The sequence below is a fragment of the Sceloporus occidentalis genome, unplaced genomic scaffold (genome assembly GCF_023333645.1).
Source record: "Sceloporus occidentalis isolate IW3139 unplaced genomic scaffold, rSceOcc1.0.p SCAF_1, whole genome shotgun sequence".
NCBI lineage: Eukaryota > Metazoa > Chordata > Lepidosauria > Squamata > Phrynosomatidae > Sceloporus > Sceloporus occidentalis.
Window position 1 is genome coordinate 174,640,235 of NW_028316981.1, and position 109,476 is coordinate 174,749,710.

General features: G+C 42.1%; 1 protein-coding gene across 2 annotated transcripts; it reads right to left on the reverse strand.

Annotated features, from left to right (window-relative positions):
* Nucleotides 1-20,469: 20,469 nt before the first annotated feature.
* On the reverse strand, nt 20,470-83,116 carry RAPGEF3 (Rap guanine nucleotide exchange factor 3). Of its 2 annotated transcripts, XM_089482835.1 has the most exons (28): nt 82,948-83,116; nt 81,290-81,508; nt 62,860-62,913; nt 60,004-60,110; nt 54,903-55,024; nt 52,392-52,554; nt 51,264-51,348; nt 50,721-50,781; nt 49,544-49,620; nt 48,230-48,376; nt 46,798-46,913; nt 46,030-46,118; nt 45,524-45,602; nt 44,845-44,995; nt 42,870-42,952; nt 42,276-42,315; nt 40,745-40,826; nt 39,609-39,755; nt 36,209-36,306; nt 34,018-34,143; nt 33,189-33,370; nt 31,100-31,190; nt 29,133-29,183; nt 27,171-27,258; nt 25,830-25,894; nt 25,166-25,220; nt 24,327-24,398; nt 20,470-22,394 (listed from the first exon to the last, which is right to left on the reverse strand). In XM_089482835.1, exons 1-28 carry the CDS (start codon nt 82,951-82,953, stop codon nt 22,276-22,278), a joined length of 2,775 nt encoding a protein of 924 aa, XP_089338961.1. In that variant the 5' UTR covers nt 82,954-83,116; the 3' UTR covers nt 20,470-22,275. The 2 variants fall into 2 exon arrangements, with proteins under 2 accessions (XP_089338961.1, XP_089338969.1); XM_089482843.1 differs by lacking the exons at nt 20,470-22,394; nt 24,327-24,398; nt 25,166-25,220; ... (1 more) ...; nt 27,171-27,258; nt 29,133-29,183 and having other exon boundaries at nt 31,105-31,190; nt 33,189-33,414.
* Nucleotides 83,117-109,476: the final 26,360 nt, after the last annotated feature.

The following is a 109,476-nucleotide window of genomic DNA, read 5'->3' on the forward strand; positions in this document are numbered from 1 at the left end:
GACTCTATCTGGGGTTAGGGTTAGGGTTAGGGTTAGGATTTAAGGTTAGGGTTAGGGTTAGGGTTAGGATCCCCATCTATCAGGAGACCAAGGTTCAAATTTCAGCTCAGCCATAAAACCCACTGGGTGGCCTTGGGCAAGACACACGCTCTCAGCCTCAGAGGAAGGCAATGACAAACCTCCTCTGAATAAATCGTGCCAAGAAAACCCCATAAGGTCACCGTTAATTCGAAAACGACTTGAAGGCACACAACACACACACAATGAATTTAATAACATACAATTTGCTGCCCTTTCCTGATACACCCCAAATTTATTGCCTGAAGCATCTGCCTCACTTTGCCTGATGACAGGGAATTTTATCTTAGAGAATTTATCCCTGAGAATTTTATTAATAATGCCTAAGAATTAGCAAAAAAATAAAATGTTCTGCAACAGGATAATGGCCCTATGGGACCATCATCATCGTCGTTGTCTATACACACTTTACCAGGATTGGCATTCACTTTTGTCACTAAAAGGTATTTGTGTGCAATGTAAGTATCATTTTATTCACTATATAAGTAGATACCAATTCCCACAGAACGGTGTCGCAAAACGGCTGCAGGAATTTCAGGAACCCACTCCAACCAAAATCACCTGATGAAGTGGCCTCTCTAATCCAGGAAAGCTGACGCCACGTCAAATTTGTTCAGCCTTTCCCAGTGCTGCTGTTATTGTGTGCCTTCAAAATCATCTCTGACTTATGGCAACACAAAGGCAAACCTATCACAGGGTTTTCTTGGCAGGTTTTATCAGTGGGGGGTCCCACTGCCATCCCTTGGGGCTGAGAGAATGTGACTTGCCCAAGTTTGCAGTATTTTCTAAATACTACTACTACTACTACTACTACTAATAATAATAAAATTTATTTTATCCCGCCTCTGTGCAACACAACTGGGGAAACACTGTAAACATACAGAGACCCTGAACAAGTCACGCTCTCTAACCCTCACAAGACGACAATGGCAGACACGCTCTGAAAAAATTTGCCAAGAAAGCTCCACAACAGGGTCGCTGTTAATTGGGTACGACTTGAAGGCACACAGCCGTTTTCTAAAAGAAAGATGGCATTTCTTTAGTGAGACATGTAATCAGTGGCACCGACCCTTCCTTGCCCAATAAACCACCTCAGTCCTTTTATTTTTCTTTGTGGTGACAGTGGTGGGAGATCTCGAACCCACAACTCAACCCAGCTCCAAAAAGGAAGCAACCGTGTCATTGATTTGGCTGATTCAGACTCTGGCCCTTCCTTCCCTTTATGCCAAGGGATCTTGCATAGCACCTTCGAGACTAGCTAAGGCTGCATCCACATTGGAGGAAAAGTATGGTTTGACAGCGCTTTAACTGCCGTGGCTCTGCTCCGCTCTGGGGCCACCACAAACTACCATTCCCAGAATTCCATAGCAGGGAGCCATGGCAGTTAAAGCACTGTCAAACTGAACTATGGCGGGGTACAGACGGGCAGGGGAAGACGTCTTGGAGGTGTATTCTGCTGAATACGGAGCCTCCAGACCGCCTGCCCCGGGGGCGTGGCTCAGGTGTATGGGGCTTCCACATGGGGGGCAGTGAAGACGCCTCACCTGGGGCTGTTTCTGACCCGCAGTTTCCATACCGCCGCCTCGGAGGACGCTGCAAAGAGAGAGGCAGCTTCTGCATGGGTGGCCAAAAACGGGGCTTTTTTTTTCTTTTGCCGGCTGGCGGATGCGCAGCTGCGGCGCTCAGCACCAGCGGGAGAAAGCCTATGTGCACATTTAAAGCGCCCAGGCCCTTTAAACTTTTTCCCTCGCCCTGCCCAAGAACAATGGTGGTCTCCTGCCAGCTGGTGATCAGCTGGTGTTGGCATCCTTGTCCGCTTGCACGTTGGTAGTGTCACCAGCATCATGGATGCCTCCTCTCCTTTGGTCCCCACGCTCTTGCTGAATCTGCAATGCACAGCCACTGCTGTTGCCGCTGCCACCGCTGTCCCCATGCCATCCCCCATCACCTCCCTTGTACATATGTAAATATTTAAAGTTTTAGGGGTTTTTTATTGTTAGGTGAAAATGGCACAGGAATGTGTGTAGGGGTTCACTTTAAATTCCAAACTTTCCCCAATTCTAGCAGCGCATGCGTACATGTTGCTCTAGGGTTAGGGTTAGGGTTAGGGTTACAAGCATTAAAATAGAGTGCAGCTGTGCTGCAGCTTCCACATCTGCATGGCATCTGACGCTCTAATTAGAGCCTCGGTGCAAACTGCGCATGTTCCAGGACCCCGACTCATTATGCGATGCAGCAGACACGGAGCCTTTAAATGGGCAACTTAAATTAGCGGCGTAACAATTCTGGCATACCGGTGCAGCAGCTTATAGACGGAGCTGCGCAGCTGCGCAGTACTGTATATAGAAAAGAAGCGGGGAAAAGCAGCACCTTTTTAATGCCGCTTCTTCCCGCTTGGGGCGTGCGGGCGACGTGTTCATGGCGGCATTCAGGTAAGGGCCGTCTGAAGGCTATACCTTCATGATGTCATGAACACACCCCTTTTTGCCCGTCTGTAACCCGCCTATGTCTCCAATGCAGATGCAGCCTAAGAGAAAGAAAGGTTCTCCCTTTCAGACCCTTTTGCATCCTGATTTCCCATGCAATCATGGCTAGGTCTCTGAAGCCTCCCTTTTAGTGACTGGTGGTGGGGCTGCATCCACACTGCAAGAAACAATCCAGTTTGACACCACTTTAACTCCTCCATGGCTCCATGTTGTCCAAAGTGACCGCCAGATGCCATACCTGCAAAAGAGGAGGACAAGGCACCCTAAAACCTGGGACCTTCAAGGAAAAGAAAAATATATGTAGCCTGCTATCAAAGAAAAGCTCAAAACACTCAGAGAAATATCAACTCATTCAGGATGGAGGACATTTTGGGAATCCCTCCTGGACGGAAGGAAGGTGAAATGGAGGGCAGGTCCTGGAAAAGGAGGACTACGTCTGGTCACCCTGAAATTAAAAAAAAATCCTAGAAACCTGAACACATGCTTCTTATTCCTGCTCAAAATGGAGGTGGTTTGGGGAAATTCCTCCTGGATAGAAGAAAGTTTGAAAATGGAGGATGTGTCCTGGAAAAGGAGGGGAGAAAGCCCTGCTGGTATGGAAGTTCCCAGAGTTGGTTTCATGGCAGTTAAAGCGGTGAAAAGCATCCACACTGGATACATAACCTGGGTTGGAGGTGCTTTAACCCTTTGTCTGGATGAAGGCTATGGAATTCTGGGAGTTGGAGTTTGTTGTGGGGCCAAGAGTGGAGCTGCGCTCTGCTCTGGGCCCCACAACAAACTCCAACTCCCACAATTCCATAGAAAAGAGTGAGAAAAAGAGTGAAAGCGCTGCCAACCTGGGTTATGTCTCCAGTGTGGATGCAAGCATCCTGTCCCTTCCTCCCAGTCCAAGGTTCCCCCACTTTCCTCCAGAAGCAAGCCCCGAGGAGGGTCCTTCCTCCTCACAAGGGGCCCATGCTGCTTCGGGCAGAGTTTGAGTCCCAAAAGCCGAGGGAGGGAAGAGAAAGCCCCCGAAGAAGAGCGGCAATGGAAGGGAGCAGGAGCAGGAACAAACGTTTCCCAAGAGAGCCCGTGCCTTCGCTCGGCCTCTCCTCCTCCTCCTCCTCTCACCCTCGTAGGGAGGGAGGGATAGGAGAGACCGTCTCCGCCTCGCCCCGCTGCTCCCCTGGGGAACGTCCTCCCTTTCCTACAGAGGCTGGGACAAAGGCCAGGATTGGTGGGGAACCGGGCCGGGGAAGGCAGGGGCCCCAAAAGAGGGATTGTCCCGGGGGACGCGGGTGTGTCACCCCTAACCCAAACCCTAACCCTAATCCTAATCCTAAACCTAACCCTAACCCTAGTCTTAACCCTAACCCTAATCCTAACCCTCACCCTCACGCTAACCCTAACCCGAACCCTAACCCTAATTCTAACCGTAACCCTAACCCTAACCCTCACCCTAATCCTAACCCTAACCCTAATCATAACCTAACTCTAACCCTATCCCTAACAGCCCTAATCCTTACCCTAACCCTAACCCTAATTTGAACCTTAACCCTAGCCCTAATCCTAACCCGGACCCTAACCCTAACCAGAATCCTAACCCTAACTCTAACCCTATTCCTAACCCTAACTCTAAACCTAATCCCTAATCCTCACCCAAACCCTAACCCTAAACCATAAACCTCACCCTCACCCTAAACCCTAACCCTAACTCTAACCCTATTCCTAACCCTAATCCTAACCCTAATCCAAACTCTAACCCTAATCCTAAATCCTAACCCTAACCCTAATCCAAACCCTAAACCTAACCCTAACACTAACCCTAACCCTAAACCCTAACCCTAACCCGAACCCTAACCCTGACCCTAACCCTATTCCTAACCCTAATCCTAATCCTAACCCTAACCATAAAACCTTAACCCTAAACCCTAACCCTAATCCTAACCCTAACCATAACCCTAACCCTAACCCAAACTCTAATCCTAACCCTAGCACTAATCCTAACCCTAACCTTAACCCTAACCTTAACCTTAACCCTAACCCTAAACCCTAACCCTAATCTTAACCCTAACCCTATTCCTAACCCTAGCCCTAATCCTAACTCTAATACTTACCCTAACCTTAACCCTAATCCTAACCCTAACCCTGTTCCTAACCCTAACCCTAATAGTAAGCTTAATACTAAGCCTAACCCTAACCCAAGTTCTAACCCAAATCCTAATCCTAAACCTAACCCTAACCCTAATCCTAACCCTCACCCTAATGAAAACCCTAACCCTAACACTAACCCTAAACCCTAAACCTAACCCTAATCCTGACCCTAAACATATTCCTAACCCTAACCCTAATCCTAACTCTAATCCTAACCCTAATCCTGACCCCAACCCGAAACCAAACCCTAACCCTAATCCTAATCCTAACCCCAACCCTAAACTTAAAACTCTAACCCTAACCCTAACCCTAGTCCTAACACTAGCCCTAATCCTAACCCTAATCCTAACCCTAACCTTAAATCCTAACCCTAACCCTACCCCTAGCCCTATTCCTAACCCTAGCCCTAACCCTAATCCTAACCCTAATCCTTATCCAAACTCTAACCCTAACCCTAATCCTAACTCTTAATCCTAACCCTAACCCTAATCCAAACCCTAACCCTAACCCTAACCCTAAACCCTAACCCTAACCCTAACCCTGACCCTAACCCTAACCCGAACCCTGACCCTGACCCTAACCCTAACCCTAACCCTAACCCTAACCCTAACCCTAACCCTAGCCCTAGCCCTAGCCCTAACCCTAATCCTAACCCTAACCCTTATCCAAACTCTAACCCTAACCCTAATCCTAACCCTTAATCCTAACCCTTAATCCTAACCCTAACCCTAACCCTTAATCCTAACCCAAACCCTAACCCTAACCCTATTCCCAACCCTAACCCTAATTCTAACCCTAACCCTAATGCTAACCCTAATCCTAACCCTAACCCTAATCCAAATCCTAACCCTAATCCTGACAAACCTAACCCTAACCCTAACCCACAGCAAACTCCAACTACCAGAATTCCATAGCAAAGAGTGAAAGCGCTGCCAACCCAGGTTATGTCTCCAGTGTAGATGCAGGCATCCTGTCCCTTCCTCCCAGTCCAAGGTTCCCCCACTTTCCTCCAGAAGCAGGCCCCGAGGAGGGTCCTTCCTCCTCACAAGGGGCCCATGCTGCTTCGGGCAGAGTTTGAGCCCCAAAAGCCGAGGGAGGGAAGAGAAAGCCCCCGAAGAAGAGCGGCAATGGAAGGGAGCAGGAGCAGGAGCAAACGTTTCCCAAGAGAGCCCGTGCCTTCGCTCAGCCTCTCCTCCTCCTCCTCCTCTAGCCCTCGGAGGGAGGGAGGGATAGGAGAGACCACCTCTGCCTCGCCCCGCTGCTCCCCCGGGGAACGTCCTCCTTTTCCTACAGAGGCTGGGACAAAGGCCAGGACTGGGGGGGAACTCGGGCTGGGGCAGGCAGGGGGCATCAAAAGCAGGATTGTCCCGGGGGCCGCGGGCGTGTCACCCCAAATGGCTACGCGTATCATAGGTTCGCCATCACTGCCCTAAACCCTGCCCTAGAGTTAGGATTAGGGTTGGGATTAAGATTAGGGTAAGGTTTAGTATTAGGGTTAGGAATAGGATAACTGTTAGGATTAGAGTTGGGATTAGGATTAGGATTAGGGTTAGAATTGGTATTAGGATTAGGGTTCAGATTAGGGTTAGAATTAGGGTTAGAATTAGGATTATTACTATTGTTAGGGTTAGAATTACGGTTAGAATTATTGTTAGGATAAGGATTAGGGTTTGGATTAGGTTTAGTTTAAGGATTAACATTAGGGTTAGCATTAGGGATAGGGTTAGGGTTAGGATTCGGGTTGGGATTGGTGTTAGGATTAGGATTAGGATAAGTGTTAGGATTAGGTAGGGATTAGGATTAGGATTAGGGTTAGGATTAGGATTAGGATTAGGGTTAGGGTTGGAATTAGGATTAGGGTTAGGGTTAGGATTACGTTTAGGATTAGGGTTAGGGTTAGGATTAGGGTTCGGGTTAGGATTAAGATTACAGTTAGGATTAGGATTTGGATTAGGGTTCGAATTAGGTTTAGGATTAGGATTAGAATTAGGATTAGGGTTGGAATTAGGATGAGGGTTAGGGTTAGGATTACGTTTAGTATTAGGGTTAGGGTTAGGATTAGGGTTCGGGTTAGGATTAAGATTCGGATATGGGTTAGGGTTAGTATTAGGGTTAGCATTATTGTTAGGATAAGGATTAGGGTTTGGATTAGGTTTAGTTTGAGGATGAGCATTAGGGTTAGCATTAGGGTTAGGGTTAGGGTTAGGAATAGTGTTGGGATTGGGGTTAGGATTAGGATGAGGATTAGGATTAGTGTTAGGATTAGGTTGGGATTAGGATTAGGGTTAGGGTTAGGATTAGGATTAGGATGAAGGTTAGGGTTCAGATTAGGATTAGGATTAGGCTTGGGATTAAGATTAGGATTAGCATTAGGATTAGGATTAGGGTTCGGGCTAGGTTTAGGATTAGTGTTAGGATTAGGGTTGGGATGAGGATTAGGGTAAGGGTTAAGATTAGGATTAGGATTATTGTTAGGGTTAGGATTAGGGTTCAGGTTAGGATTAAGATTCAGATATGGGTTAGGGTTAGTATTAGGGTTAGAATTATTGTTAGGATAAGGATTAGGGTTTGGATTAGGTTTAGATTGAGGATGAGCATTAGGGTTAGCATTAGGGTTAGGGTTAGGGTAAGGATTAGAGTTGGGATTGGGGTTAGGATTGGGATTAGTGTTAGGATTAGGGTTCGATTAGGATTAGGTTTAGGATTAGGATTAGGATTAGGGTTAGGGTTAGGGTTAGGGTTAGGATAAGGATTAAGGTTTGGATTAGGTTTAGTTTGAGGATTCCAGTTGGGATTAGGATTAGGATTAGGGTTTGGATTCAGATTCAGATTAGGGTTAAGTTTAAGATTAGGATTCGGATTCGTATTAGGATTAGGGTTAGGGTTAGGATTAGGGTTAGGGTTAGGATTAGGTTTAAGATTAGGACTAGGATTAGAATTAGGATTAGGGTTAGGATTAGGGTTAGATTTAGGATTATTACAATTGTTAGGGTTAGGATTAGGGTTCGGGTTAGGATTAGGTTTAGGGTTTGGATTAGGTTTAGGTTCAGGATTCGCATTAATGTTAGCATTAGGGTTAGGGTTAGGGTTAGGATTAGGATTAGGATTAGGATTAGTGTTAGGATAAGGATTAGGAATAGGATTACTTTTAGGATTAGGGTTGGGATTAGGATTAGTATCAGGGTTAGTTTTAGGATTAGGATTAGTGTTCAGATTAGTGTTAGGATTCGGGTTAGAATTAGGATTATTACTATTGTTGCGGTTAGGATTAGGGTTAGCATTATTGTTAGGATAAGGATTAGGGTTTTGATTAGGTTTAGTTTGAGGATTAGCATTAGGGTTTGCATTCGGGTTAGGGTTAGTGTTAGGATTAGGCTTGGGTTTAGGGTTAAAATGAGGATTAGGATTAGTGTTAGGATTAGGTTGGGATTAGGATTAGGATTATGGTTAGGATTAGGATTAGGATTAGTGTTAGGATTAGGGTTGGAATTAGGATTAGGATTAGGGTTAGGATTAGTAATAAGAATAGGGTTAGGTTTTAGATGAGGATTCAGATTCGGATTCGGGTTAGGGTTAGGATTAGGATTAGGATTAGGATTAGGGTTGGGATTAGGATTAGGAATAGGGTTGGGATTAGGATTAGGATTAGCCTTGAAGAAGTCACAGAGGCCGGGCAGCATCTCCGGCTGCCCTGCCAGCCCCAAGGAAGCCGCGAAGGCCCGGCCGCAGCATTGGCTGACCTGCCGGTTCTGAGGAAGTTGTAGGAGCTCGGCGGCAGTGCCAGCTGCCCCGGCTGCCCCGTCAGCCCCCGGGGAAGTGCCAGCGCAGTAGCGGAAAAGAAAGGTATGCTGGCTGCCATGAGCTGCCTCTGAAGCTGAGACAATGTGAGCCTCACAGAAGACAAGAGGGTGGGGTGGGGTGGCAAATGGCAGTGCTGTTTTGCCAAGCAGGAATTCTGCTGTGGATGAATCTTAGCATTGGAATGGATTCCCAAGGGTCATCTCATCCAACCCCCTTTTTGCATATATCACACTCTCTCATTCATGGGTATTCTGAACTTTCCTTGCCAAAAATAAAATAATAAAATGCATGATAGGTTTGCTTTATCATCACTCAGGGATATTCTGAACTCTCCTTTTCAAAAAAATATAAATAAATAACCTTCATAGAGCTGGAGAGAGGGTTAGGGTTAGGTATAAGTAAGTGTTACGGTTGGCGGTTTAGCTAGGGTTAAGATAACAGTTTGGTTAGGGTTAGGGTTTGGGTTGAGTTGGGGCTAGCATTAGGGTTAGGGTTAGGGTTTAGTAACGGTTAGTGTTAGGGTTAGGATTATGTTTAGTTAGATTTACAGGTAGGTTTAGTTAGAGTTAGAAGGGTTAGAGTTTGGGTTCGGGTTAGCGATAAGGTTAGTTAGGGTTAGGATTAGGGTTAGGATTACCGTTAGGATTATGGTTAGGGTTAAGATTAGGGTTAGGATTAGGGATTAGTGTTAGGATTAGGATTAGGATTAGGGTTAGGGATTAGAGTTAGGTTTAGGGTTATGGTTAGGGTTATGGTTAGGATTCAGAATTGGATTAGTTTTAGGATTAGGGTTAGGATTATGGTTCAGATTAGGACTAGGTTTAGGATAAGGATAAGGGTTAGGATTAGGATTAGGATTAGGGAATAGGGATTAGGGTTAGGGTTAGGATTTGGGTTAGGGTTAGGATTAGGAATTAGGAATTAGGGTTAGGTTTTAGGATCAGGGTTTGGATTAGGATTTGGATTTGGTTTAGGATTAGAGTTAGGATTAGGGTTGGGATTAGGTTTAGGATTAGGATTATGGCTATGGTTAGGATTAGGATTAGGGATTAGGGTTAGGATTAGGGTTAAGTTTAGGGTTAGCATTAGGAATAGGGTCATGGGTTAGCATTACCATTAGGATTATGGTTAGGGTTAGGGCTAGGATTTGGGTTAGGATTAGGATTAGGTTTAAGGTTAGGATTATGGTTAGGGATAGGGTTGGGATTAGTTCTAGGATTAGGAATTAGGGTTTGGGATTAGGATTAGGATTGAGGTTAGGATTAGGATTATGGTTAGGATTACGGTTAGGATTGGGGTTAGGATTAGGTTTAGGATTAGGATTAGGATTAGCATTTGGATTAGGATTAGAGTGGACTTCCGGTTGGTAATGGCACCTCGATGAGAAGCCTTTGAACCAGCTGTTCAAGGGAACATCGGACATCGAGGCTTTGAGTGGGGAAGAGGGGGCGAGACCAATGGAACCGAAGGGCATTTCACGGTCGCGTTGTTTCTCCACATTTTGGACAGGGGTGCCACCAGTTTTATTAAAGATTCACCTATATTAAGAGCACCTGTTAAGCCCTCTGCCATGCTTGACTGAGATACTTTCACGGATATCTCTATATGGCTTGAGATTTGCTTGCATAATTTTAAAGATCTGTGAAAAGGAGTGAAGAAGGGGAGTGATGTGAATTGCAACAGAGAGAAATATAAGGATAGAATCTTGAAAGACAAGACAACAAAGGCAAAATCTACATGGAGAACTTATATTGAGATAAAAACGGAAGGTTTAAAGGGTGAGAAAAGGAGCAGTGAAGAATAAAAGTAATAGTAACTGGAACACGAAAGGGTTAACAGAGTTGAGGCAGCTAGACAAAACACTCCAAACAAATGCTTGATATTGAAGACGACGACATGGAACATGGAGAGGAGCAGTTATAGAGTACGGGAGGAAGGGGCGGCAAGGACGGGAGGACGAGGAGATGGACCTTTGTGGATGTGGCTATTAAGCTCAAAGGCTTGGATCACTAAAGTTTTGGTCATTCGGGGGAGGGAGTTGTTTGGGCGTATAAGAAGAGGAAATGAGCTAAGAAGAAAAAGAGCCAAACTGGAACTGGAAAGGTACTCTGGGAAATGTAGTTTGTGAAATAAAAGGAATGTGGAAGTGACTAAATCTTAAGTGGTAAAGGAGAGAACAAAGCACCTTGGGAACCGTAGTTTTTTTTTCTCTTTCCGTTTTTTTGGATGCTGTTTTGAAAAAATTTTTGATATATGTATTTTTGGTACTGAATTTGCATTTTGGGGTTGTGAATCATTTCAACGTAAAGAAAACTTTATATGAGAGCTTAATTTAGAATTAACAACAATAATTCAAAATGTCAAGCTCAGGCAAGAATATCCCTTTGAAGGGACAGCAGCAACCGAGCAGAGGGTCAACGGAAAAGGCAGATCTGTCAACAACTTTATTAGAGGAAATAAGGAACTGAATTATCAGAGACAAGGACCAAACTAAAATTGGAAATGAAAGATACAGAAAAAGGGATTTGACAAGAGTTGAGATCAGATATGAAGGAGATAAACCAAAATATTGCAAAACTAACTACAGAGATAACGGCAAGGAAACAAAAATTCAAAAAATAGAAAAAAGGAGTGACAATATGGAAGGTGAGATAGTGTTACTAAAGAAAAGACTTGAAGAAGAGAGAGAGGAAAAATCAATATGGGAGCAAAAATTTAGAGATAAATGCATTAAAATAAGAGGATTACAAGAAGATGTAATGGATAAAATAGCTAAATGTCTGGCCGAATTTGTAGATAGAGACCCATTGTCTTTTGAATTTGAAATTGATAGGTTATTCCGCGTGAATTCCTATGTTGCAACTCAAAGACAGCTACCACGTGACGTTATCGTTTATTTTGTGAGAAAATATGTGAGAGACGAGATTCTTAGAAAACACAACGTAAACCCCTTAGAGTATGAAGGACAGGTTTTGAAGGTATTTAAAGATGTTCCAATGCAAATTTTGAGGAAACGGAAAGATTTCCAATTTCTAACACTTAAACTGAGACAAGAAGGAATAAGATACAGATGGGAGACTCCGGAAGGTCTATCCTTTTGGATTAAAAAGAAAAGAATTACAATTAAGACGCTAGAAGAAGCAAAAAAATTCATGAAGCATTTCGAATGCCAGCAAGACTCAACGAAAGGAGAACGACAAGATGAGGAAAAAGATAAACCAAAAATAAGAACTATGACGACTCGCAGCATTGACAAAGATATCGAACAACAGAAGGAGAAAAAATCAACTGAAATAGAGGATACAGAATTGTTTGGACAAGGAGCAACTGGAGGAGGGGATGATGGAGGTGGAAGGACAAGTGAAGATGATGGAGACGAAGATAAATTGCAAGACGAAATATAAATTAATAAGCTAAAATATAAGTTAATGAGCAAATAAATTTTTGAGAAAATGGAGAAATTAAAATTACTGACATGGAACGTACAAGGCTTAAACACACCACATAAGAGAAAAAAAATCTTTCACACTCTACAGAAGCAAAAAAGAGATGTAATATGTCTCCAGGAAACAAGAATTTTAAAAAGGATGTTAAACATTTACGGAATCCAAAATTAGGAGTAGAATTTGTCTCAGCTTCTAAGTATAAGAAGAAAGGGGTGGTAATGTATGTAAATCCAAAATCTGAACCAAAAGAAATTGTGAATGATGAACTTGGCAATTATTTGATAATAGAATTGAAATATCAAGACCGAATACTCTTATGTGTTGGAATATATGGAATATATGGAATATATGGTGTGTTGGAGAATAAAGGCAAATTCTATAATAGAGTATTAAAAGATTTGAGAGATTTAAGCTTTGATGATTTGATTGTGATGGGTGACTTGAATGGGGTAGTGAACCCAGAGATATACTGAAAATCAGAAAAGAAGGTGAAGAAACTACAAGGAAGACTGCCTAAAGAATTTTTTGACCTCACTGATTTAATGAAAATTCAAGATGCCTGGAGAATAAAATATGGCAACGCCTGAGACTACACATTTTTTTCAAATAGACACAAGTCCTGGTCCCGATTGGATATGTACTTTATTTTGACCTTTTTATGTCCAAAAATAAATAAAATGGAGATATTTCCAAAAGTTTGGTCAGACCATAATCCAGTAGCGCTTGATATTAACTTATGGAAAAGAGAATTCTCCTGGAGACTAAATGAAAACTTATTACACAATGAAGAAGTTCTTAAAGAGATAGGGGGAAGCATAGAAATGTTTTTTCGAGAAAATTTGAACAATGAGGCTGCAACATCAATGGTATGGGATGCTTCAAAAGCAGTTGTAAGGGGTCTTTTTATGAAAAAAGGGGCAGAACTGAAAAAGAAGGAGGAGGCACAGATGACAAAATTAATGGAAGAGTTAAAGAAGAGAGAAAATCAACACAAATTAAGACCCAACGATAAAAAATATTGATCGGGAGATAAGAATAATTCAGAGTCAAATATCTCAGACCACACAAGAAGAGATACAAAAAAAAGATCAAATTCACTAAACAAAACTATTTCAAGTCGGCAAATAGACCAGGGAGATTTCTGGCATACCAATTAAGAAAAGATAGAGAAAAAAGACAAATTAGAGAATTAAAGATAGAGGGGAAAGTAGTCAAGAATCCAAAGAAGATTCAAAATATATTTAGAGACTTTTATTCCACTTTATATCAAAAATCAAAGGTACAGGAGGATGAACTGGAAAATTATCTTGAGAAGATAAAAATTCCAAAGATTAATGATAAACAACAAATGGAGTTAAATAAGACGATTACAAAAGAAGAAATTATTAAGGCAATAAGAGGGAGTAAACCGGGTAAGGCTCCAGGACCAGATGGTTTTATAATGGAATATTACAAAACGTTTACATCACAACTATTACAACCATTACAGATAATGATGAACAAAATTTTGATGGGGAAAATACCAGAAACCTGGAGACAAGCAAATATAATCTTAATTCATAAGGAAGACAGAGACCATCCATCCAACTATAGGCCAATTTCGCTTTTGAATTCGGACTACAAAATTTTTGCATTAATTTTGGCTGAGAGATTGAAAAATGTTTTAAAGGACTGGATTCATGTAGATCAAAATGGTTTCCTACCCAACAGTTTGATGAGGAACAATATAGGAAACGTATTTGACTTGATAGAATATCATAAAAAAAAACTGTGATAAAAAGCTGTTATTAATATTTTTGGATGCGGAAAAGGCTTTCGATAAGGTACTCTGGCAATACATAACTAAATTTTTTTAAAAAATGGATATAGGGGACAATTTCACAAATTGGATAGAAAAAATCTACACAAAGCAAGAAGCCAAATTAATTATAAATGGTGAGAAAACAGAAACTTTCTCTATTAACAAAGGCATGAGACAGGGGTGTCCCTTATCCCCTTTACTATTCTTTTAGTAAAGAAGAGACCCTTCTAATACAACTGAGGGAAGAGAAATCGATTGAGGGGGTGAAGATAAAAGGTTGGGAATATAAAACAAAGGCCTTCGCTGATGATTTAGTAATTTCCCTGAGCAACCCACTTGAAAGCCTGGAACCTTTGCTGGCAAAATTAAAAGAATATGGCATGTATTCGGGATTTCAAATTAACAGAGATAAAACTAAGATGCTGGCAATGAATATATTTGATAATGAACAGGAGATAATTAATGGAAAAACAGGCTTTCAAATTGTGAAAAAAGTGAAGTACTTGGGAATTTGTCTAACAACAAAAAATACAGATCTTTTTAAGAATAACTATGAAAAAAGTTGGATGGATATTAAAAATGATATATCACGTTGGAATAAGTTAGAACTCTCATGGTTTGGTCGAATGTCAGCTATTAAGATGATGGTGCTCCCTAAAATGTTATTCCTTTTTCAGAATTTGCCGATTATAACAAATGATATCCCCTTCTTAAAATGGAACAGAGATATGAAAAAATTCATTTGGAATTCAAAAAAGCCTAGGATTAAATTGATGTTATTACAAGACGCCAAAGAAAGAGGTGGCCTTGCGCTACCCAATTTTAAATTGTACTATTATGCGGCCACCCTGACCTGGACACTAGATTGGATAAGACTGAAAAGAAATAAAATGCTAAATCTAGAAGGAGCGGGTTTGTTTTATGGACTACATAGCTACTTGTTTTTTTGAAAAAGATAAAGTAAATAAAGAATTTAACAATCATATAATAAGGAAATCAATTTATCACATGTGGAAGAAAATAAAGGATAGATGGTTCCCCAAAATAACGTTATGGGTCTCCATAAATGAAGCCTTCTTCAGAAATGAAAAATTAAAATGTGAGAAATGGCCAACATATGAAGATTTAACCGCACTTAAAAATAACCAAAGAAGGCTTAAAACTGAAGAGGAATTATATGAAGAGGATTACACTTGTAATTGGTTCTTATATAGAAGACTAAAAGAAAAATATAATCAAGACATGAAGCTGATTGGAATTGGAAAAGGAGAATTAGAATTTGAAAAGATCATCATACAAGAAGGAACCCAGGAAATTTCAAAAATCTATCAATTGCTATTAAAACAGGAGTTAGAACAAGAAAGCGCAAAGAATTGTATGATTAAATGGGCACAGGATATTGGACAAAACATTCAGTTTATACAATGGGAGAAGAACTGGTCAGGAAGGATGAAAATTACTAAAAATTACGCCATACAAGAAAATTTAGTAAAAAGGAAATTTAGATGGTACTTGACGCCTGTACTGTTAGCAAAAATGACAAAGAATTGCCAAAATAAATGTTGGAAATGCAAAGCTGAAATTGGAACTATGTTTCATTGCTGGTGGAACTGTAAAAAAGTGAGTCAATATTGGTCTGAGATACACCAGAAGATACAGATGATACTTAAGACAAAGATGGTTAAAGACCCTAAAATGTATTTACTAAATATGGTTGAAGACACTGAATTGGAAAGAAAATATGGCAAGCTGATATTCTACATGATATGTGCAGCCAGGATTCTTTTGGCCTCAATGTGGAAGACTGAGCAGGTACCAGATCTAGATAAATGGAAAATGAAAGTATATGAATATATGGAAGTGGACAAATTAACGTTTTGTATTAATAAAAGATCAATGAATAAATTTTAAAAAGATTGGGAACCATGGTTAGATTTTCGGAAAGAAGACGAAGGACTGTATTCTACTATTATATATAATTAAATTAACATGATAAGAGAATAAGAGAATAAGACAACATCACTCTTTTTAGAAACAGTGTTTATGATTTCTATAATATAATATGTGAGGGATGATTAATAATAACGTAGCCAAGAAGGAAAGAATGATGGAAATTGTGAGAATTATACATATGGGGAACAAATGAGTACTGGAGAGTAAAGACATATAGAAAGTGACAATGTATTATAGGTCAAAAATCAAGCTTGGTGGTGGGTAGGGAAAGTTTAAATAATTAATACGGATAATTATACAATGTTTATTAGATGCACTATAAAATATTTTATTTTGTGAAATTTAATAAAAATATTTTTTAAAAAAGGATTAGGATTAGAGTTAGGATTAGGGTTTGGATTAGGATTAGGGTTAGGATTAGGATTACAGGTAGGTTTACTATTAGGGTTGGGATTCAGGGTTATGATTAGGGTCAGCCCTGAAGAAGTCACAGAGGCCGGGCAGCATCTCCGGCTGCCCCGCCAGCCCCAGGGAAGCTGCGAAGGCCCGGCAGCAGCACCGGCTGCCCTGCCAGTTCTGAGGAAGTTGCAGGAGCTCGGCGGCAGTGCCAGCTGCCCCGGCTGCCCCGTCAGCCCCCGGGGAAGTGCCAGCGCAGCAGCGGAAAAGAAAGGTATGCTGGCTGCCATGAGCTGTCTCTGAAGCTGAGACAGTGTGACCCTCACAGAAGAGAAGCGGGTGAGGTGGGGTGGCAAATGGCAATGCTGTTCTGCCAAGCAGGAATTCTGCCGTGGAGGAATCTTAGCATTGGAAGGGATTCCCAAGGGTCATCTCATCCAACCCCCTTTTTGGATACATCACACTCTCTCATTCATGGGTATTCTGAACTCTCCTTGCCAAAAATAAAATAATAAAATGCATGATAGGTTTGCTTTATCATCACTCAGGGATATTCTGAACTCTCCTTTTCAAAAAAATATAAATAAATAAAAATGCAAATTAGAAGTAGGTTTGCCTTAGCATCACCTTCATAGAGCTGGAGAGAGGGTTAGGGTTAGGTATTAGTAAGTGTTATGGTTTGCGTGAGCATTAGGGTTTAGTTAGGGTTAGGGTTAAGATTACAGTTTGGTTAGGGTTAGGTTTTGGGTTTAGTTGGGGCTAGCATTAGGGTTAGGGTTAGGATTACAGTTTAGTTAGGGTTAAAGTTAGCGTTAGTTAGAGTTAGAAGTTTTAGAGTTCAAGTTTGGGTTAGTTAGGGTTAGGAGTAGGGATTAGGATTAGGGTTAGGATTACCGTTAGGATTATGGTTAGGATTATGGTTAGGAATAGGGTTAGGATTATGATTTTGAATAGGGTTAGGATTAGGGTTTGGGTTAGGATTAGGGTTTAGTTAGGGTTAGGTTTAAGGTTATGGTTAGCGTTCTGGTTTAGGTAGGTTTAGGGTTAGGGTTAGCATGTAGTCAGGGTTAGGGTCAGGATTTGGGTAAGGGTTTAGTTAGGGTTAGAGTTAGGTTTGAGTTAGGGGTTAGTTAGGGTTAAGGTTAGGGTCAATGTTAAGGTTAGGGTTTAGGTAGGGTTAGGGTTAGGGTTTAGTCAGGGTTAGGGTTAGGGTTTAGTTAGGATTAGTTTTAGGGTTTGTTAAGGTTAGTAGAGTTAGCATTAGGGTTAGGATTGGGGTTTGGATTACCGTTAGGATTATGGTTAGGAATAGGGTTAGGATTATGATTAGGAATAGGGTTAGGATTAAGGTTTAGTTAGGGTTAGGGTTAAGGTTATGGTTAGCGTTTGGGTTTAGGTAGGTTTGGGGTTAGGGTTACCATGTAGTCAGGGTTAGGGTCAGGATGTGGGTTAGGGTTTAGTTAGGGTTAGAGTTAGGTTTGAGTTAGGGGTTAGCTAGGGTTAAGGTTAGGGTTAATGTTAGGGTTAGGGTTTAGGTAGGGTTAGGGTTAGGGTTTAGTCAGGGTTAGGGTTTAGTTAGGGTTAGGGTTTAGTCACGGTTAGGGTTAGGGTTGTAAGTGTTTTACAATTATCTGGGGAGTTGTAAGCTCACTTTTTCTCACAAAATGAGATCAGTGCAGGTTCCTTCTGTTGTTTTCCAATGAATTTTTCACCACTTAGTTGTGGAGGCAGACATCCATCGCTTCTGTGTCTAAACAATGCTATTCATTTACAACCTGTGTAGCCTCCCACCTCTTGGGGAAGTGGTGATGTGCTGTTGCTCCAAGTGGTTTTATTAACTCAAGGCTAATCAAATTTAACTGAAAGAAGAAATGAAGAAATGAATGGAAGCTAACAATGGTAATTAATTAATCTCTTGGTGCACATCCTGGAATCTTTGTCATGTTGTAATATCTGGACCTATATTGAATTGTGCACCATCATCCTTTGAATGCATTTCTTCCAGTTAGAATGTTAAAATGATGTTTTGTGCATGCACAGTCAGCTTTCAGTGTGCCAGACACTAACACCAGTTGCTTCACTTGAAGATTTTCCAAGCCTATTTCATCTGTTGATCTAAGCATGATGATAATCACAAATTGTATCTTTATTCTATGCAGTGGCTAGCATGTATCTGCAGAAGGCAGTATTTGCCACAGCTTCAATCATAAATATGGTATCAATACAAACTACAATTTTCATGTGGCAGTGTGATAATATGCATTGTGAAATGCACTACTATCACGAAGGTATCAGTACTGCAATAGCATGCTTGGAACGCAGACTACCATCATTCTCTTACAATATCTGACACATTTTCTTACAAATATCAAGTCAATTCCAAATCAATGCAAGAGGAATTCACTCTTCACAAGTAGTTCTTCTCTTCTTATATTGACTTCATCAGTCTGTTGCAGAACTGTTACATAGCCAGGAAGATGCAACAAATAACCAAAGCAATAATTACATCAGAAGTTGGTAGAATTCAGGCATAGGTCCAAAACACATTGCAGAAATAATCCAGTTTCAGACTGCTTTAACTACCCTGACTTGATGCTAGGGAATTCTGGGAACTGTAGTTTTGTGATACATATAGCCTCTGTCAGAGAGCTCTGGTGCCCTGTAAACTACAGTTTTCATGATTCCCTAGCACTGAGCTAGGCCAGTTAAAGTGGTCTCAAATCGGATTATTTTTGCAATGTGTTTTGGACATGAACTGTAAGAATCTGTAATAGCAGTATGTGAAAGGATCTTGTAGCACCTTTGTAGCATAAATTTTTGTAGACTTGGGCCTCAAACAGACGGCCCAAAAGGGCTGACATTGGGCTGATCTAGGTGTGGAGGATGCACGTGATGCATGCCCCCGATCACTCGGAGGCCATGCCAGGGCTGCCAAAATTGGCTCAAAACTGGCTGTGAAAGAAGCAGTTTCTTACTGCTCCTTTTCATGGCTTGTTGAGGGCCGTGGTAGTGGGCGCCCTTGGGACTACAGTGTCTAGTTGCCATGATCCTGCAGCGATTGGGGTAAGTGGCCTCTGGCTGCTCCTTTAACCCATCTGCTTGAGCCCTTGGTCTATTTCCTCAGATGCATGGAGTCAACACCAATCAAAAACTGGTGCAGAGCAGTGGTTACCAACCTTTGGTCTTTATTTTATTTAGGACTTCAGATTCCAGGCAACTTGGCCAACCGTCAAGAATGATTAGAGCTGAAGTCCAAAACATCTGGAGGACCAAAGATTAGTAACCACTGGTATAGAGGAATCAGTTAGGTGGGGCAGCTATCTATCTTCACTAAGTGTCCTTCTATGCTTATGGTGGCACTGTGATGGGAAGAGTGCAGGTCACCCTTAAATGAGCCTACTATATCAATTGCTCTGTTTTACTCTTGGGAATGATTGAGTCTGAGGAAGCTCACCTTATTAAGACATTATCTGGCAGAAATTAAGCAGTGTATGCAAAGGTGAGTAAAGTGTGGCTCATAAGGTGCATGTAACCCCTCAGGTCCCCATAGAAATAATATCTTTTTTATTTACACCCCCCTAAATATTTTTGCTCCCAAATGCCCTCTAAGAGGTGTGGGAACATTTTCCAATGTTCCCTCCTCATGCTATTTTAGAAGTCCAGAAAAGTCCTTTTTTAAAAATTGGAAGTGACTTCCAGTCATTTCATCTTTTGGAGGGAAAAATAACCAACCTTGAACCTAAATTGGTGAGGGTTGGTATGAAGGATTAAAATGTGATGAAAATGCTGCCTATGGCATTGGGAGACATTTGGGGGCCTCCCCCCCTTTTTTCAGTGGAGTAATAGCTGTGAATTTGGGTGATACTTATGTTAATTATCACAGAGAGAACATCAGTGACACCATAGCTAACATAGGTTAGCACTGTGTGCAAGGAGGCAAAGATGAACCTATTTGCAGCATGCTATCACCAAGAAAACCCTTAGATGAGATGAGACAGTTAAAATGAAACAAAAGGAAGAACTAGTGCATAGAGAGGTAGAGAAACAAATCTACAAGACCTAAGCAGAGTAGTGGACGATAGGAGGACTTGTAGATGTTTTATCCACAGAGTTGGGGCTGACTTGAGGGCAGTTAACAACAACAAAAGTGGGCCCCCGATGGCCTCCTAGGGGTCTTATGTTCCCACTGTTTACAGAGTTGCCCAGCCCTGTTCTAATATATTATGTACATTATGTAATTATGAACATTGGTAATTATGGCAACCAAATCAGAACCAGAATCTCTCTTCCTCTGGATTAATCTGTGGGCCCAAGTGTTAGAACTCAGATTGGTGGGCAATGAATTTGAATCTCACTTTCACTGGGAGTGGTTGAAGAATTTATTTGGTTTCTTTCTTTGAGAATAAGTTATACAAATGCACAAATATCTTCATACATAGGATGGGATGACCATGATTTTTTTTAAAGCACCTAATGAGGAAGAACAGAACATGGACAGGTTCATATACACAGGAAAATGGCTTTTGAGTGCTTACTTCTTCAAACTCTGGTCTGGAACCCTCTCTAGGTTTGTGATGCTAACTTAGGATTGTCCACTTTTTTTTTGAGCTAGAGACATTCTCTACCTTGAACATCTACATAACTGGAAGGTACAAAATGGTTTGTCATTGCTAACAATAGATGTACCTATTGAATTTAACCAGTGAAGATGTGTGAGGATTTCATTCATTTTGATTTTTTTAAAATAAGAAGTTGCCAAAATGCACACACATTTTTTAAAGGGGATACAAAGAACTTGAGATCAACAAAAGTCATAGATTCATCTCTCCCCATCTATCACTGCCCAGGATTTTGCAAGAAGATACAAGAGAGAACATTTCGGTCACTGTCTTCAGACCATCATCGGATCTGTGCAGCTTCTTCCTGGTGGGTTAAAGAATAGCTGAGAGATATAAGCAGGAAACCAGACACTACAACCCAAATTCTGTGAGTGATTTACACAAACATAAATAATAATAATAATAATAATAATAATAATAATAATAATAAATCATTTATTTGTAGCCCACTTTTCCTGGGTAGATCAAAGCGGGTTCCCAGTGGCTTGGCAGCCAGCCTGGCAGCTTTATCTCCTGATAAATATGGCTTTCACTGACACCTTCCCACCCAATCATCACAGCATCTACAGTGATCTTATTTCTGCTCCCGCTGCCTGTGCTATTTCCTGCTCAACTGGGAAAGTTATGTTTCATAGACAATCAAAAGTCAAAGTAGCATGGAAAGTAGTCACCTGGTCAAATCAAAGGTGGCCCAACCATTAGGCAAAGTGAGGCAACTGCCCCAGGTAGCAGATACTGAGGGTGGCAATGGTAACCTTGCTGTTCTTCCTGGATCTTCAGCTGTTCCCCTGTTTTGTGTTGTATATGCCTCATAACCTTGTCCTGCCTGCCTCCCCTCCTTTAAAATATCTGGCTGCTTCAGAAGAGGTGGAGGATGCTGCCTGATCACCAGCATGGAATTCAGACCCAAACACCAGTCCAATGGAGTCTGTGCATGGCATGGGACTCCTCTCATTTGTTCTAGTCAGTAAAATGCCTTGGGCTGACCCTGGGTGTAATCACAGAGGCATCTTCTGGCCAGCCTCAACCTGAAAGATACTCCCAGATGTTTCCTTCCACACCTGAACTACAATGACCATCAAAAGGTAGAACAAGGACCTTGATCAGAAAGTTACAGTCCACCAGACATAGCAATACATGTCTTGTCACATGCTTTTGTTTTTAAACCACACTTCTGTTGAACACTGATAAGTAAGAATTAGAAACTTTTGCCCCCTTCACTATAAGGCAGCCAAAAGTGTTCTATAAAGCAACTTAAAAAAACAAAACAAAATAAAACTCCAACTGGATATTTTTCAGCTTCCAAAAGCATCAGGGGTAGCAGCAGGCACCTCCTTCCTCTGACCTGGGCACAGCTGGCACACACTCTGCTGGCTCCAGGATGGAGATCAAAGGCACCACCAGGGGAATGATGAACTCTCCTCTTGGTTCAGGATCTTGGCTCCCATTGCTTAGTCTTAAAAGGCAGGGCTAATGCGTGATGATGTGCCCTTCCTAGCAGTTCTTGCCCTTGTTGGACAATATATACATCTCATGTCCTATAGGCTGTTTTTCTTATAGGATCAGGATTCGAGGTCTCGTGAGAGCTGCAGAAGTTCCTTCTGATTGTCAATCACTCTCAGGTGCTGGAGGTATGCCCAGGTAGCAGCTGGGCTCCGAGTACTGAGGGACTGCTCTGAACCTGAAAGGAAAGCAATACAGTGTCATGCATCTGAGGAAGTACACCATGTCTACAAAAGCTTATGCAACAGCATCCTTAACTCACCCAGGCCTGAAATAGATGAGCAAAAAGGTGTGCGGATGACGCAAGCCCCCAGATCAGCCAGAAGCCACACCATGGCTGGCTAATGTGGCCCAACGCAGACTGCAAAAGGAGCGAGGAAAAAACGCTCCTTGCCAGCAGTGCATTCCAGACCATAGCAGCAGCCAGCCTTGGGACCATACACACACACACACACACACACACTCAGTCTAAAAGGTGCTACAAGATCCCTTTGCATAGTGTCAATTAAGGATGGTCTCAGGCCTACATTTAAATAAATATAAACAAATAAAACAGATCCCATGGAAATGAGAAAGGGGGTATAATCTGATATTAAGGGCAAACATTCCTCAACATGATGTGAAAGCAACCTTCAAAAAGTTATTAAGATGTGCAGAACGTTTTCACAAGTCTTCAGATCTTATGAAAGATGGAGAAAGAGATTTGACAATGTTTGGCCAATCCCTGGGAAAACAGTCAGAAGCTGAGGTTTATGCATCTGAATAGGATTTCTATTGGGGATGGTTTCAGTGGATCTGCAGACTTCTTAACCTTTCCTGTTGCGAGAAAGTAATTTTTTCACAACTTATTTTTTAAAAAGTTTTTATTCTGGTCACATATTTCTAATCTTGAGGAGAACAATGTACTCAGGATTTTGGGTACACTGCCTTGACAAGTGGAGTAGTTCAGGTTCTTGAAGTTGAGGAAGCAATTCCTGCACTGGCAGGCCATTCATAGGGATTTGAGGAGTTTCCAGTTGAAAAATCACAAAATTGACCCATTCTTTCTCAAAAATTGGGCAGTCTTGAGGGTTCGGGGGCTTCCGAGGGAGAATTAGTGATACTAAGGGCCACATGGGGATTGCAGGCTGCATTTTGACCATCCCTGATCTAATCCAAGCTACACAGTGGCAGGCAACCAAAAGCTATATATACTGTATTTTCCGGCGTATAAGACGACTTTTGAACCCTTTTAAATCTTGTGAAAAGTTGGGGGTCGTCTTATATGCCACGTATAAGGAGGCCGGAAGGCAGCTCCATGGGCTGGCGCGCGCCTGCCCAACGCCGGCCTTCCGAGGCCTCCGCCTGCCTTCCAGGGGTAGTCTTGTATGGTGAGTATATAGCAAAGTCTATATTTTTGTTTGAATAGTTGGGGGGTCGTCTTATATGCCCCGTCGCCTTATACACTGGAAAATACGGTAAGCATAACCTCCAACTGCCCTGATTTGGCAGGGATAATCCAAGTTAATCCTCTGCATTCCACTTTTCCAAATGTTTTTAAAATGTCCTAGTAGTTTATCACTCTTCCACCCACTGTCTCCCTTACTACAGTTGTTGCAAAGTGAGTGCAAAAAGCAGAGAGGAGATGGAACTTTGCCATTCCCAGAAGGCTCAGGCAAAGGGAAACCACTGCAGCCTCTCCTAGCTTGTCTGCCCTTCCCAATTAATAACATTTACCATCTTGACCACACACTGCTGTGGCTTAGCCACAGATGGCCCAGTTTTCATCTGTGAAATGTTGGAGGGTATGTGTTAGCTGACATAAGCCATCTGAGGTTTCAAGTATGAGCATTTCTCAGTTCTATCAGGAACCGAACAAGAAACTATCTGCATGCAAAGCTTGTGGTCTACTACACTGTTGCTGTATTTGTATTTTATAACAAACAATCCCTCCCTCAAACAACTCACAATATCTGGATCACAAGGTGGCCACAAAGAAAAACCTGGAATGCAATGTTTTCCTAAGAAAACATCTCCATAGGAAGGGAGTGAAAAACACCTGCAACTCCAGAGAAAAGGTCTAGTGTGCAAGCAACATTTACTCTATACCTTCCCTGCTTCATAGACTTACAGGTGGAGGCACGCATAGCTCGAGCTTCTTCTAGGAGGTGCTGAGGACGATTCCTCAAAGGTGACAGTGGAACTGAAAGGGAAGGGAGGAAATGGAGAAGAAAGGTAGAAACACCAAGTTACACACTTGCTTAATGCCAAAGCCCTGCTTTCTGTCACTAATAGGGCCACTTTTTCATTTGCTCCCTGAGTGCCATCGCTGGTTTCCTCTGTGCTTTTTACCATGGTCTGCTTTGTCTGCAGCCAGGTAAAGTGTTGCAATATAAGAACCCTTGAAAAGTTTCAAATCAGGGGAATTCTTTATCTCACTTCTGACCCATATGAGCCCTGAAAGGAATTTTCAGCAAACCCTCTTCATATCTTTTGTATGTGTGTGTGCGTGTATAAAATTAGAAACTTGAATATGTGGTAAGCTAGAAATTCTAATACCTATCCAAAAGAATCTCAAACAGGTAGTGAGACATAATTGTATTCTCTGGAATATGTGATCGTTTTGGTTGCTCTGGAATTTTTATCTCTCTGACGATGTTACATAAAGAGCCAATGTGATGTAGTGGTTTGAGCACTGACACTACAATTCTGGAGACCAGAGTTCGAATGCGTGCTCGGCCATGGAAACCCACTGGGCAAGTCACATTCTCTCAGTTTCAGAGGAAGGCAAAATCCAACCCACTCTTAACAAATCTTGCCAAGAAAACCCTGTGGTAAGTCAAAAACAATTTTAAGACACACTATCAATTGAGGGTCTTGCAATAGTCATTAGGCTAGACCGTTGTGCATAGCTATAGCTTCATTCTACCACTACCCCCACAGCCTGGCTTCCCACTTCTTCACACTCACGGTTGGGGTGATTCCGGCAATGATGTACCAAACGAACAGCTTTGGCTATCATGCGCTGTATGGAACAGACATGGATTTACATTAGACTCACTCCCTCAGAGTGATGTACATCTTTGCATATGTTGTTCATACATACAATCATGAATAATTTCATTTCTTTCCTCCCCACTGGATGAAATTATGAGACCTCTGTGCATTTTCTATTATTTTTTGCATACTGAGAAATTTTTGTGCAAAAAAATGGCATTGTGCACTTTTCTACAGAAAATGGTATATTTTGTGCAAATGCCGTTTTCTCAACATAAAGAATGAAAATATTTTGTGTAAATATTTTGCAAAAAAAGAGGCTCAAAATGTAAAAACAAACAAACACAATCTTGTGGAACTTGACTAAACCTGCAAGTATCCTTTAGATGACTACTTCCTCCTCAATTTTTCTCCATATTAATCCATCTATGGGCCAAAAAACAAACAAACAAACAAAAAAAAAATCCAGGTCAAGTTCTCCATGCTGAAAGTGCATGAATACCTCCCAAAACTCCTCAATACCAAAGGGGCAACTTCCTTTGGACATAGAAACAGTCAATTTCTCTAATTCTTGTTCCTTCTGATGGCACATGGCACAGTCATCCTTGGTTCTCCTACTATGAATTCTCTGACTCACCAGCTTCTCAAAGTTGACGAGGTTCTCCACTGATGTGCGGTTTCCCTCATGGATGAAGGTCATGTCTGCAAAGTCAAGGTGAGTCAACTCATTATCTATTACAGACAACCAATCATGCCCAAGATATTTTACTTCTTGTGGCAAACTACAAGATGGCAGTCCTGTTCCTTGTACAAAAGCCATCAAATTGGCGGTTGAATTTTTCTTGAATATTGGTGGAGGGAGAGTCTCCTCTTCCCGGCCCAAAGGAAGCAGATTAGCTTAGGAGTTGCATGTCAGGCCCCACAGAATATATCTTTTCCAACTTTGCTGCCACCTAGCAGCAGCTGCTCTCTGAGGCATCTTCAGATGACCTCCTGATTGGGTTGTACCTCTTTAGTTCATGCACCCTTGAGTCTGAGTTAAAAACTTGGTTTAAATATTGTAACATTTTCATAAGGCAATCTCCAAAGTGTACTCTGGATCAACATCTCCTAGTGATCTCCTAGAGTCTTCCGATGACCACCCATGTTCCCTAAAGTCACATACCTTGGATCACTGAAATAGGCATGAAACATTTCAAATCACAAAGCTTAAGTAAATCACACTTGAGAACCCTCATCTTTGGCTGAACTATTTTAAATTATGCATGTTCTATAAATTCAGAGCACTGAGATCACCAGTGAAAAAGTGTATGTGCTCATGCAAGCCTAGGGCCAACCACTGGCATCAATTTACTATATATACTCGACTATAATTCGACCTCATGTATAAGTCGAGGGCAGGTTTTGAGGGCAAAATTTTCATATGACCCATGGATAGCTCAAGGATAAAACCTAGGGGCATGTAACAAAGGATGAAGCAAAGGAAAACAATTCCTAAGAACTTACAAAATTCCAACAGGCATAACTGTTGGTGCTCATCCTAAAGGCTGGATGGATGAGAGAGTATGGGGGCAGTTAGTGCTTCCAGGACAGATTACACTCTTACCTTTCACCAGGAAATTATTCCTTTTTTAAAAACAAGAGTTAAAAGTATAATACAGTTGGCCTTCCGTTTTCGTGGGGGATCCGTTCCAGACACCCTGTGAAAACAGAGGCTCGTGCATATTCAAGCCTCATAGGCAGCTCAGGCATATGCGCAGGGTAAGCATACTATTGGAAATAGCGGAGGTCATCCCTCTGCGGATATTTGAGGGTGCGGATCCCAGATCCGTGAGTTAGGAGAGGAGACTGTATTTACATTGGCCCATGGATACGTCAATTCAGGGTTTTCAAGTCCATTTTTTCACTAAAATTTCTAGACTTATACAAGAGTAGATACACAAATTCCTTAAGGATATTAAGAAACAAATCATTGTACCTTTAAGAACGAGGGGCATAAAGGGGATGATGGGTGGAGTCAGTTTGGCCATGGCCAGCCTATAGATCCGGTGATTCCAAGATGGGTCCTAGAGATAAGGAAGAAAAATTATCACTAGAACATTTGCAGCTGATTGCACAAGAGATTACTGAGTGCATGTAACCTCTTCCCTACTCAAACCATCCAAAGCTTTTCCAGTATAGGAGAGCCTAGCTCCTACCAATACCAGATCAACTGGTAAACTGGACTCCTGACTGTACAATTTCAGACTGCAGGTGAAGGGTTGTTGTTGTTAACTGCATTCAAGTCAACTTTGACCCATGGTGACCCTCCAAGCCACCCTGTCTTCAACTGCCCTGCTCATCTCCTGCAGATTCAGAACTATGGCTTCTCTGATTGAATATATGCATTTGGAATGCAGTCTTCCTCTTTTCCCATTGCCCTCAACTTTACAAAGCATTATAATCTTTTCTAGTGAGTCCTTTCTTCTCATGATTTGACCAAAATATGACAACCTCAGTTTAGTCACCATTGTTTCTAGGGACAGTTTGGGCCTGATTTGTTCTAGTATCCATTTATTTCTCTTTTTAGCTGCCCAGAACTCTTCTTCAGCACCACATTTCAAATGAGTTGATTCCCCCCCATCAGCATTCTTCTCTTTCCTGCTTTCACAACAATACATAAAAATGAGAAATATGATGACACAGATAATTCTAACTTTCGTATTTAACAGTCTATCTTCAGGATCTTGTCTAAGTGAAGTGTAACATGATGGAATACTCCACTACCCCCAAAAGTGATACCTTATTCACAGAAAATTATAATATCATGAAAAGGACAAGCTAGAATTCTTTCTCCAAACATCTAGCTTTGGAGTGTGAATTCTGTTTTATAGCCTGCAATGGTACACTCCACAAATGGCTATAATACCTCACCTGCAGTTTGAAAGGAACGCTTGGCACATTTGAAAGTCTTGAGACTAAAGGCTAAACCATGGGGACATGTGAATAGCACTCAGTTCCTTTTTAAAAAAAAATCCCAAATAGCTTTATTGACATATTCCTACTTATCAGAATGAGTAGAGGGAGTGAGCCTCTGCAAGGATATCCTATCTCAGCAAAGAAAACTGGGAATGGGCTTCATTCTCCATTGTGAATGTAGCATGAACTTTAAAAGTGTTATCCAAGATGAACCTATTCAAGGGTAAGGTTAGCTCCTTTAAAAGCTGGAGTGAAAGAAAATAACTATGGCCTGTTACAGACAGCCAAAATAAAGCTGCTTCGAGTCACAGTGGAGGTATGGTGTTTTAATGATGCATGCGTCCTAAGAGTCCAGAAGCCACACCAAAGCCACGCTCCAGTCCTTAGGGCTGGAGTGTGGCTTTGGTGCGACTTCTGGACTTTTAGGACGCATGCATCATTGAAACACCATACCTCCACTGTGACTCGAAGCAGCTTTATTTTGGCTGTCTGTAACAGGCCTATGTCTCTTCTTATTCTTTTAGTTTATAATCATCAAAGGGAATGAGACTTTGTTGAGTTGTTTCTATTTTTTGTTGTTGTTTGCCAGCATGGGATCATTAATTCCAGATTAAAGTTGACACCTGAGTCTGTATAAAATAAGGTTAAGATTCTGAAGATATTAATTAAGATTATATTAAGAGCTTGTAAAGTGTAAAAAGATTTTTAGGAGTGTCACAGCTACAGCTGAGGAAGATAATCTATGTGAGTGATTTTGTATATTGATGTACTATATGTTATGTTTTATTGATTTCTTAATAACATTTTAAAAAATAAAATAAAATCTGGGGTGGATGCCCCACACCACTGAGATAGAAGCCACCAGCCACCATTGCAGTAAAAAAATGGTCAACAACTTAGTGAATCAGGATTGGTGCATAAAATGAAAGAAAAAAGAAAAAGGTGTTTCAAACCATACCAAAGTCATACAACCCACACTCACCAGCATTCGTTCCATGCTGCCATACAACTTTCGCGTCTTATGTGGAAGCTTCTAGGGAATGAAAGAGTGGGAAAACTTGTTCAAAAATTGCTAACAAATTAGTACAGAAAATCAAGGCAGGTTCATACATGTACAGTGTGTTATCTGATGAGCATATGGTGCTTTGCATGCATGAAAACACTTTGATGCATCAAATCCAAGCACAGAACTTTGAGGTTTTCTCATGTATCTCAAACAAAACATCTTCTCATGCAGAACTCCTGTTCATGTCAGTCATCCAATGAAGAGAAAGCAGAATAACTGGAATAATAACCCTGTTTTTAGACACATCTTTTGCTGTGTTAAATACTAATGAGCAAAACCTGATTGTAAGTCTCAAATATAACAACTCAATTAAACAAATGGGATTTATGAATTCTCATTCATTCACTGGGGTTTGTTCTAGCTGGGACTAACAGTGGAATTAAGGCTACATCTACAGTGCAGAACAGATGCAGTTTGACACTGTTTTAACTATCATGGCTCCATGCTTTGGAATTCTGAGATTCATAGTTTTGTGATATATTTAGCTTTCTCTTCAGAGAGCTCCGGTGCCACAACAAACTACAAATCCCAAGATTCTGTAGCGCTGAGGTATGACAGTTATCGTGGTGTCAAACTGTATTATTTGCAGTGTGGCGGCAGCAGCAGCCCTAATAATAATAATAATAATAATAATCCAACATATTTAATTATCACAGTCCTGCTCAGTGACTACAATAAAGACTGAGAATGAAATTTTGAATGATCACATTCACACATGGAAAATAGCTCTTTCTATGAGGTTGACATTACCTCAAGGCTAACAAGAAGAATAGGGTTTAGGTTCCTCATCACAGCAGCCCACTTCACAAAGCCCAGCTACCATGACCCTTAAAGGTCCAGACTGTGCTTGGTTTACATCAGCATGTGATCACTTACTCATCCATTTGTTTCAACATATCTTCCCAGTGGGGGCTACCACTTCCCTCACTCTTGAACTCTGAAGGGACATTCTTCAGGATGTGGTGAGCCACAGACTGACAGCAAGTTGAAATACATGACTAATTCATTACATTCTGATGTCGTTTTGGGTTGAGTCACTGCATCAAATATAAATGAATCCTCTAATAAACAGAGGCCTTGAAGGTGCCAACAGTAATGCTACTCTATATTTGGCATCCTTTTCACAAATTATAAGTGGTCACATAAACCTTAGTGGAGAAGGTCACAATCACTGACTCCCAAAAACATCTTGCCCAAATGAGAGAGTATTAAAATGACCCTCTCACTGACTTCTCCAGGTCTAGTTCTGATTTCTTCTTGCCCTCTTAACCCATCATCCCTCCAGGGCTAGTCTGAGACATTATGGTTTCTGAGGTACATGAGAAGATGGTATCCTCCTTTGTTCCATACAATGAAGCCAGCTGGACTGGAAAGCAAATCTCTCTCCACCATATAGGACAACAGGCTAGTTTAAGGGTTTTAGGTTAGGCTGTGTTGCACACACTCTAGCTCTGTTATCTAAGAATGGGTAATAACTAGAAGAGATGGTTGCGGACCTAGCAATGTCTCACCTGAGGTAGTAGCCTCCCTCTGCCTAAAAGAACCACCAATCTTGCTAATCACCCAGAATGTCTTAGACATGTTAGAAGGTTCTTTGGTCCCTTTTCATGTTCACCTCATTCCTGTGAACCCATTCCTAGAATTACAATTGGCCAAGATATGAGGTGTAGCTTCTTCTTATACAATTCTTCTCTTCACAGTTTGCAACCTTTCCTTTGGTTCAATAGTATTCTATCTCCCCAGAAGGATAAAATTATGCGCTAGAGGTTGGGAGATTTAGCCGATCATTTTTGATCATTTCTTTCAGTGGAATAGCAGCCTCGCAGGCAGCAAGGATTACTTGCGCAATTGGTTTTTCCTCCCTCTTAACAGCAGACACGTACCTCCCAGGTCCTGGAGAGGCGGCTGACAGCTGAATGGCTTAGTCCAAACATCACTGCAAAGAAAGTGTTCAGGTTCTTTTGGTCCTTTAGGCTGAAGGAGAAGGAAAAAGCAAAACAAAACCAAATTCAGTCAAGCCAAATTGAGAAGTGAGTCAGCTACAAGGCTGAGTCTAAATTGCAGATGATCCCAATACAAAGTTCAGGGCAGGCTATGTTCCTGCAATCCCCTGTGAATCGCTTAGGATCCTTCCTAAGAATATTGTTAATTGAATTCTATTTCATTATTGACTTTTTGTATGTTTTTAACTTTATTATAATTATTTTAATTTGTAAGCCACACTGAGTCCCAGGTTTTTTGGGGTGGGTGAGGGGTGGGGGGGCATAACAACAACAACAACAGTAATGGAATTGACCTTGATCACTGTCTACTGAGGGGATTTATGGAAGATATTTCTTGCTCATGGGTAGTAAATAATCCTATAGCCTGAATATTCCTTACTCAGAATTCTGAAATTCAAAATATTCCAAAATCTAAAATTGACCACATGGATGGCTGAGATAGTGACACTTTGCTTTCTGATGGTTCAGTGTACTAAAACCTTATTTCATGCACAAAATTATTAAACATTTTACATATGAAATTATCTTCAGGGTATGTTTACAAGGTGTATATGAAACATTAGTGAATGTCATGGTTAGACTTGGGTTCCATCTCCAACAAACCTCATTATGTATATGCAAATATTCAAAAATTAAAACAAAAAACAATAAATTCACATTCCCCGATGCTCCTTGATGATATATGACTCCCCCCTATATGTACAGCATTACCAAGCACATTTAGCTGGCCTGGATTTGATGTATGGTTTTAATCTGTATTCTGAAATGTTTTTATTGAAGTTTTATTTATGTATTGCAATTTTTATCCTGTATTTTGTATTTGATATTGCAATTTTTACCTGTATACCGCTATGATCAACATGGAATAGCAGTTTATAAATAAACTTATTATTAAAACACTTCTAGTCCCAAGGACTTTGGATACAGGAGATTCAACCTGCAATGCTGTTATTCAAGTGAAGGCTGTCTTGCTCCCTTTATGTCTTTGTGTCTTTATACAGTACAGTTTCCTTAGATGTTTATCACACTATGCTCTTAAAGAGCTACTATTCCAGTGTGACTCCTCTAGCAGCCTCCTGTTGCATGCTGGGATTGGCAGTTTTAAGGAGCTGAACTTCTCTGCCTGAGAATTCTAAATACCCCTCCTTAAAACTGCCAATCCCAGCATGCAACAGGAGGCAGCTAGAGGAGTCACACTGGAATAGTACCTCTTTAAGAGCATAGTGTGATAAACATCTGTGTTTCAGCAACTAAGGGGATGTGCAAGCCACCTCTTTTAGAGCCAGATTGGGGACGCAGCAACCACACGCCGCGGCCCCAATCTGGCCTTTCCATGGCGCAAAAAGGAGCTGCAAAAGGCGGCTCATTTTTGTGCCCTGGAAAGGGTGCCGTAGCCACTGCACTGCAGCTTTATGGAGCTCCTTTGGTGCTGTGTCATCTAAACACAGCATCAGAGGAGCACTGTGATGCTGTGCGCCATGTGGTGTGGTGCGCAGCATCATACCACCATGGGACCAAAGACACGTTGTGTGTTATGTGGACACTACACCCCAACTCTACCCCCATGCCAGCCTTAATGGCTGGTCTGCACAGGCCCCAAGACAGCTTGGGCATACAGTCCACCCTCACCATACACGGGGGATCTGTTCCGGACCCCCCGCATATGGGGAAAAGAGCATATGCTCAAGCCCCATTAAAAATAATGGGGTGCACGCTTACGACGTGGCACAGGTACGTGTCCCATTATTTCTTCCTGGGCTTGTCTTCCACATAAGCTCAAAGCCCACCTATGGGAAGAGCCAACTGTACTTATCTCATATTGACTTTCAGACTGAGTCAGTATTTGCACCTGGGCCCAGTTGGTGGACCCCAAAGTTCTTTGCTAAAAAAACAAAGAAGGTCTCACAAGCCTGAAGTCTGTTCTGCCCGTGGCCCAGAAGTGCACCACCTAGCTATGTGGTGTACTTACTGTGCTGCCATCTTTATGAATTTCCGGAGCAGCTGTGCCCTCTTGATAACATCCGGACAAAGGCAAAGCTCAGTAGTGACCCAGAACTGCAGCTCATTGAAACGACGCAGGAAGCGCTCCAGGTTGGCTGTCGTTGCATTGGGAAACTTCTGTAGTCCAAAAATGTAGTAGACCAGCTCCACCTTAAAAAATACAACAGCCGGGAGAGTCTCCGCTGAACTCCAACCTTAAAAACACAAGGCCACTTGGCTCAGCTCCACCTTAACACATGCAGACTAAGCAGAGCTTGGAAGTAACTGGCTACAAATTACAAGTTACTTGCAATCAATACCTTTTTGCAGTAACTTGGGATTAAGTCAGTCACACTTCTATTGTACCACAACGGGGAACAGCTTCATTTCTTCATAATGCTACCTTAACTGATTTAGTTATGTGTATATAGTTATGAGGTGTGTATGACTTCATCCACCCTGTTTCATTTGCGTATTTTAAATTACTTCTGAATGACAGGACAGCATAACAGTTTTAAAACATTGTATCCATGACAGTAACTAGCTACCCTTTGGGCTTTTAAATTTACATGGTAACTAATTACTTTTTTAAAAGTAGCTTTCCCAGTTCTCAGCCTAACAATCAAGAGATTTCTGCTCTTCTCCACTTTATCTACCCAAGGCAATTGCCAGAAACCTCTGTTCATTGCCAAGGTCATGTGTATCAATACTGTCAAATTAGGAGAACACGTTCTCCTAATTGTTTGCAACAGATGCTATCTATGAATGGAAACCTCTGTAGCCCAAAAATGTAGCAGAATGGACTGGAATGCCCTTACCTGATGGATGCTTTTGAAGAGGTTCCAGTCATGCTCAGTGAGTTGGTTGGCCAGGTCTTTGGAACTGATGAAATCTAAGATTTCTGAGGAACCCACAGAGGGGCCAAGCTGCTCAGGGTGAGGGGTCTGGGCAAAGGGGAGAAGAAGGAAGTGCTCATATCATCACACAAGTGTCAAGTCCCATCCACCCAGCTTCATTTCTATACTGCTTCATACTGAACTAGCACTCCCTAAGCAGTTTACAAAGTGTAAGCTAATTGCCCCCAACAATCTGGGTACTGATTTTAGCGACCTCCTCGGAAGGATGCAAGCTTGAGTCGAGCTTGGGCCCTTTTGCTGGTATTGAACTTGGAACCTTATGGTTTTGAATGAGTGACTGCAGTACAGGCATTTAACCACTGTGTTGCCAGGCCTAGATCATTCCAAGCTTAGATCACAACATGGCTATAGATGTACTAGTTCCACCACAGGTAGGTCACATGTCTATCCTACAAGCTTAAGTCAAATTTGAATTGCCTCATTGTCCACTCCTCCTAGTGCTCTGGAAAGTTTCAGTTTAAAGTCTCAAGGGAGCTCCGTCATCCTTATCTTTGTTGTTGTGGTGTGTCTTCAAGTTGTTTCCAATTTATAGGTTCCCTAAGATCATGACATTTTCTTGGCAAAATTTATTCAGAGGGGTTTTTTCCCTTTGTTTTTTTCTGGAGTTGAGAGAATGTGATTTGCCCAAGCTCACCTAATTGGCTTCCATGGCCAAACAGGGATTCCAACCATGTGGTGTGGTGTGCGGCATTACGTTGCCATAGGGCCAGAGTTGGGCCGTACTCTGTTCTCTAGAGTTGTAGTTCTTCCTTATCACAAAACTGAAATTTCCAATATCCTTAGCAGGAAGGCATAATAGTTAAAACAGAATTATATTTTCTTCAGCTGGGCTACTGTGGGCAAAACAGGGCCATTCCACCACACCTGGTTGGAAGGCCACTTTCATAAAGGCTCCTTGTCTTAACTGTTGTCACCAGCAACCACTACAGGAGACTATAGAAGAAGGAAATTAGATTTTCCTTCTTTTTCCACGCCTCATCCTGTTTTCATTTTACATCAAGTCTTTAAAGACTAGAGGTACTCTATATTCTTACAGTGAGCACTAAGATTCCAAATTAAGTGCTTCCATCCTATGGAATCCTGGGGCTTGTACTTTGGTCAGATGCAACAGAGGAGAATTCTCTGGCTGAGGATTGTAAATGTCCCTCCCCTAAACTCCCAATTCCAGGATATGATAGGATGTTGTCATGGCAATTAAAGTGGAATCATAGCAGTTATGTAATGTGAAAGGGCTCCTTGACACAGATGAGCTGACAGCCAACAATATAGATGCTGCCCTATAATACAGAAATTTCAGAATGCCCATCCTTGATTGCAGTTGTTGTGGTGGTGTCTCTTCAAGTCATTTCTGACTTATGTTACCCTAATGTGAACCTACCACAGGGTTTTCTTGGCAAGATTTGTTCTGTGGGTGTTTGCCTTTGAATTTGCCTTCTTCTGAGAGTGAAACAGTATCACTTGCCTAAGGTCACCCAGTGGGTTTCCATGGCAGCGTGGGGATTCAAACCTTGGTTTCCAGAGCCACAGTTCAATGCTCAGACCACTGCACCTTGATCACAGTGCAGTACCTATATTAAAATCATCCAGAATCTGAGGCTTCACTTCTCTTTCTGTGTGTCTTTCTAGCAAACATAATCCCTTTGACAAAGGTTTGCAACAGTGTGAACATCAGGAGACAGGGGAAGCCTGTGCTCCAAATGTGGGAGTGGGGGCATCTCACTCTAAAATGGTGTGGAAAGTCTCTTCCATGTGTACCATGAACAGTTACTAGCAGGAGATATTTCTAGAAGTTCTATCAGAGGGGCAGTGTGAGGTTGCTTATTAACACCAAAACTCTTCAAAAGTCTCCTTTCCATGAACTGGGATGGCTGGTAAATCTGTAACTGCAGAGAAAGTGAATCCATACTCGATTTTACAGTTGTTTAGTTGTACAGGACCTCTCATGGTGCCAAACCTCTGTCAGCAATAGACTCCATTACCTGGATGGGTCCCATAAAGCTTGTGGGAGGAACAGCTGTAAAATCATGTGTTCCCCTCACCAATAGATCCATCAGCCACACCTGCTGTGAATCTGTACAGAACAAATACTTACCAGTGTGTGAAGTTCTTGAGCAGTGACAGCAAAGAGTCTCTCATTCAGTCCCAATGATGTAAACACTCCAAAAGCTTCCATGGGCAATACCTCTTTATCTGCCGATGAAAGAGATGAGGATAAGGGAAATAGCTGTTCCTAGAAAGGCCATAGGGGGGCAGTACTTCTTAAGGTAACAATTTCAGACTCTCTGTTGTGTGCCTTCAAATCACTCCCAAATTATGGCAACCCCATTATGAGGTTTTCTTGGCAAAATTTGTTCAGAGGGGTTTTGACTTTGCCTTCCTCTGAGGCTGAGTGATCGTGACTTGCCTACATTTCCTCCAGTGGGCTTTCATGGCCAAACAGGGATTTGAACCTTGGTTGTGAGGGTTCAACACTTCTGGCCATGTCTAACCGCCTAGTTCACAGATGCACAATCTGTCTATGCTAGCTAGGGATTATGGGAGTTACAATCCAGCACCATCCAAAGGGTAATATGTTTTCTGTCCCTACTCTAGTCCATTTTCACTGACAAGCATCACCTATGTCCTCACAATATGTTAGATTATGTGAGTTTAAGGATGAAAGTAGATGCACTATTTACAAAGCAAACACCAGTTTGGAAACACACATGTAGAACAAACATATTTTGTCTTCATTAGGATCTTTCTTGATTTTTATTTATTTTTAATTTATTTTCAATCAGTAAGTCACAGAATTTATAACATAACACTCCACAACTTTAAAGTCAATTGGATGGAGCCAGTTGGGCAGCATTGTAACATCACTAAGACACCTCTCCTCAAATCCCCAGAGCAGTTTTACATTTAAAAAATTAACAATGGAAACTATGAACATACGCATAGATAAATTTCAGGAGTGGCATTTTAGTTGTGTTTAAAAGGAAGACTGCCCATCCAAAGTGTGTGTGGGGGGGGGGGGTGGCAGTTGACCCAGATTTCAACTTCTTAGAATGCTAGTCAGGGAAGAAAGAGGAAATCTTTGCAGGCCAGTGTAGAATGTGGGACTGGACACATTATATAGCGGAATGTATTACAATATACTTTATTTTGGAAAGAAGAGCTGTTTATAAGGGCCAGAATAAAGGGGAGATATGGCTAAGGAAATGGAAAATATTAATAGAACAAGGAAGTAAGGATGAGGGTAGAAGGAGGTGAATCAGACAATTATGATGATGTTCCACATAAAAGGAAATGGATATTAATGATTATGAGACCATTCCAGAGGGAGGGTGAGAAGGGTATTGGGGGTATTATATGGCTATAATTTAAGTAATTTAGTGTATATTAATAACAGTGAAATAGAAATATATATTGTAATAAAAGTTACTATTTAAAAAAAAGAATGTTGGGACTTTAGAAATCTAGGGTCATGTCCCTACTCAGCTATGAAACATATTCGGAGATGTTTGGGCATCCTCTCTCTCCCTCCCTCCCCCATTCTCTCTCCATCTCCCTCTCCCAGTCTCTCATAGCCTTTCTCATAGAGCTGTTGGGAGGATAAAGCCAGGAGAAAGGCCCTATAGCTACCTTTAGTTCATTAAGGGAAGAGGGGATATCAGTGAAACTACCAGATGAAAATAAAACATGAGATCACACCAAGCCCTCCAGTAGCGACTGGCCCCGCTTGTCTCAGTTGTTGGGGGCTCCCATGTCTGTGGGAAGATAAGTCTTGTCTGGGTTTTATTTTGAGGACTAGTACCCTGGAAAGCTTCTTTAAAATTCAGGCTAGAACCTGGACCAGACTGACCATCCCACTGACATGGGCACCACCAGTTACTACTGCAACCAGTGCTTTGCACCTATAGGACACCATGAACTTCTCCTGCAAAATCATAGAACAGAAGCATAGAATCTTAAGAGTCCAACTCCATAGCATGCAAGCATGCACAACTAAAGCACTCCTTAAAGATGCCCATCCAAACTCTGCTTAAAGACCTGAAAAGATGAAGAGTCCACCATCCTCTGAGGGAACTTATTCCATTGTTATACACCTCTTACACTTAAAAAAAACTTTTTAATGTTTACATGGAATCTTTTTTCTTGTAATGTGAATCCAAGCAAGGATTCAGGACTGGCACTAGGTTGGGTGGGGCAGCTCCCAGGTGAGGTTGATGGCAGAGTCTGATAGCAAAAAAAGCCCAAGCCCCTCACTGGGTGGTGAAGGCACAGCCTGTTGAGGGAGCAAAGCCTTTCACCCAGGTTGAGGAAGTAGCTCCCCTACACTCAGCTCATTGGTCTATGCAGAAGCCAGAAGAAGTCACCAAAACAACAATGGAGCCCGTACACACTGCTCCTTGGCACTCACCACCATTTTAATTCAATCCACAAGGCCTCTGGGATCCAGCCAGACTGGACCTCTGGAGCACATGCTTGCCCCAAGGAGAAGCAAGAGGTGGGGAGACAGGGTGGGTAGACAGTGTGACAGGCCCTTTGAAAGTTTTGGGTTGTCAGCAAATGCTTGGCAAAGCTGGCCCCTAACTCCAGGTCTGTATAGACTGCACAAGACAGAAATGTTTGCATGGTAGCTGCGATGATCTCCTGTGGTCCAAGCAGCCAAACAGCAGCCCTGTCTTGGCCCTTAGTCCCAGCAGACCTTTAAATTCCCTCGAAACATGCTGCCATCACCCAATGAATTTATAATGGATATCCCTTAACAAACACTGGGATTTGTTAAGGATTTCAGTTCTCCTTCTTGCTGATCTATTCAAGCATCATCCGAGATAACACGTGTCAAGGAGTGTCAAGTAGCAGATACTTTTTAAGGAATTATTTATCATAAGTAACAAATTAGAACCAAAAAATATAATTCATGCAAGATCTTAAGGAACTTGCAGGTTCAATATTTGTAATTATAGAATATTCATTTCATACAAGCTATAATAAACATAATAAAAAACCCTAAATGTTCTACTCTGATATATTCCTACTTCAAAACCCACTAACTCCTAAGACTCACTCTCTAACTGTTCCTCTCCATCTTTCACTGACAATCTCTCCAACCAACTGTCACTTGGACTCAGAAGCCTTATATACCCTTCTGAGAGAAGCTTCCAGAAAAACCCTTGATCCTGCTCACTGATTGGCCAAGTGAACCTTTTGTAAACTGTGATATCACTCTTTATTTGCATATACATCCCACTGGCTTAACCCTTTACTGCCTGAAGAAGTCTTCAAATGACTGGAGGCCTAGTCATTACAGTAGCCTTTTCCTGCTTTTAAAAATAGAGGTCTTGGGAAAAGGGCTGTCACAGTTTTGTCCACTGTGGTGTTTGGTGCCATCTTCAGGAGGAGTTTGCAGTTCCTTCAACCAGCATCTCTGTGTAATTTCTGCTGGGATGGCAAGTAGCCATCAGTCATGCAGGTTACCTGAGGGTGATAATGTCTGGTGCACTTACCCCCTGCTGAATTGACCTTCACCAGGATCCAGTCTTTGCTCCAGCCATGACTGTCTGTCAATGATGAGAGAACTTCCTGCACTGACGCATTCACCTGGAGCAGTGCTGTGAGGCAGGAACAGTCTGGCCTGTAGATGTCGTACATTACTATACAGGGAAAAGAAAGGAATGGAATGGAGAGGGATATAAGTATCACTTTGAAGGAGAGTACATGCTTTATGTGTACATATAAGGTCTCCAGCTCAATCTCTTCTTGTTTTTCCCCCCTGTGCCTTCAAGTGATTTCCAATTTACAGTGACCTGAAGACATCACTATTGTAGGGTTTTCTTGGCAAGATTTGTTCAGAGGGCATTTGTCATTGCCTTCCTCTGAGTCTGAGAGTGTGACTTGCCCAAGGTTATCCACTGGATTTCCAGGGCTGAGCAGTGATTCAAAGTCAAATCACTATACCATGCTCACTCTTATCCATCTAGATCAGTGGCCCCAAACTGTGCCATTTAAGGGATTTTGGACCTCAGTTCCCCGAATCCCAGACTACTGGCCAACATTGCTGAAGTTTCTGGGAGCTGAAGTCCAAAATTTCCTAAAAGGCAAAGTTTGAGGACCACTAACTATAATTTAAAATCTTCTTGCCAATTTGTCTGTCTGTTATGCTGTAAAATCTACATGTTTGAAAAGAGCCAACAGAACTGATTTGGATTTAATGGGACCGAAAGAAAGACAATAATAAGGTTTTGGACCTGACCCACCACATACTACAGTTGTGTCCTGAACAAATTTCAGTTTTCTGTATTTTTTCTGTATTTATTTATTTATTGCTCTAGAATGTACATTTATGTACCAGTTTTGACCAAACTCAATATTCACACTTAGGTTGACTTTCCAACTTAGGTTGCAACCAATCAGCAAACTCTAGCTTTTTCAGAAAATTGGTTTCCGGTTCATTTTGCATGGAACTCTGGGGAAACAAATTGAAGAACTACAAGTGCTCCAACTCAATTTTTGTTTCTTTCCAGTCATAAATGAAGCCATTAATGTCAGCCTAGGCAAATTTCCTAGTTTCTTATATTTCCAATGAAAGCACTGTCGGACAGGTAGGTTTGGTCTGTGAGCAAGAAAACAATAATGCTTTTACCTTTGTCTTTCGCTCGGATGGTGTAGCTGCTGTTCAAGAATGGCTCCTCCTGTCTCGCAAACCAGTCCACCACATTTCGTGCCTGGGAATGAGAAAAGAAAGGAGAGGGGGTTTTTTTTGTTTTTGTTTTGTAATGGAATAAATAAATAAAGGAATGTGTGTTTCAAAGAGAAATTTGCAAATGTGTATGTAATGCCCTGGGAAACTTTTGGTGGCATGCCAGATTGTGACTTCTTGGTTGGTTTTCAGCTTCATGTTGGCCAGTGGTGAACTGGATGGAGGGCATGGGGGCAAAAATTGCACCCTATGTTCTCTGTAGTTGCCTACCCCTGTTGTAGACCCTGCTCTAGACGCTTTTCGAGAATCTGTGTAAATTTAATAGATTCTGAGCTGCAGGCGATCTTGATGAACATCTTTTTTAGACTTGCAGGGTCTAGAACAGGGGTAGCAACTGCAGAGAACATAGGGGGCAATTTTTGCCCCCATGCCCCCCACCCAGCTCACCACTGCCCACCATGAAGCTGAAAATGAAACCAGAAGTGACTTTCAGGACATTACAACTCAAGTCCTGATCTCCCAGCAAATGTGTCAGTCAAAAAAAAAAAAAGAAAGAAAGAAAGAAAGAAACTGGTTTCAGAAAAGTCATTATCACACATCTTGTCAGTCAAGAGACTGGGGCTGCTTCTTCCATCACAATCTTTCCTGCACTCCCCCTTAAGCCTAACTCCCTTCCCTATGCTCTGTCCAACATGCCTTTCAGGTTTTTACATTTTTCTTTTCTCTTTTTCACACATTTCGAGATCTGCTAATATGATTTAAGTTTTTGCGGGGATGGAGTGGGGGGAAGGAGGCAATCAGCCTGTTTGTGAACAGTGATGGGGACATTTCACAGCTGAGGACTAGTGTGAATGGAAGGTCATTGATGAGTTTCCCCCTTCAATAAAAAGGGACACAGTAGTAATATCCTGGGGACACAACAGCCAAAATATCACCAAAGCCACTCTTTCCCCAGCTATATAGATTTGCCTTAGAGTTGTCATAAGTCAGAAATGATTTGAAGGCACACAACAACAACAATCATGGTTTAAAAGCCACATGTAGTAATCTCCCCAGTAATCTTCTGAGGTTTGGGCCACATGAGGCTGATTTTTGAGGAGGAAGTATTGGGGGGGGGGGCAGGAATCAACTCATTGTTTTGAGAAATGACATGAAAAATATCCAAATTTGCTTAAAATTTAAAAGAGAAGAAATCTGGATTCTTTCTTCTAGCGTGGAGTGGAATGTAGTAACATCCCCCTCCACACTCACACACCTTGCTCATCTATATGACTGTCTCCCTGAATTCTGGCTTAATTCTATTCAAAATTCTATTCAAAAGTATTTCAACAGGAGAAGAGAAACTTTTAAAAACATAAACAATTATGCCAGATTAAGCATACACATCCATTTCATCTTAACTACTGCAACTGAATAACTTTAAGAGAATTAATCAAAAGTACTGGAGAACCTTTAGTTAAAGCCTTTTATTTACCTGGAGTTTTGGCGATGCATTGTTGCTGCCATTTTCTAAGCTGTGAAAAAGGAGAAAGCACAGATGAGTCCACTATACATCTTAATAGCTGTTTAGGTTGGTTTAGATCTTACATGAAGTATATGCTCATGACATACACAGGAAATATACTCTGGATTAAAGCAGCCAATCATACCTATCACATGACTAAAATCGTAGAAATGACATAGCTGGAAGAACAACTCCAGGTTCTTCCAAACATCAGATTCCAGAAGCTGACCCACAGAAGGAATGACTACCCAGATGTCCCATAGAATACACCTAGTTTTTCTTCAGTCTTTATCTGAACTCTCACCCCTTAAATCAAAGTGTGAAATGCCTTGTTATCTATACCTAAATGCACTAGATTCCATCTGATCTTGGAAACTAAGCAGGTTAACCGTGGTTAGTGCTGGGATGGGGAACTGCAAAAAAATACCAGATGCTGTTTTTCCAACCCTGAATTAAATGATTTATAGTGAGGAAATTTGGCATTATGTGATTAACTGTGCATGGTCTTCCCACTTCAACCATGTTCCCCTCTCTACACAATCTGAAACAGAATAGAAAACTCACACTCGGTTTCTTCGCCGATCTTGCAACTGTTCTTTAAGCAGAGGTCCCAGACGAGTGTCCTGAGTGGCATACTCTGAGAGATTCTGCAAGAGAACAGCCAAAACCTATCAGCAGAAGTAGCCAGTTTGTTTTATTATTCTTCAAGAGCATCTTGCTAGCCCACATTATATTGGAGAATAATATGGGAAAATCCATATTAATTTTTGAAAGAGCGTCTCTCCCTATACATGTCTATCTGAGGATTGAGATCTGCAAGAGGTCTCTCCTATATCTCCCACTAGTGAGGGGCAATACACTGTGGGAGAAGTTGGGAGAGAGCCTTTTTGGCCATGGTACCCCACTTGTGGGAATGCCCTCCCCATATGTAGGTTATTGTTTTTTAAATACAGTTGTTGTAAAAAACAACCACCACTTTTAGCCTTTTTGGAATTTGGATATCTTTAATCTGGAGGACCAAAGTTTGGGAATCACTGGGCTAGCCATTCTCAAACTGAGGACAGCAAGGCAATTGTTGAATGTCATGTTCTGTTATTCCAGTAACAGCAACTTCGGCCCATGTTGTATGTGACCGCCATATAGGGAGGCTCCTTCTGTAGACTCAGAGTCCAAGTGCGTTCCTCTGTGGGTAAGGATACCAGGCTTTTAGCTATTTGCTATTATGCTGTGTACGTCAACCTTAAGAGCAGAGATTGGGAACCTGTGGCCCTTGACCTGGTTTTATACAACCTTTGGCCTATTCCAAAGGACTTCTGTCAGAGACATCCCATGGGAGACTCAGCTGACTCCGTCACAGCTATTTTTTTGATAGCAGGCAAAGACCTTTTTACGTCAACAGTCTTTAATTGGCTGTGCAGAAGGGTATTTAATGGACTTTGATCTTTATGTTTTAAACAAGTTTTAAAGGCTTTTACATTGTTTTAAAAATGATTTTACTAGTATTGTCTATTTAATGGGCTTTTGAAAAGACATTTGTATTACTTAAAATATAACACTGCTTTAGTTGTACTTTGTTTTCAACTTATATTGTAAACTTCCTTGGGTCCCAGTTTGGGAGAAAGGAGGGATATAAATGAAATAGACAAAGAGGCAGATGATAGGTAGGTAAGTAGGTAGGTAGGAAGATTTGTTGTTGTTGTTGTGTGCCTTCAAGTCATTTCTGACTTACGGCAGCCCCAAGGTGAGATTTTCTAGGGCTGAGTGTGTGTGACATCCCCAAAGTCACTCGGGTTTTTCATGGCCAAGCAGGGAATCAAACCCTCATCTCTAGAGTCATAATCCAACATTTAATCCATTACATCATGTTGACTCTAAGATGATAGATAGATAGATAGATAGATAGATAGATAGATAGATAGATAGGATTGATTCCAGCATCTTCAAGTGCAGCTTGCCTGCTCCAGCAGCTGCTTGGTGAAGAGGAAGAGCAAGAGAAAGAGATGGACTTCCCCATTTTTGATTCTGGACCTGATCCACACTGGTATGTGGTGTCCAAAAGCCTACCCTGATGGAATTTAGTCACTGGAAGGGGGGGAATGCTTGTTCTTGCTTAAAATTTCTCATTGCATTTGTGGATTGGAGGTAAGTGGGAGGAAATCATGAAGAATAATCCATTTAGAGAGAGAGTCCACAATTGGACTCACTTCTAAATAGACTTGCAGAGAGCTCAGCAGCTTAAGTCTGCTTCCAAGGCCCATTAAGTTTTTCATATTTGCAGCATGTGTTTCATTGAGAACCAGTTTCATGAGCATCCACAACACAAGCTCCCTCACATCTAAACCTGCTTCACCTTCCACCAGTACCTTCTCTGTTGTGCATCAATCAATCAATCAATCAATCAATCAATCAATCAATCAATCTCTGTGTGTGTGTGTGTGTGTGTGTGTGTGTGTGTGTGTGTACACAGCCCACCCATGATATATGACCTTTTCTGCTTCACCATACTGGTCATTTGATTGCTGTCCATCAACCTTGTTACCTGTAAGAAGGCCATGGCACTGGGTTCAGCCTGAAGCAAGCGCCCATACAGTAGCACCCATTGATTCACCAACCGCAAAATCTTCTGTCTTTTGTTCAAAATATAAGAAGCCTTTTCCTGGTCAGTGCCCTCTGAAGGTTCTGAATGGAAGGTGAATTAGGTCAAGGAGAAAGAAAGACATAGTTGTGTGCATGGTGTCCCCAATGGCCCCCTGGACAAAGTCCCTCTGGTGAGAGACTTGTTCTATGTTCATGGGCCCTAGCAGGCTTCTCTGGCAGTAATGACATAGCACACCAAGCAGTAATATCTGGATGGGTGTAGGAAGATGGATGTTATAAGCATGTGTATTAAAATGTGCACCCAGACTGCAGTGGGGGAAAAAACAATTTTATTTTTCTAATCCAGGGACACAGGAGATACATGCAAAAATCTCATTACTCTATAAATCTCTGTAGTGCAAAGATGACCAGCTAGCAGGCCCAGGGCCAAATCTGTGGTGCAAGGAACACAATTTTCTTTTTTCACACTCTGTTATTTACCAAATTAGAGGAAAGATGGTGTGACAAAGCTGCAATGGCTCTTGGCAAAAGCCTACTATAATACTGTCCCCCAAAAAACTATTTCTCTGACTAGGGTTCTAGTTGTAATACCCAGGGGATATACAACCAATGAAGGATATTGCTGGAGCAAAGTTCTGCACAGCTGTGGTGTTGGCATGAACACATCATGGGTCAGGAGAAAATCTCCAAGAAAGGTGTCTGTGAAGAGAGCAGAGATGCCATTGTGAGACATGAGGTTAGATGGTCCCTTACTCCACTACCAGAGATCACAAACATAAGTGTTCTGCACTCACATTCTTACGTCAATGTAGAGATGCTGCATGTATTCGAGGTGATTACCCTGTTCCTTTTAAAGGGTTAAAATCCAACCCACTATTACTGAGGGATGTTCAAATATAAATGCATCCTTGATTTAAAAGAAAGTGGTAGTCTCTGTAGGCATGTAAGGTCACTAGCATTCCAGGAACAAGTTTTTGGACCAGGGTGCTAGCTTGCACCATGGCAGATTCCTGAAAACATTGATGCCCAGTTCTCCACTCTAAATCAGGGCCTGAACCAATGACTGGCCTGAAGTTTTCTCCTTCACTGTGGATTATTTCTTCTCTTCTGGAATTACTCTTCTTACCTACAGGATCAGAGAGCATGGAATCAGGACGCATGGCTTCCAGGAAATAATCAAGTATTTTTTCGGGGGTGCCAGCCATTACTGAGTACCTGAAGAAGAGAGTAAGGTGTGGTCTCAGCATGACTAACAGATGATAGATGAAATGAATCTAAACTGAATAAGTTCTGAAGCCTTCACTTATATCATTATCTGGCTTGACACCTCCCCACTTTGGAAGGAAGGGGAGAATGCAGGATGATTTTGTCTATAGTCACACTACAATAGTTTTATAGTTTTACAATTGTCACAGAAGCCATTACTGAAGAGCATATGCATGTATTCTGTGATTACATTTGCACTGTATCATAGATTTGATAGTCTCATGTCCAGGTATAATGAGCAGCTTACATATGCAGAGCAGCTATTCTGATTAAACCTCAACAATTTCCACAGTAGAACTTGCTAACAGAAATGGATTTTAAAACATGATTTTTAAAAACTGAAGGAAAGAAATGTGCAATTTTTTACTTGAATTATATTTCACATAAAATTTCATAGGAATTCTGTGTCTTATAGGAAACACAGTGAAGCTGCTGGGATGAGAAGCTTTTGCAGCACCTGCAAAACATTTCTAATCATACTTCTGGAATGACATACAGCTTCTCAGACCCTATTTTGTCACTCAGGGAAGATAAGAAAAAAAAGGCAGTGGAGCTTGTAGATGCAACAAGGGGAACTACTCTTGCCTCTAGGAAAGAGCAGGAAAGCAAAGGGAATTGAGTGCTGTACCTACTGCTCCCTGGAGTTCCAGGAAGGTGGCTGGGGTTACTGCCTGGTGAATTCTTTTCGAGAACTAGCACCACCATCCCATGCTCCTTGAGCCGCAGGGTGTTGGCTTCAACATCCTAGAAGAAGCAAAAGAAATTTGTGAGAAGGGTAGTGTCACATAAACGCGTTGAACATGCCTTCTAAAGCTGTTCAATAGCCGTTGACCCAGGATACTCAAAATGTGGGCATGGCAGGTCTCTTTTATGAAAGAAGGGAACAGTACATTCCAGAAATCTACACTAGGCATGACATCAAGAGTCTTGTCCAATGCAATTCCTTTCATGGACTCCTCACTGTTAATGTCACACAACTGACTCAGAAGCATCATTAGGGGGATACAGGGAGTGCAGACTGCACCAGGTGACACCCTAATAGGGGGACGATACCACTGCCCCCCATACATCTGCATTGGGGCTGAAATGGGCTGTGGCATTTGTCTGCATCCCTCTGAAACACTGAAGAGATGGTCTGAGTGGGGCAACATTCAGTGGAAAGAAAGGAGAAGCCCCAGATTATTTATTTTTATTTTTTTAAATAATAACGTATGTTGCTAAAAATAAATTATTCTTTTTAAATTATCTTTAGCAACTCTAAATCTTACCAAATTTTCACTTTAACTACATACAGTTATGCACACGTAAATACATTTAGGCTGTACATATGCTATTGTAATTTAAAGGTATGATTTTAGTTGTGCTAGTTCTTTTACCATAGAGTAAGTAAAATCCAAATGGTCAGGAGAGCAATACATAAGGCAGTGGTGGGGAAGCTTGGGTCTTGGGGACATGTTTAGCCCTTGTATGGATCCTGTCTTGACTGCTAGGTTTCGAAAGATGGCCATACCCATTTTCTCACAATACTATCATGTGGTGATTTTCCAGATTTTTTCCAGGACCTTTCCCATTCTAAAATATTGGAATGTCTTTCCTAAAGTTTAGTTCCTTGCAGCAAGAGAGCTTTAAGATCAAATATGCTGGCATTTTTAGTCCTAACCTTTTACCTTTGGCCCCAGCTATGGGACTCTGGCTCCCTAGAATTTCTCTGAAATTTAATTCAACTCTCAAGATGAAAGAGGACCTCTCTTAAAGGAAGGTCAAGTTGGTTCTGTGAAAGGGATAGGAAGGAAGAAGCAGGCCTTGAGAAAAACCTGCAGGCAAGGATCTGAATGAAAAGGGTTGGAGGAGAGGAGAGGATCCAGGCACATCACAGCAGATATCACGGAGAAAGTAGTGGGAACCTCCATTTGTACCTTTCTCCCCACCCTTCAGTGCTCTCAGATCCCTTGCATTCTCCCTCACCAGATAGAGTACAAGGGACAAACTTCCCACTCCAAACTGAAATTATGAAAACAGCAGGAATCCCAGTCTGTAATTCAAGCCCTTTCTAGGCCCACCTTGAGGATGCGGTTGAAATCCCGTTTGTCCACACGGAGGAAGTGACAATTGTCTTCCCGGAGGATGATGGTGGCTGCACGTGGGGCATCATTCACCAGTGCTAGCTGCCCAAAGTCATCACCCTCATGTAGTGTTGATACCAAGCCCTGCAAAGGGAGGAAGGGCATCAGTTCAATATGGTTCAGTGGGTGAGACTAGATATTCCACTGACAGACATGAGTTGCCACTCTAAGGTCACCTGAGCACCAAAAACACCCACCAATTGTTCCCTTTTCCATCACTATCTCTCCTCATTGACCCCCTCTATCACCAATAGATTTATTTTGAGTTTGTCATGAACAGAAAAATATCAATTTAAGCATAGGTTGGAAGAAGAAGTTGTGGGACAGAATCAGAGGGTGGGATTAACACATCATTCTACTGATTTTTCACTGAAAATGCAACATGCATACTCTGCATCTGTTACAAAGCAAACATTGGTCAGGATGAGATCTTTTATTTTTCTTGCAACCTGTTATGCTCCCTACCATCTTAGAGTATACTAATTGTCTATCATATGTTTACTGAACTCGTTCACTATGCCATGATAAATATACAAAAAATATACAGTAATAGCTTTCAAAGAGATAGTCACATTGGTCAATTATAGTATAAAAATACCTAAAGGAATCCAGTAGCAGCAAAAGACTAATTGGTCTACAGTTCTGATGAAGTGGAATATAATCCCTGAAAGCTGATGCTAGAAATTGCTTTCTCCCAGTTCAGCCTCTAAATTGCTGTGGGATTCTTTAGGTCATTTCCCAAGAAATGTGTGTGTTCTCGAAAAGAGGCTGAATCACTGCTCCACCTTACCTTTCTTCCTCTCTCATTCTCTCCCTCTTTCTCTCTCTGTTCATACACCTGCATTTACATGTTAAGTAAGGCCATCCCTGACATTTGACACAATGAGGCATGGCCTTTATTGGGCAATATTTGAGATGAGGGGGAGTTATTCATAGACTGGAACAATTTTAAAACAAAGACTGAAGGGATGGTGGAGGTGGTAGGGTCAGATGATTTGGTTGTATTGCATGAAGGAAAATGGAGTAGGGTGCTGAGTGAAGAGTTTGTTAATATAATGAAATGTTGGGATTAGTGCATACATTAAATTGCATACAAAATGACTAGATCTAAGGTACAGACATGGGGCAAGAAACAGCTAAATAAATAGTCTGTCTCATCTTGGTATGCAAATTATTGGACATCCTTCGCCTCCTTAGACTTAAAATCCAGAATTTCCCTGCAAAGTCTACAGAGATGAAACATACACACACCTTGTCATGTGTCACAACATTGACCGATCCCTTCCAGATGATATACCAGGAGGTGGCCTTGTCCCCTTGGGTGAACACTGTGAAGAAAGAAACCCTGCATGTCAGTGCTACAGATGTTGCAGATTGGACATGAATGAATACCAGTCCCAAGCCTGGATAGGCAACTTGGCAAAGATGAGGACTCAGAAGGAAAAAACAAACAGCTAGGATTAGTGAGGAGCATGGATGAGAGAGCTAAACAGGAACAATTTCTCAATGGAGACACAGACTAATCACTGATCACAGCTGACATCTGGGACTGGGGCGGGGGAGGAATGGAATGAAGAAAAAATTTCTTCCACATTTTATGGGAAAGAGGAAGATCATGTTCCATGTTCATTCCCTCTCACAATGCATGGCATAAGTCTGTGGAGTGATGGCAATAGCATACAAAATCCATTGCCATTCCAGGGAAACCAACTTACTTACACCTGGGGGTAGAATTCAGAGACATAGCCATGTTAGTCTGGAATATCAGCTTGCAAAGGGATCTTGTAGCACCTTTGAAACTAACTAAGCAAAGGATGTTGTAGCATAAGCTTTTGCAGATTTGGTCTACTTCCTCAGATGCATGGAGGAAGTAGATCAAGTCTATAAAAGCATATGCTACAATGTATTTTACTCTGTCTCAAAGATGTTACCTGCCAGCCATGATGGGATCCTACAAAATACTGCGATTTCTAGTTTTGTGAGGCATTGGCACGCTTTGATAGAGAAGGCTAAAGACCCTGTAAAACTACAAATACCAGGAATCCCTAGAATGGACCTACAGCACTTAAAGTGGTGTCAAGCTGCATTATTTTTACAGTGTAGATGCACCTTAAGAGGCTTGAGAGGGCTGCAAAAGGGGCAACTCATGTGGCCCATGGGTTGCATTTGTAAATTGTAAGACTAGAGACCAGGCTTGCTTGACTAGTTACCATTTCCAAGCCCAACCTGTCTTACATATGATAAAAACAGTAATGAGAGTCATATATCTGCCTTGGTCTCCATGGAGGAAACACAGACTATAAATGTAATGTACAAGCAAATACACACTATGGAAAGCAAATCTGCAGTCCTTCTCAGGGTATGTCAGAAGTCAAAGAAGGTTTATCCTCCAAAGTGACTAAACAGTTGCTATACACTGATTACTCACACACAGTTCCAGCTTTTGCATGGGATTCAAACAGCAAGACAGCAGCCAGTTCTCTCTTCACCTGGAGCAAAGAGGAGGCAGAGAGTTAGGAACCCTGCTGGCATAAGCAGGTAGAGCTGGAAGGGAGCATATGACATGAGGCAAAGAGTGCACTAAGAGATTATTTCATTGGAAATCTCCCATCAGTTTCTGTTATATATTCTCAGATTATCTCAAACATGTCCTTCCTATTGCTGCAACCCTTTAATACAGTTCCTCATGTTGTGATGACCCCCAACCATAATATTATTTTCATTGCTACTTCATAACTGTAATTTTGCTATGTGTTTTCCAATGGTCTTAGGCAACCCCTGTGAAAGGGTCATTCGACCCCCAAAGGGGTCATGACCCTTAGGTTGAGAACCACTGGCCTAGACACACCTCCCCAACTTTCATGATGCATGTGTTCGAATGGGTTAAGAAAAATGAATCCATAATTAATAATTCATTGCTTGTGGCCCATGAAAGCTGCACCACGTAGGGCAGAGATTGATTGTCACTTACTGAACTGGACAGATGGGCTACAGCCTTTATATGCAGCAGTTCCTCAAAAATCAGTGCAAGCTCCTCATCTGTGCGCTGCCCAGGGCTGGAAGAGAAAGTTCAAAATATGTGATACCCTTACATGCACACACATGCACACACATACATAAGCCCTAGGTTATTTCTTTATTTTCAAACTCACCTCTACATCCTCAGCCTCACGTCTGTCTGCATTCTGATTCATTCAGATCCAATGCATTGGTTATAATAATTTGCATAAATCATTGCAAACATTTTCTTGGAGGAGGGACAAGGAACAATGCAAAGTGTTGATATTCTACTTTTCTATCATCCTCCCTTCTTAACCCCCATATTTGGCTTCCATGCTAAATTCATAATTCAATAATTAAATTAATTCAAATTGCATTTTTACTATTATAGCCATTAGGAAGCTCAGCTCCATAGTCCTAAGGGCTAGTAATCTATTTTTTAAAACACAGAAAGGAAAGAGTTAAGAGGCAGAGGTTGCAAGATTCTTGCACCAAAAAACCAGTGGTGCTGCCTAGATCAGAGAATGCTCTTCCTTGGGAAATCCATAAGGCTCCTTTTCCAATTCTGCACAGGCAGATAATCAAGACTTCTTCCTTCTCTTTTGTTCTGGCAGGTTTTTAAACTTCTGATGGTAACCGTGTATTTAAAAAGGTGCTGCTACTTGGGTTTTGTTATTTTGATTTTCATATACACAATATTTGTTTACAGATATAGATATAGATCACCTGCTTTAAGTTGCAAGTTTCTTTGAACAAAATATACAAAAATGTAAGGTTTACAGAGAGTGGGGTGGATCAATCAACTGAACAATAAAACCAATGCACACTGCATTACACTACACTGCAAACAGCAGCTTCCAGGGGTGAGTAGCATAGACACAGCTCTCTGTGACACGAGTAAGAGAACATGGGGTCTTCCAGATATTGTTGGACTGCAACTCCCATCAGCCCTGGCCAATATAGTCAAAGGTGAGGGATCATGGAAGCTACAATCTAACAGCATCTGGAACACTCCCCATCCCTAGTTGATCCATAGCAATGAATTGAAAGCTTCCCATTTCTCCCCTGCCTGCCACACTGACCAATCTGCCACACTCACGGTTTTCTCAGGATGGTGGTAAGCAGTGCCATAGGGCCCAACTGTGTGAGCAAAGCCAGTGCCTCCAACAGTTCCTCACTATCCCGGTCTTCAGTATTCAGCTCCAGGGCCACAAAGCGGAAGAACTGGACATCCCGGTCTTGGAAATAGCTCTCCTGCCGAACTGCATTGGAAAGATAGATTAACACAGAATGAGAATAAGGCATTAAGGAGGAATAGGCCAAAAGGTTTCTTCCCATCAGTATGTCTGCATGAGTATTGTAGAAACCCAGTTCGCAGCAATTAGCCATCTCACACTCTTCCTGTCTCCTAGGCCTTGTCTGCCGGTTTTTCCTTCCATTCTGGCAGCATCCTATTTGGACAAAGTACAGCCCAAACCCCAGTTCTTGACCAAACAGTCCAGATGACAGTTTTTTTGTGGGGTTTTCAGACTATGTGGCAGTGTTCTGGAAGAGTTTCTTCCTGACATTTTGCCAGCATCTGTGGCTGGCATCTTCAGAGAATGCTGTCATGGGAGTGAGTGGGGTATATATACTGTGTGACCCTTGGCTGGGAGAAAGTGATTTGCATGTTAACCTCTGGACCTTATTGCATTAAACTCTTAAAACAGGGTTAGGTCGCTTTAACTTCACTGACTGCCTCCTGTTGCAATTTGGGGTTTGTAGTTCAGTGAGGTTTAAGAACTCTCTGGCTGAATATTCTAAATGCTCCTTCTTAAACTACAAGTCCCATAATGAAAGAGTGTAGACCTAAGAGTATAATGCGATAAGGTCTTCTGTGTTGGTCTGATGTTGAATAGCAAGGCCTTAGGATGTCTAATTAATGATCCATTGTCTATTGGGAAATCCCCCTGACCCTGAGTGGTTTTCATTTGCATGGGCTGGGTCTTGATTTTCGTGTTTTTCAGGACTAGTAGCCAAACTTCATTAATTAAATAGACACCCTGAGGCTTTGCCATTCAACAATAGACCAACACAGAGATTTACATGTAAATCACTTCCTCTCAACCAAGGGTTACATAGTACAATGCACCCTTGTTTTACACGGGGATCCATTCTGGACTCCCCCACGTAAAACAAAAAACGTGTATGCTCGAGTCCTATTACAAGTAATGGGCTCGTGCTCGCAGCGGCACGTGGTGGCGGCAGCATGTGCCATTGTTTCTTCTGACACATGGCGCCAGAAGAAGCGGCATAATGTGCATAATGCACCTGCGTAAGACGTGGGCGCACTCTGTGTGTGTGTGTGTGTATATATATATATATATATCCCACTCACTTCCATGCCAGCATTCTCTGAAGATGCCAGCCACAGATGCTGGTGAAATATCAGGAATAAACTCTTCCAGAACATGGTCACATAGCCTGAAAACCCCACAAAAAACTATGAATTTCAGTCATGAAAGCCTTCGACTTCACAGTCCAGATGATACCTGGCATGTTCAGTACCAGAAACAGGACATAACATCCTTCAAATGAATTAAAATAACTTACTCTGGATCGGTGCTGTCTCTGTGGGTGTCCTGCTGAGTTGCTCTGTGTGCTGTCACCAGTCATTTGCTCTGAGGTCACAATGAGGTGCCTAGCAATGTGATTGTTACTGGATGTCTCCTTCTGACCTCAGAAGCAAGTAGCCTATGGTGGCAAACATACTGGGCAGCTCAGTGGGAGCCATGCAGACAGCCCCCCCCCCCCCCGCCAGGTGGGAACAGAGGACTGTAGGGCAATTCAAGTTTCGTAAGGCTTCAACCTTTGTTAAGGAAACAAAAATATTTAAATATCAAAGTCATGCCTATAAGGGTCTAGCTTTAAATCAGCAGAGTAGCAGAAATTGTCTTTGTCTATGCTTCTCTAAGAACTAAGACTGACTTAAAAACAACACAAATAGCTTGCACTTTGAACAAAAGTTTACTAATGACTTTAATCTACATATGCATAGAGGCTATATCCTAACCTAGCTAATGAATAGTTCAGATAAAGAACAAATCTTTATCTTATCATCTTTCCAAAGAAAGTGGAGAGAGGAAGAAGGTGGAGAACCCAACAAGGCAGGATAAAATATTTGTGTGACAGAGAACTTCCCAAAAGGGAAAGTGACCTGAATCACATGGTTTGTTTATCAGTTTGCAAAGTTATTGCCCTGTCATTCAGTCGGAGCAAATGGGATGTTTGAATGAGGGGAGACAGCATGATTTGCACACAGGAAAATCTATCTATCTAAGGAGGGGAAGAGAGAATGCAAAAATTCTTCTAACAAGGACCAGGTAATGAAGGGAGGTTGGGGCAGCTCTGGAGCCAGGATACTCTGGACCACCCCTAGAGTATCCTGGTCCATGCAGATTGGGCCCTAGAAGTGTGATTACCAACAAACTATTGTTGGCTATCAACAAATGGTATAGTAAGTCTACATGTGCCAGATAGATGACAGCCTACAGCCTGGATTCCTGATTTCCTGACCAATACTTTTGACCACTATGCTGTTCTACATCTACCATGTTTTTGAGGATCTCACCATGAGCCAGAACACCTTCATCCATCAGCACTTGGCAGAGTCCAAGGGCCTGGCTGCGAGTCTGCACTGAAAGCCCAGCGCTTAATAGAGCATCCACCAGCTCCTTCCCAGAACAGCATTGCCTGCAAGGGAGACATAGACCAGCAAAATGTTCACACATAAGCCCTTGAGATCTGGGGAGCTAGATAAGTGTATTCTCACTTTCAAATAGGATTTTGGACTTTATAGAATTCAACTGTTCTAGCTCTAGGCTTCAGCTTTTGGCAAGGCTCTCTAGGAAGAACTACATCATCCACATTTATGGATTTTGCTGCTACGTTATGTGGAATGGCTACTGCTTTAGATGGCTTTAAAAAAGAATGGGGCACATTCATGGAAGAAATGTCTACGAACACCTTCTAGGCATGACAGTTGTATGCAAACAAAGCAGAGAATGTTCACATGCTTCCTCATGTTCAACAAGAAAGTACAATCAACACTTCTTATACATGGATTCAAGCATCAGTGGATTGAAAATGTTCAAAAAATATACATTTCAAATATCAAACCTTGATTTTCCATTTTTTATAAGGGACACCATTTTGCTATGTCATTATATTTAATGGGACTTGAGCATACACAGATTTTGTTATCCACAGGGGATCTTGGAACCAAACACCAGCATATAACAAGGGTCCACTGTATGTCTTGACACATCAATATTCCCACACCCAAAAATGTCAACTGCATTGAAGGATTTTTTATGAAAACTTCAAAAAAATTGTGCATAACACTGTGCAACAATGTATTTTGGCAAACAAAACAAAACAAAAAACACTTCCCATTATATTTTGCACAAAAAACATGGGGGGAGAGGTTACACAGAACGCTGGTTCAGAAGAAGTCTGAAAGCTCTCATAGTTTCACCCAGCAACTAGAAAGCTTATTATGTTCTGGCATTGAATTCATGTCCACATTACTACTCCTGCATTTGCCTCAACAGGAAAACACATAAACACTTTTCACAGTATATTTGTTCATTCTACACATATCTAGGTGTATATTTCACAGCCCTGTTCACTTGTTCTTCAGCCCAGTTTCTTCATTGATCAAGGAGAGAAGTGGGGAGCCCAGCCATCCTCACCCATTCCCAGTCACTTTCCTCACCAATGTATCTACAGAAGAGAGGCTCTTGTTTTCCAGGGATGCTCTCTGAATTTTTAAATATTGTTTAAAGGGTTATAGTGTTATAGCGGGGGAAAGGGGAAGGTAATATATTGCTACCGTATGTCTTAGAATTAAAAAGAAAACCACTCAAGGGTAGGAATAAAACATTGCAACTAAGGCTGGAAAATAGTCCAAGAGAAGAGAAAGAATATTTGGATATTTTTTAAAATCCCAAGAATTTCAGCAATAAATATCATAATCTTCTGCATTTGACACATCTGGAAGACCATACTGCTGAATGCTATTTAGATGCTGGTGATGGGCCTGTCTCCTCTATTGCAGTGAAGGAAAGCAAACTATCTTAAAGATTGCAGAACATGCTGCCTCAAAAACACAAGTCAATCCTCAAAACAGTGGGGAATAGCTGTAGCCATGGGCCCCTTCACACTATCCACCATATGCCACCTGAGGCAGCTACGTCACACTGCCTAATGGTAAGGCTGGCCAACCATAGCAGCAAGAATGCTGAGACAGAAACTGGAAAACATGTTGATGAAAGAGTTGCCTTTCCCCTGTAACTCCTATTTAATGACAATTCAAGATCTTCAGAGATCTTGTACTCAAAAGATATTTCACTGAATCAACAGTCCTTATCTATTTGAAGAAGAACCCCATTGTGTATCTCCACAAACACTAGCTCTCTGTCTTGGGTCATTGCCGGTTCACAGAGTATGCTTATGTAGAATTCGGAATTATTCCACCCACTCATGTTGACCTGAAAGTACTATTTATTAATCCCATGATCACTGACTTAAAGATGAAAGGACAGAGAGGAGCCATGAGTCCTTAATTACATGGAAACAATTCTCCCTGCTACCCAACTGAGTATTTCAAAGAAATCTGAGATTAACTTCAAGATAACAGATCATGTCTGTCAGCATGCAGACCTGCTGGCATATTGAGCAATCTTGACATAGTTTATGGAGGTTTCCCAGACAGAAAGTATCACAAGGTGGAGAGGAAACAAAAGTTTGTACCTTCGCCCTGCACTGTTCCTTCTTACCAGATTGGAGAAGACACATCTCTCTCTGCCCATCAGTGTGTTGTGTGTGTGTATGCATGAGTGCATGCAAGCACACAAGGCCTAAACAATGTCATCTGCTTTTTGTCCTATGACTCCTTTTTGCCACAGTTAGCAAAACAATGGTGAGGAATTAAGGGATTTGCATTCCAAAAATATATAGAACATCACAGTTACAAATCCTGGGATACATGTACATGTGGATCTCACATCCTCACAACCATGAAACCCCAGTAGAACGAGCAAAGTGGAATGAATGGAATGAAGCCAAGAAGAGCAACAATGTAGTGAGGGGAACTTCACTATGGCTGTGGCCAGTACTGGCCCTAATATTAAATAGTGTGAGGTATACGCTTCAGGCAGTAGAAACTTGAGGACAAGGAGCACTTATGAAGGGTTTGAGTTGTATGCGGACCACACAAACTGCCATGTTTCTCTTGAGCTAGTCTGCTGCCCTCAGGTATGGTGTAAGACAGTGTCCAACCACAGAGTGATAAAGTGAGATTCAAATACCAGTCTAACCAGCTTCTGTATATGAATGGGGCAGGACATCCTCTTGACCTTTGAATCAGGCAGCAAAATATCTTGGTCCAGTCCTGGTTGTGGTGATGGAGGACTCTGCTAGTTTTATCACAGGCCTTGGGTACCACAAGGGACAGGGGCTGGTCAATTCTGCTGATATCAGTTTCAAGGGCACCAAAGCCAGGCTAGGCCAGGCAGAATTCCCTGAAGCTCTCTTTGGATGCCCACATAGAAGGCTAGCCATTCAGTAGGATACACAATAGTAAATAAATGAGGATAGAGGAGGAGATAAATAAATGAGGATGGAGGAGGAGATAAAGGTTGCCTGAACATATACATAAACATACAACAATTACTTTATATTTAAGGCCAAATAAAGGATATCTGTGGAAGAGGAGGAAAGAGAGGGGTTGACAGTTCCAGACCACTTCCACACTACCACACAACATCTGAGCGGGACTCGTTTGTGTATAAAAATGATCACCTCTTATTTTAAGAGGTCCCCCAGGTACCACCTTGGAATGACTGGGACTCCAGTCAGGCAATAAAGAGTTAAGCTGAGAGGGAGGTACATGCAAATGAGTAATTACATCACAGCTGACAGAAGGCCCACTTGGCCAATCAGTGAGCAGGAGAGAAAGTTTCTTCTGGAAGCTTCCAAGAGAGGGATATAAAAGGCCTCTGAGCTCAGATGGAGGAGCTTCTGCAGTGGGGAGTCTGGAGTGAGACTATCTCCCTGGATGTGGGTCTTGCCCGGTTGGGAAAACTGCAGTGTTGAGCCTATGTCCAGAAAGCATACTTCAGGAAGGTGGTTGTACTAGGCCAATGTCAGTAACTACATCTCAAACCCATCTAGGCCAGAAGACTCCATCTCTGTATCAGTTACTTAGGAATGTGTCAGAACGGTTAGGCCTTATTAATTTTGTTGCTTTTGGCTTGCTGGAAATGAATTTCTCATAACTATATGTATTGTACCTGCAAGGTCAAAAGATCTTGTATGATTTATATTATTTTTGTTAATAGAATAAATATTTACTTTAAATATATAAAGTATCTACTGTTCCTACACTTCTTTACATGTGCCTTAGTTTGGTTATCGCTTACTTAGTTTAGAAACAGAAGGGAACTATAAATCCTTAACAAGTCCCAGTGCGTGTTAAGGAAAGGTTATTATAAATTCACTGGATGGTGGCAGTGTGATTCGAAGTTCTGCAAGAGTCTCATTCAACTTCACAGGGAGTGTGAACTGAGAACAGGAGATGCGGGGGGAAATAAAGGACCTGCTGGGACTAAGTGCCAAGACAGGGCCACTGTTTGGGTTGCTTGGACCACAGAGATCGTCACACACCTTTTCTTCCATGCTTTGCAAAATCCATATGAAACTAGTGAGAATAGATTAAAACAATGGTGTTATCAATATGCAGATTATCCACAGAAGAAAGTTGACCCAGCCAGAGTGATGTGTGTCATGGTTACATCCAAGTTAGAGTACCTGGATACACTCTATATAGGGCTGGCCTTGATGATGGCTCAGAAGCTGCAAATAGTACAACAATGTGGAAGTTAGATTGCTTGTGGGTGGGAGGGACTTGTGTCATGTTGTACTTATATTGCATGAGTTACTTGGATTATTTTTTTACAACTAGGTCAAAGTCAAGGTGCTGGTTGCACTGTTTAAAACCTTGGATGGTTTGTGATCATGCCATCTAAAAGACTGTCTTCACCAAGGACAGGCAAATTCTTTCAGTCCAATTACATAAAGTTGCCATTGCATGCCAGTGGTTCAGTGTTCTTCTCTCTCTGAGTGTGTGTGTATGTGTGTGTTAATTACAATTGTATTTTCATATACCGTATGAAACTCGAGGGCAGGTTTGGGGGCCAAAATTATGAATTTTTATATGACCCAAGGATAAGTCGAGGATAAAACTTAGGGAAGTGTAACAAAGGAGCTAAAGGATAAAGCAATGGAAAACAACACCAAAGAACTTGCAAAATTCCAGCAGGCATAACTGTTTGTGCTAATACTAAAAGCTGGATGGATGACAGAATATACAGGGGACAGTGCTTCCATGACAGACTACACTCTTGTCTTTCACCAGGGAATGGTTCCTTTTTTAAATAAGAGTTAAAGTACAGTACGTACATTGACCTGTGGATAAGCTGACCCAAGTTTTTGTGGTCAATTTTTAAACTAAAATTCCTAGACTTATACATGAGTATACACAGTATTTTGTAATTTTAAATATACTTCTCCCTTGTGTATGCTTCAGCAGCATAGAAACGAGCAGAGAAGTCCTACAGGTTACCTGCCACTTTTGACCCCTTGTTACCAATTACCAGCTTCATACGCACCTGAAAAGCCGGAGATGGTACTTGTGGTCACGAATTAAGTCTGGATACATGATTACTAAGTGAGCACCAAGGAGTCTCCCTGCTCTCTGAATTTTGTTCGAAGAAGCCTGTGAAATAAGAATTCAAGAACTATTGCTCCGGTTCCAATTAGTCAGCGTATGTTAAACCTGAATATAATTTTGGATGGGAAAAAAGCAAAAGGGCTGTTGTGCCCCATTTAATAAATCATCCTTTGGACAATAATGAAATCTGAACATGGTATTTTCTCATGTTTATGAACACTTGACCTCAGAAGTCAGATATACAGTATTTGCCATGGGACCATTCAGGGCTAGGGAACCTGAAGACATTGATGAATTACTACTCTTTTCAGCCCTAACACTGACTATGATAATAGAATCTGGTAGTTCTTGGAGCTCAAGAACATTCAGAGGGTCACATTTCCCCAACCCTGCTTTAATTCAATGGGTTTAACAGATGGTAATAGAAGAAGAAGAAGAGACTAGTTGGATCAGACCAAAGGCCACTCTACACTTCATCTACTGTAGAAATAATGCAATTTGACATCACTTTCAGTGCTGTAGCTCCATCCTAGGGAATCCTGGGATTTGGAGTTTCACAGGGTCTTTAAACATCTCTGCCAAACTGTGCTTGTGCCTCATAAAAGTGTATGTCCCAATATGCTGTAGGACAGGGCCATGGCAGTTAAAGTGATGTTAAACTGCATTATTTCTTCAGTGCAAATGCACCTGTAGTCCAAGTATAAGGTTCCTACCACATCATTCATCTGGTTGTGTTCCCTAGTAAGTGTTCTTGAGAAACATGCTGCCCCACAATTATGGAGGTAATATACAGCCAGTGGCCGAAAAGCGTATTGGTATTAATATATGTATTCACATGAAGATCCAATTTCATTTAAAACTAAAGCATTCTGAAAGTGATGATTCATATAAAACAGATTTTTAAAGGTGGGGGAAGACTCCAGATCAATAAAACAAACACCAAGATTTAATTTTGCTAGGATGATTGCAGGTACATAGTAGGTAACACCATTTGCAATATAAGAATTAGGCTTTCTAAAAGTCACTGTGAAATTCTTGTGTGGTTCACAAGGAAAACGGAGAAGCCTGAAGTTTCTGTAACAAGATTAGCCCCTTTTTGTTAATAATAAATATCTAGCAGTTTTATGGCACTTCTAAATGCTAAGAGTACTTATTGTTGCAAGCAGTTCAACAACCCTTTAAGATCAGTGGCTGTAGATTCTTGAGACTAAGAGGAACTTCATCTGGAGGGCTGCACAATTTGCAGCTCTGGTTTAGCTACACAAGACACATTTAACACAGTTAACTATTCATAGTGTTTAGTATGACCCTCAGTGTAACAACACAGACAAACAGAGTGATGGTGGCAATTATTTGCAGGTTGACAATTGACACGCTATGAGCTCCATACATTGTGGAATCTAAGAAATATTAAATGTACTTATTTCTTGGCATTGTGTATTCTGTCTTTACTAACCATGAAGAGTATTAAGAAAGTATCCTAACTCATTCAACCACTATAAATCTGCCCACCCATCCACACACCATGGGTGCTAGAGATTTAAGTACAAATGAAATACGGTTGGCCCTTCTTATACACGGATTTTTTATACACGGATTCAAGCATCCACGGTTTGAAAATGTTCAAAAAAAGTATAAATTTCAAATATCAAACCTTGATTTTCCATTTTTTATAAGGGACACCATTTTGCTATGTCATCCTGGTGGGATACAGACGGGCAAAAAGGGGTGTATTCATGATGTCATGAAGGTAGAGCCTTCAGACGGGCCTTACCTGAATGCCGCCATGAACACGCCCCCCGCACGCCCCAAGCGGGAAGAAGCGGCATTAAAAAGGTGCTGCTTTTCTCCGCTTCTTTTCCGTTTGATGCGCAGCTGCGCATCCGCCAGCCAGCAAAGGAAAAAAAAAGCCCCGTTTTTGGCCGCCCATGAGGAAGCTGCCTCTCTCTTTGCAGCGTCCTCCGAGGCGGCGGTTTGGAAACTGCAGGTCAGAAACGGCCCCAGGTGAGGCGTCTTCACTGCCCCCCATGTGGAAGCCCCATCTCCTGAGCCACGCCCCCGGGGTGGGCGGTCTGGAGGCTCCATATTCAGCAGAATACACCTCCAAGACGTCTTCCCCTGCCCGTCTGTATCCCGCCTATATTTAATGGGACTTGAGCATCTGTGGATTTTGTTATCCATAGGGGATCTTGGAACCAAACCCCTGTGTATAACAAGGGCCCACTGTAATGTGACCTGCCAATTTGTTGTGGTGTGCTTTCGTTTCTGACTTATAGTGACCCTAAGGCAAACCTATTACAAAGTTCTCTTGGCAAAATTTGTTCAAAGGAGGTTTGCCTTTGCCTTTCTCTGAGACTGAGAGTGTGTGCCTTGCCAAGGATCATTCAGTGGATTTCCACACCTGAGCAGGGATTCATACCTTGGTCTCCAAAATCATAATTGAACACTGAAACCATTATGTTACATTGGCTCTCTTGACCTACCAATACTCATAATAACCATATGTTCCAAATATACTGGGCATGGTACGTACAGTTACAAACTTGCCTTCACAGTCATAAGAACTAGAAACTCGCTTTTGTTAAAAAAAAAATTTAAAAGCATAAATTCTAGAGATGCTGGATTCAGTGCCAAGGATCACATTGTGTGCTGGTAGAGACTCATAACTTATACAGACAAAGCTCATATTTCTATAAATTAAAATTAATTACATATTGAAAGGCCCAGAAATATTTTTCACTTTTCTTTCTTTCTTTCTAGGGCTAAAGGAAGCACACTGTGTGATGTTTATTACCTGCTTTAGGCTGTGGCCAGGCACCAGGGCTGATTCATGGTCTGGAAGAGGGGTCTGGAAATAAAGGACAGGAACATTTCCTTAGTCAGTTTACAAAGTCAGGAAGGAACTGTCTGTTGCATGAGTTAGTCCAGTATAACACAAAAGCAGCAGCATTTTTCATCCAAAGGAAACGACTCCCAGAAAAGAGCTGCTGTAACCCAGGGACCTAACCAGGGCACAAGCTGACAATAAATGACATCTGTGAGAGAACATGCCTAATATTTGGTGCCCACAATGTCACAGTACATCAGAAAGGAAACAACATAATGGGTGCATGCCAAAACATCTATGCACCAATCCAAACCATTTAAATATTGCTGGACTTCAACTTCCATCATCCCTCCCAGTTAGCTACACTGGTTAGGCTGATAAGATTTGCAGTCCAACAATATCTAGAGGGTCATACATTTCTCACCTCTGATGCATACCTTCCAAAAGCTGAGGAAGCAAAAGAGGTTATCTTGACTAATATTTACTGAACAAAGAGGGTCAGTGTTTGGGAGCTGAGTAAGATGCAGCCAGAATGCAGCTACCAACATGTTAGACAAGGTTAGGGAACCTGTAGACCTCCAGCTGTTTACTACCACTCGCACTCAACCCAGTTTTGTTACTTGGGACAGATGGGTGTTTGAATCCAACAACACTTTGTGAAATCACAGGTTCCTCACCTTGGAGCAGGCATTCATATAACACCAATATTGCATCAGTTTCACTTGCTGTTAGTCTTTTGGTTCCAAGCTCAGTTTAAAGACAAAAGCCTGATACCATGATGGTACCAGATTACTCCAAGGTAAGAACAGGAATCATGTGGCCTCCAGATATTGTTTGCCCACCATTACTGCTGCAACTTGTTTATTGATAATGAATCAACACAGCCACCTGCATTTTCAAATTTTCTTGAGAGAGTGTGGCTGTCTGGACTATCATGATGAGCCTTTGCATATTAGCAAATAATTTTCTTCCAGCCTATGGGCAGAGTCAGGGTGCAGCATCCTGACAATGCATGACCTGACACCACTGATAAGCAGTATAGAAATGTACTTGCTACTGCTATTACTATTGCTGTTGTACAGAAATGTTGGAGGTTGAAGTCCAACAAAAGGTGATTGGCATCCTACTTGAAGGACCACTTGTATCTATGTGGACCATATTTATGGAAGACAAAGCCAGAACAACTACTGGCAAGCAGAACTTTGAAGGATCAGCATTAAAGTTAAATCATGGAAGAAAATTAATTTGCTAATATGCAAAGGCTCATCATGATAGTCTGGACAGCCACACTCTCTCAAGAGAATTGAAAAATGCAGGCAGCTGTGTTGATTCATTATCAATAAACAAGTTGAAGCAGTATTTTTATCTCTACAAAGAGCAGTTTCTTGTAAAGCTAATGGGACTTAATGGCCCATTTGAGACCAAGCTACATTTAATTACCCATTTGGCTCCAATTTTGGGGAAAGAGTGGGATCATCATCATCATCATCACTATTGTCATCTTCTTTGCATTTACAACAGGCATAGCTCACACCAATATAATGCTGCAGAGAAAATCTACTTCCCAGCTACACTGAGGACTGCAGCTATGGTAAGTTCAGAGGGGACAGAGAAAGTTTGCCATGTTTTCTAATCAAAATGTTCCAGTCCTTCAAGTACTGGCTCTTTTACACCACTGGGTGCCATACCCTTTGATGAACATATTTGAAGAGATAGGCCTTAAGCACAGGATCAGCCCTATGGAGGTAATGGAAAAGCTACCACTTCAGCCATATAATGAATTTTATGTGCCATCTAAGGTGGTAGAATAAGGAATAGTTTTACCATGTGAATTTTTCCACCACAGGATCCTTCTGGGCCAGTCCTGGCTTAAGCAGAAGAAATGAACAGACTTTTGCTTCACAACACTTAGCAGCAAGTGCGTAAGCACTGCCAACCTCATTCCATTTCAGTAATGTGAACATTTACTTTTTTGGAACGCTTTGGTATTTCTGAGTGATATCTTGAGAGGTCCTATGAAAATATTTCAATCTTTAAGAGGTCTAGTAGCAAAAACTTTGTCTACCAAGTTCCCTTCCAATGGATTCTTGAAAAACTGGTCAGCCCATAGTGTAAAAACACAAGCCCAAACAACCTTTCTTCAGCTTGAAGACAAATGGATCGTCAAGTGGTATTGAAAATGGAGAAAAAAACAACAATTAAGACAAAGAAAAGTAGAAATGCCAGTCTATATCTATTCACTCACAGGCATGGATTCAAAGACAACAGAAGTTTACACCTAGTTCCAGACAGCACATGAAATCTTCTTGTTGACTCAATGGGAAGGATTTTTTTAAAAAAAACAAACAAACCTAAATTCAACTAAAAGCAAAACCAATACCCCTGAAATGAAGACTATCTTGTCAATGTCTCCCCATAAAGGGGGATCAAAAATCAAAGGACAAAGTGGATGGCAGTGGTGGTAAAGATATGGTGCTCAGAATGATAGAATGTATAATGTGCATGCCCTGTAATCATCCCAATTTGGCAAGGATAATCTTGTTTAATCATCTGCCATCCCACTTTTCCCCCTACTTTTAAAATGTCCCATTTCTCTCTTCTCCTTCCACTTTCCTCCTTTTGTCCTCAGCTTACTTCAATTGCTGTAAACTGAGCTCAAAGTGCAAAGGAAGTTTGCACTCAATTAATTCAGAAGGGGAAAGGAGAGGAGAGGCAGAATCTTGCCCTACCCAGTCAGCTCAGGCAAATGGTAAATGACTGCAGCCTTTTCTAACTTATCTGTTCTTTCTCATGAATAACATCTGCCATCTTGTTCACACTCTGATGTTGCTTGGCCAGTCATGTCCTGATTTTCATCTGTTAAGTGTTGAAGGATATAAATCCAGCATCTGAAAAGTCACACTTTGTCCTTCACTGGTGTGCAACATGGTGTTACTCTTCTCTAGCCCTAACTCATGCAAACGTAGTGTGGCCAGGGGAGGAACTTTCAGGAAGGGATCGCTGAGGAAAGCAAATGTTCCCCAGCCAGGTAGGATACTTTGAACAAAACAGCTGGACTTTACAACTCCCATCCAAAGCTAAACATCAACAAGTACCTTATCTCGGGCTAAACTTCGAAAGTTTCTTCTGAAAAGAATGAATACAGTGACATGATGAAGGAATTCACAACTGATCAGTGGTATAGGATGATGTTCTGGATTCTAACAGTGAGTCCCACAGGAGCATCACTCTCCTGCTGCTCAGTATTAAAGGTATTACAGACCTCAACCAATAACTGTATTAATTCTTAAAAGTAACTTTCCATGCTCTGGTGTTGGGACTCCAGACACAAACATCTAACACCAAACTCCAATGACTGAAAATGCGCCAGGGGCCCAAACTAGAGATATCCCCTAATTCTTCACTTATTTCATTCCTGAAGAAAGAAACTAGTAGTGTGAACAATCTTCTTCCCACCACGAAAAGGTCTTTGGTAACTACAATTTTTGAAGATTATTTGCAGTTCAGGATTTATTCTGTGCAAAATTTGCACATGGATTTTTATTATTTATTTATTTATTTAATTTATTTTGCACAGACAATAGCAGTTTCTCAGCAGACAGTGCTATCTCTTTTGCAGAAAATGCTGTACTTGATGGTACAATATATTCTGAGGTTTTTGAACCAAAAACAGAAGTTTCTGCACAGGAATCAGCAGTTTCTGCTCAGAAAAAAAATCAGCCTTCCTGGGATACAACAGTAAGATCTGTCATTTTCTTCAGAAATATGAAAGAAATATTTTCTGTATAAAAATGACCTTACTGCCGCAGGAAATACTGTAAAGATTTTCATCAGTCCCCGTTTCTCCTCATCAGAGTTTCCAGTCACTTAAGAAATCTGTTTTTCAACCATTTTTGAATATTTTTTAACATTCCTCCCATCCCTACTAAAACCCTCATACAGGTAAGGAAGAAGTGTTGGCACCCACACTGCCACCTGGCATGGCATGGCTGTGGCAGTCAGGTGTTAATCCTGCAGCAATGGGAGCACACCCAGCCCACAGTTCTTGCCGTTACATCCCCAGGGGATAATGAAGCTTATGCTTTTAGACAAACTTCTGTAGGTTCAATTCACAGACATACCCATGTTAATCTGGAATACCACTATGCAAAGTAGCATCTTTGAGACTTAACTGTGCAAAAGAAGTTGCAGCATAAGCATTTGTAGACTTGGTCTACTTCCTCAGGTGCATGGAGAGCAAGTCTACAAAAAGCTTATGTAAACAACTTCTTCTGCTGGTTGGTTTCAAAGATGCTACAAGAACCTTTTGCAATCTTTAGTTTGACGTCTTTTATTCTAGGCTCAAGTCCAGACAATGAAATTGGCATCCATGGAAACATCCACAGCTCAACCTAAGGCCCACTTTTTGTGTTCCTTTGCATTGTCCACAACAGAAATGAGAGGAAGTGATCAAACCACAGCTCCTGTTCTCTTGGTTCCAAGAAATGTCCTCTCAGTCAGCACACTCTCTTCCCACCCACCCATCCAAGGTGCCTTATTGCCAGCTTGCCAGGGCTTCTCATTTCCCTCACAAACAGGAGGACTCCACCCTCCCCTCAGGGTGTTGACACTCGGCAAACATCACAAGGGCTGCCAGCTGCCAGGAGCAAGTGAAAACCGCCTCAGGTCCAAACTTGGCTCTGAGAAGAAGAAGGTCACCCTCAGGCAGGCCAAATGGCACATTGGCAGAGCTCAGTTGGCAGGCCCCAAATTCCTCACAGGTCTCATCTTGTGGATCCAATGATCAAACGAAGTGTCAGTCAATATACACCTAAGTAGGACATCCCTGAAGCAGCATCCTTGCATACCAAAATCATGCAGAAAAAAGAAAATTATTGGTGTCCTCTAGTACAGCTAATTAATTTCATATCCTCCAACTGTCTTGATTTGGCAGAAACAGTGTCGATTAATCTTCTGTCATCCTATCTTTTCAGCTCCTTCTAAAATGTCCCAGTTTTGCTCTCCTTCTCCCACTTCCCTGCTTTCTCTTCAGTTTACTTCAAATCTTGTCCTTCCCAGGAGGCTCAGGCAAGAACAAACTGCTGCAACATCTTCTACCTTATGCATTCTTCTTCATTTGTAACCTTTGCCACCTGGCCCAAACACATCCCAGTTTTCATCTGTGAGACGTTACAGAATATTATTTTTGTTTCCTTGCATCTGGACCTATAATAAGGTATCAAGCAAAACATTTAGGAATAGCCCAAGATATTTTGCTGCCTGAGGTGAAGGATAAAATTGGCCCCTTCTCCATTTTCTACATCCAAAAGTCAATGCAAACAATAGGCAAATCTTCCTGGCAGTGGATCAAAATACCAGAGAACAGCAGGGTGGGTGGTGTAGCACATACCAGTCTATCCTCCAAAATTGCATTCCTGTCCACCTTGCAAGCATTTGCCATTTCAGACATTCATCTCCTTTGCTTAATGGTTGGGCTGGCCTCTGCTTCCACAATCAGATGTAGACAGGTTTAACTAAGTGAGACTACAAATAAATGAAACTACCTCCCCATGCTCTATATTTCTATATAGCAACACAATGAATATGAGATCAGAAGACAGGAACATGGGAAACAAAACCCACAGCTTAATGGAGGAGCCCTTGGTTTGCATGCAGAAGGTCCCAAACTCTGTCCCAGCATCTGCTGGGAGGAGAGCAAACTTCCCCAGAAAGGCATCCTGCAGATATATTCAACCACAATTTCCACCCTCCCCAGCCCACACACACAGTATACTTGGAAAGACTGGTGAGATCTATGGCTGGAAGGCTGGTGTGAAGCAATGGCAGATTCCTACTGTCCTAAAAGTCAAGTTCCATTGAATCCTACACAGAACATAAACTCGGGCCTAATCTGCGCTGCAAAAATAGTGCAGTTTGACACCACTTTAACTGCCTTAGCTCATGCTCTGGAATCTTGGTATTTGTAGTTTGTTGTGTCAACAGAGTTCTCTGGCATAGAAGCCTAAATATCTCACAACACTACAAATCTCAGAATTACATAGCATTGAGCCATGGCAGTTAAAACAGTGTCAAACGGCATTATTTCTGCAGTGCAGATCAGACCTCAGTCTTCTCTTCTGTTTGATCATCCACAACAGAGAGAGTGCATCAGAGTGAGAATAGCTGCTTACTCTCATGGAGAAACTAAGACAAAATGTAATAGTAATGAATGAGGACAGTTCCTAAAGATAGACTCTATTGCTATTCACACAGGAGGAAAGAATGTTAAAGAGTTCTTTGTCTACAATTTACTTAGTGTGGGAAATTAGCTAAGGAGGGTGAGTAGAGTGTGCTAAGCAGGAGAATGAACATATATAGCCCAAAGTTAAAAGTGGATTATGCTCTGTGTGATAAAATAGGAACACAGGTCCCAGCCATAAGAAAAGGCAGAAGAATGAGTATTGCCATAATCTTCATAGCCTTTTCAAAGAAGCCTGTCTAATCTGCAATCTCTGAAGCTCTTACATCAGCTGGGCAGTTCCAGGCCTTTATGCCAGGGGCCTTGTGTGTCGCCAAGATAATGCTGAAAAGGCAAGCAGATTATCCCAGACGCACAGGTGAATCAACCTCCCAACTGATGTGCAGTTGGACCAGTCCATTCCTATTCCTATGGCTTGTTATGACTGTCTGAATGTTGTTGCATGCCATCAGGCAAATTAACACAACTATAAACCACAAAACTCCTAACACACATACACACACACACACACACGGTACACCACTGAAAAACAGTGGACAGGTATATAATATTCAAAGTAGAAATTATATCATTAAAAGTTAATCTTTCAAATTAACCCATTGACAAGGTGGTTTCAGGGATGTCAGCATATAGGACCCAAGCTCAATATATACTGGGGGGCGGGGAGAACAACTGCTTTGAAAGCCTGGGGCCATTCGTTCGCTTCCTCCCCATCACAATAGAAGTGGAACCTGCATCAAAATACTGTGAGCTGCTGTCTCATTTAGAAGCAATGTGACACAATGGTTTGAGCAGTGAACTACGATTCTGGAAATCAGGTTTTGAATTTGGGCATGTAAAGCCACTGGGTGACTTTGGACAAGTCACAACCTCTCAGCCTCAGAACAAATCTTGCCAAGAAAACCTTGTAATAGGTTTGCCTTAGGGTCACCATAAGTTGGAAATGATCTGAAGGCACATAGCAACAAATGACGTCAACATCTAGCTGGAGTGATTCTCCCCAAGATCCTGTTGGCAAACCAGAATGGCTTGTAACATCCAGGGTGTTTGGGCCACTACAACTCACAGCATTCCCTGCCAGCACGAGGGTCTGGGATGGTGGTATTTGAAGTTCAACACATCTGAAGGGAGCAGGTTGGAGAAGGCTGCTACCACCAGCAAGAAGGAAAGCATTTTCTCCCTTCCCTATACTCTGCCTCCATTTTCTACTTTTCCTGTTTTTCTAACTTCCACTCAAAAGCCAGTATAGTCTAAGCATCCTGCACCTGCATTGTGTTTGCGTATATTTTGATGCTTTAATTTTTGTTTAAAGTTTTTTTGTATATCACAGACCTGAGGATCCAATATTCCCCATACCTTCCAGCATTTCACAGATGAAAACCATTACACATGTGGAAAACCATTAAACATGTGAATGTGTTCAAGATGGCAAAAGTTATTAGTGAGAAAGAACACACAAATAAAGAGCAGCTGCAGAAGGGTAAGATTGGGCCCCACATCTTCTCTCTCTCCTGCTGAGTTAACTGAGTGCAAACTACTTTGCACTTTGAACTCAAGACTACAGCAACTGAAGTAAGCTGAGGACAGAGGTGGAAAGTGGGAGGAAGAGAGAGAAACCCGGACATTTTAAAAGCAGTGATGAAAGTGGGATAGCAGAAATTAATTGAGACTGTCCCTGTCAAATCAGGACAGTTGGAGGATATGCCTTCTCCCCAACCCAACATGCCAGTACCTCAAGCTAGCCCTAGCTATTTGGCTGCTGAGATAAAAGATAAGATAGTGTCCCTATTTCCATTCCAGATTCAGAAGTTGATTGGACTAACAATTTCAATACAGGCAATAAAATAACTTTTTTCCACCACACGTGAGGGCAGCCAGTTTTGGGGATTAGTACAGTCTGTGTAGTACAGGGGAGGGGACTGGCCAGAGAGCTCAGAAGGAAGAGCCAATGGACTGTTTTGCTGCTCCCTTGCACATACTGACCAGGGCTGTTGTCTCATTCTAACAATAGAACCAATCCAGTTAATACCACCCTTCTTGTTGTTTCTCAATGGGCCTGTTTTTGCTCCTATCATTACTCACCACCCAAGTTGAACACCCAGAAGGAATTATATATTTATTTCTGATTCTTGCATGGCTACATTTTAAGTATGTTAGGAATCCACATGGTTTTGTGGAACTGCCACTTACTGAATAATCTTTATCCACACTCTGCCTCATCTAACATTACCTGATAAATTTTGTTGTCACAGAAACCACTTTCAACTTGAGAATGGCAGCACTTTTAAACCTCTGAGATTTGGCATGGGAAGCTTTGACAGCTGAGCACAAGATTAACTGCATTTTATCCTGCTTATGGTTTTGACATAGATCTTTGCAAGCACTCATTAAGTGTAGGGATGGTTCAGAAATATAATGAATAAATAAATAGATTGTTGACTGATTAGACACTGAACTTGCTCAATCCCACAAGTGTTGAGTCTAAGAATCTATTGAGAAATCACTACTATATCAGATAGAACGTGAGATCACACACACACACACAAATCCACTGAGCTATTTGAAATTAGAAGGGTGTTTTTGATATAGCAGGAGGTAAACCTCAGTCAAACTCCCCTGTATCAAATTCACTTCCAAAAATTCAAATTTCTATACTCCATTTGAATTCTCCTAAATTCCTACTTAGGTATCCTTCTAGATTTAAGAAGTGGTGACTGAAGCACATTTTATATGAACCTGGCAATGTAACATTGTACTACCTTGAGTTATAACTTTGTTGAAAGTGAGTTCCTAAATGTTGACTTTCAAATGTTAATTTTAAAATTCAACTTGAAATGTTAATAGGTGCAACTTGAATTGTGTACAGAAGCTCCCTCATTTCAGGTTTATTTTAGCAAGTCTTAGATGGGGCTGTCCACACCCCCAATATGGCCAAAAGTAAACCCTGCCTGCCATACTATCTTTGCATGTTTTAACACAGGGGAGAGAGGAGGTTTGTGCAGGAGTCTAAAGATTTGTCTATGCTTGTGTTCGCCAACCACATGCCCTTCAAACCTGTTGGATTACACTTCTCATCAATCCAGCCATCTTGGCAAATTGGCATGGATGATGGTATTTGTGGTCTAAAACATTTGGATTTGGGAAGGTTGGGAAAGGCATATGGGGTGTGTGGCTGATGTATGGCCCAAATCTCAGTTCTGGTATGAACAGACTGGACAATATCTGGCACGTTCAGCACCAGAACTGCGTTACACCTCCCTTAAACCAAACTTTTAAAAGTTGCCTTTCACTCAGATTTTTAAAGTTACCTTTGCCCTGCATTCTGGTGCTGGTGCAGCTGTTTGCAGTGTGTACTGTTGGTTCCCTGGTGTATCTGCCACTGTGACTAGTCACTCACTATGAGGTCAGAATGAGATGACCAGCCGCATGATTAAGGCTGGGTGTTTCATTCTGACCTCAGAGCAAAGCATGTGTGAACAGCCACAACTGTACCAGAGTAATTCGGGGGCCAGAATACTTTGGGCTACCCCCATGCAGACAAGGCCTAAGGCTGTTCTTAGAATATTTGCAGATATCTTGGCGATAGGACCCAAGTCTAAACATGATATTCATTTATGTTTCGTATATACCTTTAGAGAGCCAGTGTGGTGTAGTGGTTTGAGCACTGGATTATGACTCTGGAGATTAGGGTTTGATTCCTCACTTTGCCATGAAAAACACTTGGTGACTTTGGGCAAGTCGCATGCTATTAGCCTCGGGAGAAGACAATGGCAAACCTTCTCTAAACATACTTGTTCTGCTTTTCTGTGCCCTTAGCCCTGCCCAGTGCTTTGACAGAACACAGAAAACAAAACAAAAACACAGTTCCTCACCGCTTGATAGACCACTAGTCTGATAATATAAGACAGCTTTGATTGTACCTGTTGCTTTCCTGATTCCTCACTCCCTGTGTCTTGTATATATCTCCCCTTTCCCTAATCTTTCACCCAAGCCAAAGCAAATGTTCACTTTCCTTGGTCTGATTTTCAACAACAAAGCAGGCCATTCACTCTTGGAAATATCTTCAGAACTTTTTGCAGCATAGAATTGAACTTTTTGCAGCATAGAAGCAAAAGCATAACCAAAAAACCCCACGAACAAATGAAAAACCTGCTATAAAAAAACATGACATGTCACAGGGATAGTCCCCCACCTGGCCATGTCAGTATAATAGCTGAGACTAGTCAGGGTGCAATGTAAAACTTACATCAGATGAGCACTGGGCACAGATGAAACTAAAGCTGATGTGACACTGACATTTTAAAGGGCTTTAATCATCACAGTGGAATCTCTCCCTGCTTCATAGCATATGTATTAACACAATTCATACATCATTTTATTCCTACTTTCGATATCATCATATTTCTGACAGCTAGAAGATACTCCCCTACTTGCCTCCCAAATTGCTCTGAGAGTAGGTTACGGGTTAATATACACTGCAGAATTAATGCAGTTTGACACTAACTGCCATTGCTCAATGCTTATGGAATCCCAGGATATGTAGTTCTGTGAGATATTTAGCCTTCTCTGTCAGAGACCTCTGGTCCCACAACAAACTACAAATCCTAGGATTCCATATGATGGAGCTATGACAGTTAAAAGGGTATCAAACTATATTATTTCTGCAGTGCAGATGCAGCCTAGGTTACAATTCCATGACATGCAGTGGTGACTCTTCTTGCACGGGTAACCTTCCCCTTGGCACTTCCTGCACTATCTGCCTACTATGCCCTTTGCTATCATGCCTCTCTGATGCCCTGTATCTGCTAGGTACATTTATAACCTGCCTTTCATCCAGTGAGTTCAAGGCTATGTACATGAGACTACTTTTCCCAGCTTTATGTTCACAACAATTCTGTTTAAAAGGTTCAGTAGACTAATTCAATAAATTAATCTGTCTGTCTGTCTGTCTTATGCAACACAACAATCACGGGAGAAGGTAGGCCAAGCTAAAAGAATATGTTTGGCCCAAAGGCAACCAATAGATTTCATGGTTCTGTGAAGAATAGAAACCAGATTCCCAAATCTAACATTCTAATTATTACGCCACAGTATTTCCCTTTGACATGATTGGGGAAATTCCTTATCAGTCTCATGTTAATCTCTTGGTTCCTACTCTATGTGTTGTTTTGTAAAGGTAGTTTGGTTCCTTCCTTCCTTCCTTCCCTCCCCCTTTTAAAGGAGCAACTCGGAACTAAGTAACTGCATTTTTGTAATTACAGGTATAGTACAATACAAGCTGCACTCTGCCAAATAAAGCAACACCTGAGCAGATCAAAGACAGAGTGTATTTCCCCATGTTGCTAGACTAGGAATCTTGATCTTAATGAAACAGAGATTTCCTTGTGTTCTTAACACCTATCTGTATCCCTGTGCCCTAGAATCACAATAAAATTGTCCACAAACAGGCCTATTCCCCCACATATTAGAATGACCCTGCTAAAAACATGTGTAAAAGTTTAGCATGCACCCTATGGCAACAATGACCCTTCAGAATGTTATACTACTATGCCAACAATGTCTTACCTTTGTCCATTCCATTGAAGGGCCAAAAGATTTCTTAACCCCATGCTATACAGCCATCATGTGGAAGAATTTGGAAATCTGTTTGCATACAGCAACATCTGTTTCATGGTACTGAGCCATTCATATGATGTAGTCCCACAATGGAGGGTTTGGTGTATGCTACCTCATAAGTGACTCTCTCCCCCTAAAAAGCTAACGTCGACTTTAGCATTTTTATATAGTGCTGTCAGAATATACAAAACAGTTGATATACATTTTAAAGTATCTATTGCCACACCCTATAACATTTTGCAGATGAAAACACATGTGGCCTAAGCAACATTAGGAAGTGGTCAAGATGGCAAAAGCTATTAAGGAGGAAGGACACACAAACTAAGGGAGGCTGCAGTTGTTTGCTTTTGTCTGAACCTCCTGGGAACAGCAAGATTCTGCCCTCCCATCTCCTCCCTGCTGAGCTAAGTAAATGCAAACTCCTTTGGCACTTTGAACTCAGTTTGCAACAACTGAAGTAAGCTGAGGACAAAGGGGGAAAGTGCAGGGTTGGAGTCACTCAGTGTAGTCACACATGGGAGTTTATCAAAAGGGAGGAATTTCTTTTAAAATCGAATGAAAAGAAAGTGGGGCCAGAACGCATTCACTTAAAGTCGCTAGTTTAGTGCAGTTACGTGAATGCACATTGCATTCAAACTGGCTCCCCATTGCCCAAAAATAGCATGCCATTGCCTGAATTTGCGTGTGGCAGTCTATCACGCAATAACGTGAAACCACATGATTGCGTTCAGACTAACTTCCCATTGCCCGAATTTGTGTGTAGTGGGTTATCACACAATAACGTGAAACCCCATGATTGCGTTCAGATTGCCATCGGATTATACTTCCAGTTCCCCTTGTCTGATAAACTCCATGATGTCACCCCTCTCACACACACTGACCCCCCTCCCTTACCACCACCATACACAATACTTAGTAATGTGTTTTGTTTTGTTTTTGTACTAATGTTACTCATAAATCATAATTCCTGTATATCACTGAAGGTAATGGTAATAGTTGTGACATAAACAACTAACAAAATTAAAATTATACCTTCATATTATAATATTATATGCACAGCGTCAGAGTATTTACATGTACATAGTTTCATGTGGTTAAAGTGAAAATTAGTAAGCTGTCGTGTTTTCAAATAAAATTTTTGAAAAAATAAAAAATATTTTTAAAATATTTTAAAATTAAAATTTTAAATTAATTTTGTTAAAAATGAAAAAAACCTGGGGCCTCCTTTCTCCTCCTACTGAGACTTGCCCTATTCACACCTTGTCTTTGGCATTTTAAAGGGTTCCAGTTTTATGCCACAGCCTGTTTTTGCACAAAGGCAGATGTTTGGGGAGCAGTGGTGTCACACTCACTCCTTAGGGTATCATTTGTTGTGGCCAGCACCCCCAAACCCACAAATGACATCCCTGGGAAAAGAGAAACTGGGACATTTTAAAAGCAGCTAAAAAGTGGGATGACAAGAGGGTTAATTGGGACTGTCCCTGCCAAATCAGTGTTTAATTTTTAAAAAGAAACTATTGTGTCACATACTGTTGTAGACATTTTGTTTTAAATTACACTGTAAGCCACTTTGGGTCCCAGGTTGGGAGAAAAGCAGTATATAAATAGAGTAAATAAATAAATATTTTTTCAAGACAGTCCTAGGGGGGGAAAAATAGAAATGGAGACCTTAAACTTCAGCATGTTACACATCACACATGCTGTAACCACTCTAGCTCCTCATGTCATTGGTTCCCCAATATTTGCAAACAAATTAAATAGATCCTGTTCAGTCGTAGTGGTTTGAATGTTGGACTACAACTCTGGAGACCAAAGTTCGATTTCCAGCTTAGCCATGAAACCCATTGGGTCACCTTGGGCAAGTCACACTCTCTCAGCCTCAGAGGAAGGATTTCCTGTTTCTTCTAAGCTTAGCTGCAGTCTACAGGATGATAGTGTTAGAAAATGTCGATCCTTGCAAATCCAAAAGTCTGAGTACTTCCATACCCTCCAACTGTCCCTATCTGACTGGGATAGTCCTGGTTAATCCTCTGTTGTGTCACTTTTTCAGTTAATTTAATAATAATAGTAATAATAATATGATTTATTTATAGCTCACCTTTTCACGGGGAATCAAGGCTGGTTACAAAATATAAAAACAATTTGTTCTGATTTCAGCTGAAATGTCCTGATTTCACTCTCTTCCTCCCTTTCTCCAAAACTGTCTTCAGTTGCTGCAAAATGAGTTAAAAGTGCAAAAGTAGCTTTCACTTATTTAACTCACTAGGTGGGTGGGAGGAGAGGAGAGGATAAGTAAAGATTATTGCACATGTTTTTCTCCCAAGCTGGGCATGAGCATAAACTGCTTAAAACAGATGTTTTTGCATGTCTCTGTACCCAGCTTTGAGGCATCGTGTACCCGATCCAGACTTCTCCTAGACTCCAAGAGATGGGGAAACAAGGTAAGAACTGGGCACATAGGCATGCAGAAATCATTTTAAGTGATTTACACCCATGCCCAGCCCGTGCCCCGCTCAGGAGAAAAACATGTGCAATAACCTTAAAATTATTTTTGACACAGTGCCTCCTCCTTGAAAAGGGTCAAGAGAGGGAAGTGTCCTGGACAGCCTTGGATGATGCATTGTCATTTAACCTCTCCTCCCTCCTAATATTGTCTGGAAGCTCAAACTGGCCCTTAGAGCAACTTGGAGGAAGGGCAGAACACCAGTGTAACAAGTGGAAAAGTAAACACACAGCCAGTAGTTTTTGTCTGTGTAGAATGTGTGATCAGCCCACCACAAGTTTGCAGCAAACCCATGATTTCTCAAAGTCAAAGCTCTCCTTCAATAATCCCAAGAGAGGGGGAAACAAGGTAATGGTGAAAAAGAAACACTCACAAAGTTCAGAGAGGCACACGGTTTTTTATTACTATTTCCAAGGCAGTTAACTTCCCCAAAGTCTTGAGTGTTGGGGAAATTGTAAGAATAAAATCTATGGGCATGACACATGGCTGAAATGAAGGACTCCACATATGCAAACCTTGAAGAAATCCTATCCTCTCCAATATTTCACAGAAAAAAAATGGGATATGTGTTGCTAAGTAACATGAGAGTGTAGTCATGATGGGAGAAGTTATTACTGAAGAAAAACACACAAGCTAGGGGAGGTTGCAGTAGTTTGCTTTTGTCTGAGCCTCCTGGGAAGAGCAGGATTTCCCTCTCCTCTGCTCTCCTTCCCTGCTGACTTGATCGGGTGCAAATTACTTTTGCAATTTGATATCAGTTGCTACAAACTAAGGCGGGTTACAAACCGCCATTAGGGACATCCTGAGGACGTCCCAGTTTGAAAAAGGGGTGTCTCTTCTAGACGTCCCTTACCCTATCACAGACTCAGTCCGTACAAAATGGCGGCGCCCTGTTCATACGGGCACCGCCATTTTGACATAGTGGACACTCTGCGTCCGCACGTGGCGCACCGGAAGTGACGCCACGAGTGCGCCCTTTGGCACTCGCGGCGCCTCTTCCGGGGCCTGAGAAGGAGCGCGATTTCCTCACTCCTTCTCTGCAGCGTCCGGGAGCCGCGCCATTTAAAGGCTGCGGTTCCCGGACACTGCAAGCGGAGGCAGCAATTCACATACAATTACTGTACATGTAGACTAGCCCTAAATCACAGATAAATGGGGAAACTGGGAGAAGGGGAGAGAAGCTAGAACATTTTAAAAGTTGAAAAAGTGTGACAACAGAGAATGAAGCCAGACTGTCCCTGTCAAGTCAGGACAGTTGGATGGTATGAGAGGTTGCTTTGGGGACTGCAAGTACCAGAATGCTCAGTGGACATCCTGACTGGGCAGAGGTCTGAGAGCTTTAGTCCAAAAAGGTACATTTTACAAGCTTTGACAAGGCAGAAAGGTCACATATCCACTAAGCTGGAAGAATTTGTTCCACACCCAAGTGAACAGGTCTTTTCTCCTGCCTGCAGGTTTGCCTGATCATCATCACCAGCTGAATCCTCTCATAGAAGAAATTGCAGAGGAAGAGGGCTCCCCAGGGGAAGCCTAGGCTGTTCACTTTAGTCTACGGAAGGGCGATGGCCCCCTGGGAACTGGAGCAGCCAAACATTGCCAGGAAGAAAAAAACCAGTCGGCTCTAGCTTTGGCTGGCTGCCCACTTTGGCCGGATTTCTGGCGACAAGCAGGCTCTCTGGTCCCTACAGGCAGAGGCAGGAAAATGGGGGAAAGTATGAACAACCCTTTTAGGAAGTTGCCCTGAAGGGCAGGACTGGAATAGCAGCTGTCCAGAAAGCAAGATAAGGGTGAGTTGAGGAGGATGAGGAGAGTTGTGGTTGCTTGGTCAATAAATGAACTTTGCAGGAGGGGTGAACCCCTGTATCCCAGGTTTGTTGTTCTTGTATGCCTTCAAGTTGTTTCCAACTTATGGCGACCCTAAATCTAACCTATCATGGGGTTTTCTTGGCAAGGTTTGTTCAGAGGAGGTTTTCCACTGCATTCCCCTGAGGCTGAGAGCAGGTGACTTGCCCAAGGTCTCCCAGTGCCTTTCATGCTTGAGTTGGGCAGCAGTAAATAAAGGGGGAAACAGTGGTGTCACTAGGGTTGGTGTTGCCCCAGTACAGAAAGACATCTTTCAATTTCTGCCTGCTCTGCCAGACACAAATTATTTGCATTTTTCAAGATGGAAAGCCATTACTGAAAAGGGATAGGTGATGAAAACACAGTTGTGGTAGTAAGGCAAATTGTTAGACCCTGGAGTTAGCGGTGGTATGAGAGAGGGGAGGTTTAGATAGCAAATCAGCCCTGGTACATTTGTAAAACCTCCTGTTCATTCTGCTGACTGGGGCCTTGGGAAACTTCTTCCAAACTCCTGCTCTGATGGTTCTGAGGAAATGAGGAATATTCCATATTGAAGAATACATGAGGATCCCATTCATCCCATACTGAGAAGGTGCAAGAAAGACTTGATGAGCAACGAGTGGGATGTTCAAATGCAAGGCATTGCAAAACATGAATGCCCTACCAAGCACAGGGGTGAACAACCCCGGCCCTCCAGATGTTCTTTGGATTGCATTCACCATAATCCCTCACCACTGACTATGCTGGAAGATGTAGGCCAAAATCACATCTGGAGGGCCAACATTGCTCACTCTTGTTCATTCTGCTGAGTGGGGCCTTGGGAATCTACCCCCAAAATGGTGATGTTGTGAAACTGAGGAATATTCCACATTGAGGAAGGTAATTCAAAGTTGCCCAGCCCTGTTCTAAAAGAACTTACAGATTTGTCATAAGATAGCTGAGAAGCCCACCTTGCATTTACAGTGAGGCGCACACTCCAAACTGTGTTATACACATATTCGTGTTACACTAGGCCCTTGGCCCTTAGAAGGACACGGTTTACTATCTAACACATGCACATATACACCAATCTGTCCATTTACTGACTGGCCTCAGTCAACAGATCTCTGCACACATTGACATGCTAATGCCTACACTGGTTCAAGATGCAAACACGTTCAACATGGCATGCACACATGATAGTTGTGAGGAGTACCAGGCCCCAGGGATTTTGTACACTACAAAGGCTTGATATTGAAGCTAAGTAATGAAAAGTCCTCTTTAGAATTTTGTAATTCAAAACCCAATGTGAATTACCATATAGAACTGCTATCCCCTGGTAGGTATTCATCAAATGTGTGAGAGTATAACTCCCATCATGCCCAACTAATATCCATGTCCAACAGGTTTTTTTTAAAAAAAGACACCACTCACAGCCTGGAAGACAAAGCAGGGGGCTATTGGTATAGACTTAGACTGAGAAGTCCTGGGTTCAACTCTCTGCTCAACTATAAAACTCATTGAGTGGACCAGTCACAGGCAAGCATTCTCACTCCCCCCCCCCCATCTCCTTTTTTCTCTTTCACGCACGCAGGCATGCACACACTTTCCAGATGTACAAAGGATAAACTGGGATAACCCTGAGCTCTGTTGGGGAAGGCAAAACACCAGCTTCATAAACAAACAAAAAGCATATGTGCAGTGGTCTTAAACATTTCTGTGATACCAGAAGCAGGCAGGAAAACAAACAAACAGAAAGCAGAACCAGCGGGAATGCAACTCTGACATAGAACAGCAAGGAAAGGAAGCTCAACTACAATTCAAAGGGACAGGAGACAATGATGGAAGCTGTCCCAGGACATGCTTAAGTGGGGCATGTTTTGCCTTGTCTACACTCAACAAGATATGTATGTGTACAACTCCTGTTTTTGGAAAACGGCTCCATGTCCTTTCCAGAGCCAAGAACGTACTGATCCTTGGCCCTGTTTGTGTCAGTGGTGAGCTTTACCAGGTTGACTCCCAGTGGCCTGTAAAACCAGCTCCAGGCGTGATAAGGAACTTGCGGTTTGTCCCGGCTGAGTGAACCACCATTCCTATCTGTGTGCCCTGTTGTTTTAATCAACCTACCTAGCCAGCAAAACCACCTCTCTAAAAAACAAAACATCCACCCACATGCATCACCTGTGGGTCCACTAAAAACACAGAGCATCCTTACTCACCCATCGGATGCCCTGGATCCGTGGAACACTGCCCACCTGTCCCTCCAGCTGGATCCGGTAGCTGCAGCTGCGGAACAGATGCATCTTTCTCCAAAACAGGTCAAGGAGGCTGTCTTCAAAGATGGGATCCACTGGGAGACCTCCAGAGAGCTGGGCCGAGTGTGAGTTGTCACTGAATGGAAAGCTGACATTCCACCATCCCTGCCCACTCCAGACCACCTTTGGGAAGAAAAGGAAGCAGCTGGGAAAGAACAATGGTAGCAACTCCCTGCTTTGAAAGCTCTTATCTTCTGCTAACACAATGGGAAAGCCAATCTTAGGAGTTGTTGGAATTAGTGATCCCTGGACTCACTGGAAGAGCCAGATTGTAATAATACAGGAAAACATACAGGCAATGAATAACAACAACAACAACAACAACAACAACAACAACAACAACATGCATACATAAATTTGTTCTCTTGCATATATACTTTTTTTTAAAACTATATTTTTCACATGCATAATTTTAAAAAAAATATTTATTTTACCTGAAATATTACATACTTTTTATACGGCTACCTAATCCCCAAAACACTTTACCCCAGCAATACTTTCAAAAAACTTTTAAGGCAGGTTAAAACTATTAACTCTGAGAGTGAAATGAAGACAGTGGCTTGTTTCAAGACCATCTTCTGATATTAGAGGTTAGATCTAGAGATTTCCCAGTCCTGGCTTGCTTTAGCTACCAGACACCTTTCTCTTCACCCTATGCCATGTCTGTGTGGTGATCCATTGAGGAGTCCACCCGGCATCCACTAAACTGAACTCTACTGACCACCAAATTATTTGATGTCCACTCACCAATCCCTTGATACAGTTCAGCATTATGCCCCCCCCCCCCCCCCCCCCGCGCCGTCTGTTCCCATCAGCACTACCAGACTACATTTCTGGGTGATGGTGAGAAGAATGGATTACAGGTTGAATATCCTTGATCCAGAATTCCAAATCCAAAACTATCCACATGGGTGGCTGAGACAGTGGCACCTTTGGTTTCTGATGGTTCAGTGTACACAAGATTTTTTCATGCACAAAATTATTTAAAATAATCTGCATAAATTTACTTTCATGTTCAGACTTGGATCCCATCTCCAAGACATCTTATTATGCCTATGCAAATATTCCAGAATCCCAAAGATTATTTAAAATATTCTGCATAAATTTACCTTCAAGCTAGGTGTATAAGGTATATGCAACAAATAAATGAATTTCATGTTTAGACTTGGATCCCATCTCCAAGACATCTTATTATGCACATTCAAATATTCCAAAATCCCAACGACTTTTGGTTCCCAGTATTTTGGGCAAGGGAGACTCAACACGGTAGATGCCTCCAGACAGCTCTGTTTTGTGTGTGGTTGCGTATGCTTTCAAGTCAGCTTTCAATTTACAGCACCCCCATGAATTACAGAGGGTTTTCTTCTACAAGGAATATTCAGATGTAGTTTGTCATTGCCCCCTCGGAAATATAGCTTACAACACCTGGGATTCCCAGGTGGTCTCCCTTCCTAAGTAATAACCAGGCCTGACCGTGCTTAGCCTCCCAAGTCAGATGAGATCTGATGCCCTGTGCTTCTTAGGCAACTTCTAGGTAGCACATCTCCCATCCACACACTCACCTTCATATCCCACGCCTGCTCCACATGGAGAAGACTGCACACAGAAGGGCAAACAAGTCAGATAAGGGATGCCATTAGCAGGAAAAAGGAGTCAAATCCTTGATCAGGAGGACCACCAAGTCCCATTTGAGAGGGCGATCAAGCCATTTGTTGGTGGCACTCACCCAAAGACTGCCGGCTGGCACTGAGCAAGGAGCCACCAGGATCTTGCTGCTGGCTTCCTGGTCTGACACATCGTCCCAAGAAAGAAAAGAGAGAGAGAGAACACAGGCTCCTGCGCCTTCCCTCTTCTGGGAGCAGCAGGAGCAGGAAAAGAGCTGCCAAGGCTGCAGCCAGGAGAGCAATTTGGCCCTGTGCCTGGAGGCTCTCAGCTGGAAAAGCCTCTCACCAGGATGGCTGGGAGGACCACACCTCCCAGCCATCCAGCAGTGTGTGTGTGTGTATTTGTGTAACTGATTTGTGGCTGTGGAGGTCAGGAACCATTCTGGAAAAGCAAGTCTTGAGGAGTTCAAAGCAGCCTCAGGTGGCTTTGAAGCATCTCACAACTCTTTGAAAAAGAAAAATCTCCCCAAACAGGGCAGCAGGCCTTGCCTCCAAGCAGTTCTCAATCACAATGGATGCTGGCTTTTCTTTTTTGGGGGAGTTTCTCATATCTCTAGTTGACTAGAAGGCCTTCGGAGGGGTGGATTTGGAGGTGGGCTGCCTTTCTCTTTCCAATTTTGTATGGGGCCAGGGTGACCGCCTGGTCTCCTGTTCCCAGACATGTCCAACATTTCAACCTTTGGTGCAGGAGGAATTCCAAAATGGCCTCCATTCTGAACATGATTCAGAAACAGCAGGGTATCTTTATATGAATGTTTGTAACTTTTCATTTTGGAATGTCAATTTTTTTCTTGAATTTCCTACCTTTGGTGGTGCCTTGTTGTCCTTTGTGGCTAGGACATCTAGCATACAAATTTTCCATTGTTGTTGTGTGCCTTCCAGATGTTTCCAACTTATGGCGACTGTAAGGCAAACCTATCATGGGGTTTTCTTAGCAAGATTTGTTCAGAGGAGCCCCCATGACTAGTAGGTGAGTTGTTGTTGTGTGCTATCAAGACGTTTTTGACTTATGGAGCCCCTAAGGCAAACCTATCATGGAGTTTTCTTGCCAAGAGGTGTTCAGAGGAGGTTTCCCATTGCCTTCTTCTGAGGCTGAGCGCATGTGGCCTGCCCAAGGGGTTTCACAGCCAAGCTGGAAATCAAACCCTAGCCTCCAGAGTCGTAGTCCGAACCACTACGCCGTGCTGGCTCTCACAAATTTTCTCTACTATACTTCAACAGTGATGGTTTTGACTTGCCCTCAAATTCAGTCAACTACAGCTTAGAGTCTCAGTGCATGAGAAATCTCAAAATATATGCACCCCAAGACATAAACGTACAGCCAAAATTTCAAGTTTTACATCATTATTAAAACAACATATCCTCCAGCATTTCAGAAATGCAAACCGGGACATATGTGGACAAGCAACATCAGAAGATCAAGATGGTAGATGTTATTAATGAGGAAGAAAAGATAAACTAGGAGAAGCTGCCATAGTTTGTGTTTGCCTGAGTTTACTGGGACAAGATTTTGCCCCCTCCTCTCCCCTCATTGAGTCAGTAGTTCAGTGCAAACTACTTTTGCACTATAAACTCAGTTTACAGCAATTGAAATGAGCCATAGATAAAGAAGGAACCTGAGAGGAAGAGTTACAAACTGAATTGTTAATTGGATATACTGTAATTATATTTTCACTTTGAAATCAGTTTACAGCAATTGTTGTAAGTGGAGGACAAAGGAGTGGGATATTTTTAAAGCAGCTGAAAAACTGGGAGGATAGGATTAATCGGGAATGTCTGTGTCAAACAGGGACAGTTGAAGGATATGAAATAATACAACTAGAGTAAAGCTATGGAGCCTCTTAAAATGACAGAATTCATGATCTCTCTGTGTGTTTATCTGTCCTTTTTAAGGTATCTAAAAGTGATACTAGTACCACCTCATTTTTATGTATTTGAAACATTTATCTATACCGCTACTTCTGCAAGGCTCAAAACAACTAAGGCAGGGGACAGAATTCAGAGACATAGCTGTGTTAGTGTGGAATATCAGTATGTGAAGGGATCTTATAGCACCTTTGAGACTAACTGTGTGAAAGAAGTTGTAGCATTAACTTTCATAAACTTCCTTAGATCCATCTGAAGGCTAATGCTACAACTTCTTTCACTCAGTTAGTCTGAAAGGTCCCACAAGATCCTTTTGCATACTGATAGAGCAGGGAAGGGAATCATACAGACCTCCAGAATTTGTTGAACTGCAACACCTATTATCTCTAGCAAACAAAGCCAAGAGTGAGTGCTGCTGGGAACTGCAGTCCAATAACATCTGCAGAGTTGTACAACTTTCAGGACTGTAAAAAGAATGAAACCAAACTGGATTTATACCAGGCTGGCCCAGTGATCCACATCTAGCTTAGCCTTGGGTGAGAGATTTATGATCCTCAGAAATGTACTTGCCAGCATAATCAGTGGTGAGGATGATGGTAGTTGCAGCCCAACACATTATGAAAGGCTCCATATTCACCACCCAGGTCTGTTGTTTCCTCTGTAGTTTTAGACAGGAGACTTTGCCATTCTTGTCTGGAGATGCCAGGGATACAACAGATTTTTTTTGCAAGAAAAGCACATGATACCCCACTGAGCTATGATCCTTGTTGCATGTGGTGGCAATAATCAAGTGACCCTGTTTATTACACGGCATTGCACTGGCTCGCTGTTTTATTCCTCAATAATGTCAAAGGTTATATTATGGTGATTTCTGTAGCATTATAGGGCCATCCTTGCCATTAGGCAATATGAGCTGAGGCAGAAGATTCATAAAAGGGTTGCAAATGGTTTGTTATTTACTTTGTTATTATTGTATTTGTTCTGTCCGGATAAAGAAAAGGTCCTTATGAGATTTTCTGCCTACATGCCAAAATCACATAGCTGGCTTTGAGTGCTATGTACTTTGACTTTGAGGTGAGTGAGAGGACACTGTTTGCTATGTTGCCTCAGGCAGCAAAAGGTCTTGGGTTGGTCCTGGAATAAACCCATGTTGACCTGATCCTAGAGTAGCCCTGGGTGATGTTATTTATAGAAGCAATTGCTAAAGAAACAGGCTGAAACAGCAGTGGAGGGAATTGCAAAAGATAATGTACAGTTCGTGGGAACCAGTTTGTGGGAAAACTGATCCAACCCTCCTTGTCTTCATAAGTGCAAACAGACAGAAGGTAGTTGGTGGCTCCCATGTCAGCAAGGTAGTGAATCAATACCAGGTTTTCATCAAATTTTAATGGACCTATCCAAGGGGATAAATCCATTTTGGAGCACCTTGAGTAATTCCTTTAAGTTCGGAGTAAAGACCAGAGCAGATTCACAACCCTCCAGACATGGTTGCCACCCAGTGCAAAAATTTGGTAAGAAGATCCAAACCAATAGAAAATCAATGGAGTTCCAATATTGACATACACTGCTTGATTAAATAGACTAAATTGTACTTGGTGGAAAATTGGGCCTATGTCCTAAACCAGCTTTCTGGAGTTTGCCATAAGATATGTTGCACTGCATTACTCATCCTGCCTAGGCATGATAGGAGTTTTGGTCTAAGCTATCTTAAGGGCACTAGATTGTCTCCAGATGCCTTAAACCAAATAGCAATTACTTACTTACTGCTAACTGCCCTAAAGCCCATGCCTCAGCAACCCCTGGCATTTCATACAATTGTGTGTTTGCTTCCTTAATGCCGAAGAAACAAACAGAGACTTATCTTGAATCAGATTCAAAGAACTGTTGCCATTAATCAGTCACTAGATTCAGGTCAGCAACTGAAGAACATTCACAAACAAGTTGCAAGCTCTTTAAGTTTGATAGATTCAATCCCTAAAACCAAGTCAAATTATAATCACATGAAGTTATAAAGCACTTACCTGATTCCAGGCCTCACCTGGAATACTGTGTCCAGTTCTGGGCACAACAATTCAAAAAGGATGTTGATAAGCTGGAGCATGTCCAGAGGAGGGCAACAAAAATAGTGAAGGGTCTGGAAACCATGCCCTACAAGGAACGGCTTAGGGAGCTGGGTATGTCTAGCCTGGAGAAGATGACAAGATAGCCATGTTTACATATTTGAAGGGATGTCATATTGAGGAGGGGGCAAGCTTGTTTTCTGCTGCAGAGAAGAGGACCCGAACAATGGATGCAAATTACAGGAAAAGAAATTCTACCTCAACATAAGGAGGAACTTCCTGACAATAAGGGCTGTTCAACAGTGGAACAGTCTCCCTCGGAATGTAGTGGAGTCTCCCTCCTTGGAGGTCTTTAAACAGAGGCTGGATGACCATCTGTCAGTGGTGGTTTGAATGAGAGTTATTCATGGCAGAATGGGGTTGGACTGGATGGCCCTTGGTGTCTCTTCCAACTCTAGGATTCTATGACTGAAATTATCCTATGCTGAGATTCAACCTCTGCACAACAAATCCTATCACCCAATGAGATCAGGAGTTCTTTCTCTGTCATGTGTAGCTGGTCAGAAGTGCTTTGATTGTATATTCCTTCATGACAAGGGTAGAGAGATCTTATAGCACCTTTGAGACTAACTGAAATAAAGATGTTGGCAGCAAGAGCTTGGCTGCCAACTTCTTTATTTCAGTTAGTCTCAAAGGTGCTACAAGATCTCTCTACATACTGATGCTACAGACTAACATGGCTATATCTTTGAATTCTACTTGCATGACAGGGGGTTGAACTGGATGACCCTTGTGGTCTCTTCTAGCTCCATGATTCTATGATTCTGTGCTTGAACTCATGGAAAGTAGTTGTAAAAACAAATCACTATTGTGGACCTTGTCTGTAGCTCTTAAAAAAGAAGCCATTTTAAACAGCATCTTTACCAGACTTTGGAAAACTGGTTGGGAGATTCTGGGAGTTGTAGACCAAAAGAAAAAAAAGGAACATGTATAATCTGTCATCCATATTGTGTGTGATCAAGGCAATGCAGATAAGATAGGAGCCTCAATATCTTCAACAGGTGGATACATTTTCCCTAATAGACTGTTTTCACAGCTTGCGGTTGCTTCTGGATCTGTTGCTGTAAATGACAGCTCAGACAGATGCAATGACCAAGAGTGCTTACTATCAGCTTCAACTGTTACACCAGCTGTACTCCTACCTAGAGCTGGAAGACCTAAAGGTGGTAGTCCACAAGCTGGTAAACTCAAGGTTGGACTTTTGCAATGCATTGGGCTACCTCTATACAAAGTTCAGTTAGTTCAAAACATGGCAGCCAGGTTGGTTACTGGGACATCCAGGAATGAATATATCACACCAATATTACAATTACTCTACTGGCTGTGAATTAGTTTCCAGACACCAAGTGTTGGATATTACCTTTAAAATGCTACATGGTTTGGGTTACCTACAGGATTGCCTTCTCCCATACAATCTATCCTATACAATCAGGTCCTCTGATGGACATTTACTCAAATCAGCCAGGATTAGATTAGTGACTGTCAGCCAGAGAATGTTTTCTTCAGCCGCCCCTAGACTGCCAGAAAAGATTTGAGAGCTGGATCTGTTGTCCAAACTTAAGACAGCATTACAGACCAGTCACTTATGGCAGGCTTATCCAGGAGATTTTAAATTGTAAATTTTAAGAGATGAATCTTAAATGTGGATTGTTTTTATATGCATGTGTCTTGTCTGTTGCTTTAATTGATATGTGCTTTTAACTGATGATGTGTTTTTAAATGATGTTATTTATTTGTTGGTCTGCTGTTGTCCCCCCCCCCCTTTGATCCATGGGGAGAGGTGGGTAAGAAATGAATGTTGTTGTTTTTGTTGTTGTTGCAGAGGTCTGTCAGAAGCTCAAGCTTCTGTTCTATCTGCAAATGTCCTATGGAGCAGAAGGAGCCCAGATTAGAAGGAAAGAAGGAACGAATCCAGACTTACTGGTAAAACAGGTTGGGATTCCATCAGAACTCTTGGCTTTTCTTCTTTTTTTTTCTGAAAAGCAAGCAATGGCTGTATCAAGTTTATATGCTGCTGTACCAGAGGAAGTGGTACAATATGTGTAATCTCTTTCTCTTTAAAGGCTGGCGCTGGTCTCCTTTCCTTTGAAGCCTTAGACAAAGTAGTTTTAAAGAAGCTTTTGATTTCACAAAGGGGTTGGGAGGTCAGGCTTGAGCAGCTCTTAATTGTTTCTAAGGAGGAGAAGCAGAAGGGTTAATTTCCCTGAAAGTCTCCCCTTCACCAGATGCAGGAAATGTCATCCTCACTGGCAGAAACATAGGAGGGATGTAAACAATGAGGCCAAAAGTCCATGAAAGGCAAGTGGTGTGATATTTCTTTGCAAAGCCTCCATGTATACAAGATAAGAACAGAATGACTCATTCACAACACCACTTATGGATGGTGATAACACTGCCTTTCTAGCAATGATATGCTGCTTTAATACCTTTGGTGAAAAAGAAACCCCATGTTCCTATTAGATCCACACTGATTATTTGACAATATTTGGAGCATAAGGTTTTTGCAGGGCTCAACCCATGCCAATAGATAAATTTCTTTCCTCTGCAGTGAGCTCTTGGTATCCACTGGGATTTGGTTCCAGGACCCCCATGGATACTAAAATCTATGGGTGCTCAAGTCCTATTATATACAATGGCGTAGTAAAATGCTGTCACTTATATATAACATCCAGTGTGGTGTAGTAGTTCAAGTATTGGACTAGGACACTGGGAGACCAGGCTTAAAATCCCTTCTCAGCCATGGTGATCTTAGCAAATCACACTTTCTCAGCCTCAGAGGATGGCAATGCAAACCCTCTCTGAAAAAACCTGCCAAGAAAACTATGAACGGTAGAATCTGTGGATATAAAACTTGTGGATAAGGAGGGCTGACTGTATAACTATCTCCGCTGCTTCCTGACCAATCTCTGACTAAATGAAGGGCCTCCAGCTCTATGAAAGGCAACTGATTTGTAGTTTTCATAGGGCCTTAGCTTCCAAAGAGTTGGACTGTGTTTTCACACTCCCAGGTAGTGTTTGTGAATATTTCAGCCAACCTCATTATAAAATAGGTCCTCATTACATGATGCTGTACAAGGTGTACAAAAGAAAGGCTAGCCTCTGGGATTGACTTCGCTCCTTTGTTTGGCCATGCTGGTTAATATTGTATCTCTGCCCTGCAAGCTGGGTAAATAAATTTAAGAGGTCACTTTCCTTCTTTTCCCGGCTTCCTTTCCACTCTCCTGAAAACAAAGAAAAGCCTCCTATACATTCCTTACATCATCTCTAATGGAGATATTGAAATCGTACACATGTCTACCATACATACTCAACTATAAGTCAACCTCGTGTATAAGTCGAGAGCAGGATTGGGGGCAAAAAATTATGTATAAGTTGAGGGTGAAACTAGAGGCATGTAACAAAGGATGTAAAAGATGAAGGAAAGGAAAATGATGTCAAAGCACACTGTTATTTTCCTACCCAGACATTCAAAAAGGCCAGACATAGCACTGCAGGAGAAAGAGTAGAGGGGTTTGGTGCTTTTTTTAGGTTCTCCCAGGATGGACTAAGTGCTTACCTTTCATCACTCTACTCAGAAAGGAGGATGGTTCCTTTTTAAATAAGGGTTAAAGTACATTGAACCATGGATAAGTCGACCTAGGTTTGTTGGATCTATTTTCTGACTAAAATTTCTAGATTTGTACATGAGTATATACAGTACGTTAGGTTTGCCAGATCGGGATAATTCCAGGCCCTGAGGCTTATGAGCCAAAACCTAGACTTAAAGATGGCCTCTCATTAAGCATTATGTATTAAGTAACATCCACAATTGCTCACAATTTGTTTACAAACATAGGACCTTATCACACATGGGGGGGGGGGGGGTTTGCAGCTCAGATCCGCAGTCACTCCTAGCAATGCAAAGCGTGATGTTTTTCCACACCAGATCCAGAGTCACTCCTCTCTAGCAATGCGGATTGAGGTTAAAACGTCATGTTTTTCCACACCTAGTTGCCTTTCCATTGTCCTTCTGAAGTGAGGGGCAAGCGAAGTCAGTTCAATTCCAAGCAAGTCATGTGATGCAGACTCAAGCAAAGGGGAGTGAGTGCATATATTACCACACCAGAGCAAACTTTGGGGGTTCAACGATTCGAATCGGCACCCTTGGGCATGCTCAGTGGTGCTCTGAACTCCTTCCCTGCCTTCTCCTTAGCTGTCATCCTTCATCGAAGTAAAGGAGGAGGCAGGGGATGATGGGATCAATGGCAGGTTGAAGGAGAGGAGCAGATCAGGGTCTAGGAGAAGGCAGGAGATGATGGGATAGGTCACTGGGGGTCCCTGGGGCCAGGATTGGGATGCAGGAGCAGTCAGGGGATGATGGGATAGGTCGCTGGGGGTCCCTGGGGCCAGGATCAGGATGCAGGAGCAGTCAGGAGATGATGGGATAGGTCGCTGGGGGTCCCTGGGGCCAGGATCGGGATGCAGGAGAAGGCAGGGGATGATGGCATAGGTCGCTGGGGGTCCCTGGGGTCAGGATTGGGATGCAGGAGAAGGCAGGGGATGATGGGATAGGTCACTGGGGGTCCCTGGGGCCAGGATTGGGGGATGCAGGAGCAGTCAGGGGATGATGGGTTAGCTCGCTGGGGTCCCTGGGGCCAGGATCGGGATGCAGGAGCAGTCAGGAGATGATGGGATTGGTGGGAGGCTGAAGGAGGGGAGCAGATCAGGGCCCAGGAGAAGGCAGGGGATGATGGGATTGGTGGCAGGCTGAAGGAGGGGAGCAGATCAGGGTCCAGGAGAAGGCAAGGATGATGGGATTGGTGGGAGGCTGAAGGAGGGGAGCAGATCGAGGTCTAGGAGGATGCAGGGGATGATGGGATCGGCTGGTTGGCAGAGAGGAGATATCATGAAGGAGGAGGAGGGGAATGACGGAGCAGGACACAGGGGCCAAGGGGGGTGGCATTGGAGTGCTTTTCCACACCAGACCAAATCACAGTGCAATCAAAGGCAGCCTGGAAGCGAATTCTCTGGAGTCACTTTTTTCCCATTTTTACCAAAATGATGGGTGACTTCAGAAACACTGCTGAAGCAATTTGCAAGGGGCTCTCATATGGCATCTGATAACACAGTCCCTTTATGACATGCAACCGCATCGTTGGAAGTGCAATCACTTCAGAAGTGAGCTGGAACTGAGCCACAACACCACCAAAAAGCTCCGTGTTATATACTCCATACACAGATACTGTATGTTTCTGTTTAGAAATTAAGACAGAAGTATTAGCTACAGTCTGGGCTGTACTAAAATCACGGTGAAATGAGAGGATTATTCTCACCTACTTAGGAAGACACAGGCTTAGGGTAAGGAACATTCAGACTAGCTTACTTGATTCTAGCCAAAAGGTGGGTTCAGAGGAGCTTGGAGGGTGAGCCCTGGCACCACAATGACTGGGAAGGCAACACTGTGTAAATTCACAGATCCCACAAGAACCTGCAAGTTGCAGCAACAAGTCAGCTGAGTCTTGGAAACTGTAGCAAACTGCTACTGTGCTAGCTGAGCTGGAGATTTCCACACAGCCTTTTCCTCTTCCCTAGAGCTGAGCTGGAGAATTTAAATGCATTGAAATGCATTTGTTCTTAACTAGTTTTTTGAATGCTCTACTTATAGTGGATCGTCTGTTATTTTGAGAAGACAGAGGGGAGTACAGACCCTACGTGGAAAGGAAAGGAGAGGAGAGGTATAGCCAGAGATTGATCAGGACCCAGTGAGTGCCCAGACTCAAATTTGGATGGGAAGCTTTAGCTCGTGAGGAATATAATGTGACTGATAATTTAAGGCAAAGTCCTCTGAGTTTATGCAAAGAGCAGTGTCCTGTTCACTAAATGATTAGAAACACCCCAGTCACATCTCAAATGAAGGCAGGGCTGGGCAACTGTCTAAATGATTTTTAGTACAACTCCCATCAAGCTTCCTAGCTGATATAGCTGAAGCTGAGAACATATGGGAGCTGCAGTCCAAAAAAATCTGGCAGGGTCTTACTTGCCCATCACTAGATTGAAGAACTGGGTTTCCAAATAATGGATTCCAACAGACTGGATCCCAGTATCAATCTTGCTGTTTAAAAAAATTAACCGGATGTTAAAGACATAAAAGAAAGCTGGCATGGAGATACGTTTTTTGAAAGTTTCCTGGCAGATTGTGGACAAATGGAGCTTCCATGTTCAAATCAAGTTAGGTTTATTTATATACCCATTTCCTGTCATTGTTGTACTCAAGTTCACAAGAAATAGAAACAGAAATGTAATGTTCCATAATAATCTACAAAGAGGTAACCCTGTTTGTTGCGGGGGGGTGGGGTGGGGTGGGGGGTTGTGTAGCACCTTAGAGACAGAGATGCTTGGGCCAGCATTAGTAAGTCACAGAAGCCTATGTCATAATAAATGTGTTAGTCTCTAAGGCGCCACAGCATGCTTCATTATTTCACAACAATCCTGCTCCTTACAAAAGACTTCTCACAAGGTGATGGCATGATGAATGGCAAAGATGAACGTCCAGAGAAAGCTATTTTCAACATTCCCTGCTTAGAGAGCATTCAGACTGGCCCCTATTAGAGCAGACAGAACAGAGGTGAGCAGTGTGAGGCAGTCTGGTTTCTTTTTTTTTTTTTACTGCAATTCCCATCATCTCTCATCATTGGCCATGTTAGTCATTATCTGGTGGGAACTCCATTCCAACAACATTTGGAGTGCCATGACATTTGTTCATCCCATAATTTAAAACAGACCTTTGCACACCCTCCAATTGTCCTGATTTGATAAAGACAACAACGAGTTTTATTGATTAGTCAACTGACCATATCAACAATAATATACAATACATCAAGAAACATACAAAGATAAAACCAGGTCACTCCTTGACCAATCCCACTTAATCCTCTATTGTCCAACCTTTTCAGCAGTTTTTAAAATGTCCCAGTTTCTCTCTCATCCTGCCCCTGCCCCCCAGCCTAGGCTTACTTCATTGCTACAAAGTGAGTTTAGTATGCAAAAGTAGTTCACATTTAAGAAAGTTAATAGCAGCTGGGAGAGGAGAGGAAAGAGCAGAATCTTTCCTTTCCCACTAAAATCAGGCAAAAGCAAAGTGCTTCACCTTCTCCTAGCTTGTCTATTCTTCCTCATCAATCATTTCTGCCCTCTGGACCACACTCTAATGTTACATGGCCAAACTTGTCCCAGTTTTCTTCTGTGAAATGTTGGAGGGTGTGAGTTTGGTTTTCGACATCAGGGTTTTCTAATGTTCTGATGGAAATATCAACTACTGGATTTTCCATGCTTCTTCTGAACATGGCTCTCCAGCTCAGTATGGTGTAGTGGTTAGAATGAGGGTCTGGATTTGGGATAGCCAGGTTCTAGTCTTCACTGAGCCATGGGCTTGTCTCTCACTTTCTCTCTGCTTGATAATCCTGATGGGATTGGTGTAAGGCAAATCGATCCCTTCCACACCACAAGGTATGCTATCTCTAGAGCTTCTGGGAGCTGCAGTCCAACAAAATCTGGAGGCCTGTACTTTGCCCACTCCATACTTTCCTGTATCACCTCAGTGCCTGCCACTGTCTCCATTACCACCAGTCTCTCTATTCTTTCCTCAATTCACTTATGTGCAATCTCAGCCATTTCCACGCACTTGTCTCAACTTGTCTAATGGAGATGATAAGCTCTCTGCAGGCCCACACATACTGCTTCCAGGTTCTGTACACAATACCTACATGGTTGGCATGAAATTAATGCTTTAACAAAGAGCGGCCAATTTTTCAGGAAGGCTTGTAGCTCTGCTGTCATCAGCAGCTCAGTCAGCAGATATCAGCAGATAGATAATGTTTATCTTCAGGGTGGTCTTGTTGGACTACTCAGATCTTATTGGACTACAACTCCCATTAGCCTTGCTTAGCAGTCTAGAATGAGGAGAGCTGAACATCACGTTGGGGAGGAGGAGGAAACAGTTGTCCACTTCTGCTTTAGTCCAACATCCATTTTGCCAGAGATGCCTCCAAGGAATCTACAGAAAGGCTTGAAGGCATCAGTCCTCTCCCCATCTTGCTCCATAGCAGCTAGTATTCAGAGGCATCATGCAAGCTTTGTTTAGACTAGTAAATACTGAGAGAACTTTCCTCCAGGAACATTTCTCAGTCCACTGTTGGCTAGTGGCCTTCACTGCAACCTGTGGCTGCAAAACCCATAAATTATAGCTGATGTAATTCAATTTTTACAGAATTGGATTAAAGCCATATCCTCCAACTGTCCCAATTTGGCCTGGACAGTCCTGATTAATATTCTTTCCTCCCACTTTTTTATTTGCTTTTAAAATGTCCAAGTTTGTCTATCCTATTCCTATAATTATTATTATTATCCTATTCTTGCTTTCTCCCCTTTGTCCTCAGCTTACTTCAGTTACTGAAAAGTGAGTTCAAAGTGCAAAAGCAGTTTGCACTCAGTTAACTCAACCAAAGGGAGAGGAGAGGAGGGTTGCTGCCACATGGCAGAATTCATACAGTTTAACAGTACACCACCTTAACTGTCATGGCTTCATCCTAGGGAATCCTGGGATTTGTAGTTTGCTTTCTGAGAGAGAAAGCTAAATATATCACAAAACTACAATCCCCAGAATTGCATATCATTGAAGCATGGCAGTTAAAGAGGCATGAAACTACATCAGTTCGGCAGTGTAGATGGAGGTGGCCTAATCTTGCCTAAAACTGCTGCAGTCTCTCCTAGCTTGTCTCATTCCACATCAATATCTTCTGCCTTCTTGACCACACTCCGATGTTGCTTGACCAGATGCCTCCCAATTTTCATCTGTAAAATGTTGGAGGGTATGTTAAAGCCAGAGGGACCCAAGTTCACATCCTCACTCAGCCATAATGTTCATTGGGTGATCTTGGAACCAGTCATTGGCCATTAAGATACACATTTGATGTTGTATGAACCATGTCTTATGAAGTCATGAATGAGCCCCAGGATCAAGTGGTCCCATCTTTGTACAGCTTCTCACTTTCTTGCCATGCAATAACTTTGGTGTGGATAATCTGGATTACATTAAGACAGAGTCCTCTGCTACATCCAAATGTGGAAATTCTGACTTTTTATCAGTTAAACCAGGGAGGGGTGTGTGGGGAGGCAGGATCACATTAGCCTGTGAAAAATGAACCGGGCCAACTTTTCTCAGCTTAACAATATACAAAGTAAAGGTTCTTGTGAAGATAAGGAGGTGGAGGTGGGGTTGAACATGCACACACACATTGACTGCCACTCCCATCAACCCTGGCCATTACTGAGAAATGATGTGAGTTGCACTCCAGTAGAAGATCCCACATTCCCCATCCCTGCTCTATACCATCTTGAGTTCCTTGGAAGAGAGGGAAGAGAGAGAAAATGACCAAGACAGAGAGAAAAATGTAAACTAATATGCATTGTGTTTGAAGTATTTTAGAGGAAAGTTAGAGGTGAGTTGTCAGCTCTACTTGAAATAATCACAGCAATGTCTTGAGCTCTGGGTTTATTCTGCCTCTCTCACCTGACTTGCAAATTTCCAAGCCATGAGACACAGTAGCTGAGAAAAAGGGATACAAAGAGCTGCTCCAATTGACTTTTTATCCTTGCTCCATTAACTAAGGCCACTTCCCCTAGGTCAAGCACAGGTACTGTTACTAGGCTCTGCTCTATCTTACACTTATCAGGTTATTTAACTAGCTTTCATTACCTGTGCCTAAGTAATCATTAATCTATGACAACTGCCGAGTAAGTCCCAAGCAGGCTTGCTGCTATCATCTCGTACAGGTACTGACGTATTTGCACACATAACTATGCTGAGCAATGGCAGCTGGTGGCTCCACGTGAATGGGGAAGGTGAATCTGTTCCAAGTATTAATCCTAACTCTAAGGTGTTGATCCTATGGGGGGTAGATCTTGGCACATTGGATAACTTTAAAGCTAAGGATGTAATCCAGAGCAGATTCACAATTCTACTGCCATAGGAGCTGCCAGCGCTGTGGTGAGAGGGTTCAGGCATTCCAGTAATTAACTCCAGTTTGCATCCCATTAAAACAGTGTAGGAGAAATGTGTGGTCTTCCAAAGATTATCAAATTGTAGATCCCATCATTTTCTCACCATTGGCCATGCTGGCTAGAAGTGATAGGAAATCTTAACCCACCGTTGCATGCGGAAATTATCACGAAAGCATTATGCTAATTCTGTATGATGTTTTATTTATCCATCATGTGTGTGTGTGTTCTGTGCCTTCAAGTCATTTCTGATTTATGCTGACCATGAGGTGACTCTATCATGGGATTTTCTTGGAAAGATTTGTTCAGAGAAGGTTTGCAATTGCCCTCCCCTGAGGCCGAGAGCTTGCCCAGCAAATTCTAGGGGAATTCATATTACTATAGGATTTCTACAAAGACAGCTTTTGGCTCCCTTTCCCTAGGTCTACCACAGACTAACTTTTCTGCTTCACACAGACCTCACATAGTCCCCCTTCTTTTGTCTATAGCAGGAAGGAAGAAAACAAATATCTCCACCACCTTCCTCTTGCACCATCCTTTGTAGTTGTGTGCCTTGAAGTCATTTCCAAGTTATGGTGACCCTAAGGTTCATCTATCATGGAATTGTCTGTGCAAGATTTCTTCAGAGTGGATTTGCCATGGCCTTCCTCTGAGACTGTGAATGTGTGATTTGTCCAAGGTAGGCTTGCCATATCCCGCCTGGGGGCAGGACTTTCCCAGTTTGGGGCGGGGCCACACAGTCCCACCCCAGTTTGGCCCCTCCCCTGGGACCTCCCCCCCCAGCAAGGCCCTGGAGGCAGCTCCAGCCCTCCCCATGGCTGTGTGCCACCCTCCCCGCCTGACTTAAGCCTAGAGAGCAGGTCTTAAAGACATCTGCCACTCAGAGCTATTGCCAGCCCACTTGGTATATATACCCTGCAAAAGGCATTACTTTCAGGTTACAGTGAGCAAAGAAAAAAAGGCCATCAATCGTTCCTGTTTCCCTGGGAGTCTAAATGCCTCCTCATCTTCTAAATGTCTACCACTCAGTATTCTTGTAATTCTTTATCACAGGGTCGTTTTTGAGGCCCTAAACACCTTTCCTTGGAATATGCAAATTTCTCCCGAAGCTGACCAATGGGAAAGAAGCAATCAGCCCCCCTCCCCTTGGGTTGGTTTTCAAGGGCTTGGAAGGAAGAGATTTTGCCTTGCAAGTTGCTGGTAAATAATAGAAGGCTTTGGGGTAGCAAAGGCTGCAGAAATAGTTTGACCCCCCCCCCTTAAACATCCATGGCTCAGTGCTATGGGATTCTGGGAATTGTAGTTTCTTGTGGCACCAGAGCTCTTTTGACAAAAGGAGACTGAATGGAGGCGTTGCCTGGCTGGGGGCAGAGCCTCTTGCCAGCAGTGAGAAGGCTGCGATGATGAGGAAAAGCAGGGGCTCCTCTGGTGGTCCTGGCCACTTCCCTTGGCTCCCTCCCTCCTCCTCCTCCTCCTTCTCCTCCTCCTCTCAGAGCTCATTCACACTCCCTGGCTTTTCTCTCCCCCCCCCCCCCCTCTGCACTTTGAGACCCCTTTAACTGCCAAAGCTCAATGCTCTGGAATTCTGGGGTCTGTGAGGCATTTGGCCTTCTCTGTCAGAGAGCTCTGGTGCCACAATAAACTACAATTCCCAGGATTCCATAGCACTGAGCCCTGGCAGTCCAAGCAGTGTGTTTTGGACACAGAGATCCTCCAAATGAATCCAGTCCCTAGCTTTTATATCTCTCTCACACACTGCAGGAATAATAACCCACTTTGAGACTGCTTTAACTCAGTGCTAGGGAATCCTGGGAATGCTAGTGTTTGGGAGACATTGAGACTTCTCTGTCAGTCATGGCTCTGAGGCCACAATAGACTACAATTCCCAGGATTCCCCAGCACTGAGCAGTCTCAAACTGGACCATTTCCTCAGTGTGGATGCACCTGGGGAGGAATTCTGGGCACTGCAGTTCAACTACATTTGGAGGGTTATGGGACTCCCTGTCAGAGATAGCTCTGGGGCCACAATGTACTACAGTTCCCAGCATTCCCCAGCACTAACCCAGGACAGTTAAGTCACTCTCAAACTGGATTCCTTCCTCAGTGTGGATGCAGCTTTGGTGAGGAACTCTGGGCATTTCAGTCCAGCATTGTTTTATTTCTGCAGTGTGTTTTGGACCAGAGACAAGGTGACCAGGCATCCTCCTCCTTTTCCAGGACATGTCCTCTTCTGTCAAATTTCAAAAGGTCCTCCATTTGGATCATGGCTAAGAAGCATGGATTTATAATTACATGGGTGTTTTTAGCTTTTATTTTTGGCCATGTCCTACATTTTTTTGCTTGGGTGCCCTACATTTTGGGGTGAGGGCATTGGTCACCTTGGTCAGAGAGCTTTCCAGGGGTTAACTGCCATTCTGCTGTGGTGCTGGAACAAACCACCATTCCCAGAATTCCATAGCATTCAGGCAAGACAGTTAAAGTGGTCTCAAACCAGATTATTTCTCCAGTGTAGATGCAGCCCAAGCCTTTTGCCTCTCTTATGCCTGAGATTTCAAAGCCCAGCCTTGGCACCACAACAAACTACAAATCCCAGGATTCCATAGGATGGAGTGATGAGAGTGAAAGCAGTGTGGCAGCAGCCTAAGTGTGCTTAATGCAGTTCTTAAGATGGTGCACCTCTTGCCTACAGAGTCTCACAAGACTTTTTTTTTAACAACTTGTTCCCATTAACTCCATTTCATGTCTCCTTTATTTAGTGGGGAGGAATACAGACAAAACAAGTCAAAATGAAGAAAAACCAAAGTCCCTTGACCAAAGGGTTTGGTTGTGGAATAAGCCTCTGAAATATGCAAGAGGCAATGTTAAAATAAAGCCATGTTCAATGCTCAAATGTGCTGTTTGGAATGGGGACAGGGGGGTGGCCAGAAAGGGAAGTACATTTCCGTGATCTGTCTACGAATAATGTCAAAATGTCCTCCATTTTGATCATGCCTAAGAAACATGCATTTATATTAACATTTCTAAAAAAGCCTCAATTTTTTTGCGTGTCCTCCATTTTTTAAAAAATGTGTCCTACATTTGAAAATGTTGTCCTGCATTTGTCCTACATTTGTCCCGGTTTGGAGGTCCTCACTTATGGCAACCCTAGTCCAAGGTCTCCCAGTGAGTTTTCAGGGCCTAATGGGGATTGCAACCCTGGTCTCTAGAGTCCTAGTCCAACACCTGAACCTCTACACCACCCACTTAAGCCCATCCACTAAAATATAACTTCCCTCTCTGCTGTGTTTTGTCAGATCTTAAGCAGCACTGCTTCAGGACATCCATACTGAAACTGATAGGTTCTCTTTACAGAAATTACAGATTTAGAAAGGTTACAAAAGTCTCTTAGTGATCATAGGCAGCGGCCTGCATCAAATCCCAGAAAAGTCTTTTGAAACTACTCTTACCTGATCTAGAAATATGACTGTCTCTCTTTCCAATGTATGTACATGTACATGTGTGTGCATGTATGTTGTGGCACACCTAGTATGTTTGACACCCAGTACAGACCATTTTTTATACCACCACCAGCCTACCCAACCCCATCTTTCTTCAACAGCCTTTTTTGGGTTTCGCGGAGCTACTGGTTGGGCAGCAAAGGGAGGTGACTCTCTTTACGAGTGGCATCTGGTGTGAATGGGCTGCTCCTATCACTCCTCAGACTTACTGAATGTGGCGGAGGTAATGGCTGGGATACAGAGGGAGGAGTCTCGCTTTCCCACCTTTTCTCACATCCTTTTCTCACCAATACGCTGGGTGACCCCCTCCCCTGAGGTGCCACCCAGTGTGGTCTCCCCCCCCCCCCCCCCAGTGATACCCTGGCTGGTATGTGTTGGAAGAGGAAGCTATGTCACATTGAGTCTTGATCTTTGGTCCAGCTTCTTGTTTTCAAGTCATTTCCAACTTATGGTGATTCTAAGGTGAACCTAGCAATGGGGCTTTCTTAGAAAGATTTATTCAGAGGGGTTTGTGCCACTTCCTTCCTCTGAAGCTGAGAGTGGCTTGTCCTGGGTCATTAAGTAGGTTTCCATGGCTGACCAACAATTTGAACCCTGGTCTTCCAGAGTCATAGTCAAATGCTCAGAGGGGTTTTTCCTTTTTCCATCTTCCCCAGTATTATCAACTCTGACTAGCAGGCAGGATGCTTTCCGCGAGAGTGATTTTTCTACACTATGGCCCCTGGAATCCTCTTAGTTGAGTTGGAATCTGAAAAGGTAACTAAGGCCTGATACAGACAGGCCAAAATAAAGCTGCTTCGAGTCACTTTGGAGGTATGCTGTTTAAATGATACATGTGTCCTAAGAGTCCAGAAGCCACGCCAAAGCCTTGCTCCAGTCATAAGGACTAGAGTGCAGCTTTGGTGCAACTTCCAGACTCTTAGGACACATACATCATTGAAACACCATACCTCCAAAGTGATCTGAAGCAGCTTTATTTTGGCCTGTCTGTATAGGGTCTAAGGTCCAAAACACACTGCAGAAATAAACCCGTTTGAGACTGCTTTAATTGCCCTGGCCGAGTGCTAGGGAATTCTGGGAACTGTAGTTTTGTGAGACATTTAGCCTTCTCTGTCAGAGAGCTCTAGTGACTCAATAAACTACAGTTCCCAGGATTTCTTAGTACTAAGCCAGAACAGTTAAAGTGGTCTCAAACTGGATTATTTCTGCAGTGTGTTTTGGACCTTGGTCTTCAAGCTGCGGTCCAAAAAAAGTACTTTGAGGAGAGGGATCTTTCTCAGTCCTACTTGGAGATCTCAGTCCTACTAGGATCTGATCCTGCAACCTTGTTGCAAGCAATGCAGGTGATCTCCTGCTGAAGTTTGTGCTTTCTGTGGTGTGGATGATGCTTCCCCTCCTTGCCAACAGTAAACCCATTTTTATCTACTGACATCTAAGGAAAATATTTGCACTTCTTTCCTCCTGAATGGAAAATCCCTGTTTTCCCTGCACCCCCCTCCACACACACAAGAAAGAAATTTGGCTTGGTTTGTTCCCTTGGGAGAGGCGTGACCTGCTAGTTCTCATTTCCATGCTTCCTGACCTGAGATGCAAGAGATAAAGATAGTGACAGGGCAAGTCAGGAGTCAAAATGGAAAGGGGAAAGGGCAGAGGTGCTCTTGGAAAAAAACAGAAAGAGAGCCCCAACAGAGTCCCAAGAACAAGATGGAGGAGAGAGCTTGCTTTCTGTACTGTTCACTCATGCCAGGCACCAGAACTTGGAGCAGTTGTTCCGTGGACCAGAATCCCCCAAGCAGAATGGCCACTCATTATATTGGAGGACCGTGGAAGCGGTGTTGTTTGCTATTTGGTTCTTTTCACTTGTTGATGGAAATTCTACATACTGAATTCACCTTTCCACTTCATAGTGTTTCAACAGCTGGAAAGTTTGCCAAGAGAGGAACTGCTCTGTTCCTTTCAGGAGGCAACAAGTGTTACAAAACTTCCAAACAACAAAAGGTTTGCAGTGGAAAGTGACAATAGATGCACATTGGAACAAAAGTCACAAAATTCCTGTTCACTCTGACTGGCAGAGTTTGCAAATGCTACTAATTTTGACTATAATTCCCAGAATCCCCAAGATAGAATACCCAATTGGTGCGAGGGTATTGTAAACAATAAGATTAAAAGGGGCAAATCAGAAAGTGCAGCCTTTGGTAAGGAGGTAATGATCACTGTCTGGATTTCCAGCATTTAATTTCCCTCTTTTACAATTCTCTCACTCCAACAAGGAGACATCTAATTTAATGCAACATTTCCTGTGTCCAGTGAAGTTTATTCAAATCTACAAAAGCTTAAAACAATAAATATGTTACAAAGCTTGGAAGTAACTTGTTATAAATAATCCATTTGTTATTGTTGTGTGCCTTCAAATCCTTTCTAATGGAGACCCTAAAGCTAAGGCGAACCTATCATGAGGTTCTCTTGGCAAGATTTGTTCAGAGGAGGTTTGCCATTGCCTTTCTGAGGCTGAGAGAGAGTGACTTGCCCAAGGTCACCCAGAAACTGAGTTGGGAATCGAACCTTAGTCTCCAGAGTTGTAGTATATGCAGTTAATCTCTTTTTGAAATAACTTAGGTGTAACAACGTTACATTACAATTGCAGTGTATTGATGGATAATGTTACTCCATTTGGAATGTAACGGTAATTGTGTTCAATTACATATTAGACAGAATATTTGTGTGATCTTGCTGTTTAGCTCTGTTTTCGTATCACAAATCTTATAACAAGTGTCTTGTAACTTTTTGATGTTTACCTCCCTGATAATTATAAGTAATTATTTAAGTAATTTTGAATAGAGAGAAAGGAAATAATTACTTTTAAACAGTTTAAACTGGAACAGTTTAGCAGCCGTTGGTATTATAATTAATCACTTTTAAAGTAAATATAGAGCCAGGGTGGCACAGTGGTTTGAGTGTTGGACTGTGACGCTGGAGACCAAGGCTCAGTTACCAGCTCAGTCATGAAACCCACTACATAACCTTGGGCAAGTCACACTTTCTCAGCCTCAGAGGATGGCAATGGCAAACCCCCTCTGAAGAAACTTGTCAAGAAAACTACATAATAGGTTCACCATAAGGGTTGCCATAAATTGAAAACGACTTGAAGGCATACAACTAAACAACGACAAAGTAAATATCTAAATTCTAGCAGATTTGTCCTTAACGTGCCACAAGACTTGTTAGTTTTGACTGAAAATCATTAACAATGTTCATAAGAATCATTCACAAGAATCAAAACAATGTGAATGAGAAAACATTCGTAAGAATCAATAGAATGAAAGGGTTGGATTCATCGTTCCACTTGAAAATGGCTGAAATTTTGCGAATGTTTCATTGGAGAGAGAGAAAAGTAAGTAAGGAATGGGTAGAACTAATAAAGTTATGAGAAATGGTGCAGAACTTGATGGGAAAACTCCCTGCACTGGCTTCTGGGAGTTCCTCAGAATCACACTCCTAGGAAAGAAAATGGAAAATGTTATTTCTAAAGAGATGCTCATGTTGACTGCTGGGGAATGAGGGCCCCTTGTGGGAACACTGCATAATAACTACCTCCAACAATGTTCTGGATAGTCTACTTCATTAAGGGAATTACACATATAGGGGTCATTCCCACTTGTAGGTTGAATCGAATCCTGATTTGCTCTTGTGACCTTTTAAAATTCGATCCCAAAAGAACCCTTAATTGAAAGTATAATCCAATGGCAATCCGAACGCAATCATGGGGTTTAACATTGTTGCGTGATAGACTACTACACGCAATTTCGGGCAATGGGAAGTCAGTCTGAATGCAATCATGGGGTTTCACGCTATTGCGTGAGAGGTGATCACATGCAATTTTGGGCAATGGCAAGCTATTTTCGGGCAATGGGAAGTCAGTTTGAACGCAGTTCGAATTCACGTAAATTCACTGAACTAGCAAATTCATGTGAATGTGTTCTGGCCCCATTTTCTTTTCATTTGAAATTAAGAGAAATTCCTCCCGTGTGATAAACTCCTATAAAATCGCTTCTTTTTGTCATTCCCACTAGCTGCCCAACTTCAAAAGGCATGTCAATCATTGTGGTGTAAGCAGCCTATACTTACAAGCCTGTGGGGTGGGGGCTGAAGTGGAAGACATGTCATGGAGAGGGAGGACCATCAGGCTCAATCCCAGGGAGGTGCAGGGGTGAGGGGGAACCCCGGGGGGTCCCCTCCTGACCCTTGCCATGCTGGGCTCACTGGACCCCAGTGAGGTGCAGGGACAAGGAATTGCTTGCCATGCTGGGTGAGGCTGCTGCTGATGGGTTGGGGCTGGGGGCCTGGAGGAGCTGAGGGCCTGGCACAAAAGGAAGGAAGAGGAAGTAGGAGGCACAAGGAAGAGTATGGCAATGGAGCAATGCCAGCGGGCGGGGGGGGGCAGAGGAAAGGCTGGGGAAGGGGGCAGGAAGATGAAAACAATGGGTTTGTTTGTTTTTTTACATTAAATTGAACGCCTTTGCAAGTAGTAGCAAAAGCAATCAATTGAATATTAGTTCAATTTAATTTTTTTTAAAAAGAAGTACAAAAGCAGCACTGAGAGGGGGGATAATGGTGGGTCTGTCAAAAACTGAAGATGGATGATAAACACCTCTCCAATTCCAGAATGAATCGATTCTGATCTGTCGTTCCCACTCAAGGAACTTGCTTCAAATTCAATTCTTCTCAAAAGAACCTCAAACTAACACCTGGTTTTTTGTTTTGTTTTGTTTTGTTTTTTGCCTTTGCCTCGCTTCATCGTGACAGGATTTGATCACATTGCGACAGGAAGCGGTTTTAAATGGGAATGAGGGTCATTTTAACCGAATGGCAATTCACTGTATTTTATAGTGGGAACAAGCCCAAAATGAGCACCCTCACTGGTTGCTTTCCACCTCCTTCTCAGGTACAAGCATGGGAAAGGATGGAGGTAAGGAAACCAGATTTTTCTACATCACCCTGATAACTGCACAGACATAGAAAGAATCCTCTTTAGCTTGTTTCCACCAGCATGTGGTCTCTAGACAAAAGGACACAGAACTACAGGCTAGGATGGTGTAGCAGTTTGAGTTTTGGACTAGGACTCCAGGAGACCTGAGTCTGAATCACCGCACAGCCATTGAAACCCACTGCTAAGTCTAAGCCTTTGAGGAAGGAAAGGGTATACCCCCTTTGAAGAAATTCTGCCATGAATTTTCCTGTCAATCCTGTGAAATTTAAATGATGAATTTTAGGTGTCCTTTTAAACTGATGTGTGTTCTGTCTTGTTTTAACTAATGTTGTGTGTTAATTGTTGTTGTCCCTTGCCTCCATCCATGCGGAGAGGTGGGATGATGATGATGATGATGATGATGATAGTTTTTGTGGGTGTCTTGAATACACAATATCCATTTCTATAGCTCTTTATGTTTGCTTCCAGTTCTGGAAAAAGCAAAATAAACTGTTTAAGGTTTGTAATTTGCCTTGCAAACGGCAACTGTTTCTGACCATTCTTTTTTCAGTCTTAAACTAGGTGCCTCATAGCAACTGCAATTCTGGCCCAATGTGCATTTGATGTGAAAAAAGGTTGAAAATAAACTAGCAAATCACCAAATCACTTGCAGCTTAGGTTCCTCTCATCCCTGAACTCCCATTTTTGCTTTGTATTGTGGAATGTCTGTGTGGTTTGTGTGTGTGTGTGTGTGTGTGTATGTGTATGAGAGAGAGCTGACTCAGTTATTAGATTTCCTGACTATCCTGACTATCCACTCACATGAGCAAATGTAGCATGTGAGATGACTTTGCTGTTATTGTTGCTACTAATTTATATAATTACAGAGGCAGCATTCTGAGAAAGGCCTGTGTAAAGTATGTTCCAAACCAATTCCCTTCCTTTCTTGAGAACCAGAGAGGTCAGAGCAGACAGTTGATTGGATGCACTGCAGCAGGGAAAAAATTAACTTTATTCAGAACTGCTCTGAGATCATAAAAACTAAAAACAATCAGTGACCATGCTTGCTCACTTCAGTCAGTCCAGGTTGAGTCTCCCTTATCCAAAATGCTTGGACCAGAAGTGTTTTGGATTTTAGATTTTTTTTAAATTTTGGAATATTTGCATATACATAATTAGTTACGTTGGAGATGGGACCGAGGTCTAAACATGACATTCATTTAGGTTTTGTACACATCTTATATATATTGCCTGAAGGTAATTTTATACAATATATTTTAAATGATATTGTGCATTAAAATAAAATTTGTATTCATTGAACCATCAGAAAACAAAGGTGTCACCATCTCAGCTACCCATGTGGATAATTCTGGATTTTGGAGTATTTCAGATTTCGAAATTCCAAATAAGGGAAACTCAGCTTGTTGGAGGGTTTTTGAGGTCACCATTCAAGAACCCTCATGGTGGCTGAAGTGGACATATAAATGCAAATTCTGTTCATTGTTGTTTCCTGTCTCATTCCATTGGGAGAGGTGAGTAAAAAATCATCATCATCATCATCATCACCACCACCACCACCACCACCATCACATAGATATCAGCTTCCCTAGACTTTGCATGGGGTATATATCTAATGGATAAAGAGCAAGCTCGACATCATGAAGAAAAATGAATCATTAGAGAAAACAATGCTAGGTAAGGTAGAAGGCAGTAGAAAAAGAGGAAAACCACATGTGAGATGGTTAGACTCTATCAGGGAGTACCCAAGGCTATACAGTTGCATAGTAAAATGGTGTCACTTAGTATATAAAATGGCAAAATCAAGGTTTGCTTTTTGGAATTTATATATATTTTCAATATTTTCATGCTATAGATAGTTGAATCCATGGATATAGAAGGTTAACTGAACATTACTTTTAATGCAATATTTCTGAGCTCTGCTGACATGTTTTCCAGCCTATGCCTACATTACCAAAAACCTTGACAATGACATTCCCACCCTTTTATCTTCAAATGTTCTAGCAGTCCTTGTCTACATTAGGTTGTCATAATCCAGTCATTTTGAGTCTTAGAGGACAAAATTTCCACCATGCAAAGTATTTTGGCCCTCCTGAAATAACTGAACAAACTGCTGTATCTTCCAATTTCTCTTTCATTCCTGCCCCCACCTTCGCCATGAACCATTGACCCACTTAAACATATTTTAAAAACAACAACAAAATTATTTCATTTCTCTTGGACACTTCCATAAATCAATGTCAATACAAAACCATTTTCTAGGAATAACTTAGGCCAGTTCCAACTTCTGTGGGAAAGAAACATTACATTCATACTGCAAATACCTGATATATGCTGGCGTGGATTGTTTTTATAGCTCAAGATGTAGCTTTCTCATGCGAGAGAATGGTGTTCATCTTGATGCTTAGTATCTAGGGAGACATTTATAAATTTTTGTTTCATGGCGGGATCTCTGCCAAATTTCATTGTTCCAGAAACAATGTGAGAATGGACTTGATAAAAGTCTTGAGGCCTCGGGTTCTAAGATTTTGGCAAAAGACATCCTCCTTTATATCAGAAAGACAATTCATTTAGTTAAGAAATAAACCAGTAGAGTAATGTCTCAATACCCTTCAGAAAAGTTATGTCACTTAAAGAATATTTCAATTCTGCCCTGAAAAGCCATAATTCTTTGTAACATGTTATGTAATAGTCAATAAGAAACTCTTGAGCCTGTCAGTATACCTCTGCCCCAACATTTCAGAGCCAATAATAGACATCCAAGGAAACCCCTGAAGTTCTTACCAAGGATCACAGCATAAGCCCCCAACTTGTCCATGCCTATATGCTAAGGGTGCTAGTATTCCTCGCAAAGCCAGAGATGAATACATTGGACACAGTGAGGTCATATAGCAGGGCTCTGTGATGTCATCAGGTTGCCAACTCTTAACAGGCAAAAGTCCTCTATTCAAGTAGTGCTTAGGGGTATTATCCAAAGTCCAGTGCTAAAGAGCTGTAAGGATGGGCAAAACTGGGGTGAGGTGGAGGTGTTTATATTTTTTGTGGGTTTTTTGGGCTTTGTGGCCATGTTCTAGAAGAGTTTCTTCCTGACGTTTTGCCAGCATCTGTGACATCGCTAGGATTGGGATTGCCCAGTGTGGCAACTCGTAGTGCCAACCCATGGATCTCCTGAGATGCTAACCACTACCAGTTCTTGTTCTATGAATCTGATTCCCCCCATGTAGTGCAGAGTGCTAAATTTTGAAGAGCAGATGCTCATCATGACAATCCCTGTAGCCATGCCCCACATGGAAAGGTCAAAACCTCCAGCAGCTGTGTAGGCTTCATCTTCATCAGGAACAGGCCTTTTATAAGCCATGAGATCTTAAGACCAAGGGAATCCCATATATGAAGTCGAAGGCTTTCATGGCCGGCATTTCTGTGGGTTTTTCGGGCTGTGTGGCTGCATTCATGATCAAAGTTTGACTCCACAATAGTCATGTCTCAATCCCATGGAATCCTGGGATTTGTAGTTTGTTCTGGCACCAGAGTTCTCTGACATTGATCCAAATGGGATATGGAACTGTATTATTTTAAGTGTAAACCACCCTGGTTGTGTTCCACAGATAGGCGAGATATAATTAAATTTTATTCTGATGGCATTTTATTTTAAAAAATACATTTTTATTAATGAATAAACACACTATTAACTAACAATAATAACATTAGTGAAACTACATCCACATATTAAAACAAAAAGAAAATAAAGGAAAAAAAGAGAAGGAAAAAAATAATAATACGAAGCACCACATTATATAATATACATTCTTAGACTTCCAACCCATATAATTTACACTTGATTAAATCTTTAAGTGCCTTCATCCCTCCCTGTACCAACACTTAACCATTATATAAGCCATTAGATGAGATCACTTTAACTGCCCCA

Coding starts and splice junctions, on each gene's coding strand:
- RAPGEF3 (XM_089482835.1), bottom strand. Junction 48,377..49,543: donor ATGTTGTGACACATGACAAG/GTGTGTGTATGT, acceptor CTCCCTTTGCAG/GGCTTGGTATCAACACTACA. Junction 46,914..48,229: donor ATTTCAACCGCATCCTCAAG/GTGGGCCTAGAA, acceptor TGCTTCTTCTAG/GATGTTGAAGCCAACACCCT.